Raw genomic sequence first — 144,179 nt, 5'->3', positions numbered from 1 at the left:
CATATGGGGTATCAGCGTACTCAGAACAAATTGGACAACAATTTTTGTGGTCCAATTTCTCTTGTTACCCTTGGGAAAATAAACATTTGGGGGCTATAAAAACATTTTTGTGGGAAAAAAATAATTTTTTATTTTCACGGCACTGCGTTATAAACTGTAGTGAAACACTTGGGGGCTCAAAGTTCTCACAACACATCTAGATAAGTTCTTGGGGGTCTAGTTTCCTATATGGGGTCACTTGTGGGGGGTTTCTACTGTTTAGGTACATCAGGGGCTCTGCAAATGCAACGTGACACTTGCAGACCAATCCATCTAAGTCTGCATTCCAAATGGCACTCTTTCCCTTCCGAGCTCTGCCATGCGCCCAAACGGTGGTTTCCCTCCACATATGGGGTATCAGCATACTCAGGACAAATTGTACAACAACTTTTGGGGACCAATTTCTCTTGTTACCCTTGGGAAAATACAAAACTGGGTGTTAAAGATAATTTTTGTGGAAAAAAAAATAATTTTTATTTTCACGGCTCTGCGTTATAAACTGTAGTGAAACACTTGGGGGTTCAAAGCTCTCACAACACATCTAGATAAGTTCCTTAGGGGGTCTACTTTCCAAAATGGTGTCACTTGTGGGGGGTTTCAATATTAAAGCACATCATTGGCTCTCCAAACATAACATGGTGTCCCATCTCAATTCCAGTCAATTTTGCATTGAAAAGTCAAGTGGCGCTCCTTCCCTTCCGAGCTCTGCCATGCTCCCAAACAGTGGTTTACCCCAACATATGGGGTATCAGCGTACTCAGCACAACTTGCACAACAACTTTTGGGGTCCAATTTCTTCTCTTACCCTTGGGAAAATAAAATATTGGAAGCGAAAATATAATTTTTGTGAAAAAATATGATTTTTTATGTTTACGGCTCTGCATCATAAACTTCTGTGAAGCATTTGGTTGGTCAAAGTGATCACCACACATCTAGATAAGTACCTTAGGAGAACTACTTTCCAAAATGGTGTCACTTGTGGGGGGTTTCAATGTTTAGGCACATCAGGGTCTCTCCAAACGCAACGTCTTATCTCAATTCCAGTCATTTTTTGCATTGAAAAGTCAAATGGCGCTCCTTCCCTTCCGAGCTCTGCCATGCGCCCAAACAGTGGTTTACCCCCACATGTGGGGTATCGGCATACTCAGGAAAAATTGTAGAACAACTTTTGTGGTCCATTTTCTCTTGTTACCCTTGGTAAAATAAAACAAATTGGAGCTGAATTAAAGTTTTTGTGAAAAAAAGTTAAATGTTCATCTTTTTTTAAACATTCCAAAAATTCCTGTGAAACACCTGAAGGGTTAATAAACTTCTTGAATGTGGTTTTGAGCACCTTTAGGGGTGCAGTTTTTAGAATGGTGTCACACTTGGTTATTTTGGTGTTGTAAAAATGAGAAATTGCTGGTCAACTTTTAACCCTTATAACTCCCTAACAAAAAGAAATTTTGCTTCCAAAATTGTTCTGATGTAAAGTAGACATGTGGGAAATGTTACTTTTTAAGTATTTTACGTGACATATCTCTGTGATTTAAGGGCATAAAAATTCAAATTTGGAAAATTGCGAAATTTTCAAAATTTTCGCCAAATTTCTGTGTTTTTTTTTACAAATAAACGCAGGTAATATCAAAGAAATTTGACCACTATCATGAAGCCCGATATGTCACGAGAAAACATTGTCAGAATCACCAGGACCCGTTGAAGTGTTCCAGAGTTATAACCTCATAAAGGGACGGTGGTCAGAATTGTAAAAATTGGCCCGGTCATTAACGTGCAAACCACCCTTGGGGCTTAAGGGGTTAAAGCATGTTTTTGCTAAAAACGCCGTAACATTTCAGAATCAAACTTACATGCCTATTTTACAGAAGATACGTGTTTTGTAGAAAATTTTCCTGATATTCCAACCTCAGATTTACAAAATTGGCTTTTTTTCACAAATTTCCACATGAGAAAAAAATGAATAAACTAAATTTATTGAAGTGGTTTCTTTGTAACTGTTTTCTATGTGACCAGATGTTAATTCAAGGTCTACATTACAATATGAAACGCACTTCACATAAAATGTTTTCAAGGCACGTTTTCCAGCATTATCAGCATTTTTGGCTTTTTTTTTAAAATTGAGAATGCAACATCCTTTCAATAGGGCATTAATTTTCAGGACTTTTTTCTTATAAATTTCCCTGAATGACCTTAAAAAAACACCATGTAAAAACATGTGCCTAATAAACACTGCAAAAACACAAGTTAAAAAATGTATTTTAAAGTTTTAAAAAAAATTATAAAAATTCTGTGTGAATGAAACCTAAAAGTTAATAAATAACTCTCTCACTTTATGCAAAATATTAGAAAACGACTTTTGTTTTTTGTACTTTCAGAAATGGAAGAGATCTGTAATTTTGAAAACTAAGCAATCATCCAACACTCCATTATGGCAGAAGTTGCAGTAATCAATTACAATAGCGCAGGGCTCCAAAATGTTACCACTTTAACGATTCATTTCTGGGCTTCTGAAGCATCTCATCAAGACAGAACACAGGGCGACTTGCATACAAACTGTTATGACGTACTCTCTCCTATTCCATCTGGTGAACAAAAAAAAAGCACCAAAAAATTCACCTCCCAAGTGTGTACTTTTATTGGAGCACATCAAACTTATGACCCCCATATGGCCATGGATTAGTCAAAATAACACATCGATGGAACAGTAAAATAGGCTCTTAATTTTGAATAAGGCCTCTCTTCCACTCATATCGTGAGATCGCCAGGACCTGAATGTAAATTTGGTTCTATGTATGTTATAGATCTCTCTACAATTTTTTCTCAGTAGATCCATTCTAAAATTCTCACCTAAAAATCAGTTTAAAAAAATGGGAACTTGGAATCCTATTCATGGGAAATCCACTTGACTGATCATATGAAGAGCTTTTTTTAACTCACTCTTTTTTTCCTGAAAAAGTTTTGAAAAATGTTTGGTGGACTTGAACTAGCTATAAAAGGGAAAAAATACTTATGATGTCCCAAGGTCTGATGTGGCTCCTGGATCCGCAAATTTATTGAGGGATAGATTGATGAAGAGATTCCAGTTGGTCATTTGGTGAAGTACTTCACAAAAAGAGAGGAATCCAGTAATCCAAAGAAAAAAATATATATATTAAAAATCACATTTTATTGAAAAAGCTTTAAAAACATGGTGAAGAAAGGAAAAGGAGGGAATGGATGAAAAATAAATCAAATCACATAGATGATGCGTTTCGAAGTAACTGCTTCTTAATCATAGCCTATGACCAATGCTGGTGATCGTATTACTAAGCGTTTTTTCGGGCAGCTTTGCAGCTGGTCTCTCTTGTCTTATTCTGTAGTGTATGGAGAGCGGAAGGCTTCCAAAGAATGGGCATGTCACTATGTTCACTTTATGGGGATCTTTTATGGTGATTTTTCAAGAAAATTTTGAGTGGGCACCAAAACCGAAGAACTCCCCAGCAGAATTATTTTTTGAGATGGCTTCTACAGGAAAAACTTACTGTTATTGAATGCCTCAAAAAGCTCAGCATGAACATAGCCTAAGAAGACACACATACATTTTTGGCTACCACTACATACTTCAGGAATGCAATGTAGGGCATGATCTCTCCGCTATTGTTTTTCGCCTTGAGTCTTGATCCGTCACCACCATCTGCTTCTTGCCTGAACTTCTCAACCCCGTTCCGTCATTGCGGAATCCAAACTTCTAGAACAACTTTTATCAAACAACTTATTTCCATTACAAATATATTCAGACATATTATTGAAAACATCCACGGATATCACAGCCATTTCCTTCATCAGATAACGCATTTTGTGAGCTGTTTATAGCACTTTCAGGACTAAAGGGATAATATTAAAACTCCGAGCTGAAGACACAACAGTAACGCAGTGAACAAAAGCAATAATACGCATTCAGTCAGATAATTATGATCCGACTATACAAGAGGTCATGAATCTATCTCTAAATCAGCTTCGAGTGCTATCTCGGCAGAATTGAAAATCCAAATAACACAATCTATCCATTGCTGCTCAAAGACTAGTTTGATATTATGAAAACTTGAAATGAAAAATCCCCTTTTGAACCTCGGACGGAAAATAATTCTAATGGAATCTAATCAATTTTAATATGCTGCTGAAAAGAACATGGTAATGCTGCGGTGTATGGGAACAATGCCAAGGGTAATATGGATACTTCTCATGCAAAATTGGAACTGAGCTATGCAAATTGGTCTAAAGGAGTCTTCAGTTAATGATCACTCTAGGTAGCTTCAGTTACCGAAAAACATTCCCATTTACGATATTTCCTAAGCTGATTTTGTTTGTTGTCCTATATTTTGAAAAAACTAATTTACTTTGTATTGTGTTTCTACAATTCAGCTCTACTAAAGAGCTGCTTTGAAAAATAAATGATCAAATTGCCGTTTTTTGCGTCTAGCCAACTATTTTGCTTGATTCAGACTTGCGTTACGTTTCATTCCATTGGGAATTTTGGGTTCAAAGAATTGTATAACTTGTAGCAATGTTCTCGCCATCGTACTCTGAAGTAGACCTAACGGACTTAATCTTAAGTCATTGGGATCCATTTGAAAATAGATCTGGAATATGGTATGAATTTATTTGATTGGTATTCAATTCTAGATGAATTTTATGAAAAATAAAATTGTTTTCTGGAGAATAAGGCAGAGGTTGTTAGGGCTAGCGGAACGCACCGAGGAAATAGAGATGTTTTCATTGATATTGGTGCATTCGCAGCCCGGGGTCCACCGTGCAGGAGTACCTGCTGCTAGCAAATGGCGGTACTCTGAAAAAGCTGTGACCACCAATCAATAATATAGTATAAAAAGCAGGGTGTGATTCTAGATTAAAAATTAACTTTTAATAAACTCGTTAAAAAATGGTAGACCCAAATAATCAAAACACATAAAGGACTCACAGTACGTCACATTTCAAAAGAAGAAATGCCAATATCACAAATAAATCGAACTGCCTCAGACCTCAATATCCCAAAATCCCTATGAATAAATCTATCATGGGAACATAAAGGTCCGATATCAGCTGGCAGTGCGGAACAATATCAAATTTCACATCACCTGGTCATTTGGCAGATCAGACTACATATGCTCTATATAAAAACTGGTGATATTCTATGATGGGGTATTTGTATGGATAATGATGTGCCATCTCCCCAGTCTTTACACCAGATAAAAACGGTCATTAATTCGCTATAGGGTGAAACTGTTCACTTTTTTTTTTTTTTTTTCCTTTCACACACCATTTTGAGCGGTCATTGCTAATAATAGATGCATATATAAAGAGCATATGTGGTCTGATCTGCCAAATGACCAGGTGATGTGAAATTTGATATTGTTCCGCACTGCCAGCTGATATCGGACCTTTATGTTCCCATGATAGATTTATTCATAGGGATTTTGGGATATTGAGGTCTGAGGCAGTTCGATTTATTTGTGATATTGGCATTTCTTCTTTTGAAATGTGACGTACTGTGAGTCCTTTATGTGTTTTGATTATTTGGGTCTACCATTTTTTAACGAGTTTATTAAAAGTTAATTTTTAATCTAGAATCACACCCTGCTTTTTATACTAGCAAATGGCGGTACTATATGGCGGTATAGACTAACTCAGTTAATTCACAGAGTAGCCGTGAAAGAGAAGCACTGCGCCCTGTTAGACTCCACAGAGGCACAGGCTAACTGCCCAAACAGAGAGCAGTCAGTGGTCACACGTACACAAAACTCCTCGCCGGAGGAGCCGGCATTCTAGGGGGCTTATTTCAGCCGGGTCCCTGAATACATTCAAACACAAACTCCTCGCCAGAGGTGCCAGCATTCTAGGGGCTTATTTCAACCGGGTCCCTGAACACACTCTCACGTGACCACACTGGCACAAAGCACATAACAAAAGACAATACTAGCGCATGGCCGTGCGGCCATGCGAGCCTTAAATAGTTGCAGCACGTTTAGGACGTTGCAGCACGTTCAAAGAAGGACCAATGGAGTTGCTGCAGTACCTGAGCATGTGACCCCAGATCTCCACTGAAAGATCTTGCCCTGGGCATGCTCAGAGTGCAAAGCAGGACTTAGTCCTAACACCTACAAGGACCTTCCAAGAAGGACCAATGACTAGGGTTGAGCGACCTTTACTTTTATAGGATCGGGTCGGGTTTCATGAAACCCGACTTTTTCAAAAGTCGGGTCGAGTGAAATCGGCCGATCCTATAAAAAAGTTGGGGTCGGGGTCGGCCGAAACTCGAAACCCAATGCAGTGCATTGGGTTTCCATGGTTCCCAGGGTCTGAAGGAGTGGAAACTCTCCTTCAGGCCCTGCGATCCATATTTTAGTGTAAAATAAAGAATTAAAATAAAAAATATCGCAATACTTACCCTCTGACGCGCCCTGGTACTAACCGGGAACCTTCCTCCTTCGAATCAGCGCTTCCAGGACCTTGCGGTGACGTCGCGGTGACGTCGCGGCTTGTGATTGGTCACGCGGCCGCCCATGTGACTGCTCGCGCGACCAATCAGAAGCCGTGACGTCACTGCGACGTCACCGAAGGTCCTGCAAGCGCTGATTCTTAGGAAGGAAGGCTGCCGGAAAGAAGCAGGACGCGTCCGAGGGTGAGTATATTCCTATTAGGTATATACTCACCCTCGGACGCGCCCTGCTTCTTTCCGACAGCCTTCCTTCCTAAGAATCAGCGCTTGAAGGACCTTCGGTGACGTCACTGCTTCTGATTGGTCGCGCGAGCGGTCATATGGGCGGCCGCGCGACCAATCACAAGCTGCGACGTCACCGCGACGTCACCGCAAGGTCCTGTGTTATGTTTGCTAATGACAGGTGTTATGAAGGCAATCCAGAAACACAGTGTGCTTAGCGATCAGAGCGCACACAGTGATCTGACAAATACCCAAAAATACAAGAACGAGCTCTGAGACGTGGAAACTCTGTAGACTGCACACCTGATCCTATCCTAAACACAACTAAAAGCGGCTGTGGATTGCGCCTAACAACTACCTAGGCAAGTCGGCACAGCCTAAGAAACTAGCTAGCCTGAAGATAGAAAAATAGGCCTGACTTGCCCCAGAGAAATTCCCCAAAGGAAAAGGCAGCCCCCCACATATAATGACTGTGAGTAAGATGAAAAGACAAAACGTAGGGATGAAATAGATTCAGCAAAGTGGGGCCCGATATTCTAGGACAGAGCGAGGACAGTAAAGCGAACTTTGCAGTCTACAAAAAACCCTAAAGCAAAACCACGCAAAGGGGGCAAAAAAAAAACCACCGTGCCGAACTAACGGCACGGCGGTACACCCTTTGCGTCTCAGAGCTTCCAGCAAAACAAAAGACAAGCTGGACAGAAAAAAAGCAACAAAAAAGCAAAAAGCACTTAGCTATACAGAGCAGCAGGTCACAGGAACAATCAGGAGAAGCTCAGATCCAACACTGAAACATTGACAAGGAGCAAGGATAGCAGCATGAGGCGGAGTTAAGTAATGAAGCAGTTAACGAGCTCACCAGAACACCTGAGGGAGGAAGCTCAGAAGCTGCAGTACCACTTGTGACCACAGGAGTGAATTCAGCCACAGAATTCACAACAGTACCCCCCCCTTGAGGAGGGGTCACCGAACCCTCACCAGAGCCCCCAGGCCGACCAGGATGAGCCGCATGAAAGGCACGAACAAGATCGGAAGCATGAACATCAGAGGCAAAAACCCAGCATAACCCTGAGCATAACCCTGAGCATCCTGAGCATAACCCTTCCATTTAACCAGATACTGGAGTTTCCGTCTAGAAACACGAGAATCCAAAATCTTCTCCACAATATACTCCAATTCCCCCTCCACCAAAACCGGGGCAGGAGGCTCAACAGATGGAACCATAGGTGCCACGTATCTCCGCAACAACGACCTATGGAATACATTATGTATGGAAAAGGAGTCTGGGAGGGTCAAACGAAAAGACACAGGATTGAGAACCTCAGAAATCCTATACGGACCAATAAAACGAGGTTTAAATTTAGGAGAGGAAACCTTCATAGGAATATGACGAGAAGATAACCAAACCAGATCCCCAACACGAAGTCGGGGACCCACACGGCGTCTGCGATTAGCGAAAAGTTGAGCTTTCTCCTGGGACAAGATCAAATTGTCCACTACCTGAGTCCAGATCTGCTGCAACCTATCCACCACAGAATCCACACCAGGACAGTCCGAAGACTCAACCTGTCCTGAAGAGAAACGAGGATGGAACCCAGAATTGCAAAAAAATGGAGAAACCAAGGTAGCCGAGCTGGCCCGATTATTAAGGGCGAACTCAGCCAACGGCAAAAAGGACACCCAATCATCCTGGTCTCCAGAAACAAAACATCTCAGATATGTTTCCAAGGTCTGATTGGTTCGTTCGGTCTGGCCATTAGTCTGAGGATGGAAAGCCGAGGAAAAGGATAGGTCACTGCCCATCCTACCACAAAAGGCTCGCCAAAACCTTGAAACAAACTGGGAACCTCTGTCAGAAACAATATTCTCAGGAATGCCATGCAACCGAACCACATGCTGAAAGAACAAAGGTACCAAATCAGAGGAGGAAGGCAATTTAGCCAAGGGCACCAGATGGACCATTTTAGAAAAGCGATCACAGACCACCCAAATGACTGACATCTTTTGAGAAACGGGAAGGTCAGAAATGAAATCCATCGAAATATGTGTCCAAGGCCTCTTTGGGACCGGCAAGGGCAAAAGCAACCCACTGGCACGAGAACAGCAGGGCTTAGCCCTAGCACAAATCCCACAGGACTGCACAAAAGTACGTACATCCCGTGACAGAGATGGCCACCAGAAGGATCTAGCCACTAACTCTCTGGTATCAAAGATTCCAGGATGACCAGCCAACACCGAACAATGAAGTTCAGAGATAAGTTTATTAGTCCACCTATCAGGGACGAACAGTTTCTCTGCTGGACAACGATCAGGTTTATTCGCCTGAAATTTTTGCAGCACCCGCCGCAAATCAGGGGAGATGGCAGACACAATGACTCCTTCCTTGAGGATACCCGCTGGCTCAGATAAACCCGGAGAGTCGGGCACAAAACTCCTAGACAGAGCATCCGCCTTCACATTTTTAGAGCCCGGAAGGTACGAAATCACAAAGTCGAAGCGGGCAAAAAATAACGACCAACGGGCCTGTCTAGGATTCAAGCGCTTGGCAGACTCGAGATAAGTCAAGTTCTTATGATCAGTCAATACCACCACGCGATGCTTAGCTCCTTGAAGCCAATGACGCCACTCCTCGAATGCCCACTTCATGGCCAGCAACTCTCGATTGCCCACATCATAATTACGCTCAGCGGGCGAAAACTTCCTGGAAAAGAAAGCACATGGTTTCATCACTGAGCAATCAGAACCTCTCTGTGACAAAACCGCCCCTGCTCCAATCTCAGAAGCATCAACCTCGACCTGGAACAGAAGAGAAACATCTGGCTGACACAACACAGGGGCAGAACAAAAACGACGCTTCAACTCCTGAAAAGCTTCCACAGCAGCAGAAGACCAATTAACCAAATCAGCACCCTTCTTGGTCAAATCGGTCAATGGTTTGGCAATGCTAGAAAAATTACAGATGAAGCGACGATAAAAATTAGCAAAGCCCAGGAACTTTTGCAGACTTTTCAGAGATGTCGGCTGAATCCAATCCTGGATGGCTTGGACCTTAACTGGATCCATCTCGATAGTAGAAGGGGTAAAGATGAACCCCAAAAATGAAACTTTCTGCACACCGAAGAGACACTTTGATCCCTTCACAAACAAAGAGTTAGCACGCAGGACCTGAAAAACCATTCTGACCTGCTTCACATGAGACTCCCAATCATCTGAGAAGATCAAAATGTCATCCAAGTAAACAATCAGGAATTTATCCAGATACTCACGGAAGATGTCATGCATAAAAGACTGAAACACAGATGGAGCATTGGCAAGTCCGAACGGCATCACTAGATACTCAAAATGACCCTCGGGCGTATTGAATGCAGTTTTCCATTCATCTCCTTGCCTGATTCTCACCAGATTATACGCACCACGAAGATCTATCTTAGTGAACCAACTAGCCCCCTTAATCCGAGCAAACAAGTCAGATAACAATGGCAAGGGATACTGAAATTTAACAGTGATCTTATTAAGAAGGCGGTAATCAATACACGGTCTCAGCGAACCATCCTTCTTGGCTACAAAGAAGAACCCTGCTCCCAGTGGTGATGACGATGGGCGAATATGTCCCTTCTCCAGGGATTCCTTCACATAACTGCGCATAGCGGCGTGTTCGGGCACGGATAAATTAAATAATCGACATTTTGGGAATTTACTACCAGGAATCAAATTGATAGCACAATCACAATCCCTATGCGGAGGTAGAGCATCGGACTTGGGCTCTTCAAATACATCCTGATAATCAGACAAGAACTCTGGGACCTCAGAAGGGGTGGATGACGAAATCGACAAAAATGGAACATCACCATGTACCCCCTGACAACCCCAGCTGGATACCGACATGGAATTCCAATCCAATACTGGATTATGGGTTTGTAGCCATGGCAACCCCAACACGACCACATCATGCAGATTATGCAACACCAGAAAGCGAATAACTTCCTGATGTGCAGGAGCCATGCACATGGTCAGCTGGGCCCAGTATTGAGGTTTATTCTTGGCCAAAGGTGTAGCATCAATTCCTCTCAATGGAATAGGACACCGCAAAGGCTCCAAGAAAAACCCACAACGTTTAGCATAATCCAAATCCATCAGATTCAGGGCAGCGCCCGAATCCACAAACGCCATGACAGAAAACGACGACAAAGAGCATATCAAGGTAATGGACAGAAGGAATTTGGACTGTACAGTACCAATGACGGCAGACCTAGCGGACCGCTTAGTGCGCTTAGGACAATCAGAAATAGCATGAGTGGAATCACCACAGTAGAAACACAGACCATTCAGACGTCTGTATTCCTGCCGTTCAACTCTAGTCATAGTCCTATCGCACTGCATAGGCTCAGGTTTAACCTCAGGCAGTACCGCCAAATGGTGCACAGATTTACGCTCGCGCAAGCGTCGACCGATCTGAATGGCCAAAGACAAAGACTCATTCAAACCAGCAGGCATAGGAAATCCCACCATGACATCCTTAAGAGCCTCAGAGAGACCCTTTCTGAACAAAGCTGCCAGCGCAGATTCATTCCACTGAGTGAGTACTGACCATTTCCTAAATTTCTGACAATATACTTCTATATCACCCTGACCCTGGCACAAAGCCAGCAAATTTTTCTCAGCCTGATCCACTGAATTAGGCTCATCGTACAGCAATCCGAGCGCCAGGAAAAACGCATCGACACTACTCAATGCAGGGTCTCCTGGCGCAAGAGAAAATGCCCAGTCTTGAGGGTCGCCGCACAAAAAAGAAATAATAATCAAAACCTGTTGAATAGGATTACCAGAAGAATGAGGTTTCAAGGCCAGAAATAGCTTACAATTATTTTTGAAACTTAGAAACTTAGTTCTATCTCCAAAAAACAAATCAGGAATAGGAATTCTTGGTTCTAACATAGATTTCTGATCAATAGTATCTTGAATTTTTTGTACATTTATAACGAGATTATCCATTGAAGAGCACAGACCCTGAATATCCATGTCCACACCTGTGTCCAGAATCACCCAAATGTCTAGGGGAAAAAAAAAGTGAACACAGAGCAGAAAAAAAAAAAAAAATGATGTCAGAACTTTTTCTTTCCCTCTATTGAGAATCATTAGTTGGGCTCCTTGTACTGTTATGTTTGCTAATGACAGGTGTTATGAAGGCAATCCAGAAACACAGTGTGCTTAGCGATCAGAGCGCACACAGTGATCTGACAAATACCCAAAAATACAAGAACGAGCTCTGAGACGTGGAAACTCTGTAGACTGCACACCTGATCCTATCCTAAACACAACTAAAAGCGGCTGTGGATTGCGCCTAACAACTACCTAGGCAACTCGGCACAGCCTAAGAAACTAGCTAGCCTGAAGATAGAAAAATAGGCCTGACTTGCCCCAGAGAAATTCCCCAAAGGAAAAGGCAGCCCCCCACATATAATGACTGTGAGTAAGATGAAAAGACAAAACGTAGGGATGAAATAGATTCAGCAAAGTGGGGCCCGATATTCTAGGACAGAGCGAGGACAGTAAAGCGAACTTTGCAGTCTACAAAAAACCCTAAAGCAAAACCACGCAAAGGGGGCAAAAAAAACCCACCGTGCCGAACTAACGGCACGGCGGTACACCCTTTGCGTCTCAGAGCTTCCAGCAAAACAAAAGACAAGCTGGACAGAAAAAAAGCAACAAAAAAGCAAAAAGCACTTAGCTATACAGAGCAGCAGGTCACAGGAACAATCAGGAGAAGCTCAGATCCAACACTGAAACATTGACAAGGAGCAAGGATAGCAGCATCAGGCGGAGTTAAGTAATGAAGCAGTTAACGAGCTCACCAGAACACCTGAGGGAGGAAGCTCAGAAGCTGCAGTACCACTTGTGACCACAGGAGTGAATTCAGCCACAGAATTCACAACAGTCCTGGAAGCGCTGATTCGAAGGAGGAAGGTTCCCGGTTAGTACCAGGGCACGTCAGAGGGTAAGTATTGCGATATTTTTTATTTTAATTCTTTATTTTACACTTAAATCTGAATTCCGATACCAATTCCCGATATCTTAAACATATCGGGAATCGGTATCGGAATTCCGATTCCAGATTCAAAAGATCGCCGACTTCATGGCCGACCCCACACAGGGGTCGGGTCGGGTTCCATGAAACCCGACCTTGCCAAAAGTCGGCGACTTTTGAAAATTTTCGACCCGTTTCGCTCAACTCTACCAATGACTGTTACGATCCAGTGACCTTGGAGTCGCATGAAACTTTCTCTGGAGTAGGTGGAACCTGTACTGACCGCAAATCCTGAACTGACACCGCAACTAGAAGTAGCCATGGGGTGTGCCTAGCAAACCCTAGACACCTCGACACAGCCGGAGGACTAAATACCCCTATAGATGGAAATAAAAATTCTACCTTGCCTCAGAGCAGAACCCCAAAGGATAGGCAGCCCCCCACAAATATTGACTGTGAGAAGGAGAGGAAAGACACACGCAGGCAGAAAACAGGATTTAGCAAAAGAGACCACTCTAGCTAAAAAGGAAAGGATAGGACAGAATACTAAGCGGTCAGTATTAAAACCCTTCCAAAAATATCCACAGCAGATAATACAAAAAATTCCACCATCTAACTGAAGACGTGGAACGTATATCTGCAACTCCTGAGAATCCAACAAGACTGAGAAAATACTGACACAATCTAAGCTGGACAAGAAATAACAAATGAATAGCACTGAATTATCAAGCACACAGCCTGTGTGCCACAGAAACAAAACCAGACACTTATCTTTGCTGATTTGGCAGCAAGGCAGGAGGAACCAGACAGAGGTCTAAAACCTCCCAACAACCATGGACAACTGGCAAGGACTAATGAATCCTGCAAACCTAAATACCCCAGTCAGAACTGCAATCAGCAGGTACACCTGACCAGGACTGCAATCCAGGGACAACTGCATTACCACCTACAACCACCGGAGGGAGCCCAAAAGTAGAATTCACAACAAATGACCTTAGCTGCAGTATCTGATCATGTGACACTCGATCTCCACTGAGAGATCTTACTCTGGGCATGCTCAGAACGTGAAAAGCAGGACTTAGTCCCAGAAGCGTCTGCTCACCGCTGTCCAGCACTGACTTCAATGGCAGAAGCAGGAAGTGCAGCTGTAACTCTTAGCACAGAGTCAGACTGAGCAAGACGCTGGGATCAACGTCTCTGCTGAGCAGGCTCCACTGCGGCAGGGGAAGAATGGGAGACCGCAGCGGAGATGGCCCGAGATTCCCCCTGTGCAGAGGCAGGAACTCGACCCCTAACAGATGTGGTCTCCATTTTGCTAAACAGTTGTGAGCCAGTAGCCGGTAAAACATACCTCATTGCTCACCTTTCCAGGAGTCTCCTCTGCTCCCTGCATGCTGCTTGGACCTCCACGCAGCGTCAGGTTGCATCTCTGGCCCTAAGGTCACTCTAAGCAGTGTCTATACTTCACTTTGAATGTTTCAGGGCCAAAAATGAACACAAGGCTGGAGATGCAACGCAACAGAGAATCAGACAGCAAGCAAGAAGCAGTGAGAGCGACGAGAGAGGTGAGCAGGTAGGTGCGTATTTTTTTATTTTTACATGTTACGTTTACTATGCTCTTGAATCGGGACATTACATTGGATAGAAAAACTTTTCTGCTAACCGAATTTCTTGGTTTGTTTGCGAATATGCAAATTCAAATTTTGCCAGATCTGCACATCTCTAATGCTTAAATCCGTTAAAGCTTTAAGGGTACGCCTTGTTGCTGGCTGTTGCGGTATCATGAATTAGCCAATTTGTGCGCTAAGTAGTACCTTCATTTTTTAACATGCTTTCTAGAGCAGTAATGTAGCTCCAATTTCATATATTTAATCTTTACATATTATAGCGTTTCAGAATGCAGCTGTAATTTGTTAGTATATAAAATGACTCTCATGGCTTGCACCTGTTCACACTTGTCTTTATCTCTTTGGAAGTGCAGGTCAGTTTTTTTAGATTTTTGATACTGTTAGAGCTTTAGTTATATTTGGCTGTAAAATTACCTCTGCCTGATGGGAAAAACTGACAACATCCTTTGTTTTTGCATTTTTCAGGACGAATATTCAAGCTCTCTCAAAAAAATGTTAAAAACATTTCAGAAAAATAAAGATAATCATAGCAATTAAACTCCTTTAGCTTGAATACATTAGAGCTTTAAAATCATAAAAATTACACATTGCACAAACCCCTGAAACTCCCTTTCACAATATTGCAAAAGTTCCTTATTTTTCTACACTGTTTTTACATTTACGGACAACTGACAACCCAGTTTGGGTAGTTTTCCGAGTAACTCTATAGGAATTACGGTGTACATTTGAACATGTACATTTGAAGGATAACTCTCATTGTACTATAAAAAAATGACAAAGTAATTGACTCATTGGAAGAGAGAAAAATGGGTTAGAATAAGATTATGAGCGACTTTGACAAGGACCAAATTGTGATAACTACTCAGCTTGGTCAAAACATCTTTAAAACAGAAGGTGTTCTTGGTATGCAATGGTGAAAAAAGCAAAAACTGCTATCTTGGAGAAAAACATGGGGGTTCATTAATGCAAGTGATGAGCAAAGACCAGTCGGAATAGTCTACTGCCACAGGATACATAATGTAAATGCTGGACATCTTTAGTGGAGTCCAAGTCTTGAAGAGTCATGAGAAGGTCTCACACAGTTTTTGGCAGATGATTTTAGTGTCACAGGGTCAATATAGGCAAATAGAACAATAAAGCTTTATATAGGGGTACTCACTAGAGATGAGCAGATCGATTCGCCGAGGATCAAGCTTGCTTCAAATTTCCTGAAATTTGCTGTTTCACATGAATTCGAACATTTTGAAATTTGTTTTGCAGTTTGCAAAAAAGCAAAACTTACCCGGCACCCTTTCCTACACTGCTGAAGCATCAGAGAATGGGCTAACATCATTTTGTGTTGTCACTCGGGCTGTCCCATAATGCCCTGCAGCTATGACATCTAGCGGGTTATCATACCTTGTGCAGTGGTGGTCAGTACCGGGGTCATCATACATTAGCGGTTTCCAATGGAGCACAGTTTGTATGGCAGAGTAATTTCCTATATTCAGTGTTACTAACTTAATCACTCTTCTGTTGAGTGTAAGCTCTTATGATCAGTGGGGTTTTCTCACTCTCTTGGTAGAGGGAAATATATTGTGATCAGGGTCTCATTTCTCTCTCATGTGGAGTGTAAGCTCTTATAGCCAGCAGGATCCTCTCTCTTTCCGGCAGAGTGTAAGCTCTTATGGTCAGTGGGGTCCTCAGTCCTCACTCTCTCTCTTCTCTAGAGTGTAAGCTCTTATTGTCAGCGGGGTACTCTCTTTTTCCTGTAGAGTGTAAGCTCTTACAATCAGCGGATTCCTCTCTCCTTCCTGTAGAGTGTAAGCTCTTATGGTCAGTGGGGTCCTCTCTCTCTTCTGTAGAGTGTAAGCTCTTATAATCAGTGGGGTCCTCTCTCTCCTGTAGAGTGTACACTCTTATGATCAATGGAGACCTCTCTCTCTTCTGTAGAGTGTAAGCTCTTATAGTCAGACATGTCCTCTCTCTACTCCAGAGTGTGAGCTCTTATGGCCAGCTAGTTTCTCTCTCTCTCCTCTACCCCATGTGCATTTTTCAAGCAATTACAAGCTTTCCAATGTTGAAATTCATGCAAAATTATTTACAACAAATCAAATTTTGGGGGAACGTTTGGTGAAGTTGGCAAATTTGAATTTCAAAACATTTGCCCATCTCTAGTTCTTACCTGAAGGTTCTACTATACCGGACAAATACTGTAGAAAAATATGCTAGATATAGCTCAAGACTAGACAAGAGTAAACCAAGCCATTGGTGCAGGAGAGGAAATCAAAGAAAGTAACCAAGACTAATAGAAGACTTCAAGTGAAAGTTGCAATATATTTGCTACCAATTTCTGTGCCAAAATGACGCCCTCATCAGGTAATTCAGCCTTGCAAAGAGCATCAACAATAATATAAATTGTTATCACTTTACATCTTTTATTACTGGTAGCTGCCATTGTCCATGATCTTTTTGAGATCATCCACACCTAATACAAAAAGACACCATAGTTAATAAAGGCATAGAGGAAAATTGAAAAATGTCTTATGAAGTGCTCCATGGTTTCAAAAGAGCCGCCGAGGTAACTAGTTGTCACCCATTGAGTATACTGTATATATACTGTATGCTAGAAAATCTTTTAGGTCCAAAATCTCTTGAAACAGTTTTATTACCATTTTTTGTTTCTAAACATAAATAAAAAGATATCATTTAACTTGTCAACAAGGGTAACGTCTTTTTTCCCAACCTTTCGATAGACCTAACGCAATATTTTTGATTGGAAGTAGAGACGTTGTCTTCTCCATTGGCTCATTGTGTGACGTACTTGCAGTACCCAAAGTTGTAATTTCTATTACATTTACTAACAAATTAATTAAAATATTCAATGTATTAAAAAAAAAATGTCCTGCCAATACGGTAAGGTAGAAATAACATAATCCCCGAACTGGGAAGTTTTGCAGTAATATTATGGATTTCAGCCAAAATTCATGGAGAAACCTATTTAAGCCTACTTAGAGAATTTAACAGCTTGTAAAGGATCAACAAATTATACCCCATGAAAAATATGCTAGCCATTATTCCCCAGCTCATAAAAACTTCTGTATTTTTCAGCATGCGCTGATCTGAAAGAAACTTTTAGCAGAATTTCTAATGATGGCGTTCATGGCACAAATGGCGCTAGTAATATTTCCCTTTTTCCTTGCTTATCTCTTAGACTGTAGTAATGTAATATTGCGCTTTGTTTTAAAGTCCAAGTTTCTGTACTCGGCTTTTTCCATCAGTCTCATAGACAAGAAATGGAATGATGGCGTCCATATGGCACCATATAAATAGGGTACTCCAAAGTCCATTTTTTTCAGGATCCTAATGGTGGTACCCAATAACTTATCACCTATCTTGTGAATAGGTAATAACCTGGCCTTACGCAACATAAATATATAATTGCTGGGGGGTCTGGCTGCTGGGACCAAAACTGATCTAGAAAATAGGCATTCTAAATGTATTATTTGTGCATTAAAGTGTTACACTTCACTGCTCCATTAATTTTCTAAATTCCTATAGATGGAGCAGTGGATGGAAAGGCTTAGTAGTATTTCATTTACACAGGTAATTGTGAAACCTTGGTGCTTGTCATCAGTAGGGATCTGAGCAGTCATACCACCAACAATGATACATGTATCATCTATTCTGTGGATAGGTGATATATGTTGTTTATGGGACAACCCCGTGAGGCATACGTGCATTACAAATAGACATTGGGTGCATGGAATGGGTTGAAAAGCTGAGCCCCCTCCATACATAGTGGGTGTCATCTGCGACATGTAGCCAACACCTGCCTCTACCAGAAGTGACCGAAGCTAGCTCTGATCACTACTGTTTATGTTGTCAATATCAGACATCAGGATTTCAATAGTTTAAAAAATAATGGGCGTCTGTTCATGCACTTATCATCCCTCCTGAAACTTCTCCAAGCACCCGCTCATCTCAGCTCAGCAGGAACCATGCACTGACGTCATCAGGCTCGCTTTCAGTGCCTTCGTCATTGACGTCAGACGTAGAAGGAGAATGATAGGAGAGGGATCGTGTTGCTCCCGACTCATCATTGCTTTCAACTGCTGACACCGCCCTTCCTCCATCCTGCTCAAGGGCCCCATAGCGGCCGGGTAGCAGAGCAGGGAGATCGAGTCTCCCTGCTCTGCTTCAGAATGTATCTGTATTGGCACACTGTGCACGCCGATACAGTTACAATAGTATGGCTCAGGGTGGGCCCGGGATGACCGCCCCCTCTGTTCCCCCGGTAGTTACGCTACTGTTTAGAAGCAATAGAAAATAGAAAAAAACAACAATATAAATTTGTTATCTCCATGATAATATTGACCTGTAGAATCAAGATGCATAGTCATATTTCCTGCATATTAAACACCATAAAAGCGAAACCCAAAAAGCGATAGTACAACTTTTCATATGGTAAAGTGAATGATGCCATTCAGAGCTAGAACTCGCAATACAAAATAAAAAAAACAAGCCCTTAACTGGCTATGTAAATGGGAAAACAGATATGGCTCTTAGAAAAAGGAAAGGAAAAACGGTCTACTTCCTTAAAGAAAGGCTTTTACATTGATGATCTATCCATAAAATCGGTGTTTAATATCTGATCGGTGGGGATGCAACACCTGGCACCCCCACCAATCAATAGATGTGTATGTGCAGTACCCATCCGTGGCCTCTATACAGTTGTCAGAGCTGTGCTACTCCACAACTGAGCTCCTCCGACTGGCTCAACTTCCTTGTGCCAGCAGGAAGTGCTCAGTAGTGGAGTAGCACATCATATTTCTTCTTTGCACATATATTTCCATGATGTCGTCATCCACTACATAAGAGTTTTTATTACATTTGATAATGTTATTGTAACTAATAAAAGCTATTTTTATATCTTAAATTTTGACTGAATTGACTTCGGCTAGTTTACCTTGGTTAACTTCCAATAATTGTAGGTTATAAATTCATAGACAATTTTAAGGTTTCGTTTGGATATAGAATCATAGGGATAACAGTACCCACAGGTTAATTAGAGCATTACTTTGTGAGTTCACTTTTTTTTTTTTATTAATTTTTTTCTCTATAGAAAAGTTGTGGAAAATTAACATTTTTTTCCTATTTATCAAAAAACGCTATCAATTAAAAATTGAATGTTTATGAGTATTAGTACAAGTGGGATAATTAATTGGACAATGATTACATAAGTATATGTTGAGTCATTAGTGACGGTGTGGATTGGGTGGCAAACAAAAGAAAAATTTGTCAGTAAACAACTCTTTGTTGCTGAGTATTGAGACATGCCATCTTGTAGACTATTATTCTATCCTCCTCTGAACATTGAGCTTGCATAAATATGAGCTGGTAAAGGGATGAATTTACTGCAGCTAAAGGTATTCAAACAAAAAAATTATTCATAGTCTGCCCTCCGGGGTAATATAACTGACGAACAAACATCTTTTTGATAATCAAGCTGCCGTTGAGTACATTGAAAGTAAAGGTCAACAGCATCTTGAAAATGTTCTAGAGTTTTAGCCGTGGATAACAAAACAAAATAATACCTGATGGACAGCTGGCAAATCTAGTCATTCTGGAGTCACATTTCTCATTGAACCGCATTTAAATGTATAGTTTAGTCAATAACGGGAGTGTTTGCCAGCGGGATAGTACATAATAGATAGAGTCTCCTCTATATTGCCTACGCTTGAAGTAATGTTATTATTTATATAGCAATGGGATATTGCAATATATTCAGTTGGCTGGAACCCAACTGTATGTGCCAAGAAGAGTCACGGAGATGACCCTAACTTGGGTAACGTAAAGGCTGAGATCTACCGACACAGTCACATGCGTTCTATTTTTTTCCTCTTTCTTTAGGATCTGTCATTTATATGATACCCATTAATGTTGAAAAAAGAAGCAACCTTTATTATCTTTCAAATTCTGGCCCTTCACGATTATACCTCCACATCATCCAAGCCATCAACCACTCATGCCGTAGCTGGGGTGAGATGAGGGGTCTGCAAACTAAGCATTTGTCTAAAAATTCATTGACTTTACAAAAATTTATGGATACAAAATTGAATGATTATCCATCCAAAAACTATCAAACCAAGATTTAAGGACTAAAAGAAGAGTGCGTTCTCTCAACCGACCACCTTAGGCAGTGGAAAAGGGATTCTGTAGTAATAGAGATGATGAATCAGGCAAAATTTAAATTCACCTTATTGCCTGAAAATTCAATTTGTAGAAAACTTATTCTTTGAAAATTGAGCATCTCATATTTTGACTTGGGTTCTCTTTCCAGACCCCATAGCATAATGAATGTAAAAAATAAACAAAGTCTGCTCACCGATCACCTCTCCAGATCCTCCTCTCTTCACTCACACCCATCTGGTTCTCACTGCATCTAGTGAAAACCACCACTCGTGGTGAAATCCATGGATTTCTAGCTCAAGGCTGGGACTTCGTCTCATTCTAAGCTAAGACTTCTGACAGTCATAAGGAATAGGAGGGTTCTGCACAAGCACGATGAAGATCACAACATCATGAAGTCACTTTGTGCACCTTGACCTTCGTGCACGAAGAGGATCAGAAGATTTCGAGAGAAATGGACAGGTGACATAGGGGCTGGAGAGGTGAGCGATGATGTGACTGTGGATTCTTCCTAAAAAAAATGTTACCTTTGGATGGCCACCATTTTTCCAAATCTTCCCAGAAACAAATGACAAAGTATTCCACTTTTTGGGGAACTCAGATTTTTGAAAAATTCGAGAAGATTTTTTAATTCCACTCTGAAATAATCGCTCATGACTTAAAGTTTGCCAACTTTTTTTTCTCGGGACATTTTAGCAAAAATAAAAGCCCCAAAAAAACTTAAGATTTTAACTGAAATATGACTATAGCTCCTAATTCTGATATGTCGACATTTGTTGCATTCACTATGAACTAATGATAATTGCAGAACTCATGATCTGTACAGGTTACTCTGGCATCAAAAAGGTGATGGACACATCAAATTTGTTATTTTTTTAGGATTGCAGAAAATAGTGCACTTTTTGTCCTCTACAACCCCTTCTCAATCAGCATGTTTGCCTGTGCTTGAAGGGGTTGTCGTCTACAACCCCTTCTCAATCAGCATGATTGCCTCCAGTAAAATAACAGCACTTATACTGACTTCTGGTGCCGCTGTGTCATGACAGTCTTCGGTAAGGAAAGGGGGCCTCAAACTGTCCCTGAAGCTGGGGCCCTAACTATCCCTGTCCCGGGTACTCTTGGAGGTAGAGAAGTCGGAGTCTCAAACCTTACTTTGTTCCTGTTATCCTCTGATCTGTCCCATCCCGCACCCCATAAGGCATGGTGAAGAAATAAAAAGAAAACAAGACACAAAGACAAAACAGGGATAACAGAAAGCGATAAACACTCAACAAAGGTAAAGAGTTATATAGAGAAAGATAAGAATGCACCAACCAAATGGGAATAGGGAACAGGAAATATACACACATACTACAGCAAACTAAATATCAGTACTATAACAACTCTACTTCAGCCACTTAGCTTTAGCCCTCAGCACAAGAAGACGAATCTCCAGTAGTATCAACAAACTTCTATTCAGCACAGCATCTCCACGGAGCTAGGAAGCAAAGCTTTCACTGGCAAGGCAGAAACGTTCTGGCCATTTTTTTTATAGGGAGAGAGATAGGGAACAGATCAGAAGCAGCTGAAAATGGAGCTGCAAATTTCTGACCAGCAAGTGTTGTTGACCTCTTTTGTACCAAAGGAAACCAAATCCATTTAATATGGGAAACAAACACACAGGCTGAATAGAAGATCTGCAATTCGCAATATGCAGTGATCTTCTAGCCCCTGATCTCCCAGGAGGATATGACATGCTGATTTTCCAGTGGTAGTGGTGTTGGCATTGGCTCTCCTGGGGATTGAGTCGCGTTGTTATATCATGTGAGCTTTGTGTACATTCAGCACTGTCTTCGCACTCCCTGCCTTTGGACATATATGATATCAAGAGGAAGTGAGTGCCAAGCTACAGCTTTGACTTCTTCTTGATGTCTGATTTTTTTTGAAGATGGGGAAAGTAAAGCCAGTGCCGATTGGGCGCATTACCCACTTGACATAGCAATGTCATGTGAGCTCTAGGAGAGCTAGTGCTGACACATGTGGAATCATGCTGCCACCGGAGGTGAGCATAAGTGTTGATATTTTACTGGGAGCAAACATGCTAATCGAGAAGGGGTTTTCCAAATAGTAGACCATCCCTTTATAAGGGTCCAGGAGATAATCTTCCACAGAATACACCAAGATTACAAATGGCACATGGGGCTCATTTTGCTAATTTGTAAAGGGCTGAGAAAGGGGTGAAAAAAAAACCCTTGCTGCCTATCCGTCATGCCCCAGAAGCTTCCCATTCATTCGAATATAAGAAACATTCAATTTGCATCAAATACATTTGATATAAAATGGAAATTCCTGGCAAATGTGACCGAACTTCCGAATTCGAAATGTCATAACCAAGTTAAATAAAAACCTGCTAAAAAGCTTATTCTATTTAATTTATTTGTTGTGTATATCTTATTTCTTCCTTCTAGAAATGTGACAAAGAAGAAGTCCACCTTAGCGTATTTCCAATCCTTACCAATGGCATAACGATAATTAAAAAATACACAAAAAAAATAAAAATAAATCAATCAAGGCTGTCTTCTTTCCTTTCTCAAACAACACAACGAGACAATAATAAGATTCATTTTCGCAACATGCCGAGGCAGAACTAATTTATGCTAACAACATTTATTATTCATTTAAGCTCCCCGAACAATGGGAAGTGTTGTGAAGATTTGTTAAACTTGTTTATTAGCTAATATTTTAAATCTAAATTGCGACATCTTTTCTTTTTCAGCCTCTCGCCGGCGCCGCAGTGTGTTTAATACCAAAAGAAAAAAGGCGTTAAACTTTCTTTTTTTCTGATTTCTTACAGGACCTATTTATATGTAACTGTAAGTAAGTCATTTTTTTTTTGGTGGGGGGAGGGGAGAAACTGTTCCCGACAGTTTAACAATTTCTGTGATTTTCCTATTGTTATTCTTTTTCATTTTTTTTCTCCTCCTGGCAGAAGTTTTCACATCAGACAGTAAATATGATGACAACAATCACGCTTCAAAAGATGATTGCATGAATATCCAATTCAGGTGGGCGATATGGAAAAAAACCCTCATTCCATCAGGGACTTCTCTTCCGGAGGAGAGGACTGAATGCTTGTCAGAATTGACATTAATTAAGGTAATTAAAAGCTTTGTTGAATAAAAATAAATCATCACTTATAAATCATCACTGAGACATAAATATTTTCAATTAATATAATATAAAGTAATTAACAAATAAGAGGTTTTTTTATATTGTTTTCTTTTTATTATTTGCCAAATTTATTGATATATTATATGCTTTGATATACTTTATTATTGTTAAGTCTAAACAGAGCAAAGTAAGGCTGTGTTCACATTGTGTTAAGCCTTTCTTCAGAGGTTTACGTTAGGAGAATTTGTGGAATTCTATTTTTTCATACATTGTAGTTAAGAGGTAACATCTCTACTTGTGGAGAATGAAATGCTTGACACGCAGGTGTAAGGAGACATATAGGCCATGCAATGCTCCTCTGGGAAATTAAATATGCAAATTACCTCTTAAGAGAGAATTGAACTCTAGCGCCACCTACTGGAAATAAAGATCATAAAAGTCAATATTGACCCTATAACAAGGCTTGGAACATGAACTTAGAATAAAAGCCAAATCAGAATTTCTATTTGCTGACATGTGTTTCTGGGTGTTGCCCCTCCTTAGTGCAAAGCAAGAGATCTGATTTGGCTGTATGAGAGGCCTATGACGGGTCTAAGATTTGGCTTTTATCCTAAGTCATGTGGCAAGGCTCGTTAAAAGGTCAATGTTGATTTTCTGGATTGCTACTTCCAGTAGGTGGAACTAGACTTCAAGTCATCTTCCTGTCTGAAGAGGTAATATGCAAAGTAAGAGATCTGATATGACTCTACGAGAAGTTTCTGATGGGTGTCTAAGGTTTGGATTTTTTTCTTAGACAGACGGCAAGGCTTGTTAAAGGGTTGATATTTACTTTTAGGATTGCTATTTAAAGAAGGTGGCACTAAAGTACAAGTCCTCTTCCACTCTGAAAAAGCAATTTATTTAATTTCCCAGAGAAGCATGGCCCACAGTTCTCCTTACACCATCATGTCACTCTCAGCAAAGAGAGATGTTATCCCTTAGAACCCAGTCAGGGGCCTGTCACACAGCCTAATTAGATCTCATGCTTTGCACTGAGGAGGGTCAACACCCCAAAACTCTTGTTTGCAAATAGAGATTATGGTTTGGCTTTTATCGTAAGTAATGTTGCAAGTTAATATTGATTTTTAGGATTGATACTTCCGGTAGGTGGCACTAGATTTCAATATCTCTTTCACTCTGAAGAGGCAATTTGCATATTCATTCATTGTAGCATATATTACCCATTGAACCCTGTTGAAAAAAATGTGCAATGCAGGTAGAAATACTATCACGTTACCCCTTAAACCCAATAGTAAAAAAAGGTGCTACACATACAAATGTAGAAAAGATCAGCTATTTAGATGACACCCTACCTTTCTTGGAATAGTGCACCATGGTTGTTTCACCATTTGTACACCATGGTAACTCTACATACAAAGTAAAGGAACAGCTTTTTACGCACGTGGTTGTGGAACAACTGTGCCATGGTCCAGGAATATGGGACAGCCACAGCATGGGAGCACAGATGCATGTTCTCAGTTGCAAGTTCAATCTGTGCAGTAAGCGGCACAGGTGCAGGTCAGATGGATCAGGATCTGAACTGGGCACAGGCAGGTGGGTTCGGATATTTGATACAGAAGGGTGAACTTGAACGGGTACCGACAGAGCAAATCAGATTACAAGCTCGGACCTTACTACAAACTAGCAGAAAACACTAGACTAACTAAAGTTCCTAAAGTTCTCACGCTCGCGGTGCCGTCAGAAAGGTCATCGGAGTTCAGAGCCAATTAACTAAGTTCAACTCACTGATGTCAACGCGAGCATCTTTAGAACCTTTCCCATGGTGCTCGCCCTGACGCAATTAAGGAGAAATAAGTCAATTAGCCCTGAACTCCAATAAACTATCTGGTGGCACCACAGGCGTGAGAACTTTCTCACGCTCGCGTTGACGTCAGTGAGATGAAAGGAGTTTAATGGATATGAACCCCACTCAACTTTACCATATCACCACGAGACACTGATCTGAGCAAGCTCGTGCAGTTCAATGTCTCTGCTGGATGGCAGGCTGTATAGCCGTATCATGCAACAATGCAGCCTGCCATCTAAATGTAACAGAGCTTGATGTGTCGTGGAACATTTTGATCTTCTTGGTGGACAGGTGAGGAATACGGTTGTTTATTATTTTAATTATTTTACAGGGGACATTGGCTTCAGTGAATTGGGCATAAGGGGAGTGTTTTTGGTAAATTTAGATTCATCAAAGCAGTCTGTGTCATTATTTCAAGCAAAGGACTTTATTGTGGTTGTTATTTTTTTTTACAATTTAACTATGGGGTTAGTAATGGGGGTATCTTATGGATGCACCATTTCTGGGGTGGTTGACAGATGATGTTTTTAGTCAGGGAGGGGGCCAATATCCATGCCCCCTACCTAGACTAATGATATCAGCCCACAGCTGTCTGCCAAGCCTTTGCTGGTTATTAATTATAAGAGGACCCTATGTTATTTTTTTTGGTGGTTCCCCATTTTAATAACCAGGAAAGGCTAAGTATTCAGCTGTGAGCTAATATTAATTGCCCTCGAAGCTCCATGGGTATTTCCCCTTTATCTTGTTATAAACATCTGCCCCAGCTGTTGGCTTTCCGTCTGCTGGTTAATAACATTTCAGGGGATCCAATTCTATTTTTTTCAGAAAATTATTTATTTAGTAATAGAATACATGTACAGTAAACTACACACACAAAGCACTGATTACATATCTCACTAACATAGAGTACTGTATTTATGTGTATCTTTCTGTATCTATCTATCTGTCCATCTATGATCTATGTATCTAATGGTTTCTCTTTTATTCTTGCGCTCTACATATATGTATATATACTATGTGTAAATGACATAGAGAATTGCTCTATAAATTGAGATGCTAGGTGCTAAAAATCGCATTGTACTCTCAAGAGAATAGCATGACACTCACTACACTTTACTAGACCAATATCAGACCATTTCTTTTTGCGTTGAAGGGTATCAGCTCTTAGAGAGAACATAATCTAGCACTGTATGAAGCAAAAAAATGGCGAGACATGTATTGCCTATGAGTCGCCCCGCCAGGGCCGTGGGGTACTCGGTATCGGGTCCGATGTTTCACAGGGGATGTCACGGTGGTGACCCAGTCCGTGGTCCTGGGCGCCCATGTAAAAGGGAAAGGTCTTTAAAGGGAATACAGTTTATGCTTGTTACGCCACCTGTGGTATTTGGTCAGTGGGGACTGATGCTGCTTTAAGGGGTCCTCTGGGGTGATGTTATGGCAGCTAGATGGTATACCTTCCCACAGGTGAAGTATATCCCCAGGGCTCCCGATGTGTAGATGGAAGATGGTAAATGGAGCAGTAAGGAACAAGGACACAGGTTTGCAGTCTCTTTACCTTGTTTACTGAAGACTTCAGACAGCCACAGTCCAGGGTACCAGATCACAGGACAGGCAGGGTCCGGCTGGCTTGGAGGCAAGTTAGGAGTCCCCTTATCCAGGTGGAAATCAAAACCTTCCTCTAGCGCCTTGGTGTTGTAGTCCTTTACTGCCTATGGCTTCAGATAAGGTCCTCACAGATGTTCTCTCTCTGTCTTCCGTATAGGATAGGATATAACCCGTATGACTGGTGACTTGAGCCTGTTTATAGGGACTCTAGCATGCCCCGGGCTCTATGGGTGTCACCGTGCCTCCTGGGTATTAAGGAAAACAGGTAACTTGGAGTTCAGCTGTCCTTCCGGTCTCTGATGTAAGTCGTAGAGGCCCTTACAACCTCGGTGTTCCGGCTACCGGTCTCTGTGCCTCAGAAGGAGGCAGTCTGCTTGTGGCTGGTCTCCCACTAGTGTTCCTCTCCTGTGCTTCGCTCTCCTACACGCTCACTGCAATATATTCGGCTTTCGTATAATCTTTTTCCAGGAACTGCAGCACTGCGGCTACACAGCTCCGTACACCCTCTTCTGCCTCAGATTGCCTCCAGTCTGTTTCCTGGCAAGAACTGACTAACTTTTCCTACAAACCACTATATATATGGGGAGTCACCTAGTAAATAGGATCAAAAGCTACCCCTGGTGGCCTGGAGTGTGAATGTGTTGCATGCTTGTTTTTACCTGGTGACAGTTATCCTTTCTTGCCTCCCAACGTAACATTACTCTCCCCGTGAGGAAAGCAAAGCTACTGTGATGACAAGGACCCTGAGGCGCCACACCTACAGCTCTGGCGGATGCACAAAGCCTCAAACACTGAATGTGAATTATCCAAAATTTGCTTCTAAAATCTTGGGGGATGAATATAAACCTGTGGCGGATCTAGAGACAGGTGTTAGACAATATCATGACTGTATACCTCACCGGCTGCGGGCAGATGAGAGAATGTATGACGACCTGGTTTTGGATCCAGCTTTGGTTTCCCAGTGCTGCTTGTAAATTGTATTCTTTTCATTTACATGTGATAAAACTAAGATTGCACGCTGACAGAGGGAATAATCAGGACTGGATTGCTATTAAATGTTTGGTTGTTATGAAGCTAAGTAAAAAGACGTTTTACAACATCATTGCATTTTCTTATAGACTTGAGAGTAAATATTTCTCGGTATCTAATTAAATATGCAACATTTAACTTTGTTAATAATGGTTAAGAAAATTAAAGGAGGCAGTGAGACGTTGCCGGAGACAAATATCATTATCTGCTTAGAGCTACTGATGTGCGGAGTACTGACACTGAAAGAAAGCATTAAAAGTCACCAGCATTTTATGCAACGGGCTTGGCGGATATCACATTGCATTATAGAAACCATAGACTCAAGAAAACTGTCCTATATACACAGAAGGGAGCAGTGGTATAGTACTTATATTATTATACATAGAGGGCAGTATTATAGTAGTTCTATTCCTGTACATGGGGGGCATTATTATAGTAGATATATTCTTGTACATAGGAGCAGTATTATAGTAGTTATATTCTTGTACATAGGGCAGTATTATAGCAGTTATATTCTTGTACATAGGGGCAGTATTATAGTAGTTATATTCTTGTACATAGGGGCAGTATAATAGTAGTTATATTCTTGTACATAGGAGCAGTATTATAGTAGTTATATTCTTGTACATAGGAGCAGTATTATAGTAGTTATATTCTTGTACATAGGAGCAGTATTATAGTAGTTATATTCTTGTACATATGAGCAGTATTATAGTAGTTATATTATTGTACATTGGGGCAGTATTTTAGTAGTTATATTCTTGTACATGGGGGCAGTATTATAGCAGTTATATTCTTGTCCATAGGGGCAGTATTATAGTAGTTATATTCTTGCACGTAGGGCGCAGTATTATAGTAGTTATGTTCTTGTACATGGGGGCAGTATTATAGTAGTTATATTCTTGCACGTAGGGCGCAGTATTATAGTAGTTATGTTCTTGTACATGGGGGCAGTATTATAGTAGTTATGTTCTTGTACATGGGGTAGTATTATAGTTATTATATTCTTGTACATAGGGGCAGTAATATAGTAGTTATATTCTTGTACAAAGGAGCAGTATTATACTAGTTATATTCTTGTACATTGGGGCAGTATTTTAGTCGTTGTATTCTTGTATATAGGAGTCAGTATTATATTAGTTATATTCTTGTACATAGGGGCAGTATTATAGAAGATATATTCTTGTACATAGGAGGCAGTATTATAGTAGTTATATTCTTGTACATAGGGGGCAGTATTATAGTAGTTATATTCTTGTACATAGGGGGCAGTATTATAGTAGTTATATTCTTGTACATAGGGGGCAGTATTATAGTAGTTATATTCTTGTACATAGGAGCAGTATTATAGTAGTTATATTCTTGTACATGGGGCAGTATTATAGTAGTTATATTCTTGTACATAGGAGTAGTATTATAGTAGTTATAGTCTTGTACATAGAAGCAGTATTATAGTAGTTATATTCTTGTACATAGGGGGCAGTATTATAGTAGTTATATTCTTGTACATAGGAGCAGTATTATATTAGTTATATTCTTGTACATAGGGGCAGTATTATAGTAGTTATATTCTTGTACATAGGAGCAGTATTATAGTAGTTATATTCTTGTACATAGGAGCAGTATTATAGTAGTTATATTCTTGTACATAGGGGCAGTATTATAGTTATATTCTTGTTCATAGGGAGCAGTATTATAGTAGTTATATTCTTGTACATAGGAGCAGTATTATAGTAGTTATATTCTTGTACATAGGGGCAGTATTTTAGTAGTTATATTCTTGTACATAGGAGTCAGTATTATATTAGTTATATTCTTGTACATAGGGGCAGTATTATAGTAGTTATATTCTTGTACATAGGAGCAGTACTATAGTAGTTATATTCTTGTACATAGGGGCAGTATTATAGTAGTTATATTCTTGTACATAGGGCAGTATTATAGTAGTTATATTCTTGTACATAGGAGCAGTATTATAGTAGTTATATTCTTGTACATAGGAGCAGTATTATAGTAGTTATATTCTTGTACATAGGAGCAGTATTATAGTAGTTATATTCTTGTACATAGGAGCAGTATTATAATAGTTATATTCTTGTACATAGGGCAGTATTATAGTAGTTATATTCTTGTACATAGAGGCAGTATTATAGCAGTTATATTCTTGTACATAGGGGCAGTATTATAGTAGTTATATTCTTGTACATAGGGGCAGTATAATAGTAGTTATATTCTTGTACATAGGAGCAGTATTATAGTAGTTATATTCTTGTACATAGGAGCAGTATTATAGTAGTTATATTATTGTACATTGGGGCAGTATTTTAGTAGTTATATTCTTGTACATGGGGGCAGTATTATAGCAGTTATATTCTTGTCCATAGGGGCAGTATTATAGTAGTTATATTCTTGCACGTAGGGCGCAGTATTATAGTAGTTATGCTCTTGTACATGGGGGCAGTATTATAGTAGTTATATTCTTGCACGTAGGGCGCAGTATTATAGTAGTTATGTTCTTGTACATGGGGGCAGTATTATAGTAGTTATGTTCTTGTACATGGGGTAGTATTATAGTTATTATATTCTTGTACATAGGGGCAGTAATATAGTAGTTATATTCTTGTACAAAGGAGCAGTATTATACTAGTTATATTCTTGTACATTGGGGCAGTATTTTAGTCGTTGTATTCTTGTATATAGGAGTCAGTATTATATTAGTTATATTCTTGTACATAGGGGCAGTATTATGGTAGTTCTATTCTTGTACATAGAGGCAGTATTACAGTAGTTCTATTCTTGTCCATAGGAGCAGTATTATAGCAGTAATATTCTTGTACATAGGAGCAGTATTATAGTAGTTCTATTGTACATAGGAGCAGTATTACAGTAGGTCTATTCTTGTACATAGGAGCAGTATTATAGTAGTTCTATTCTTGTACATAGGGGCAGTATTATAGTAGTTCTATTCTTGTACATAGGGGCAGTATTATAGTAGTTCTATTGTACATAGGAGCAGTATTACAGTAGTTATATTCTTGTACATAGGAGCAGTATTACAGTAGTTCTATTCTTGTCCATAGGAGAGGATAGACCTGTGTTTCTGAGCTCCCAACAGGGCAGAGGCATGGCTTCTGACCCAGATGGAGGGGAGGGAAACTGGGCTGATGATCCAGGGGAAGCTCACAGCCAAGAGTGTGGCCTGCAGCATGGACCTGATGCTAATGGAATGCTGGAAACGGTGGCTGGTGAGTCTTCTAAACCTGCTTGTTATGTTGCTGGCTTGAATGCTAAAGTTACAAGGTAAAGTATTTTTGAGCTTAAATTGAAAATCAGCAAATTAAAAGATGAAATTAAGAAAGAGACTTCTCCAAAGATAAGACTGATGAAATGTGAGAGCCTGGATATTTGCAGATGAGAGCTGGTTATTCGAAAAGAAAACCTGGACAAAGATGTCAACTCTGTGCCCAGAAAGGAAACTTGGGCTATGGAGAAAAAGAGAGGATCCAGGGCCCCGGAGGCGAATAGAAAACACTTGATTGGTAAAAAGGACAATAAAAACAAAACTGTGCACGGTGTGGAGCGAGGAAGTCTTGTAAGAAATGCAGCACTTATATCAGCCGCACAATGCAAGGGGTCTGAGGCAGCAGACAATGATCCAGAGGAAAGTGTATCAGCAAACAAGGGGTTAACTGTAATGCCCTCTGTGTGCAGGAATACAGCGAGCACAGCTCCTGTGTGTGATAAAGAAAGTGCCCCCTGTACTGCCTTTGTGTGTGAGACCCCGCTCAGTGCTGTGTGTGAGACCCCGCTCAGTGCTGTGTGTGAGACTCCGCTCACTGGTGCTTGCCTATCTGCAACAGATACAAACATTATAATGGAGTCTGAACCCTCCATGTCAGTGAATGGAGACAATGGTGTAATGGAGTCTATGTCATGCATGTCAGTGAATAGAGACCACACTGCAGTAATAATGGACTCTGAACCTTCAGTGGTAATGGACTCTGAAGAATCATCAATGTCTGTGAATGGAAACCACACTGTGCAACAATCAGTAGAGGAACTGGGCATTTGAGCAGCACAAACAGGTGTCAGTAATCATGGGGCTGGGGAAAGCTCCAGCACTATTCCACCTGTGGCTGGGGAAAGCTTCAGCACTGATGCACCTGTGGCTGGGGAAAGCTCCAGCACTGATCCACCTTTGGTTGGGGAAAGCTCCAGCCCTGATCCACCTGTGGCTGGGGAAAGCTCCAGCACTATTCCACACGTGGCTGGGGAAAGCTCTAGCTCTGATCCACCTGAGGCTGGGGAAAGCTCCAGCTCTGATTCACTTGTGGCTGGGGAAAGCTCCAGCACTATTCCACACGTGGCTGGGGAAAGCTCTAGCTCTGATCCACCTGAGGCTGGGGAAAGCTCCAGCTCTTATCCATGTGTAGCTGGGAAAAGCTCCAGCTCTGATCCACCTGTGGCTAAGGAAAGCTCCAGCTCTGATCCACCTGTGGCTGGGGAAAGCTCCAGCTCTGATCCATCTGTGGCTAGGAAAAGCTCAAGCTCTGATCCACCTGTGGCTGGGGAAAGCTCCAGCTCTGATCCACCTGTGGCTGGGGAAAGCTCCAGCTCTGATTCACTTGTGGCTGGGGAAAGCTCCAGCACTATTCCACACGTGGCTGGGGAAAGCTCTAGCTCTGATCCACCTGAGGCTGGAGAAAGCTCCAGCTCTGATCCATGTGTAGCTGGGAAAAGCTCCAGCTCTGATCCACCTGTGGCTGGGGAAAGCTCCAGCTCTGATCCACCTGTGGCTGGGGAAAGCTCCAGCTCTGATCCATCTTTGGCTGGGGAAAGCTCCAGCTCTCATCCATCTGTGGCTGGGAAAAGCTCCAGCTCTGATCCACCTGTGGCTGGGGAAAGCTCCAGCTCTCATCCACCTGTGGCTGGGGAAAGCTCCAGCACTGATCCACCTGTGGCTGGGGAAAGCTCCAGCACTGATTCACTTGTGGCTGGGGAAAGCTCCAGCACTATTCCACACATGGCTGGGGAAAGCTCCAGCACTGATCCACCTGTGGCTGGGGAAAGCTCCAGCACTGATTCACTTGTGGCTGTGGAAAGCTCCAGCACTATTCCACATGTGGCTGGGGAAAGCTGTAGCTCTGATCCACCTGAGGCTGGGGAAAGCTCTAGCTCTGATCCATGTGTAGCTGGGAAAAGCTCCAGCTCTAATCCACCTGTGGCTGGGGAAAGCTCCAGCACTGATTCACCTGTGGCTGGGGAAAGCTCCAGCACTATTCCACACGTGGCCGGGGAAAGCTCCAGCTCTGATCCACCTGTGGCTGGGGAAAGCTCCAGCTCTGATCCACCTGTGGCTGGGGAAAGCTCCAGCACTGATCCACCTGTGGCTGGGTAAAGCTCCAGCACTATTCCACACGTGGCCGGGGAAAGCTCCAGCTCTGATCCACCTGTGGCTGGGGAAAGCTCCAGCTCTGATCCATCTGTGGCTGGGAAAAGCACCAACTCTGATCCACCTGTGGCTGGGGAAAGCTCCAGCTCTGATCCACCTGTGGCTGGGGAAAGCTCCAGCACTGATCCACCTGTGGCTGGGTAAAGCTCCAGCACTGATTCACTTGTGGCTGGGGAAAGCTCCAGCACTATTCCACACGTGGCTGGGGAAAGCTCTAGCTCTGATCCACCTGTGGCTGGGGAAAGCTCCAGCTCTGATCCACCTGTGGCTGGGGAAAGCTCCAGCACTGATCCACCTGTGGCTGGGGAAAGCTCCAGCACTGATTCACTTGTGGCTGGGGAAAGCTCCAGCACTATTCCACACATGGCTGGGGAAAGCTCCAGCACTGATCCACCTGTGGCTGGGGAAAGCTCCAGCACTGATTCACTTGTGGCTGTGGAAAGCTCCAGCACTATTCCACATGTGGCTGGGGAAAGCTGTAGCTCTGATCCACCTGAGGCTGGGGAAAGCTCTAGCTCTGATCCATGTGTAGCTGGGAAAAGCTCCAGCTCTAATCCACCTGTGGCTGGGGAAAGCTCCAGCACTGATTCACCTGTGGCTGGGGAAAGCTCCAGCACTATTCCACACGTGGCCGGGGAAAGCTCCAGCTCTGGTCCACCTGTGGCTGGGGAAAGCTCCAGCTCTGATCCACCTGTGGCTGGGGAAAGCTCCAGCACTGATCCACCTGTGGCTGGGTAAAGCTCCAGCACTATTCCACACGTGGCCGGGGAAAGCTCCAGCTCTGATCCACCTGTGACTGGGGAAAGCTCCAGCTCTGATCCATCTGTGGCTGGGAAAAGCACCAACTCTGATCCACCTGTGGCTGGGGAAAGCTCCAGCTCTGATCCACCTGTGGCTGGGGAAAGCTCCAGCACTGATCCACCTGTGGCTGGGTAAAGCTCCAGCACTGATTCACTTGTGGCTGGGGAAAGCTCCAGCACTATTCCACACGTGGCTGGGGAAAGCTCTAGCTCTGATCCACCTGTGGCTGGGGAAAGCTCCAGCTCTGATCCACCTGTGGCTGGGGAAAGCTCCAGCTCTGATCCATATGTGGCTGGGAAAAGCTCCAGCTCTGATCCACCTGTGGCTGGGGAAAGCTCCAGCTCTCATCCACCTGTGGCTGGGGAAAGCTCCAGCACTGATCCACCTGTGGCTGGGGAAAGCTCCGGCACTGATTCACTTGTGGCTGGGGAAAGCTCCAGCACTATTCCACACGTGGCTGGGGAAAGCTCCAGCTCTGATCCACCTGTGGCTGGGGAAAGCTCCAGCTCTGATCCATCTGTGGCTGGGAAAAGCTCCAGCTCTGATCCACTTGTGGCTGGGGAAAGCTCCAGCTCTGATCCAAGCAAAACAGCATCCATATAATGCAAAGAGCCAGTCTGACCATATTAGTGTTAGAGACTAGAGTTGAGCGACCTTGACCTTTTTAGAGTCGAGCCGGGTTTCGCGAAACCCGACTATCTCAAAAGTCGGGTCGAGTGAAATCGGCCGATTATGACGTAAAGTCGGGATCGACCGAAACACGAAACCCAATGCAAGTCAATGGGGCAGCATAGTCGGCAGTGAGTGGGGGCCAGGAAAACACCTAGAGTGCCCATTTTAATGTCAAAACCATCCATTCTTCTTAATGAAGCTTGTCAAGCGTAATTTATCATATAATAATTGGAAGGCATTTGAAATTGGGGGTCATTTGGCTAAAGTTGTGGTGGGTAGGGCTGGTTCAAGTAATTAGTGGGCCCAGGAAATCTGGACCACGTCACGGCAATGGAGCAGGGAGAGGTAAGTATTTCAACTTTGCAAGTGCTGTGAACCTGAGCAAGCAGGGGGTGCCCACTCGTTGGCATTGGCACTGGCACAGGGCCCCTCAAAGTACAGCGGTGTGTTTGCACGGCGGGGGCGCCTCCCACCGGCAGCAACACTTTTGCGTACCATGAGAGGCCCTGTGCCAGTGACGTCGCCAACTAGTATTCCTCCCCCCACCTGATGAAGGAACCTGCACTTTCATCTGCACCTTCCTGTTTGTCCCCGTGTAAGGTGGTATGGTATGCGGGAAGGGGGACCTGACTTTCAGCAGGGTCACAATCTTGCAGTGTAGCGTGCACGGGAAATGTTGCGTTATGGGTCAATGTACCAGCAGACTCATCTATCACTGGCTGGGCAATGGGCAGGATGAGGAGGAAACACAGATATAGGCCCAAAGAATAAAGTGGGCTAAATGCAGTTCAAAATTGGTAACACAGGACTAATCAGGGGGCATTGCAGTGGAGGACAACTGGAATGAGAGGCTGACACAGAGAGTAGGCCCAAATCAGTAAGTAGTCGAAATGCAGTTCAAAATTGGCAACAGTAGTAAACAGGCGGCACAGCTTTGTTCAGTGGAGGAGAACAGCAAGGAGTGGCAGACACCGATAGCAGGCCCCAACCCAACTAGTAGGCCAAATGCAGTCTAACATTAACAACTACTTAACGAGCGCCTGAAAACGGAATTTCAGGACAGGAAACCAGGAGAACAGCAAGGAGCGGCAGACACCGATAGTAGGCCCCAAACCAACTAGTACGCCAAATGCAGTTGTTCCGTTTAACCACAATTTAATGAGAGCCTGAAGATAGAAGTTCAGGAAAGGCAACCTGGAGAACACCTTGGAGTGGAACACACCATCTCTACACCCCATACCGAATTTGTAGGCCTAATGCAGCGTAGTTTCCAACAACTACTAAACGAGAGCATGATGATCGAAGCATTGGCGAGGAAACCTGGGGAACACCTTGGAGTGGAACACACCATCTCTCTACAGTGGAACACACCATCTCTCTACACCCCATACCCAATTTGTAGGCCTAATGCAGCGTAGTTTCCAACAACTACTAAACGAGAGCCGGAAGATCGAAGCAATGGAGAGGAAACCTGGGGAACACCTTGGAGTGTAACACACCATCTCTCTACACCCCATACCCAATTTGTAGGCCTAATGCAGCGTAGTTTCCAACAACTACTAAACGAGAGCCGGAAGATCGAAGCTCAGGAAAGGCAACCTGGAGAACACCTTGGAGTGGAACACACCATCTCTCTACACCCCATACCCAATTTGTAGGCCCAATGCAGCGTAGTTTCCAACAACTACTAAACGAGAGCCGGAAGACCGAAGCAATGGAGAGGAAACCTGGGGAACACCTTGGAGTGTAACACACCATCTCTCTACACCCCATACCCAATTTGTAGGCCTAATGCAGCGTAGTTTCCAACAACTACTAAACGAGAGCTGGAAGATCGAAGCAATGGAGAGGAAACCTGGGGAACACCTTGGAGTGTAACACACCATCTCTCTACACCCCGTACCCAATTTGTAGGCCTAATGCAGCGTAGTTTCCAACAACTACTAAACGAGAGCCGGAAGATCGAAGCAATGGAGAGGAAACCTGGGGAACACCTTGGAGTGGAACACACCATCCCTCTACAGTGGAACACACCATCTCTCTACACCCCATACCCAATTTGTAGGCCTAATGCAGCGTAGTTTCCAACAACTACTAAACGAGAGCCGGAAGATCGAAGCTCAGGAAAGGCAACCTGGGGAACACCTTGGAGTGGAACACACCATCTCTCTACACCCCATACCCAATTTGTAGGCCCAATGCAGCGTAGTTTCCAACAACTACTAAACGAGAGCCGGAAGATCGAAGCTCAGGAAAGGCAACCTGGGGAACACCTTGGAGTGTAACAAACCCTCTCTCTACACCACGGAAGGGCTGATTCTTAGGAAGGAAGGCTGTCGGAAAGAAGCAGGGCGCGTCCGAGGGTGATTATAGTCTTATTAGGTATATAATCACCCTCGGACGCGCCCTGCTTCTTTATTTGTAATGAATGTTTATTTGCAATGTGGTTTTGACTTACTCTATTTTTTTGGTAAATAATGATTTTATTATTTTCATTGTTTTGCATCTTCTTGGCAATAATATAAAGAAGACGTGACAGGACAACACTCGGTGGATGCCATATCTGTGTTTAAAATTGAAAAAACCTTTCAGTTAACTACTTGCAGAAGAAAGTTATTGTAGCTGGTGGCCATTTTTAGTACTGTACCAGATTTTTGTTGTATGTGTTTGTTTTTAATGTTAAAATGTCTGCATTTGATATCTCTCCAGTATTTTCTTTTTTATAAGCAAAATACTTATTTTTATATTTTCTGATGTTGGTTCCAGGGGTACACGGGCAGCAGTGGTGTGGTCAGTGGAGGCCTAGTGGAAGGAGTCACCGCAGACAGGCATCGAAGGCCTAAAATAATAACACATGGCTGTAGGCAATTTTAAATTGGTTCCAGGGGTACACGGGCAGCAGTGGTGTGGTCAGTGGAGGCCTAGTGGAAGGAGTCACCGCAGACAGGCATCGAAGGCCTAAAATAATAACACATGGCTGTAGGCAATTTTAAATTGGTTCCAGGGGTACACGGGCAGCAGTGGTGTGGTCAGTGGAGGCCTAGTGGAAGGAGTGACCGCAGACAGGCATCGAAGGCCTAAAATAATAACACATGGCTGTAGGCAATTTTAAATTGGTTCCAGGGGTACACGGGCAGCAGTGGTGTGGTCAGTGGAGGCCTAGTGGAAGGAGTCACCGCAGACAGGCATCGAAGGCCTAAAATAATAACACATGGCTGTAGGCAATTTTAAATTGGTTACAGGGGTACAAGCTAAACGAGAGCCGGAAGATCGAAGCTCAGGAAAGGCAACCTGGGGAACACCTTGGAGTGGAACACACCATCTCTCTACACCCCATACCCAATTTGTAGGCCCAATGCAGCGTAGTTTCCAACAACTACTAAACGAGAGCCGGAAGATCGAAGCTCAGGAAAGGCAACCTGGGGAACACCTTGGAGTGTAACAAACCCTCTCTCTACACCACGGAAGGGCTGATTCTTAGGAAGGAAGGCTGTCGGAAAGAAGCAGGGCGCGTCCGAGGGTGATTATAGTCTTATTAGGTATATACTCACCCTCGGACGCGCCCTGCTTCTTTATTTGTAATGAATGTTTATTTGCAATGTGGTTTTGACTTACTCTATTTTTTTGGTAAATAATGATTTTATTATTTTCATTGTTTTGCATCTTCTTGGCAATAATATAAAGAAGACGCGACAGGACAACACTCGGTGGATGCCATATCTGTGTTTAAAATTGAAAAAACCTTTCAGTTAACTACTTGCAGAAGAAAGTTATTGTAGCTGGTGGCCATTTTTAGTACTGTACCAGATTTTTGTTGTATGTGTTTGTTTTTAATGTTAAAATGTCTGCATTTGATATCTCTCCAGTATTTTCTTTTTTATAAGCAAAATACTTATTTTTATATTTTCTGATGTTGGTTCCAGGGGTACACGGGCAGCAGTGGTGTGGTCAGTGGAGGCCTAGTGGAAGGAGTCACCGCAGACAGGCATCGAAGGCCTAAAATAATAACACATGGCTGTAGGCAATTTTAAATTGGTTCCAGGGGTACACGGGCAGCAGTGGTGTGGTCAGTGGAGGCCTAGTGGAAGGAGTCACCGCAGACAGGCATCGAAGGCCTAAAATAATAACACATGGCTGTAGGCAATTTTAAATTGGTTCCAGGGGTACACGGGCAGCAGTGGTGTGGTCAGTGGAGGCCTAGTGGAAGGAGTGACCGCAGACAGGCATCGAAGGCCTAAAATAATAACACATGGCTGTAGGCAATTTTAAATTGGTTACAGGGGTACACGGGCAGCAGTGGTGTGGTCAGTGGAGGCCTAGTGGAAGGAGTGACCACAGACAGGCATCGAAGGCCTAACATAACAAAAATGTCAATACAATGGTATTGTCAGTGGCAGGCATTGAAGGATGTCAGCGCATAGACTAAACATTGGTGGAGCTGTGAGATAATTTTGCAAGTGGTAGAGCACTGTTTGAGCTGGGGTGGGGGGAAACTGTCTTGTGGCCGGCGGTACAGGCCCAGGGCCCCTCATATTACAACGGTGTGTCTGACGTTGGGTGCGCACCACCACCGCCAGAGACACTTTATTGTACTAGGAGGGACCCAGTGGCAGTGCCGTCGACCAAAAGCGGGCTCACCCACCTCTTCAGACAAACTGCACTCTCACGGGTGCTGTCGCCAAGTGTCGATACCACGGCCCCGTGTGGGGAGTTTGGCCATTTAGTGAGGTGTAAACATGTCGTATGCTGGACAATCAGGTGCAGAAAATTACGAGATTGGAAAAGGCATTCAGAATAGTCCACAGGCAAGACCTTTTCATAGGAAAGCTAGGTGTCAGCCGGGCAAGGTGGGGCAAAAGATTTCGAAATCCAGTTGTGGTTCATTTTAATGAAGGTTAGATCATCTACATTTTGGGTAGCCAGACGAGTCCTTTTTTCTGTTAGTATTGAACCTGCAGCACTGAATACTCTTTCTGATAGGACACTAGCTGCCGGGCAAGCAAGCTCCTGCAATGCATATTCTGCCAATTCTGGCCAGGTGTCTAATTTTGATGCCCAGTAATCAAATGGGAATGACGGTTGAGGGAGAACATCGATAAGGGATGAAAAATAGTTTGTAACCATACTGGACAAATGTTGTCTCCTGTCACTTTGAATTGATGCTGCAGTACCTGTCCTGCCTGCGGTCATAGCAAAATCACTCCACAACCTGGTCAGAAAACCCCTCTGGCCAACGCCACTTCTGATTTCTGCCCCTCTAACTCCTCTGGTCTGCTGGCCCCTGCAGCTCGTGTGAGAACGATCACGGGCGCTGTGTGCAGGGAATGCCAGAAGCAAACGGTCAACAAGAGTTGATTGTTTGGTTGCTAATATTAGTTCCAAGTTCTCATGTGGCATTATATTTTGCAATTTGCCTTTATAGCGAGGATCAAGGAGGCAGGCCAACCAGTAATCGTCATCATTCATCATTTTAGTTATGCGTGTGTCCCTTTTGAGGATACGTAAGGCATAATCCGCCATGTGGGCCAAAGTTCCAGTTCTCAAATCTGCGGTTGTGCTTGGTTGAGGGGCAGTTTCAGGCAAATCCACGTCACTTGTGTCCCTCAAAAAACCAGAACCCGGCCTTGCCGCGCCACCAATTTCCAGTGGCCCCGGAAAAGCTTCCTCATTAAAAATATAATCATCCCCATCATCCTCCTCGTCCTCCTCCTCCTCTTCGCCTGCTACCTCGTCCTGTACACTGCCCTTGCCAGACAATGGCTGACTGTCATCAAGGCTTTCCTCTTCCTCAGCTGCAGACGCCTGATCCTTTATGTGCATCAAACTTTGCATCAGCAGACGCATTAGGGGGATGCTCATGCTTATTATGGCGTTGTCTGCACTAACCAGCCGTGTGCATTCCTCAAAACACTGAAGGACTTGACACATGTCTTGAATCTTCGACCACTGCACACCTGACAACTCCATGTCTGCCATCCTACTGCCTGCCCGTGTATGTGTATCCTCCCACAAAAACATAACAGCCCGCCTCTGTTCACACAGTCTCTGAAGCATGTGCAGTGTTGAGTTCCACCTTGTTGCAACGTCTATGATTAGGCGATGCTGGGGAAGGTTCAAAGAACGCTGATAGGTCTGCATACGGCTGGAGTGTACGGGCGATCGGCGGATATGTGAGCAAAGTCCACGCACTTTGAGGAGCAGGTCGGATAACCCCGGATAACTTTTCAGGAAGCACTGCACCACCAGGTTTAAGGTGTGAGCCAGGCAAGGAATGTGTTTCAGTTGGGAAAGGGAGATGGCAGCCATGAAATTCCTTCCGTTATCACTCACTACCTTGCCTGCCTCAAGATCTACAGTGCCCAGCCACGACTGCGTTTCTTTCTGCAAGAACTCGGACAGAACTTCCGCGGTGTGTCTGTTGTCGCCCAAACACTTCATAGCCAATACAGCCTGCTGACGTTTGCCAGTAGCTGCCCCATAATGGGAGACCTGGTGTGCAACAGTGGCAGCTGCGGATGGAGTGGTTGTGCGACTGCGGTCTGTGGACGAGCTCTCGCTTCTGCAGAAGGACGAGGAGGAGGAGGAGGGGGTGCGAACGGCTACAGCCAATTGTTTCCTATACCGTGGGCTAGGCAGAACTGTCCCAAACTTGCTGTCCCCTGTGGACCCTGCATCCACCACATTTACCCAGTGTGCCGTGATGGACACGTAACGTCCCTGGCCATGCCTACTGGTCCATGCATCTGTTGTCAGGTGCACCTTTGTGCTCACAGATTGCCTGAGTGCATGGACGATGCGCTCTTTAACATGCTGGTGGAGGGCTGGGATGGCTTTTCTGGAAAAAAAGTGTCGACTGGGTAGCTCGTAGCGTGGTACAGCGTAGTCCATCAGGGCTTTGAAAGCTTCGCTTTCAACTAACCGGTAGGGCATCATCTCTAACGAGATTAGTCTAGCTATGTGTGCGTTCAAACCCTGTGTACGCGGATGCGAGGCTAAGTACTTCCTTTTTCTAACCATAGTCTCATGTAGGGTGAGCTGGACTGGAGAGCTGGAGATCGTGGAACTAGCGGGGGTGCCGGTGGACATGGCAGACTGAGAGACGGTGGGAGATGGTATTGTTGCCACCGGTGCCCTAGATGCAGTGTTTCCTACTACGAAACTGGTGATTCCCTGACCCTGACTGCTTTGGCCTGGCAAAGAAACCTGCACAGATACTGCAGGTGGTGTGGAAAATGGTGGCCCTACACTGCCGGAAGGGATGTTGCGTTGCTGACTAGCTTCATTGGCCGAGGGTGCTACAACCTTAAGGGACGTTTGGTAGTTAGTCCAGGCTTGCAAATGCATGGTGGTTAAATGTCTATGCATGCAACTTGTATTGAGACTTTTCAGATTCTGTCCTCTGCTTAAGGTAGTTGAACATTTTTGACAGATGACTTTGCGCTGATCAATTGGATGTTGTTTAAAAAAATGCCAGACTGCACTCTTTCTAGCATCGGATACCTTTTCAGGCATTGCAGACTGAGCTTTAACCGGATGGCCACGCTGTCCTCCATCAGGTTTTGGCTTTGCCACGCGTTTTGGGCAAGATACGGGCCCGGCAGATGGAACCTGTTGCGATGTTGATGCCTGCTGCGGCCCCTCCTCCTCCGCTTCAGAACTGCTGCCGCCTGCACCCTGTTCCCCCAATGGCTGCCAATCGGGGTCAAGAACTGGGTCATCTATTACCTCTTCTTGTAGCTCGTGTGCAAATTCGTCTGTGTCACCGTGTCGGTCGGTGGTATAGCGCTCGTGATGGGGCAACATAGTCTCATCAGGGTCTGATTCTTGATCAGCACCCTGCGAGGGCAATGTTGTGGTCTGAGTCAAAGGACCAGCATAGTAGTCTGGCTGTGGCTGTGCATCAGTGCACTCCATGTCAGATTCAACTTGTAATGGGCATGGACTGTTAACTGCTTCACTTTCTAAGCCAGGGACGGTATGTGTAAAGAGCTCCATGGAGTAACCCGTTGTGTCGCCTGCTGCATTCTTCTCTGTTGTTGTTTTTGCTGAAGAGGACAAGGAAGCGACTTGTCCCTGACCGTGAACATCCACTAACGACGCGCTGCTTTGACATTTACCAGTTTCACGAGAGGAGGCAAAAGAGCTAGAGGCTGAGTCAGCAAGATAAGCCAAAACTTGCTCTTGCTGCTCCGGCTTTAAAAGCGGTTTTCCTACTCCCAGAAAAGGGAGCGTTCGAGGCCTTGTGTAGCCAGACGACGAACCTGGCTCCACAGCTCCAGACTTAGGTGCAATATTTTTTTTCCCACGACCAGCTGATGCTCCACCACTACCACTACCCTCATTACCAGCTGACAATGAACGCCCCCGGCCACGACCTCTTCCACCATACTTCCTCATTGTTTTAAAAACGTAAACAAACTAACATAGTAACATAGTAACATAGTTAGTAAGGCCGAAAAAAGACATTTGTCCATCCAGTTCAGCCTATATTCCATCATAATAAATACCCAGATCTACGTCCTTCTACAGAACCTAATAATTGTATGATACAATATTGTTCTGCTCCAGGAAGACATCCAGGCCTCTCTTGAACCCCTCGACTGCGTTCGCCATCACCACCTCCTCAGGCAAGCAATTCCAGATTCTCACTGCCCTAACAGTAAAGAATCCTCTTCTATGTTGGTGGAAAAACCTTCTCTCCTCCAGACGCAAAGAATGCCCCCTTGTGCCCGTCACCTTCCTTGGTATAAACAGATCCTCAGCGAGATATTTGTATTGTCCCCTTATATACTTATACATGGTTATTAGATCGCCCCTCAGTCGTCTTTTTTCTAGACTAAATAATCCTAATTTCGCTAATCTATCTGGGTATTGTAGTTCTCCCATCCCCTTTATTAATTTTGTTGCCCTCCTTTGTACTCTCTCTAGTTCCATTATATCCTTCCTGAGCACCGGTGCCCAAAACTGGACACAGTACTCCATGTGCGGTCTAACTAGGGATTTGTACAGAGGCAGTATAATGCTCTCATCATGTGTATCCAGACCTCTTTTAATGCACCCCATGATCCTGTTTGCCTTGGCAGCTGCTGCCTGGTATTTGTTGCTGTCACACAACTTACACGGTGAGCTATAACTTCAGTATGATTTAGCTACCCCTTTACAGGTGAGTGAGACCACAACGAAAATCAGGCACAATGTTACACACTCTGTTGTTGGTGGCAACAAATGAGAGAGATGCCACACACGCAGGACTGTCACTGAAGCACAAATGTAAATATTAATCTCCCACTGATTTGATTTTTTTTTTTTTTTAAGGGAGACTTTAGGAAAAAAAAAATAATAGAATAAAATGATTTTTTCAGGAAGAATTTAGAAACCAAATAAAATAAAATGATTTTTTCAGGGAGAATTTAGAAAACAAATAAAACAAAAAAAGGCTTTCTATGGCCCACTGAGTGAGAGATGACGCACACAGGAGTCAGGAGTGGCACACAAGCCCAGAGGCCAATATTTATCTCCCACTGATTGATGTAGTGATTTTTTCAGGTAGATTTTGGAACCCAAATCAAGCTAAAAAAATAATAGGCTTTCTATGGCCCACAATTGGAGAGAGAGAGAGAGATGGCACACCCAGGAGTCAAGACTGGCACACAAGCAGAAAGGGCAATATTAATCTCCCACTGATTTGTTTTTTTTTTTTTTTTTTCAGGGAGACTTTAGGAAAAAAAAAAAATAGAATAAAATGATTTTTTCAGGAAGAATTTAGAAACCAAAGAAAATAAAATGATTTTTTCAGGGAGAATTTAGAAAACAAATAAAACAAAAAAAGGCTTTCTATGGCCCACTGAGTGAGAGATGACGCACACAGGAGTCAGGAGTGGCACACAAGCCCAGAGGCCAATATTTATCTCCCACTGATTGATGTAGTGATTTTTTCAGGTAGATTTTGGAACCCAAATCAAGCTAAAAAAAATAATAGGCTTTCTATGGCCCACAATTGGAGAGAGAGAGAGAGAGAGATGGCACAGCCAGGAGTCAAGACTGGCACACAAGCAGAAAGGGCAATATTAATCTCCCACTGATTTGTTTTTTTTTGTTTTTTTTTCAGGGAGACTTTAGGAAAAAAAAAATAGAATAAAATGATTTTTTCAGGAAGAATTTAGAAACCAAAGAAAATAAAATGATTTTTTCAGGGAGAATTTAGAAAACAAATAAAACAAAAAAAGGCTTTCTATGGCCCACTGAGTGAGAGATGACGCACACAGGAGTCAGGAGTGGCACACAAGCCCAGAGGCCAATATTTATCTCCCACTGATTGATGTAGTGATTTTTTCAGGTAGATTTTGGAACCCAAATCAAGCTAAAAAAATAATAGGCTTTCTATGGCCCACAATTGGAGAGAGAGAGATGGCACACCCAGGAGTCAAGACTGGCACACAAGCAGAAAGGGCAATATTAATCTCCCACTGATTTGTTTTTTTTTTTTTTTTTTTCAGGGAGACTTTAGGAAAAAAAAATAGAATAAAATGATTTTTTCAGGAAGAATTTAGAAACCAAAGAAAATAAAATGATTTTTTCAGGGAGAATTTAGAAAACAAATAAAACAAAAAAAGGCTTTCTATGGCCCACTGAGTGAGAGATGACGCACACAGGAGTCAGGAGTGGCACACAAGCCCAGAGGCCAATATTTATCTCCCACTTTTTTTTTTTTGTTCCAGGGAAAATTTATAAACCCAATAAAAAAAATAATAAATAGGCTTTCTATGGCCCACTATCTAAGAGACAGAGAGAGATGGCACGCTTAGGACTGGCACACAAGCCCAAAGGCCAATATTAATCTCCCTTTTTTTTTAAGGGAGAATTTATAAAACCAAAAAAAAAATAAATAAATAGGCTTTCTATGGCCCACTATTTGTGAGAGAGATGGCACGCTCAGGACTGGCACACAAGCCCAGAGGCCAATATTAATCTCCCACTTTTTTTTTTTTTTTCCAGGGAAAATTTATAAACCCAATAAAAAAAATAAAAATAAATAGGCTTTCTATGGCCCACTATCTGAGAGAGAGGGATGGCACGCTTAGGACTGGCACACAAGCCCAAAGGCCAATATTAATCTCCCACTGATTGATTTATTGATTTTTTCAGGTAGAATTTAGAACCCAAATAAAGCAAAAAATAAAATAAATGGGCTTTCTATGGCCCACTGAGTGAGTGATGATGCACACAGGAGTCAGGAGTGGCACACAAGCCCTGAGGCCAATATTTTTCTCCCACTGATTGATGTAGTGATTTTTTCAGGTAGATTTTAGAACCAAAATCAAGCAAAAAAATAAATAGGCTTTCTATGGCCCACTGAGTGAGTGATGATGCACACAGGAGTCAAGAGTGGCACACAAGCCCTGAGGCCAATATTTTTCTCCCACTGATTGATGTAGTGATTTTTTCAGGTAGATTTTATAACCCAAATCAAGCAAAAAATAAATAGGCTTTCTATGGCCCACTGAGTGAGAGATGACACAGACAGGGATGGCACTCTAGCAGAAATGTCAATCTTAATCTCCCACAAAAAAAAAAAAAAAACAGGGAGTGTCCTTCAATTACTATCTCCCTGCAGTAATCTCAGCCAGGTATGGCAGGCAGCAATAAGGAGTGGACTGATGCACAAATTAAATAAAAAGTGTGGACAAACAAACAAGATAGCTGTGCAGAAAGGAAGGAACAAGAGGATTTGTGCTTTGAAAAAAGCAGTTAGTTTGCACAGCGGCGTACACACAGCAATGCAGCTATCAGGGAGCCTTCTAGGGCAGCCCAATGAGCTACAGCGCTGAGGGGAAAAAAAAAATGTAGCTTCCACTGTCCCTGCACACCGAAGGTGGTGTTGGACAGTGGAAATCGCTACAGCACAAGCGGTTTGGTGGTTAATGGACCCTGCCTAACGCTATCCCTGCTTCTGACGAAGCGGCAGCAACCTCTCCCTAAGCTCAGATCAGCAGCAGTAACATGGCGGTCGGCGGGAACTCCCCTTTATAGCCCCTGTGACGCCGCAGACAGCAAGCCAATCACTGCAATGCCCTTCTCTAAGATGGTGGGGACCAGGACCTATGTCATCACGCTGCCCACACTCTGCGTTTACCTTCATTGGCTGAGAAATGGCGCTTTTCGCGTCATTGAAACGCGACTTTGGCGCGAAAGTCGCGTACCGCATGGCCGACCCCGCACAGGGGTCGGATCGGGTTTCATGAAACCCGACTTTGCCAAAAGTCGGCGACTTTTGAAAATGAACGACCCGTTTCGCTCAACCCTATTAGAGACATCAATACAAAAGCAGCATGGTTAATGAGGTCCTTAGTGTAGACACTTATATAGAGTTAAGTCCCATATGCCATAAATTGTATGCAAGTATGCATTAGAATACAAGGGGTACGTTATATATATGACAATGAGAGTGGACGCATTAGGGACTGAGGTAAATACTTTGCAGAGTGCAACAGCAGGATCTCCTGTGGTCAGCCCTCCCACCCCGATGCGCGTTTTGGAGGTTACTCCTTCCTCAGGGGGCGTGCAGATAATGAAATTGCTCCAGAATAAATACACATTTAACCGGAAATAAATTAAGACACACGGCGTTGTGTCGCCGTGGCAACTATCGCGCCCACCGGGTCGCATGCCACATAGTCAGCCGATGCTGGAAGCACGTGGGGCCCCACATGATCAAATGCCGGGTGCATCGCGGGAGCAGAAGCCGGCGGGGGCAGCAGTACCAAGGCGGCACATGCGCACACAGGTAGAAGATAAAAGCGGCCATTGTAGGTGCTGGCAAGCTAAGAGAGAGCTATACAAGATAAGGGGCAGTATTATAGTAGTTATATTCTTGTACATAGGGGCAGTATTATAGTAGTTATATTCTGTACATAGAGGCAGCATTACAGTAGTCATATTCTTGTACATAGGAGCAGTATTATAGTAGTTATATTCTTGAACATAGGAGCAGTATTATAGTAGTTATATTTTTGTATATAGGAAGCAGTATTATAGTAGTTATATTCTTGTACATAGAGGGCAGTATTATAGTAGTTATATTCTTGTACATATGGGCAGTATTATAGTAGTTATATTCTTGTACATAGGGGCAGTATTATAGTAGTTATATTCTTGTACATAGGAGGCAGTATTATAGTAGTTATATTCTTGTACATAGAGGCAGTATTATAGTAGTTATATTGTTGTACATAGGAGCAGTATTATAGTAGTTGTATTCTTGTCCATAGGGGCAGTATTATAGTAGTTATATTCTTGCACGTAGGGAGCAGTATTATAGTAGTTATATTCTTGTACATAGGGGCAGTATTATAGTAGTTATATTCTTGCATGTAGGGAGCAGTATTATAGTAATTATATTCTTGTACATAGGAGCAGTATTATAGCAGTTACATTCTTGTCCATAGGGGCAGTATTATAGTAGTTATATTCTTGCACGTAGGGAGCAGTATTATAGTAGTTATGTTCTTGTACATAGGGACAGTATTATAGTAGTTATGTTCTTGTACATAGGGGCAGTATTATAGTAGTTATGTTCTTGTACATGGGGGCAGTATGATAGTAGTTATATTCTTGCACGTAGGGAGCAGTACTATAGTAGTTATGTTCTTGTACATAGGGGCAGTATTATAGTAGTTATGTTCTTGTACATGGGGGCAGTATGATAGTAGTTATATTCTTGTACAGAGGGGCAGTATTATAATAGTTATTTTCTTATACATGGGGGCAGTATGATATTAGTTATATTTCTGTTTAAGGGGGCAGTATTATAGTTATATTGCTTTACACAGGTGATAGTATTTGACATTATTACCCAAATTCTGTACTTTCGAAGGTCAGCCTTGTCTTATGGAGGACCAGTCCAACCTCATCTGTAATTATTACATATTTAGCTCTACATTAGACCACAAAGCCCTCACAGTGGATGATCCCAGATCTTGAAAGGAATAATGCTAGGAAATGCATAATTTATACAGCTTGATACAGGGCAAATTAAAACGATTGTTTTATTGAATTCAGCAGAGGAGCTTAACTGAAATGGCAGCATGCTGAAAAATTAATTGAGAAACTCACCTTCAAATCGAAAATACTTAAGATTGTGTTATAATCAGCTTATACAGACGTACATGAGTTTGGTTCAATAATTTGGCCTTCATAACTTCCTATTAATTAAACGAAATAATCTGGACTATTTTTCTTAGCTCGGATGACATAAACATTATTCACAAAAATATCAATTATCTCCGGTGAATAGCTGGACTTTCAATTACAAATGTCTCCAAACGTGAACCAGATCTGGAGAAGAAGATTAAGAGCTCCACGTTCTCCTTCGCTTGACTTGACGTTACAGAGTGTCCTCTCGTGTTTTACAACGATTGCCAGCTTGAGGTTCGGCCCCGCGCTTGCCCTCTGTAAATGGAGATGAGTGACTCATATTGTATCTAAAAAAAAAAATTCAATCAGAGATCTCAGTGATTAAAATACCGTCCACAAAGGTTAGGAGCAGATTCTAATTAGTAGAGAAGACCCTTTGTAGTCCTTGGCATTTGCTCACTTCCATCAGAAAATTGAAAACACCAATTTTTTTTTTACTGTCCATCGAAAGCAGAAAAATTGCTGGAGAAATACTTCTAAGCCACATTCACATTGGATCCTAGAAGAAAGATTTTTTCCTTTACCTATTGATTTAATATAGGATTTTGTGGGAGTATGATGATAAAGGGGTGAGAAGAGATGAGTTCAGAAAATTTTGGAAAATTTTTGTGGAAAATTTTGGAAAATTTTTGTGGAAAATTTTACAGCCCTATTTGAAGCCGTATTCTCAACATATCCTAAAATATTGAACTCTGGATGTCTATTTCTGTCTCTATCTGTAACATTACGCACGACATAATATGGAAAAATTTTCCAAAACGTGGGCATCTTTAATTAAATCCATGGACACTTTTTAAGATATAGAACATATTACGAATTTTTTGCCTATTAAGGTATGAGGGTCTGTCTTAGTAATTCTTGTAATTCCAATAAAGACTTTGCCATAATTGTCTTTGGATGGAAAACTAGTTACTCTAGTTTTCATAGAATTTTGTAATGTGGATTTTATATAGATCTGCTTAAAAATCCAATTAAAAAAACTACAGTTTGAACTTTAAAGAGGAACTGTCATTAGGGCAAAAGTGTCCAGGGTTTGCTCTTATTTAGTTCCCAATGCTTCCCTTAATATTCAGGTTTTTTTTTTGGAAATATGTCAAATGGCTCCAGAGAAGGGGCCTTTTTATTTAGAACTCATTTTTATGGTCTTTACAAGGGGGCGTGTCTCACAGGAATCCTTGGAGGCGTGTCTTTAGATTGCGCTGCATAATTACACTGGGAGCCACGCCCCTTTTCAGAGACTGTAAATATTAACGTTAACTAAAAAAAAGTCTTTATCTCTAGAACTGGATGACGAATCTACAAAAAGCAAAAAATTTAATACTCAGGGGAACAGCAGGAATTAAAAGACAGCAAAAAGTGGATACTTTTGACCTGGAAACGGATGACCTTTAAAAAGAACCTGGTGTCATATTTTACCTTCTAAACTACAGCCGTTACTTTTCTAGATATCTAAAGTGCTCTGTGTGTCCTTGTTTCAACCCCCAAGCATGACATACTTGAGAAAAGCCAAATGGTCTCATGGACTTGCCCAAGTTGTCCCCAGCCTCTCCAGGGAACATGGAAATTCATTTTCTTTCCCTCATAGTGATATATATGGCATTCCCTTGCTGATGCTGGGCACTGATCAGGGCAGTACGAAACGCGCATGCGCATGAATTTAGCTCAATGACTATAGTGTCAAAGCACTCAATGTGAATGTTGTAGGGGTGCAATCAGCATTGCACATTTGAAGCTCAGCCCTGAGCTGGGCTTTACAGGAAAATATTATTTTTTTGCCATATAGTAAACTTTAATGCCGAAGTCTAGGTAGTCTAGAAAAATAAGTTGATTAATGAAGAATTTTTTTTTGTAATATTTACAAATTTTAAATTTTTATTAAAAGTCCAAAACGTTGACTCTGAATACAAAATAAAAAAAAAATCCAAAATATATAACTGACATTGTCAGGTTCCCCAAAGTTCAAACAATCGAAATATAAAATGAGTTCCCCTATACGGTAAACACTATGAAGAGCAAAAAAAATTGAAAAGTCAGAGTTGCCATTTTTCGGACTCCGCATCTCTCCTAAAAAATGCAATAAAATCAAAACATAGTATGTGGATCAAAATGGTGCCAGTAAAACTAACGCTCACCACTTAAAAAATAAAGTGCACAGCTCCATTGATGGGAAAATAGAAAATGACGACACACGTCGATATTTTGTTTTTGAAAAGTTCAATTTTTTTAATTACTAAATATATATATATATACTGTAAGTAATTAAAAAAGTTATGTATATAATAAAAAAAAAGGTTGCTATTGCTGTAGGAGAATCTTTCCACTGGGGTTCTGGAGTTTCCAGTTAACCCTCTGTCTTTTAATATATCTGTTTTAGTGGGAACTTTGAGAAACAACAATTCTGGGAACATTTTTTTTTTAAAAACCTAAAAACTCTTATTCCTCCTGGAAATATAAGACAACATTGCCAACTGGTCATTGCCATTTTTAGTAAGTGTGGCTTGTTCCCATACGTTTGGACACTACTGTTTGGAGAGTATCAAATTCTACAAGGAACAGCTCAATGAAAAAGGACAATAGCAAGATACAGTGGCCAAAGTGATAAATTACCTGGAAGAACAAAGTTATAACACAAAGTTCTAAAGAAAATGTTTTATTTGGGATTTTTTGCAATCGCCTAATGTCGAGTCCTCTCTACTGATGAGGAAACTTTATGATGTTATCATAAGTTAGACTACATAGCAAAATAAGCTCAGCTAAATTCGCAGCTGACTTGTTTACTGCCGGATAATACAACGCCATGCTACTAGCGCAGAGTGCCTTTACTTTCTATATTTATGGCAGGTCTCGAAACTACTTGAAGAAGTTTGTCAGGGGCATAAATAGTGAACGGTGACGTTCTTGTCAGTCCGACACTCGCCGTGTGATTTTCTGCTTTAGCTTGAGAAATCGTACAAGAAGTGAGTTTCCGTATAAGGTACATTTTCATTAATCTTCAGTCCTGACATAAAGATCTTTTAAAGATATAAAGAGTGATGATACTTCCTGAGTATAGTTGGCCGAGGAGAAAAAACTAGCAAAATATCAATCCAAGTCCTGACAATCGGGGGCAATGGGGACCACTCATCTGGCCATGCCACTTCTGATCCAGTATAAACCAAGGAATCCCCTACCTACATATCAGAAGGAAAATTCCGCGCTATGACCTCGGAGGCCTGTTGTAGAGTAAAGAAGACATGAGCATGCATCAGAGGCCGTGCAGCTGCCGGGACCGGTGAGCGGTAAGGGGAGTATTATTTATTGTATTTGTATGTATGTATTTTTTACATGTTATGTTTATTATAGTCTGATGTCAGGAGAGACAACAGAGCTTAATAGGGAACCTTCAGTTCATGGAGAATAACTTCACTGCGCATCAAATTTCCAGGTAAAATCCACCAGATATCACAAATTCGAGTCTCAACAGATCTGCTCATAGACATAATCGTTAAAGGGGTTGTCTAGGCTTGGGGCTATGTGGTTGCAGACTTTTGAATCCTCACAAAGCAAACAGTGTGTGTTGTCAGGACTCTTCGGTGCTGGTACTGGATGCTCTCAGGCGCGTGACTGTAAGTATATAATTTGCTTACATTAATTCACGTGCCGACTAGACATGCACAATCTGTTGAGTGAGGCTAGACACGTCTTGTCTGAATGTGGCCGGAAGTATGCAAATCGCAGGCACTAGAGAATCCTGACAGTGTGCACTGTGCTCGCTGTGAGAATTCACAAGTCTGCAGTCACATAGCGTGACTGCAGACTACAGTCCCCAGACTGGACAACCCTTTTAAACAAAATGATTTGCAAGACCTTGTTCAGCATCCAGTTTGGTAGCCCATGGATCCTAGACAAGCCCTGTAAACCTCCTTCTACCAGCTGACATCCCCGGTGTCCTGTGTCAAGGGCCCACCAATAACCAACTCCATGGTCCCACTTTTCAATTACATACAAATGTGACATTTTCCTCAATCACAAATTTATCTAACAATGATCTAGGTAGATTGTTTTTTTTTGCTCATGTTGACTGTACTTGTCCATATTTGCCCCTTATTCACATGTAAAGCGCCATGGAATAAATGGCGCTATATAAATGTTTAATAATAATAATAATAAAATAATTGTTAAATGAATAAGATTCTAGCTTTGTATACTGCCAAGTACTGCTAATATAACAGGGTCGTGGCCTACTCATGTACAGGGGCCCACCAGAGGATTTTCCTGTTCTCCTGTGGGCCAGTCTAAGTCTGACAGTGCCCATTCTAATAAGAAGACCTCTGCGACGTTATGCGTGTGTTGCACTGCAGTACAATGACGTCAAGGTGGTCTACTAATCAAAAGACATGGTTGAGATTCTGGCAGGTAACAGAAGGTTTGTAACTCTCAGGTCACAGATTATCAACATGGCCACTAGATCAAGGTCCTGCAAACATTTTTGCTCAACTCAACCGTAATAATCAGATGAGTGATATCCGTTGTTTTGATGTATAGCACTTGTACCCATGTTGTTCTATTAGGCTGTGTTCATGTCTGATTTTTCACTTAAACCTATTTGGACTGAGAAAAAAATTGCATCATGCACAAGTTGTCTCGAATAATCCGATGGCACTTGGTCATTCGTGTCAATGGATCCTTGGAAAACATCAGACAGTTGACGTTGGCACTCAGTTGACATTGGATCGTACTCCGACTGTCATGTACACACTGCGTGTTGAAGATGGAGAAAGTTTTTTTTTGCTCCCCCATCTGAGAAAACAGGATCACACTATAATCGAACTCTCATCAGAGTGTATACAGAGTGGGATTAGCATAATCAGGCGGATTTATTCGAATGACCCTAGCCTAAAGGTTTGTGCATACGACATCTTTTCAGGTGGATTCCGCCTGAAACCCAACTGAAAAAGCTCTCAAAAAAATGATAAAAATAATGCACTCTAACATCAAAGCGACTTGCTGTGCACATGTTCCGTCAATTTGATATTTTTTCAAAAGCCTAAAGTGGCTAAAAGAAGTGACATTTCCATTCGTCAACTGGCTTCCAAAAATGTATATCAAAATATATCTAAAAAAAATATTGGTGAAAATGCCAAAAAAATAGAACAAGATGTTTCGGGACAATAGAGGCCGGCAAGTCTCAAAGCATCTTCCACTAGGAAAACTCAGCCGCTTTACCGACACCTAAAAGGCGTTGTGTGCACAAACCCTTATAGACCCTTATAGGCTGTTTTCCATGTATATTTTGGAGTTATCTCAGAAGCTACCAGTTTTCGTTTTTGTTTTTTTTCTTGCAATAAACAAATGTTTGCTCGCTCATCGAAATGAGGCTTGTGATTGTCTGGAAATCTTTTGCAAATGTTTGGCATTGTAAATGAAAAATCTGAGGTGTCGCTGGGAAATAGATTTTGCGGATGCATAGTCTTCATTTCCACATGTTTATCTAAATATATGAAATGAAATGTCTGCTACTGATATCTCCAAAAAGACACATTTACGATAGAAATGTATCAAAATTATTATTTGACTTTAGGGGTTAAAAAACAGAGGACGTTAGAAGCAGATACTTTTCATTGATTGGTGATGTCTTCCTTGGATCGGACTTGGTTTTCCAACACATGCCACGAATAATTGATCATAATAGCATCTGGGAATTCGGAGACATGTCACCACCTTGACCACTTTGTCATGTTCCTCCATTGCTCAACAGTTTTGCAGTGTAGTAGGGGACATTATCCTGATGAAATTAGAGAATATCACTGCCGTGAAAAGGGTACCTGGTCTGTGCAATAGTAAGTAGGTGGTAAGTGTCACATCCACATTGTGTTAGAACCAAAAGTTCCCTGGCAGAACATCGCCCAGTGCATCACATTGCTTCTTTAGACTTGTCCTCCATCCATAGTACACCATGTGCCTCAAATTTCCAACTAAGTTACACACATTCACCCAGGCGCCTATATCATGTATAACGCGATCCATCAGATCAGGTCGTCTCCTTAAATTACTCCATGATCCATTACTGACAATGTTCATTGTTGTCGCTTTTGGTGGTGGACAGGGGCCAGCGATGACACTTTGACCAATCTGCTCTATGTAATCTGACTAATTTCTCTCATATCCAGCAGTAACTTTTTAGTAATTTGTGAGACACCGATTGTCCTTACTTGGACCACTTTTGGTAGGTATTGCCTTACAAGAGCCAACCAGGTAAAATTCTAATTTTCCTAGGAAATTCCCTTCAAGGAGAAGTTCTTCGCTTCATAATTTAATGTCCTTTATATGCTCTGAAGTCTCTCCAAACCTTAGAACATACAATAATAGGAAGAGCTGCAATGGGGCAGAAAATCCCATCCTATGAGCTTATGATTATTTGCTTTCCCCATAGGATAGTTGACTTTAAAACGGTTAGGATCCCAATTGATGTCTAACATTGGGGTTCCGAACTCTCATTCCTTTGCCTGTGGTTGAGATGGGTTCAGCATGGGCGGTCACCAGTATTGCAACATTTGGAAGGAAATTTTAACATGCGATAAACAATGATGGAACTATTTCAAATAGATAGAGCCGAGCTGCAGTACTAGACATGAATACAGGTGGCGCTGCCATCAATATATAGCCCTAGCATGCAATACTAGGCTCAAACAAGAGTGGTGCTGAGCTGCAGTACTAGACATGAACAAGAGTGGCGCTGTTATCCATATATAGCTGTGACCTGCAATACTAGGCTCAAACAACAGTGGCACTGAGCTGCAATACTAGACATGAACAAGAGTGGCACTGTTATCAATATATAGCTCTGACCTATGCAACAGTGCCGCTGAGCTGCAGTACTGGACATGAACAAGGGTGGCGCTGTTCTCAATATATAGCTCTGACCTATGCAACAGTGCCGCTGAGCTGCAGTACTAGACATGAACAAGGGTGGCGCTGTTATCAATATATAGCTCTTTCCTCCAATACTAGGCTCAAACAAGAGTGGCGCTGAGCTGCAATACTAGACATGAACAAGAGTGGCACTGTTATCAATATATAGCTCTGACCTATGCAACAGTGGCGCTGAGCAGCAGTACAAAACATGAACAAGGGTGGCGCTGTTATCAATATATAGCTCTGACCTATGCAAGAATGACGCTGAGCTGCAGTACTAGACATGAATGAGAGTGGTGCTATTTCCCAAATATGCAACTGAGCTGCAATACTAGGCTCAAACAAGAGTGGCGCTGTTGCACATAGATAGGATTGGGTTCCAAATGTTAAGCATGAATTAGGATAGATGGGAAGAAGCTGAAATAATAAAAATCGATATGAGGGACGCTGCTTTCAGATGCAATATAGAAGGATAGCAGTTTTCTTAACTTCATACAAACCCTTTAACACATATTTCCTGCAGTTTCCTTTAACAGGCAGCCTGTCTTTGCAGCGGCGTCACATTCCTCTACAGCATGATGTCTTTTTTTTTGCCTTTTGTATATTGCTTTGCTTTATTATATGATCCGTGATCTTTATATTTTAGTCACAGCCAAGGAGGATAATGGCATCATTTTCATGCAGAGACACAAGCCTGGCAGCTGAAGATGGCTGCTAATTCTTATTGCAAATAAATGCAGGGAATTAGAAGATATAATTGTGGAGCTTTTACGGCTGACATTAAGGGAGAAGATCCACATCCTGCAGATGTGTTCGCGAGTGATCGGAGGGACGTCTCCGCTATTGTTTGACGGAAACTTACTTTGTGTGCAGATCGCGGAGAATTAAGGGAGATTCTGTTTAATTTTAGTCTTCGGCTGGAGATTGAATTGTTTGCAACAGATGTTTCTACGGGAAAGATTTACTACCGGCTGAAAATGTTTATGAATATCAAATATGTATCTACGATCAAGAGGTTTCCGTTGAAAGCCGAATTTGTGATTTAGCTTGTTGGGTGTGGATTAGTACGCCGTGATAACTTGGAGGGTTCATTTAATTTCTCTTAGATCTTCTTTCTTGTTCCCATTTTCAACTGCTTTCGAAATTCTGTTTGTTGCCTTTGGTACCTGTTAACGGAAGTTCCTTCCTGGTGTCATACATGGGATCCAAGTGCCTAAAAAGTTCCCATCTCAACTTTTATAGTTATATCAATCTGCTCATCTGTAATGTTTGATGAAATACAGTTAGGGCCAGAAATATTTGGACAGTGACACAATTTTCGCGAGTTGGGCTCTGCATGCCACCACATTGGATTTGAAATGAAACCTCTACAACAGAATTCAAGTGCAGATTGTAACGTTTAATTTGAAGGGTTGAACAAAAATATCTGATAGAAAATGTAGGAATTGTACACATTTCTTTACAAACACTCCCCATTTTAGGAGGTCAAAGGTAATTGGACAAATAAACATAACCCAAACAAAATATTTTTATTTTCAATATTTTGTTGCAAATCCTTTGGAGGCAATCACTGCCTTAAGTCTGGAACCCATGGACATCACCAAACGCTGGGTTTCCTCCTTCTTAATGCTTTGCCAGGCCTTTACAGCCGCAGCCTTCAGGTCTTGCTTGTTTGTGGGTCTTTCCGTCTTAAGTCTGGATTTCAGCAAGTGAAATGCATGCTCAATTGGGTTTAGATCTGGAGATTGACTTGGCCATTGCAGAATGTTCCACTTTTTGGCACTCATGAACTCCTGGGTAGCTTTGGCTGTATGCTTGGGGTCATTGTCCATCTGTACTATGAAGCGCCGTCCAATCAACTTTGCAGCATTTGGCTGAATCTGGGCTGAAAGTATATCCCGGTACACTTCAGAATTCATCCGGCTACTCTTGTCTGCTCTTATGTCATCAATAAACACAAGTGACCCAGTGCCATTGAAAGCCATGCATGCCCATGCCATCACGTTGCCTCCACCATGTTTTACAGAGGATGTGGTGTGCCTTGGATCATGTGCCGTTCCCTTTCTTCTCCAAACTTTTTTCTTCCCATCATTCTGGTACAGGTTGATCTTTGTCTCATCTGTCCATAGAACACTTTTCCAGAACTGAGCTGGCTTCTTGAGGTGTTTTTCTGCAAATTTAACTCTGGCCTGTCTATTTTTGGTATTGATGAATGGTTTGCATCTAGATGTGAACCCTTTGTATTTACTGTCATGGAGTCTTCTCTTTACTGTTGACTTAGAGACAGATACACCTACTTCACTGAGAGTGTTCTGGACTTCAGTTGATGTTGTGAACGGGTTCTTCTTCACCAAATTAAGTATGCGGCGATCATCCACCACTGTTGTCATCCGTGGACACCCAGGCCTTTTTGAGTTCCCAAGCTCACCAGTCAATTCCTTTTTTCTCAGAATGTACCCAACTGTTGATTTTGCTACTCCAAGCATGTCTGCTATCTCTCTGATGGATTTTTTCTTTTTTTTCAGCCTCAGGATGTTCTGCTTCACCTCAATTGAGAGTTCCTTTGACCGCATGTTGTCTGCTCACAGCAACAGCTTCCAAATGCAAAACCACACACCTGGAATCCACCCCTGACCTTTTAACTACTTCATTGATTACAGGTTAACGAGGGAGACGCCTTCAGAGCTAATTGCAGCCCTTAGAGTCCATTGTCCAATTACTTTTGGTCCCGTGAAAAAGAGGACGCTATGCATTACAGAGCTATGATTCCTAAACCCTTTCTCCGATTTGGATGTGGAAACTATCATATTGCAGCTGGGAGTGTGCACTTTCAGCCCATATTATATATATAATTGTATTTCTGAACATGTTTTTGTAAACAGCTAAAATAACAAAACTTGTGTCACTGTCCAAATATTTCTGGCCCTAACTGTATGTGTTAGGTAGACTTACACCGCAGACGTCCACATTGCTTGTAGATGTGTTGACAATACTCCCGAAGACTGTGGCTTTTTGGCTTTCCGAGAAGCAATGATTCTTGCCTATTTACCGAAATTTACCATTGCGTGTGTAAGACTTTGTGAACACGTCCAAGGTTTGGTACAAGTGAGCACTTATTCCTCGACTTCCCTCAGAGCCATAGTGACCTCACATTTAAAGGGGTTATTCAGGACCTTTTATTTTTTTTTACTATGAGCCTAAGAACTAACAGGAATGTAGTTGACTGTTGTGCTCGACACCGATCTTTGTTGGCACAGAGCAGTCACAGGCCATTCCTGCTGGGGATTCAGTGACTTCCGCTGATGTCACTTTTACTGAACAGATCTTCTTATTTGCTGCTCTGTTGAAGAGGCATGACTGCCGATGTCATGCTGATTGATAGCCGGATCCATGCAGTCGATTAGCATGACTTCGACAGCCATTCCCTGTCGACATACCAGTCCAGAAGAAGAAAAGTCGCTCTGTTGAAGTGGAACAGCTTAATCGTTGGCAAGAGCGGTCAATGATTGAGCTGAGACGGCAATGGGTAGAACAGGCAGGTAGTTGCCTATGTTAGCAAATACATGTCTACGCCGCTCATATGTCTAGATACTTACTGTATATCCTTTGACGGCTGCAGGTACGTTGGCTGATTACAAATTTGTGAATGATCCAAAAAAATAAAACAATCCAGCACTTCAATTTAAATTTCTTCTAACTCTATTTATACCTTTAGAACATTGTTTTATGCATTTTGAGCTCTGCATGCTCTTAATCATCACATAACCTCAAAGATATCAATGGTTCAGCTGACAGCATCCCGACTGTTTCCCCAGCATCACCTGATGGAGTTCAGACTACCAATCCTTTTGTTCTCTAAAGAAGAACTCATGAGCACTTGGCCAGCGGAGCGCTCCTGTGTGTGGAGGAGTTGGTGGGAATAACTATGGGCCGAACCATCGTTCTGTCTACAGCTATCGAACGTTTAATGGGGCCTTTAGGTTTTGGATATTATAACCAGTACTACCAGTTTTCAACCTCAACCTCAAAGACGCACCAGTGATATATGGTGGAGGCACTCAGCTATCATACATAATAACATAACAGGATTGGTTGTTTAGTACTATAGATACACAGAGATGAGGATTGTATAAGGCAAATATGTGTAGTACCCCATAGACTATGGGTAAAACCAATACTATTACATCCGGTGGGCTGCCACGCAGTATGTAAGTACACCCCTCTAAAACCAACATCATATTTTTCCCCAGAAAAGATCATAAATGTTCCCTGTATAAATTCTATACCATACATTCAGCTGTACGTAATTGGCAACCACATTGATGGCGGCATAAGCCTTACCGACAGCCTCACCCATTCGTATGTGAAACATTGGAAAAGCGGCCGTGCTTTGAAGCCCGGTGAAAGAACAACACAGAAACGAGAATCGCAAAAGATCAGTAGAAGGCAATTTCCATTGATGTCTCATGTTTGTAGCAGGAGAGTTTTTTTTCCTAGATTTCCGATGTATGAAACGAATGAATAATAAATAAGTTATATATATATATACATACACATCTAAGAGAGCGATCACAGTGCAGACAACAAACATGTAAGGTGCTGGAGAAAAGGCGACAAATAGGCTGAGATAGATGTTAGAACTAACAGTTTCTTTAAAGAACTGATTGCAGCAAATAACACTTTGCATAAAACATGTAATAGATTTCTGTGGTCTGTAATGGTAAAATCGCCACAAATTCTAGAGCCAAACCAGAGCTCTGCAAATATGGACTGACCTCTGTCCTCTGAAGTTCTCTGTTGCTCCTTACATATACAAAAGGCTAGTGTTTGGGAAGATTCAATTTGCTTGTGTTCTTCACAGGCGGTGCTACTTGTGCCCCACCCTACCTTTCCAGGCTCCTCTAACTTCCACTTGCTGCTGGTTGGATCTATCACTCTTCTGCTGACGCTCCCCATCATGACCACAATATTGTAATTGTCCCCGTGGCTCCAGTTTTTACTCTATCTGCTTTGGTGTGTGGACTTTGGTTGTGACTAAGCTGCACACACGATCTCCGCACCCAATGGCAAGGTTCTACATACTTGTTTCCTGTCTGGGCTGTAGGAACTTCTCTGGCCATCCTGTCTAAGGATCTGGCTCGTTAGTTCACGTACATGGGTGATTCATGATTTAGCAGCATCTGTATGTCCAGAATTATACTTCGAGAGTAGCTTCACTTTGGCAGCCAACGCATTTTGCATCAAAAAAGCAAAAATCAGTAACAATGTAACGTTTCATGATTAAAAGAATCCTACAATTTTTTTGGAGTCCGGTCCCTACAGTAAGCAGGACATGTTCCAATATCATGGAGGATATCTTGTTACCTTATCAAAGGGCCGTGTTTGACTTTGTGTTTGACTTTGAGTTTGACTACTAAGAAGTTTCACATAGAAAAGATTACCAAAAAGGAAATGGAGCCATCTTTTGGAGGGCAGAGTTGTTAGGTAAATGTTCGCGAAACCAATCTGACTCAGTACGCCAGTCAACATTGTTGGGGAAGGTTGCGTTTGGCTCCAGTGGTTTTTTATTTAATGAGTTGATCCATTTTTTATCTATTTTTTGAAGGCTGATTCACACCAACGACGTCTATGAAGTTTTTTTTACATTTGTAATGAACAAAAAAAACTTTGTGAAGACACATTACACCTTGTTTATTGTCACTGACAGGAGCTCCACAAAACCCCAGTCAACTCCACGAGTTCATCAATAATACGATGGCAATCTTCCAGAATGGTTGAATGCATTTCCGTCACATTTTCATCAGTTCCGGTAGTTGAAGAATGTCCAAAATGATGCTGATCATCAATTGACGTGTTTTACTCAACGATTTCTGGTGCTTTTATTTTACCAAATGGAAACATATCTTCATAACCGCACATTGTTCCTGTGAGTCAACCATCACAAAATAGGAGAAAGAATCAAATAACACATTGAAAAGAAAAAAAAAATCACTGGAGCCAAATGCAACATTTCCCAACAACCGCGGCTGGCTAACTGACTCAGGGATGTCCCACAAACATTCATAATTGGCAAAAGCCCATTCTACAAGCACCTCTCCATCCAGAAGTGGGTTCCTTGGTTTTTTTGGGAACCCTCTCATAAGTAACTCATCTAGGACTCCATCTTTAGGGTATGTGCACACGTTGCGGATTCTCTGCGGATCCGCAGCGTTTTTTGAGGTGCAGAAATGCTGCAGATCCACAATTGATTAACAGTACAATGTAAATCAATGAGGGAAAAAAAAAGCTGTGCACACGTTGCGGAAAATCCGCGGCGGAAACGCTGCGGATTAAAAGAAGTAGCATGTCACTTCTTTTGTGCGGATCTGCAGCGTTTTTGCACCCATTCCATTATAGAAATCCGCAGGCGTTAAAAATGCAGTAAATCCACAAAAAAAACGCAGTAAAAACGCAGTAAAAACGCAGTAAAAACCGCTGTGGATCCGCACAAAAAAGGGACAAATCCGTAGGTGCGTTTTCTGCCAGGAGAGGCAGAATCCGCATCAGAAATTCTTAAGGCTAATCCGCAACGTGTGCACATAGCCTTAATACTTCATTACCCAAAACACATAATAGAAAAGACTAAAAGCCACATTCCAGCAAAGGCATTTTGTGAAAGATATTGTACAGTAATTAGCTCTGGGAATCTATCAGCAAGGTTTCACACCCCAAACTATTTATATATGCATGTAGCTATTTTGAAGGCAAGTCCAAAAATACCTCTACTTGGCCGGTCCGTTCCTCCTCTACTGAGAAATCAGCATTGGAATTAATCTGCACCCGGCTATGATAGATCTGAGCCCTGCATGACAATATTTACATATGTGGCACTGCGAATTGTTTTGCAATGTAGTAGCATTGCTATGTAGATAGTTGGAAGTGTTATTTTATCATTGTTGGGTTGTGGTTTTTGGTACTAGTTTTCATTCACTGCATGGTATAATTATTCATTTACCAAATGTCTTATTGACTGTGTGTCCAGAGAGGACACTGTTGTAGGGCAGGGGTCATGACATGGGAATTGTGGGTCATATGCGACCCCTCAAGCAATTGTTTGCAGGCCCTATCCAAGGGACAAGCTAATACAAGTGGTGGAGAGCAGCTACCTTTAAATGTGCCAGGTGCCATCCCGGCCAAGTCGAAGACTAGCAGACACGGCCACACAACATGCTGAGTGGCATCAAAAAGCATGTCTGATGCTTCCAGTACGCACAGGAGATGGCCTCTAACAAACAGAATTGAATGGGAGATGAATTGCGTGGGAGGTGGTAGTAAGCAGGCATGATTGGCATTGGGGCCATGATACTGTATGCAGAGAGCTGTAGGATGATTATACTATATATAGGAAGCTGTAGGGTCATAATACTGTGTATAGGGGCAGTGGGGCCATCATACTGTATACACGGGGCTGTGAGGCTATCGTACTATGTACAGGAGGCTGTGGGACCATTATACTGTATGTAGGAGGCTCTGGGCCATCCTATTGTACAGAGGGCTATGGGGTCATAATACTGTATACAGTACATGGGGCTGTGTGGAGCCTGTGTGGAGCTATCATACATTATAAATGTGCATGTGGGACCATCATACTTTATGTAGGAGGTTGTGGGACTATCATACTTTATGTAGGAGGTTGTGGGACTGTCATACTTTATCTAGGAGGCTGTGGGACTATCATACATTATGTAGGAGGCTGTGGGACTATCATACATTATGTAGGAGGCTGTGGGACTATCATACTTTATGTAGGAGGCTGTGGGACTATCATACTTTATGTAGGAGGTTGTGGGACTATCATACTTTATGTAGGATGTTGTGGGACTATCATACATTATGTAGGAGGCTGTGGGACCATCATACTTTATGTAGGAGGCTAGGGGACAATCATACATTATGTAGGAGGCTATGGGACTATCATACAGTATGTATTAGGCTGTGGGACTATCATACTTTATGTAGGAGGCTGTGGGACTATCATACTTTATGTAGGAGGCTGTGGGACTATCATACTTTATGTAGGATGTTGTGGGACTATCATACATTATGTAGGAGGCTGTGGGACCATCATACTTTATGTAGGAGGCTAGGGGACAATCATACATTATGTAGGAGGCTATGGGACTATCATACAGTATGTATTAGGCTGTGGGACTATCATACTTTATGTAGGAGGCTGTGGGACTATCATATTTTATGTAGGAGGTTGTGGGACTATCATACTTTATGTAGGAGGCTGTGGGACTATCATACATTATGTAGTAGGCTGTGGGACCATCATACTTTATGTAGGAGGCTGTGGGACTATCATACATTATGTAGGAGGTTGTGGGACTATCATACTTTATGTAGGAGGCTGTGGGACTATCATACTTTATGTAGGAGGCCGTGGGACTATCATACTTTATGTAGGAGGCTGTGGGACCATCATACTTTATGTAGGAGGCTAGGGGACAATCATACATTATGTAGGAGGCTATGGGACTATCATACAGTATGTATTAGGCTGTGGGACTATCATACTTTATGTAGGAGGCTGTGGGACTATCATATTTTATGTAGGAGGTTGTGGGACTATCATACTTTATGTAGGAGGCTGTGGGACTATCATACATTATGTAGGAGGCTGTGGGACCATCATACTTTATGTAGGAGGCTGTGGGACTATCATACATTATGTAGGAGGTTGTGGGACTATCATACTTTATGTAGGAGGTTGTGGGACTATCATACATTATGTAGGAGGTTGTGGGACTATCATACTTTATGTAGGAGGTTGTGGCACTATCATACATTATGTAAGAGGCTGTTGGGCCATCATACTTTATGTAGGAGGTTGTGGGACTATCATACTTTATGTAGGAGGCTGTGGGACTATCATACTTTATGTCGGAGGCTAGGGGACTATCATACATTATGTAGGAGGCCGTGGGACTATCATACTTTATGTAGGAGGTTGTGGGACTATCATACATTATGTAGGAGGCTGTGGGACTATCATACTTTATGAAGGAGGTTGTGGGACTATCATACATTATGTAGGAGGCCGTGGGACTATCATACTTTATGTAGGAGGTTGTGGGACTATCATACATTATGTAGGAGGCTGTGGGACTATCATACAGTATGCATTAGGCTGTGGGACTATCATACTTTATGTAGGAGGTTGTGGGACTATCATACTTTATGTAGGAGGCTGTGGGACTATCATACATTATGCAGGAGGTTGTAGGGCCATTATACTTTATGTAGGAGGATGTAGGGCCATCATACATTATGTAGGAGGCTGTTGGGCCATTATACTTTATGTAGGAGGCTGTAGGGCCATTATACTTTATGTAGGTGGCTGTAGGGCCATCATACTTTATGTAGGAGGCTGTTGGGCCATTATACTTTATGTAGGTGGCTGTAGGGCCATCATACTTTATGTAGGACGCTGTAGGGCCATTATACTTTATGTAGGTGGCTGTAGGTCCATCATACTTTATGTAAGAGGCTGTTGGGCCATTATACTTTATGTAGGTGGCTGTAGGGCCATCATACATTATGTAGGAGGTTGTAGGGCCATTATACTTTATGTAGGTGGCTGTAGGGCCATCATACTTTATGTAGGAGGCTGTTGGGCCATTATACTTTATGTAGGAGGCTGTAGGGCCATCATACATTATGTAGGAGGCTGTAGGGCCACTATACTTTATGTAGGTGGCTGTAGGGCCATCATACTTTATGTAAGAGGCTGTAGGACCATCATACATTATGTAGGAGGCTGTTGGGCCATTATACTTTATGTAGGAGGCTGTGGGACTATCATTCTTTATGTAGGAGGTTGTAAGGCCATCATACTTTATGTAGGAGGCTGTGGGACTATAATACTTTATGTAGGAGGCTGTGGGACCATCATACATTATGTAGGAGGCTGTGTGATGATAATACTTTATGTAGGAGGCTGTGGGACTAAAATACTTTATGTAGCAGGCTGTGGGGCCATCATACTGTGTATAGGGGCTGTGGAGGCTATCATACTGTATAAGGGGCTGTGGGGTTGCAAAACACTAGGCATTGCATTGCAAGGCCATTTGCTTGTATAACACCGCATTGTATTAGTTTTACAAAATGACTCTGTCGCTGCCAACCTTAACTTGTTGCTCCAACCTAAATTTAACAATGCTCATTTCCTAACAGGATTTTTCAAAGTGGACTGGGACCGCTTCTTAGTTTGAGACCCCTGGCATAGAAATTCATGTCATCTCGGTGTGGACCAGCTGAGGAGCAGGATAGATGCTATGCAAGAATTTGGAAGTTGTAAAGAAACCCAACTCTAGACAAAAGTGGAAGATTGAGAGTCTCAAACGTGATGAGTTAATAGTCTGTATTTAGCTGTCTATAGTCATCACTGAATAATACGGCTCAGAATTATCCTTGCTTTTCGCATTTTGATCTCAGGGGAGGCAGATCTGTCACTTTGCTTTCAAAATAATATCTTCTCTTCCTTATTTTAATAGGAGTACGAGAAATCTTTTCATGTTTTACTGTGTAACGCTGGGACGCATAAACTGTAATGTTATGCGCTTTAATACATCATTGGGTTATATGTTGTGTTTTTGTTTTTTTTATACAGATGCTCAAATTCCTTACAGATGCATTAGTTCTATGATATTATGCTATTCGGTATAGGAGATGCCTCCTAACTGATCCTTAAAGAGGTTATCAAGGACTTTGATTAAATTGATTACCTTCTTTAGGATAGGTCATTATGGTGATGGTGGGGGTGCGACACTTGGCACCCCACCAGTCAACTGTTCCCGGCGGCGGCCTAAACTGCTCCATTTCGGAGCTGCACAGCTCTGTCAACTGTATAGTGGCTGCGGCTGAATATTGCATATATACCCCCTATTCAAATCAATAAGGTGCGAATGTGCAGTACTTGTAGGTGGCCACTATTCCGTTGACTGAACTGTGCAGCTCTGTAACACGAGCAGCTGATCGGCAGGGGTGCCGAGTGTCACACCTCCACCAGTCAGACAATGATGATCAATCCTAAGGATAGTCCATAATTATTAAAGTCCTGGATGTCAAGGATAACAGCCAAGGGGAAGTCACTCCGATCCCACCACTGCCACCAGTTGTCAAGAATGACAGCTGAGGGTGGAGGGTCACGGAAATCCCACCGCCATTACCAGTTTGTCACAGATGACACCTGAGAGATCACGCAAATCCCACTGCTGTCACTAGTTTGTCAAGGGAAAGCAACTCCTCTGCCTCCAATCATCAGGGCAATTCCGCAATTGGCTGATGACTGATGGGCGAGGCTGCAGCTGCTTATACTACTAGGTCAGTTATTGGGGAACTCACTGTGAGAGTATGATACACACACCTCCAATTTAAATGCGTGGAATACATGTACACACCTTGTATGGTCACTGCCAACCCCACAATTACAACAAAAGGCCCAATCCTATCTGACACTACCAATAATTCATACAGGCCGATTGGACACCCGTTACTGGTAGCACATGGCTTCAGGAGTACGGTTTACAGAACAAGAGGAACAGAGCTTATTAAATTGTATATTTAATCCAGAAAGGTAGGCAGTATTTATAAAAAATATACAATGATGATACCAAATGGAAGCAAAACAATACGGTATATACAGTTACATAAAATAGAAAAGGAATAACAAAAGAGAATTACTAAACCTGATGTCACGGAAATGGATCAGAGCTTCGCGGGGGGAAGCACTCCGATTGGTAAAATGGAACACTCTCACAGCAAACTTATGTTTTCAAGAATGAACAAATACAGAAACCCAAACTTTCATTTTTATTAACTCAATGGTACGCCCACATACACCCTCTTAATGAGCTCACATGGGGGCTGGTTGTGAGGTGTTCTAGGTCTTTCAGAATTCCATGATAACCCCAACCTGCAGGATATTTTGCCCTTGGAGATCACAGGTGATATATATTGTTGTCATGTTTCTTAATATTTTTTATAAACACGGCCTGGGTAGCACTATCTATTGAAACAATAAGTTTGAAGGGTTGGAATGGCCTTACGGTGATGCGTGTGAATGCATTTTGACTGTGATTTCGCTACAATGCCAAAAATGTATCTCCCATAAATATCGGATCAGTGTAAACCCCATATATATATATCTGGAGACCAGAGACAGAGTGTCTAACTGCAATTGTCCAGTTTTTCTTTGAAGAGAACAAAAGTTACCTCTGAAGGTGTTAGATTTTTCACTTCTCTGCCTCTTGAACATATGGATCTCAGACTTTGTGTTTGTTTCCGTGCACCACTCTTACTCACTTCAATAGGGTCTGAGCTGTAGAACACAAAAAGGGGGACTAAAACACAAGACTCGTCGGCTGCATGCCGCCCTCGAAGCAATTTGCACAGCCATGTGAATGCTCTCCAAATCATCCAGATGGGATCATGGGATCTATTGTCCCACTTGCCACCCTGTTGTGAATTCTGTGGCAGAGCTCCCTCCTGTGGCCACAAGTGGTACTCCGGCTGATTCTCTCTGTGAGCTTCCGTTGGTGGAGGAGAGTGGTACTGCGGCTTCTGAGTTTCCTTCCTCAGGTGATGTGGTGAAGTCGTTAGGTGCTGCTCTATTTAACTCCACCTAGTGCTTTGATCCTGGCCTCCAGTCAATGTTCTAGTATTGGACCTGTTTCCTCCTGGATCGTTCCTGTGGCCTGCTGCTCTGCATAGCTAAGTTCTGCTTTTGCTATTTTTGCTGTTTTTTCTGTCCAGCTTGCTTATTTGTTTTTTTCTTGCTTGCTGGAAGCTCTGGGACGCAGAGGGTGTACCTCCGTGCCGTTAGTTCGGTACGGAGGGTCTTTTTGCCCCCTTTGCGTGGTTTTTTGTAGGGTTTTGTGTTGACCGCAAAGTTACCTTTCCTATCCTCGCTCTGTTCAGAAAGTCGGGCCTCACTTTGCTAAATCTATTTCATCTCTACGTTTGTCTTTTCATCTTAACTCACAGTCATTATATGTGGGGGCTGCCTTTTCCTTTGGGGTATTTCTCTGAGGCAAGGTAGGCTTATTTTCTATCTTCAGGCTAGCTAGTTTCTCAGGCTGTGCCGAGTTGCATAGGGAGCGTTAGGCGCAATCCACGGCTGCCTCTTGTGTGGTTGGAGAGGATTAGGGATTGCGGTCAGCAGAGTTCCCACGTCTCAGAGCTCGTTCTATGTTTTTGGGTTATTGTCAGGTCACTGTATGTGCTCTGACTTCTATGTCCATTGTGGTACTGAATTACCTTATCATAACAGTACTGGAGGCCAAAAGAACTAATGATTCTCAATAGAGGGAAAAAAGAAGTTCTGAGACCATTTTTTTTTCTCTGCACTGTGTTTTGCCTTTTTTTTCCCCTAGACATTTGGGTGGTTCAGGACACAGGTGTAGCAATGGACATTAGAAGTCTGTCTTCATTTGTGGATCAGCTCTCGGCAAGAGTACAAAAGATTCAAGACTTTGTGGTTCAGAATTCTATGTTAGAACCAAGAATTCCTATTCCTGATTTGTTTTTTGGAGATAGAACTAAATTTCTGAGTTTCAAAAATAATTGTAAACTATTTCTGGCTTTGAAACCTCGCTCCTCTGGTGACCCAGTTCAACAAGTTAGGATCATTATTTCTTTTTTACGTGGCGACCCTCAGGACTGGGCATTTTCTCTTGCGTCAGGAGATCCTGCATTAAGTAATATCGATGCGTTTTTCCTGGCACTCGGATTGCTGTACGATGAACCTAATTCAGTGGATCAGGCAGAGAAAAATTTGCTGGCTCTGTGTCAGGGTCAGGATGAGATAGAGGTATATTGTCAGAAATTTAGAAAGTGGTCCATACTCACTCAATGGAATGAAGGTGCGCTTGCAGCTATTTTCAGAAAGGGTCTCTCTGAAGCCTTTAAGGATGTCATGGTGGGATTTCCTATGCCTGCTGGTCTGAATGAGTCTATGTCTTTGGCCATTCAGATCGGTCGACGCTTGCGTGAGCGTAAATCTCTGCACCATTTGGTGGTATTATCTGAGCATAAGCCTGAGCCTATGCAGTGCGATAGGACTTTGACCAGAGTTGAACGGCAAGAACACAGACGTCTGAATGGGCTGTGTTTCTACTGTGGTGATTCCACTCATGCTATCTCTGATTGTCCTAAGCGCACTAAGCGGTTCGCTAGGTCTGCCACCATTTGTACGGTACAGTCAAAATTTCTTTTGTCCGTTACCTTGATCTGCTCTTTGTCATCTTATTCTGTCATGGCATTTGTGGATTCAGGCGCTGCCCTGAATTTGATGGACTTGGAGTATGCTAGGCGTTGTGGGTTTTTCTTGGAGCCCTTGCAGTGTCCTATTCCATTGAGAGGAATTGATGCTACGCCTTTGGCCAAGAATAAGCCTCAGTACTGGACCCAGCTGACCATGTGCATGGCTCCTGCACATCAGGAGGTTATTCGCTTTCTGGTGTTGCATAATCTGCATGATGTGGTCGTGTTGGGGTTGCCATGGCTACAAGTCCATAATCCAGTATTGGATTGGAAATCCATGTCTGTGTCCAGCTGGGGTTGTCAGGGGGTACATGGTGATGTCCCATTTATGTCTATTTCGTCATCCACCCCTTCTGAGGTTCCAGAGTTCTTGTCTGATTACCGGGATGTATTTGATGAGCCCAAGTCCGATGCCCTACCTCCGCATAGGGATTGTGATTGTGCTATCGATTTGATTCCTGGTAGTAAATTCCCAAAAGGTCGACTGTTTAATTTATCTGTGCCTGAGCACGCCGCTATGCGGAGTTATGTGAAGGAGTCCTTGGAGAAGGGGCATATTCGCCCGTCATCGTCGCCATTAGGAGCAGGGTTCTTTTTTGTGGCCAAGAAGGATGGTTCGCTGAGACCTTGTATAGATTACCGCCTTCTAAATAAGATCACGGTTAAATTTCAGTACCCCTTGCCGTCGTTATCTGATTTGTTTGCGCGGATTAAGGGGGCTAGTTGGTTCACCAAGATAGATCTTCGTGGTGCGTATAATCTTGTGCGTATTAAGCGAGGCGATGAATGGAAAACTGCATTTAATACGCCCGAGGGCCATTTTGAGTATCTAGTAATGCCATTCGGACTTGCCAATGCTCCATCAGTGTTTCAGTCCTTTATGCATGACATCTTCCGAGAGTACCTGGATAAATTCCTGATTGTGTACTTGGATGACATTTTGATCTTCTCGGATGATTGGGAGTCTCATGTGAAGCAGGTCAGAACGGTGTTTCAGGTCCTGCGTGCTAATTCTTTGTTTGTGAAGGGATCAAAGTGTCTCTTTGGTGTTCAGAAGGTTTCATTTTTGGGGTTCATCTTTTCCCCTTCTACTATCGAGATGGACCCTGTTAAGGTCCAAGCCATCCATGATTGGACTCAGCCGACATCTCTGAAAAGTCTGCAAAAGTTCCTGGGCTTTGCTAATTTTTATCGTCGCTTCATCTGCAATTTTTCTAGTATTGCTAAACCATTGACCGATTTGACCAAGAAGGGTGCTGATGTGGTCAATTGGTCTTCTGCTGCTGTGGAAGCTTTTCAAGAGTTGAAGCGTCGTTTTTCTTCTGCCCCTGTGTTGTGTCAACCAGATGTTTCGCTTCCATTCCAGGTCGAGGTTGATGCTTCTGAGATTGGAGCAGGGGCTGTTTTGTCGCAGAGAAGTTCTGATTGCTCGGTGATGAAACCATGCGCCTTCTTTTCCAGGAAGTTTTCGCCTGCTGAGCGAAATTATGATGTTGGCAATCGAGAGTTGCTAGCCATGAAGTGGGCATTCGAGGAGTGGCGTCATTGGCTTGAAGGAGCTAAGCATCGTGTGGTGGTCTTGACTGATCATAAGAACTTGACTTATCTCGAGTCTGCCAAGCGGTTGAATCCTAGACAGGCTCGTTGGTCGCTGTTTTTTGCCCATTTTGACTTTGTGATTTCGTACCTTCCGGGCTCTAAAAATGTGAAGGCGGACGCTCTGTCTAGGAGTTTTGTGCCCGACTCTCCGGGTTTATCTGAGCCGGCGGGTATTCTCAAAGAGGGAGTAATTGTGTCTGCCATCTCCCCTGATTTGCGGCGGGTGCTGCAAAAATTTCAGGCTAATAAACCTGATCGTTGCCCAGCGGAGAAACTGTTTGTCCCTGATAGGTGGACGAATAAAGGTATCTCTGAGGTTCATTGTTCGGTGTTGGCTGGTCATCCTGGAATCTTTGGTACCAGAGAGTTAGTGGCTAGATCCTTTTGGTGGCCATCTCTGTCGCGGGATGTGCGTTCTTTTGTGCAGTCCTGTGGGATTTGTGCTCGGGCTAAGCCCTGCTGTTCTCGTGCCAGTGGGTTGCTTTTGCCCTTGCCGGTCCCGAAGAGGCCTTGGACACATATCTCTATGGATTTTATTTCAGATCTTCCCGTCTCTCAAAAGATGTCAGTTATTTCGGTGGTCTGTGATCGCTTCTCTAAGATGGTCCATTTGGTACCCTTGTCTAAATTACCTTCCTCCTCTGATTTGGTGCCATTGTTCTTCCAGCATGTGGTTCGTTTACATGGCATTCCAGAGAATATTGTTTCTGACAGAGGTTCCCAGTTTGTTTCGAGGTTTTGGCGAGCCTTTTGTGCTAGGATGGGCATTGACTTGTCTTTTTCCTCGGCTTTCCATCCTCAGACTAATGGCCAGACCGAACGAACCAATCAGACCTTGGAAACATATCTGAGATGCTTTGTTTCTGCTGATCAGGATGACTGGGTGTCCTTTTTGCCTTTGGCTGAGTTCGCCCTTAATAATCGGGCCAGCTCGGCTACCTTGGTTTCGCCGTTTTTCTGCAACTCTGGGTTCCATCCTCGTTTCTCTTCAGGACAGGTTGAGTCTTCGGACTGTCCTGGTGTGGATACTGTGGTGGACAGGTTGCAGCAGATTTGGACTCATGTAGTGGACAATTTGACCTTGTCCCAGGAGAAGGCTCAACGTTTCGCTAATCGCAGACGCTGTGTGGGTCCCCGACTTCATGTTGGGGATTTGGTTTGGTTATCTTCTCGTCATATTCCTATGAAGGTTTCCTCTCCTAAGTTTAAACCTCGTTTCATTGGTCCGTATAGGATTTCTGAGGTTCTTAATCCTGTGTCTTTTCGTCTGACCCTTCCAGATTCTTTTTCCATACATAACGTATTCCATAGGTCATTGTTGCGGAGATACGTGGCACCTATGGTTCCATCTGTTGATTCTCCTGCCCCGGTTTTGGTGGAGGGGGAGTTGGAGTATATTGTGGAGAAGATTTTGGATTCTCGTGTTTCAAGACGGAAACTCCAGTATCTGGTTAAGTGGAAGGGTTATGCTCAGGAAGATAATTCCTGGGTCTTTGCCTCTGATGTCCATGCTCCCGATCTTGTTCGTGCCTTTCATATGGCTCATCCTGGTTGTTCTGGGGGCTCTGGTGAGGGTTCGGTGACCCCTCCTCAAGGGGGGGGTACTGTTGTGAATTCTGTGGCAGAGCTCCCTCCTGTGGTCACAAGTGGTACTTCGGCTGATTCTCTCTGTGAGCTTCCGTTGGTGGAGGAGAGTGGTACTGCGGCTTCTGAGTTTCCTTCCTCAGGTGATGTGGTGAAGTCGTTAGGTGCTGCTCTATTTAACTCCACCTAGTGCTTTGATCCTGGCCTCCAGTCAATGTTCTAGTATTGGACCTGTTTCCTCCTGGATCGTTCCTGTGGCCTGCTGCTCTGCATAGCTAAGTTCTGCTTTTGCTATTTTTGCTGTTTTTTCTGTCCAGCTTGCTTATTTGTTTTTTTCTTGCTTGCTGGAAGCTCTGGGACGCAGAGGGTGTACCTCCGTGCCGTTAGTTCGGTACGGAGGGTCTTTTTGCCCCCTTTGCGTGGTTTTTTGTAGGGTTTTGTGTTGACCGTAAAGTTACCTTTCCTATCCTCGCTCTGTTCAGAAAGTCGGGCCTCACTTTGCTAAATCTATTTCATCTCTACGTTTGTCTTTTCATCTTAACTCACAGTCATTATATGTGGGGGCTGCCTTTTCCTTTGGGGTATTTCTCTGAGGCAAGGTAGGCTTATTTTCTATCTTCACGCTAGCTAGTTTCTCAGGCTGTGCCAAGTTGCATAGGGAGCGTTAGGCGCAATCCACGGCTGCCTCTTGTGTGGTTGGAGAGGATTAGGGATTGCGGTCAGCAGAGTTCCCACGTCTCAGAGCTCGTTCTATGTTTTTGGGTTATTGTCAGGTCACTGTATGTGCTCTTACTTCTATGTCCATTGTGGTACTGAATTACCTTATCATAACACCACCCACACCAGGGCAAGTGGGAAGAGCTGGGCAAAGAGCCAGGATTTCTGCCTCTAATAGATGCGTCTTTTCTGGGGTGGCTGTAGGCTGTTTTTTTAGGCTGTGGAGGGCCAATATCCATGGCCCCTTCACAATCTGAGAATAACAGCCCCCAGGTGTCTGCTTTAGCTTGGCTGGTTGTCAAAATAATTAAAAAATACAGTGTGGTGACCCCTCCTTTTTTGATAACCAGCCAATATAAAGCTGACAACTGGGAGTTTCAGCATGCAGCTATGAGCTTCACCTGCACTGGTTATCAAAAATTGAGGGGAACCCACTCTGCTTTTTAAATTTGTTTATTTCACAGGCAGTGGATGATTGTTCTCATCAGCCTTGCCTGCTCTCCCTGCTATTAGCGAGAGCAGGTGTAGTATGATAAGAGTAGTACTCTCATCAACTGACGCCTGTGACCAGCGGTAACCTTTTTACCACCGGTCACACCTTCAGGCTCACATGCTGTCACCTGTTAGTGTGAGAACAACAGCAGTAGCAAACTTAATGCCAATCAGAGCCGCCTGTGTTAATCATGCTGTCACGTAGATGACAGCATAGGAAACAGATGTTTGGGCTGCTGAACCTGACCAGTAACACGGACTTCATGGAAAAGTCCATGTTTGGGGTCCATGCACAAACAGTAGGTATTCGGTACAGACCCATAACTTTACAGTTCGGGGTTGATCATCACTAGTTATCAATGACAGCATTAATAAACTCATCCTAAGACTTCCGTTAGTCCTTACTTTGTTTCAGAACGTTATTTGCTCACTTGAGTTTCTTATATTTCTTGAAAATCCCTGTAAGCAGCATTTATCTTGTGTTTATTTGCATAGAAATGGCAGCCATGCCGGGCAATGAATCACACGTGTAGTGGGATCTAGCAGGAAAGGCATAACTATTGCAGTCACACAGGCACATTAGATGTCAGCGAAATCCCTCAAAGGGCTTACAATGTTGGTTGAGTGCGACACACCGGGGATAATAAGATAATATTTTTTAGGTGAGGTGATCTGACGGAGAGACGGCTCTTCGGATGATTCTTCAAGTTCATACCATTAAGCCAAGAAAAAATGGTGCAGACTCGCTATCACCGCTGGTATCCGCAGTATAGAGCTCAGGTGACTTCAGAAATGTATAATTATTATTATAATGTGAGCAATAAACATCATTCATGCAATGCCAGACTCGAAGACTGCGGCTAGCCAAGAAGAAATTATTGATGGCCCATAACAACATTCATACAGGAAAATAACTTTAATAAACTTAGGGGACCATGCAAAAAATATCCATAAATTACCCATCGTAGTCCCAGCCAATCCTGCAGCAATGGCCACATGTAGGCCATTCACACAGTCATTGCAGGACCGTCAGAGACTATGGTGTACAAGGATTGAGTAATGGTTATATCTTTTCATTTTAGACCATTTCTTGCCTTCCTTGGTCAACTTTTTTAAAATCCTGGGCAACCTCTTTCATGGAGTTGTCCTATCTCATATGAGTATGGTATATGTATAATATATGCTATTGATGTATGATAGATGGCATATCCCACTTTTACTGATATACAGTGGCATGTAGAAGTTTGGGCACCCCTGATCAAAATTACTGTTTTCGTGAACAGTTAAGCAAGTTGAAGATGAAATGTTATCTAAAAGGCCTAAAGTTAAAGATGACACGGTTCTTTTGTATTTTAGGCAAACAAAATCTATATATTTTCATCTTTTACATTTTAAAAATTGCTAAAAGGAAAATGGGCTGATGCAAAGCTTTCGCACCCTGCGTGGTCAGTACCTAGTAGCACCAAGTTTTGTAAGTATCACAGCTTGTAAACACTTTCTGTAGCCAGGCAAGAGTCTTTCAATTCTTGTTTGAGTGGTTTTCATCCATCTTCCTTGGAAAAGTCTTCCAGTTCTGTGACATTCCTGAGGCGTCTTCCTTCCTCTGCTATTTTGAGGTCTAGCCACAGATTGTCAATGATGTTCAGATCAGGGGACTGTGAGGGCCATTGTAAAACCTTCCTGTTGCATCTTTTGAGGTAGCATATTGTGGATTTTGAAGTGAGTTTAGCATCATTATCCATCTGTAGAAGCCATCCTCTTCCTCTTTTCAACTTCAGCTTTTTTACAGATGGTGTTATGTTTGCATCAATAATTTCTTGAAATTTAATTGAATTCATTCTTCCCTCTACCCATGAAATGTTCCTTGTGCCGTTGGCTGCAACACAGACTCAGATCATGATTGATCCACTACCATGCTTAATGGTTGATGGTGAGATGTTTTTTTTTAGATATTCTGTGCTCTTTTTTCTCCACACATACCTTCGAACATTGTGGGCAAAGAGTTATATTTTAACATCATCGGTCTGCAGCACCTGTTTCCAAAATGCATCAGGCTTGTTTATATGTTCTTTTACACACTTCTGGCCCTTAATTTTATGGTGAGGATGTGGGAGAGGTTTTCCTCTGATGACTTTTCCATTAAGGCCATATTTGTGCAGGTGTCTCTGAACAGTAGAACAATATACCACAACTCCAGAGTCTGCTAAATCTTTCTGAAAGTCGTTTGCAGTCAAATGGAGGTTCTGATTTGCCTCTCTAGCAATCCTATGAGCCGCTTTAACTGCTGAAATTTTGCTTGGTTTTCCAGACCTTATCTTGACCCCCACTGTTCTTAGTAACTGCCATTTCTTAATTACATTTCAAACTGAGGAAAAGGCAACTGGAAAATGCTTTGGTATCTTCTTATAGCCTTCTCCTGCTTTGTGGGCCTCCACCATTTTCATTTTCAGAGTGCTAGGCAGCTGCTTTGTAGAGCCAAGGGCTGCTATTTTTGGCACAAGGTAAGAGGAGGCTGGGTTTTTATAAAGCTGGGAAATTTGCTTCAACTGGCCTTTCCTAATGATGATAGCTAACAAGCCATAGCCCTAAAAGGATAATTAAGGTCTGAAATTTTGACCAGGGGTGCCCAAACTTTTACATGCCACTGTAAATCTTAAATACGGGGCGCCATTGTGCCATGCAAGAATGAAGATGTGGCCACTTATGTGCAGCTCTCAGCTTTCATAGGGATGGAACCTTTGAAATTTGAAGAGCAGGCATCGGATATGACTGGTGGTGGAACCTCGCCCTCAAGATGGCTGTAGGTCTTACAGATGTCATTTTCTGTAAAAATGACAAAAATGTAAAACAGGTGAACACCCTTCTAACTATATAAAGTCGTTAAGAGAATCAATCTACTCTTGCAGATGAAATTTAACACTGTTGACACTATTTGTGGAAACTTTGATAGCACTGGTTATGCTGCAAACTGCAGGCACTGCACTGCATGTTGCACACTTTGCAGGCATTGTTTATGATGCACTGTCTGCAGGCACTGTTTGTGTTACACACTCTGCAGACACGTGTTATGTTGCCTACTCTGCAGGCACTGTTTATGTTGCACACTCTGCAGGCACTGTTTATATTGCACACTCTGTAGGCACTGTTTATGTTACACTCTGCAGACACTGTTCATGTTGCACACTCTGCAGGCAATGTTTATGCTGCACACTCTGCAGCCACTGTTTATGTTGCACACTCTGCAGGCACAGTTTATGTTGCACACTCTGCAGCCACTGTTTATGTTGCACACTCTGCAGCCACTGTTTATGTTGCACACTCTGCAGGCACAGTTTATGTTGCACACTCTGCAGCCACTGTTTATGTTGCACACTCTGCAGGCACAGTTCATGTTGCACACTCTGCAGGCACTGTTTATTTTGCACACTCTGCAAGCATTGTTTGTGTTACATACTCTGCAGGCACTGTTTATGCTGCACACTCTTCAGGCACTGTTTATGTTGCACACTCTGCAGGCACTGTTCATGTTGCACACTCTGCAGGCACTGTTCATGTTGCACACTGCAGCCACTTTATGCTGCACACGCTGCAGGCAGTGTTTATGCTGCACACTCTGCAGGCACTGTTCATGTTGCACACTCTGCAGGCACTGTGTATGTTGCACACTCTGCAGCCACTGTTTATGTTGCACACTCTGCAGGCACTGTTCATTATTCACACTCTGCAGGCATTGTTTATGTTGCACACTCTGCAGGCACAGTTTATGTTACACACTCTGCAGGCACTATTTATGTTGCACACTCTGCAGGCACTGTTTATGTTGCACACTCTGCAGGCACTGTTTATGTTGCACACTCTGCAGGCACTGTTTATGTTGCACACTCTGCAGGCACTGTTTATGTTGCACACTCTGCAGGCACTGTTCATGTTGCACACTCTGCAGGCACTGTGTATGTTGCACACTCTGCAGGCATTGTTTATGTTGCACACTCTGCAGGCACTGTCCATGTTTTACACTCTGCAGGCACTGTTTATGCTGCACACTCTTCAGGCACTGTTTATGTTGCACACTCTGCAGGCACTGTTCATGTTGCACACTGCAGCCACTTTATGCTGCACACGCTGCAGGCAGTGTTTATGCTGCACACTCTGCAGGCACTGTTCATGTTGCACACTCTGCAGGCACTGTGTATGTTGCACACTCTGCAGCCACTGTTTATGTTGCACACTCTGCAGGCACTGTTCATGTTTCACACTCTGCAGGCATTGTTTATGTTGCACACTCTGCAGGCACTGTTATGTTGCACACTCTGGAGGCACTGTTTATGTTGCACACTCTGCAGGCACTGCTTATGTTGCACACTCTGCAGCCACTATTTATGTTGCACAAACTGCAGCCACTGTTTATGTTGCACACTCTGCAGCCACTGTTTATGTTGCACACTCTGCAGGCACTGTTTATGTTGCACAAACTGCAGCCACTGTTTATGTTTCACACTGTGAAGGCACTGTTTATATTGCACACTCTGCAGGCACTGTTTATGTTGCACACTCTGCAGGCACTGTTTATGTTGCACACTCTGCAGGCACTGTTTATGTTCCACAAACTGCAGCCACTGTTTATGTTGCACAAACTGCAGCCACTGTTTATGCTTCACACTCTGCAGCCACTGTTTATGTTTCACACTGTGAAGGCACTGTTTATATTGCACACACTGCAGGCACTGTTCATGTTGCACACTCTGCAGCCATTGTTTATGTTTCGCACTCTGCAGCCGCTGTTTATGTTTCACACTCTGCAGGCACTATTTATGTTGCACACTGCATGCATTGTATATGTTACACACTGCATGTACTTTTTCATGTTTCACACTCTGCAGGCACTGCTCATGTCGCATACTCTGCAGGCACTATTTATGCTGCACACTCTACAGGCACTGTTTTGCTGCACATTCTGTACGCAGTGTTAACCCCTTCATGACCGTGGGATTTTTCATTTTTCCGTGTTCGTTTTTCACTCCCCTCCTTCCCAGAGCCATAACTTTTTTATTTTTCCGTCAATTTGGCCATGTGAGAGCTTATTTTTTGCGGGACGAGTTGTACTTTTGAACGACATCATTGGTTTTAGCATGTTGTGTACTAGAAAACGGGAAAAAAATTCCAAGTGCGGTGAAATTGCAAAAAAAGTGCAGTCCCACACTTGTTTTTTGTTTGGCTTTTTTGCTAGGTTCACTAAATGCTAAAACTGACTAGACATTATGATTTTCCAGGTCAGTATGAGTTCATAGACACATAACATGACTAGGTTATTTTTCATCTAAGTGGTGAAAAAAAATTCCAAACTTTGCTAAAAAAAATTGCGTTATTTTTCGATACTCGTAGCATCTCCATTTTTCGTGATCTGGGGTCGGTTGAGGGCTTATTTTTTGCGTGCCGAGATGACGTTTTTAATGATAGCATTTTGGTGCAGATACGTTCTTTTGATCGCCCGTTATTGCATTTTAATGCAATGTCGCGGCGACCAAAAAAACGTAATTCTGGTGTTTTGAATTTTTTTCCCGCTACGCTGTTTAGCGATCAGGTTAATGCTTTTCTTTAATTGATAGATCGGGCGATTCTGAGCGCGGCGATACCAAATATGTGTAGATTTGATATTTTTTTTATTGATTTATTTTGATTGGGGCGAAAGGGGGGTGATTTAAACTTTTTTTTTTTTTAACATTTTTTTCAACTTTTTTTTTTTACTTTTGCCATGCTTCAATAGCCTCCATGGGAGGCTAGAAGCAGGCACAGCGCGATCGCCTCTGCTACATAGCAGCGATCTGCTGATCGCTGCTATGTAGCAGAAATGCAGGTGTGCTGTGAGCGCCGACTACAGGGTGGCGCTCACAGCCACCGGCGATCAGTAACCATAGAGGTCTCAAGGACCTCTATGGTTACAATGGAGATGCATCGCCGACCCCCGATCATGTGACAGGGGTCGGCGATGACGTCATTTCCAGCCGCCCGGCCGGAAGCGGTAGTTAAATGCCGCTGTCTGCGTTTGACAGCGGCATTTAACTAGTTAATAGGTGCGGGCAGATCGCGATTCTGCCCTCGCCTATTACGGGCACATGTCAGCTGTTCAAAACAGCTGACATGTCCCGGCTTTGGTGCGGGCTCACCGTGGAGCCCTGCATCAAAGCAGGGGATCTGACCTTGGACGTACTATCCCGTCCAAGGTCAGAAAGGGGTTAATGTTACTCACTGCTGGCACTGTTTATGTTGCACACTCTGCAGGCAGTGTTCATGTTGCACACTCTGCAGGCACTATTTATGTTACACACTCTGTGGGCACTTTTTACGTTGCACACTCTGCGAGCACTGTTTATGTTGCGCACTCTGCAGGCACTGTTTATGTTGCGCACTCTGCAGGCACTGTTCATGTTGCGCACTCTGCAGGCAGTGTTTATGCTGCACACACTGCAGGCACTGTTCATGTTGCACACTCTGCAGGCACTGTTTATGTTGCACACTCTGCAGGCACTATTTATGCTGCACATTCTGCAGGCACTGTTCATGTTGCGCACTCTGCAGGCAGTGTTTATGTAGTGTAGGACTGCCCCAATGTGAGATTGCCGTGAAGAGGCGGGGTGGCTCAAAGAATTGATCAATTGTTTGCTAAATGTCTCATTTTGAAAATACAGTTAGAAATTAATATGTGCATTTGCACTTCATGTATTGCGTCTTAACCTTAGGCTGCGCTGGCTTCTCCCCTTTTTTTGCTCTGTTATTGGTAAGTGGCTGACCACCACTGTTGCCGTGCGCCGCGCCTGGTTATGTGCGCCATTCTTTCTGTGTCTCAGTGATTGATAGGCTGCTGTCCACACACAGCAGCCCTGCCCTGCCTCAGGCTTTGTTTAATTATGCACCTGTGCCCCAGCCTGTTTCACTCTTCATCTGTGGCTCTGGATAGGCAGTGTGGAGGTTGGATCCGAAATGTCTGTCTGGACCTGGTCAACTTTTATCCTCGCTTGCCTACTCTGGCGCCATGGGGGTGACTCAGTATATGCTCCAGGTACAGCATGTTTTTAATGTGGTCTTGCATTTAGTTCATTTAGGAGGCCTTTATGGCACAGCGAATATAAAAAACGTAGTGTAGGACTGCCCCAATGTGAGATTGCCGTGAAGAGGCGGGGTGGCTCAAAGAATTGATCAATTGTTTGCTAAATGTCTCATTTTGAAAATACAGTTAGAAATTAATATGTGCATTTGCACTTCATGTATTGCGTCTTAACCTTAGGCTGCGCTGGCTTCTCCCCTTTTTTTGCTCAGTGTTTATGCTGCACACACTGCAGGCACTGTTCATGTTGCGCACTCTGCAGGCACTGTTCATGTTGCACACTCTGCAGGCACTGTTTATGCTGCACACTCTGCAGGCACTGTTCATGTTGCACACTCTGCAGGCACTATTTATGTTACACACTCTGCAGGCACTGTTTATGTTACACACTCTGCAGGCACTGTTCATGTTGCACACTCTGCAGGCACTGTTTATGTTGCACACTCTGCAGGCACTATTTATGCTGCACATTCTGCAGGCACTGTTCATGTTGCGCACTCTGCAGGCACTGTTCATGTTGCGCACTCTGCAGGCAGTGTTTATGCTGCACACACTGCAGGCACTGTTCATGTTGCGCACTCTGCAGGCACTGTTCATGTTGCACACTCTGCAGGCACTGTTTATGCTGCACACTCTGCAGGCACTGTTCATGTTGCACACTCTGCAGGCACTATTTATGTTACACACTCTGCAGGCACTGTTCATGTTGCACACTCTGCAGGCACTGTTTATGCTGCACACTCTGCAGGCAATGTTTATGCTGCACAATCTGCAGGCAGTGTTCAAGTTACACCCTCTGCATGTACTATTCATCATATGACACTTTTCTAGCGCTCTTTTATGTTGGGCACTCTGTGGCCAGAATGGCAGAGCCTTGGCTAGCACTGTTCTTTAGGAGGCAATCCACAGGCAGCGTTTTGTTCTGTACTCCACTGAAACCATTTATGTGTCAAAAACACTGTAAGAAAAGAAATGCAAAATGTAGATAGATATTAAACGTGGAACCTCGTAATCTGGACTGTGAGTGATAGAGGAGTAGAGACCTCACGCGCATCACCACCTAGTATGTGGCTTCCTCGGGGCAGAAGTAGATCATATGTTTTAATCTACATACCCTTTAAGGCCACACTCAGACATATGTGTTTAAACATGGATGTGAAAAAATGATGCATCTGTCATCTGTGTTTTGGATCAACGTGTCATCAGTGGGTCCTCTAGAACAAAAAAACTTATTTGTAACTGCTCTTCATTCTGTCCAAGAGATGAGGATCTTAATTGGGAGCCATTTTATTAATTTAAAATTGCATAAAAAAGTAGATAAAATACATCTTCTCAACAATACAACTGCTTAATGTGGAGTTATAATGTAATCTTTAGTTAGAAAAAAATTGAAATGACCTATTTTATACATTACTGGAATGTGTGATAGAATTAAACAAATACATCACAACAGGTGATGAGAATAGTTCAGGCAAGTAGTGGAAAAAAATGGAATGAAGTTGTCAATTTGAGGCATAAACCTTCTCATTGTTATCATCAGCTACTTCAAAGAGAATCAAAAACTCAGCCAAAAAAACCTTGTAGTCCATTGCATATAGAGTTTACCACCACGGGAGGCATCTTTTTGCTTTCGATACGCTGTCTTTGAAGTAGTTATTGTCTAAGTGTATTAGTTCTGCTTCACAGTCAAGAAGGAAAATGGCATTAAATTCCCAGGATATTTACTATTGCCATGCTAATAGTTGAAGGCAATGACAAATGTCCCATGCAGATAAAGTTGGGTGGAACACTTTAGCCAAATCAAGAGAAAAACGAGAGCAGAAACCTTGGATTTAGGAGTGTTTATTTTGTCATAGAAATGGAAGCCTATTTCTAAGAGCAAATTAATTAATACAAATTAGTATTCAGTAAACAAATATGTATCTAATTACATTATCTAAAATTTGACTACTTTTACCATAAAGAATCCTTTCTATTAACCATTTGTCCTGAATTTATCCTTCGATGAGTACATTACTGTCTATTGGAAATGCACATCCTGCTATCTATTTGACTTTTTTCTGAACATATTAGCTCCAGTGTTTACAGGGCATCTGAGTAGCTCCAGTGCTTACAGGGAATCTGAGTAACTCCAGTGCTTACAGGGAATCTGAATAGCTTCAGTTCTTACAGAGAATCTGAGCAACTTCAGTGCTTACATGGAATTTCAGCGCCCCAGGTGTTATGGACCTGGTGGTTAGGAGCACCCGGAACGACCTGATGGTTAAACTCACACAGGACAAGCTCTGGGAAGTGGGAGCTCTGCTGACCGCAACCCCTAATCCTATCACACAACTAGAAATAGCCGTGGAGCGTACCTAACTCTGCCTAGACGCCTCTTCACAGCCTAAGAGCTAACTAGCCCTAGAGATAGAAAATAAAGCCTACCTTACCTCAAAGAAATTCCCCAAAGGAAAAGGCAGCCCCCCACATATATTGACTGTGAGTTAAGATGAAAGTCACAAACACAGAAATGAAACAGGTTTCAGCAAAGGGAGGCCAGACTTACTAAACAGACAGAAGATAGGAAAGGTATCTTTGCGGTCAGCACAAAAAACTACAAAAAAACCACGCAAAGTGTGCAAAAAGACCTCCGCACCGACTCACGGTGTGGAGGTGCCACTCTGCATCCCAGAGCTTCCAGCTAGCAAGGCAAAATCATGATAGCTAGCTGGACAAGGAAACAATGAACAAATAATTAACTAGCAGGGACTTAACTTCTGCTGGAGTAGAGAGGTCACCAGAAAGATCCAAGAGCGAACTGAACCAGTACAAGAACATTGATAGCTGGCATGGAGTAACGATCTGAGTGGAGTTAAATAGAGCAGCCAGCCAAAGAATAAACTACGTCACCTGTGGAAGGAACCTCAGAAGCAGCAGCTCCACTCACAGCCACCAGAGGGAGTCCATGGACAGAACTCGCCGAAGTACCATTCATGACCACAGGAGGGAGTTCGATAACAGAATTCACAACACCCAGGGTCCCGGTCGTTGCAGTAATGTCATTCTTCCACCAGAGGGAGTGATGTTACGTCTGAAGGCAATAAAGGAGATCACTTTACCAGGTATCACAAACCATTCAGCACACTTCACACTCCAGTCCACCAGGGGAAGCTATGCTCCTATTTAGTAGGACACTCTTCACAATTAGGTAAAACTGGTGGTCTGGATAGGAAGTTAGACAGAAGCAGGCTGGGCTTCACCCAGTTAGCTGCTATCTGAGCTCCGCTCAGGTAATGGGTCCCTGACAGGGGTGGGATCCTGTCAGTGGCCTAGCTAGAAGGCCATGGATCTGCGTCGGCCCGGCGTGCGGCAGCATCCTAAGGAAGGACACGAAAGAGAATTGTATTGTAGAGGGTGAGAAACAAAGTCATAGCAAAAGGAGAGGAAATCAGAAGGAGTTCTGCACTGTAAAAGGCTGCCTCCTTCTGAGGCGCAGGATCCGGTGGCCGGAACACCGAGGGAGCAATCGTCTCCATGCCTTGCTCCAGAGACTGACAGGACAGATAATTCCACGTTGGGAGAAAAAGGTGGTCTATGAAATGGGGGACTTTTCTGCCGTGATCTCATGGTCCAGATATATCGATGATATATTGTTTATATGGCAGGGCTCAGAGGCATCTCTGATTACATTTATGATGAGCTTAAATGATAACCCGTATAATATCAAACTTATGTACAAATACAGCAAAAAAAAGGTAGAATTTCTTGATGTCCTTATACAAACGGACAGTAATGGCTTTCTTACTACCGATGTGTATCGAAAGAGTACGGCGGTAAATGCCCTCCTTCATGCCTCCTCTGCGCATCATCCCCAGACGACTAGGGCGATACCAGTAGGTCAGTTCCTCCGTATGAGACGTATCTGCTCTGATGAGAGCAAGTTTTAGAATCAGGCAGGAGTCCTCACTAGGCAATTACAGCAACGAGTTTATAACCACAAGGATATACGTAAGGGGTATAGGAGAGCGGCTGGTACACAGCGAGGTCAATTATTAGCCAAAAGGAAGGTGTCACATCTACAGGATGAACCTATTAGGTTGATCACAACCTTTAATTCAAGATGGACTGATGTCATGACTATTTTGCGGAGGCACTGATCCATCTTGACAGCAGATGAGGATCTGAGCAGATACCTACCTGCGAACCCCTCTGTGACTTGGAGACGCTCCAAGAATTTGAAAGATTTGCTGACCCGCAGCCACTATGTGGCACCACAGAAGTCCTATTTCTCCACACGGGCAGGTCCGGTTTGGGGGTCTTTTCAGTGTGGCGACTGCTCGGCATGTCAGTACATGGACAGGGCATTCACATTTGACAACAGTGGTATGACCAGGGCTTATAAAATTACACATCATATCTCCTGCACCATGGATATGGTGATTTACTATGCATACTGCCCGTGTAAACTTATATATGTCGGGATGACGAGGCAATTGAGGGTCAGGATCCTTGAACATGCTAGGGAAATAAAAAACGCAGCAATGGCCCATGACCTCTCAATCTTAAAGACCATACCCAAGCACTTCCGTACCCACCACAACAGCAACCCTAAAACACTTAGGGTTAAAGGCATTGATAGGGTTCAGCTGGGAATTCGTGGGGGGGACTATAGAAAGGAATTGCTTAAAAGAGAAACAAAGTGGCTGGTCTGCCTAGACACGGTCGGCCCAAAAGGCCTGAATGAGGCATTAAGCTTCAAGTCCTTTCTATGAGTAGGCGCGAATTTTAATTCATTTTGTTTTCTGTTTTAGTGTTCTCTGTTTAGTGTTCTGGTTTTAACCTGCTTTTCTTATTTTAGTTATATAGCTCTGGTTTACATTGCTGTTGAATGCATTATGTGCAATATATGGCGGAATAATTGGGAAAAGTTGAGGATGGTGTTCTGGACTATCTTACGGACCCCTATAACCCAGGCAGTGGGTCTGGCAGATCCACCAACAATGCATACCATGGCCCACCACACGATAACCCGTTTGGATGCAACATACCATCAAGATATTGTCAAGATCAGCATTTATGATAGGTTTCTGATATTTATAGATATTAAGGTTGGGTTGTTCATAGTGGTCTGTATTCCATTCCCCATAGTGTGCGCAGGTATTTTTATCTGCTCACATTCCCCACTGGATAATGCACAATTGTGATATGATTTTATGTGCACTGGGGCGATATTCTTTATGGGCTATAAGTGGGACTCATATTTTGCATATATTTGTTTATTTCCTACATGGGGTATCTGTTTACTGTTTGGGACATGGTTGCATATTAGCTGCCTAAGGTCCTTTTTCTTGTATGAGCCCAGATTATAATATGTCCTTAAATTCTCTATCTCCGGGGTAGCTCCAGATACTTATTACCTTTCTCTATTCCTGGCCAGTGCGCGCACCGCGCATGCACTGCCTCGCGCGGTGGTGGGTGGCGCTCTGCTCTGGTGAACGCGTCTCCATGGTCACGGATCCGGTTATCTGACCGGGTCACGTGATGTGGTGACGCGCATCAGGAGCGCCGCTCTCCTCGGCGCGCCGCAACATGGCGGGGGCGCACCACACATGGCTGTGGATAATTCCATCATCAACACGCCACTATAAAAAGGGATCACGGACATGGCCTACTCACCTCCTGACGAAGCCACAGGCGTGGTGAAACGCACGTCGAGGTGACTAAGTGCGGGTCGGACACTTGGGCTAATATGACCGCAGGTAATATACACTATTTGCTGCTCTAAGGCCACAGCATGTATTTTTATGGTTAGACTGGTTTATGGGTTTAGTGCAATATTTACGGCAGTACCTTGGGTTGATAGGCGCTTTTACAGCCACCCATTAGTACTTATTATAATTGATTGCCTGGGCACTAGGATTAGAGCTTTGAGATATATATATATATGTAGTATCCTGTGTGATTTATTGGGTCAATTTCTGCCATGGTGCCCTGTTCCCGTTATGGCTCTTTCTCTGCTGACATCTATCTACAGATGTTTTTTTCCGTCTGACATATACTCTTTTTCACATAACATGTGTATTGTTATATTTAATGATTTTTTGTATTGTTATTCTAACTAATAAATGATGTTTATATTGGAAACTTCACCTCCGACTGGTTCTCTATTGGTATATAATTCCACATTACCTGCCTGACCTATACCCAGGAGGCATGGTGGCAACTTATGGGGGCTGGGGCGTGCTAGAGTCCCTTTAAAAAGCCTCAGGCCATCAGTCATACGGGTTGTTCCTATCCATCTGGGGGACAGAGAGAAAGACATAACATGTAGAACATCTACAACAGTTGTGAGGACTTTATGAGAGGCTCAGCAGTAAGGTACTACAACATCCAGGCGCAAGACGAAGGCTACTGATTTCCACCTGGATAAGGGGACTCTGGATTTGCCTTCAGACCGGCCGGACTCTGCCTACCCTGTCATCCGGTGCTCTGGACTGTGGATGCTGAAGCCTTCAGTAAAGGTAAAGAGACTGCACCCATTGTGTCCTCGTTCTTCACTGCGCCTTTCACCATCCACCACCTACACACCGGGAAGCCCTGGGGACACACTTCACCTGTGGGAAGGTATACCATCTAGCTGCCATAACACCACCCCAGCGGACCCCTAAGCAGCATTGGTCACCACTGACCGAATACCACAGGTGGCGTCACAAACATTATCCCTTTAACCCCTTCAAGTCGCGGCCCTTTTTCGTTTTTGCGTTTTCATTTTTCACTTCCCTCAATTTGGCCATGTGGAGGCTTATTTTTTGCGGGACGAGTTGTACTTTTTAACGACACCATTGGTTTTACCATGTCTTTTACTAGAAAACGGGAAAAATTCCAAGCGCGGTGAAATTGCAAAAAAAGTGCAATCCCACACTTGTTTTTTGTTTGGCTCTTTTGCTAGGTACATTAAATGCTAAAACTAACCTGCCATTCTGATTCTCCAGATCAGTACGAGTTCATAGACATCTAAGATATCTAGGTTATTTTTTATCCAAGTGGTGAAAAAAAATTCAAAACTTTGCTTAAAAAAAAAAAAAGTGCCATTTTCCAAAACCCGAAGCGTCTCCATTTTTCATGATCTGGGGTCGGTTGAGGGCTTATTTTTTGCGTGCCGAGCTGGCGTTTTTATTGATACCATTTCGGTGCAGATACTTTCTTTTGATCGCCCGTTATTGCATTTTAATGCAATGTCACGGCGACCCAAAAAAAACGTAATTCTGGCGTTTCTGATTTTTTTCTCGCTACGCTGTTTAGCGATCAGGTTAATGCTTTTTTTTATTGATAGATCGGGCGATTCTGAACGCGGCGATACCAAATACGTGTAGGTGTTTTTTTTTAAATTGTTTTATTTAGGATGGGGCGAAAGGGGGGTGATTTAAACTTTTATATTTTTTATATTTTTTTCATATTTTTAAAAACTTTTTTTTGTACTTGTGCCATGCTTCAATAGCCTCCATAGGAGGCTAGAAGCTGGGCGGGACTGCTGTGCACGTGCATTGTGACCTACCACTGTGGTATGTATATTATACATCTTTTTTACATCTGTAGGGTCATAGACACTGATGATGTTTCTATATGCTGTTAGCAAATTCATTTTTCATATGGACTTTGTCCATGGAAATACCAGTGCACCTCAGTCCGGTCCCTTTTGATTAGATGTGTATGTGTGGGCTTGTGTGGGGGATTGTTTTAGCCTGCCATACTGTGTACCTGTGTCTTTTTATCGATAAAGTTTTTTCTATATTTGCATAATCGGACTTTTTGGACTGCATTCTTTGGTGCTTGTTTGTGTGGTATATCTACATGCAGTTGTCCATTTATGGTCTAGGTCCATCTTGGTAGTTATGATAGATTTGATTTAATGGGATTATTACCAAGATGGATCATGTATTCTACTGAATTGTGTCTAGAAGCTGGCATAGCCTGATCAGCTCTGCTACATAGCAGCGATCATCAGATCACTGCTATGTAGCTGAAATGCAGGTGTGCTGTGAGCGCCGACCACAGGGGGGGCGCTCACAGCAGGCCGGCATCAGTAACCATAGAGGTTTCAAGGACCTCTATGGTTACCTTCCTAATGCATTGCCGACCCCCGATCATGTGACGGGGGTCGGCGATGACAACATTTCCGGCCGCCCGGCCGGAAGCGCCGGTTAAATGCCGCTGTCTGTGTTTGACAGCGACATTTAACAGGTTAATAGCGGCAGGTGAATATCGATTTCACCCGCCGCTATTGCGCGCACATGTCAGCTGTACAAAACAGCTGACATGTCGCGACTTTGATGTGGGCTCACCGCCGGAGCCCACATCAAAGGGGGTGACACGGCATGCGCAGTAACAGTACGGCGCATGTCGTGAAAGGGTTAAAGATCATTCCCCATTTACAACGGACGTCCCTAGGGCCGCGGACCGGGTCAGCCACTGTGACATCCCCTTGAGAACCGAAGGGCCCAGCTCCGAGTACCCCAGTGCCCTACGGGGGCGATCCAAAACCTGAGTAGCTTCAGTTCTTACAGAGAATCTGAGTAGCTTGAGTGCTTTAAGGGAATCTGAATAATGCAAGTTCTTAGAGGGAAACTTAGAGTGGTTATGGGACATCTAAATAGAATCAGTGCTTACAGGGAACAAGAGTAGTTTCATTACTTACAGTGAATCTGGGTATCTTCAGTACCTACAGGAAATCTGAGTATCTTCATTACTTACAGTGAATCTGGGTATCTTCAGTACCTACAGGGAATCTGAGTATCTTCATTGCTTACAGGGAATCTGAGTATCTTCATTGCTTACAGGAAATCTGAGTATCTTCATTGCTTACAGGGAATCTGAGAATCTTCATTGCTTACAGGGAATCTGAGTATCTTCATTGCTTACAGGGAATCTGAGTATCTTCATTGCTTACAGGAAATCTGAGTAGTTTCATTACTTACAGTGAATCTGGGTATCTTCAGTACCTACAGGAAATCTGAGTATCTTCATTACTTACAGTGAATCTGGGTATCTTCAGTACCTACAGGAAATCTGAGTATCTTCATTGCCTACAGGGAATCTGAGTATCTTCATTACTTACAGGGAATCTGAGTATCTTCATTACTTACAGGGAATCTGGGTATCTTCAGTACCTACAGGGAATCTGAGTATCTTCATTGCCTACAGGGAATCTGAGTATCTTCATTACTTACAGTGAATCTGGGTATCTTCAGTACCTACAGGAAATCTGAGTATCTTCATTGCCTACAGGGAATCTGAGTATCTTCATTACTTACAGTGAATCTGGGTATCTTCAGTACCTACAGGAAATCTGAGTATCTTCATTGCCTACAGGGAATCTGAGTATCTTCATTACTTACAGGGAATCTGAGTATCTTCATTGCTTACAGGGAATCTGAGTATCTTCATTGCTTACAGGGAATCTGAGTATCTTCATTGCCTACAGGAAATCTGAGTATCTTCATTGCTTACAGGGAATCTGAGTATCTTCATTGCTTACAGGGAATCTGAGTATCTTCATTGCTTACAGTGAATCTGGGTATCTTCAGTACCTACAGGAAATCTGAGTATCTTCATTGCTTACAGGGAATCTGAGTATCTTCATTGCTTACAGGGAATCTGAGTATCTTCATTGCCTACAGGAAATCTGAGTATCTTCATTGCTTACAGGGAATCTGAGTATCTTCATTGCTTACAGGGAATCTGAGTATCTTCATTACTTACAGTGAATCTGGGTATCTTCAGTACCTACAGGAAATCTGAGTATCTTCATTGCCTACAGGGAATCTGAGTATCTTCATTACTTACAGGGAATCTGAGTATCTTCATTACTTACAGGGAATCTGGGTATCTTCAGTACCTACAGGGAATCTGAGTATCTTCATTGCCTACAGGGAATCTGAGTATCTTCATTACTTACAGTGAATCTGGGTATCTTCAGTACCTACAGGAAATCTGAGTATCTTCATTGCCTACAGGGAATCTGAGTATCTTCATTACTTACAGTGAATCTGGGTATCTTCAGTACCTACAGGAAATATGAGTATCTTCATTGCCTACAGGGAATCTGAGTATCTTCATTACTTACAGTGAATCTGGGTATCTTCAGTACCTACAGGAAATCTGAGTATCTTCATTGCCTACAGGGAATCTGAGTATCTTCATTACTTACAGGGAATCTGAGTATCTTCATTACTTACAGGGAATCTGGGTATCTTCAGTACCTACAGGGAATCTGAGTATCTTCATTGCCTACAGGGAATCTGAGTATCTTCATTACTTACAGTGAATCTGGGTATCTTCATTGCTTACAGGGAATCTGAGTATCTTCATTGCTTACAGGGAATCTGAGTATCTTCATTGCTTACAGGGAATCTGAGTATCTTCATTGCCTACAGGAAATCTGAGTATCTTCATTGCTTACAGGGAATCTGAGTATCTTCATTGCTTACAGGGAATCTGAGTATCTTCATTACTTACAGTGAATCTGGGTATCTTCAGTACCTACAGGAAATCTGAGTATCTTCATTGCTTACAGGGAATCTGAGTATCTTCATTGCTTACAGGGAATCTGAGTATCTTTATTTCTTACAGGGAATCTGAATAGATTCAGTACCGAGAATCTGAATAGTTTCAGTGTGTACAGGTAATCTGAGGTAAACTATCTACAGTATCTGAAATCTATAGGAGTTAATTGTTAAGTCCTTGATGGTTCAGTTCAGGTAAAAGTTCTAATAATAAAAATAGTCTACTTGCATGGTGCAGAGTAATAAAAGACCTCTGGATACTGTAAGGTTGTCTGAAGAGGTCTACTTGTTCATAAATTACCCTGTAAAATCCCAGCCTCCTTTGGATTTTTGCATAGGCTATATGTCTTTCCTAGTGATGGGTGAGCACGAAAATGCTCGGGTGCTCGTTGCTCGAATCGAGAAAATTGGAATACTTGGTTACTCGACCAGAACAACGAGCCAACTGTAAGTCGATGGGAGACCTGAGTATTTTTGCCATGATCCCCCCCCCCGGGGTCCTTTTAAGGTCTAAAAATGTCTGAAAATGATTAAAACACTGCTCAAATGACACTGGGACCTCATGGGAATCGCCCCTTGAAGCATTCCTGACTCCTAGTTTACAACTTTAATCATTTTTTTCCGAGATTCATGCCATTTTTCCCTGTGCCACAAAAAACACATTAAAACGAAACCAAAACGGGTTTTGCTTTGAAATATGTCAAGGTACATCCTTTGCAGGTTAATGACTTGCCTGTAAGGCCAAATGTTTAACCCCAGACCGAACATTTCCTCTCCCACATAGGCTTAGTTCAGGCGCAGCGTTTTTTGCATACTCATATGTACCCCATTACGCCTTGGAACCCTACATACTGGATGGGCTATGAAAATCGACTTCATAATATGCATTTTGTACTCCGTACTCCTTTGTTTTACACATTGGTGGCAAGGCCAGCCCTGCTGCATAGTGAGTCATATGCACCCCATTAGGCCTTGGAACCCACATACTGGATGTGCCCATGAAAATCCACTTCACAGTATGCATTTTGTACTCTTGTACTCCTTGGTTTTACACATTGCCAGCAAGGCCAGCCCTGCTGCAGAGTCATATGCACCCCATTAGGTCTTGGAACCCACATACTGGATGGGTCCATGAAAATCCACTCGTATTTTGTAATGGTATCATGGTTCCCTCTTTGCAATTATTTACAGGAGAATTTGGCAATTTTAGTTGCCATGCTGTTAACACTAAGGTTCAGATACGGCTTTAAAAAAGGCTAATACTTGCAATATAACGCAATTTTATTGCTAACAGCAAAATTCAAGGAATAGAATGATTGAATAGTGTGAGTGTGTACACTTTTGTATATGTTAACATACAAAGGTTAATAAGTACATATAAGGATTAAATATAGTGATTACGTATGTATGAAGATTAACTACATACAGTATAGTTAGATCATCACCAAGAGGCTTTTAAAAATCATCCGTCTGGAATATCAGAGAAGCAACACCAAGACAGAGAACCCCTGGGAGATTACCTACACAGCATGGGCGTCCCCAATTATGCAGGTATACTGTACATGTACAGGTACCCCAGTTTTGGCATCTGTCATAGTCATGTTTCTCTGGTCTTATATAGTGATTTACACTATGTAGTAACTCTAGTTTCACCCAGACCTTCAAGTGGCCACTTTTCAAGGTTGGATTAAACTGAGACATCATGGAGTCATCAGACGAGAGGCCCCTAGAAAATAAAAGCCACAAGGATTTAGATCAAACCACCACTGGCATAGTTTCAGTAAACCTTAATGTTTTACAGTAACAAACAGCAAACATATAGAAGCTTAGAACTGTTTGTGAAGTGAATAAACAAACATTTATCAAGCTTGTGTCACTATGAGCATAGTCTGTCACATCTGTAAATGTTTTACAAAAAATGCAGCTATGTGATTGAATGAATTTGGTATAAATCTTGGTTACAAATCGCCATTTGTATATTTGCCATTTGTACATTTGAGGCAGCCAAAGTTATGGCTCTCAAGGAGAGAAACTAATGTAGTCGACAAAGAAATATTTTTAATGAACTACTGAGCCAAACTAACAGCATTGCTTTATCAAATTTATATGAAGTGTATTGTGTCCAATGTGAGCAACCAGGCAACACAAAAAGGAGCTTTTTAAGGGAGCTCTTTAAGGTACACAAATGTTATGAAGTCTTTGCCAACAAGGATGTGTTTTCACCAAGGTGGGGTACCTTTTTTTAAAAATATACTAGTGCCATCACTGGCCCCTTGCCCAAAATTCACCGGCCTATAACAGTACAGAGCATGTCAACCCTGTTGATCTAGTGGCAGTTAAAGGACACAATGCAGGAGACAGAGTTAAGAAGTAGGCCCAATGTAATGTAATGCCCAATTCTCCAATCTGGTGTCATTTTTGGACTTATTAAAATAGTGCCATGACAGCCCCCTAGCCCAAAATTCTGTGGCCTATAAGAGTGCAGAGCATGTCAACCCTCGTGATCTAGTGGCAGTTAAAGGACACATTGCAGGAGACAGAGTTAAGAAGTAGGCCCAATGAAAAGCCATGCCCAATTCCCCAATGTGGTGTCCTTTTTGGACTTATTAAAATAGTGCCATGACAGCCCCCTAGCCCAAAATTCTGTGGCCTATAAGAGTACAGAGCACGTCAACCCTGGTGATCTAGTGGCAGTTAAAGGACACATTGCAGGAGACAGAGTTAAGAAGTAGGCCCAATCGAATGCCATGCCCAATTCCCCAGTGTGTTGTCAGTTTTAAAAAAAATAAAAGAGTGCCATCACAGCACCCTTGGCCAACATGCACCGTACAAAGCACATACACCCTGGTGATAAAGTGGTTCTGGATGAGGAGGATGAGGATGAGGATAAGGAGGATAAGAACAAACAGACCAAATCTGGAAGCGTATTCCCATGTGTGGTTGTGAAGAAGTACATGAGAATACACCTCCCCAAAAGAAAGTATTTGAGGTTATGTTTTGCTGTTTTTACTTGGTGGTGTACAGAAGTCTTTCCCAATCCAGGCCTTGTTCATTTTTATAAAAGTCAACCTGTCACCATTTTCAGTTGACAGGCGGATGCGCTTATCTGTTATAATTCCACCAGCAACACTAAAAACCCTCTCTGACAGAACGCTAGCAGCAGGGCAGGCCAGGACCTCCAAGGCGTAGAGAGCCAGTTCATGCCACGTGTCCAGCTTGGATAACCAATAACTAAAAGGCACAGAGGAATCATGGAGGACGTTTGTACAATCTGCAAGGTGCTCCCTCACCATCTTCCCAAACATTGCACTTCTTGTGACAGCACCCCTTGCCTCTGTGCCACCACGATGGGAGGGTCTGAGAAAACTGTTCCAGAACTTGGCCATTGCTCTCTTGCCTGAGCTGGATTGTACTTCTGTCTCTCTCGCTTGAAGTCCTTTGTTGTACAACAAACTCTGACGTCTGCTGCCAGCGTTCTCACATGGGAATTTTCTAAGTATATCCGCTACAAGGGCACTGTGGTACTGCAACATTTTAGTACACCTCTCTGCCTCAGGCAGAAGTGATTGAAATCTCTCCTTGTAGCATGGGTCTAGAAGTGTCACCAACCAGTAATGAGTATCAACCAAAATTTTGATAATTCGAGGGTCACGTGAAATGTAATGGAACATAAAGTCAGCCATGCGTGCTAGACTGCTAACAGGTAAGACTTCCGTGTCCTCACCAACAGGATGACTGACCATGCTGTCCTCCTCCTTCTCATCCTCATTCTCCTCCTCCCTGTCCTCAGGCCATCCCCGCTGAACAGAAGCTAATACAGATGTGTTTGTAGTACCGTCTATAGTGTGTGAAAGTAGCTCCTGTTCTTCCTTCTCCTCCTCATTGCCTACCAATCCACGTTGAGAAGACATGAGGCTGGGCTGAGTGTAATCCACCTGTATGTTTCCTTGCTCCATGTCCTCGTGCTCCGCCTGCAATGCATCCTCTTTGATTGTGAGCAGAGAGTTGTTCAGAATGCTGAGAAGCGGGATGGTGATGCTAATTATGGCATCATCGCCGCTCACCATCTTGGTGCAGTCCTCAATGTTTTGGAGGATGTTACATATGTCTGACATCCATGTCCACTCCTGAGGTCTTATATGTGGAGTCTGACCTGAAATTCGACAGACTTGTTGATGTTGGTAGTCAACAACGGCCCTCTTCTGCTCACAAATCCTTTCCAGCATATGCAGCATAGAGGTTCAGCGTGTGGGGACATCACACAACAGTCGGTGAGCTGGAAGCTGAAAATGCTGCTGAAGCACGGCAAGGGCGGCTGAAGCTGTAGCTGAAATTCTAAAATGGGCAGACAGATGGCGTACTTTCACTAGCAGAACCGGCAGCTCCGGTTAGCTTTTCAGAAAACGTTGAACCACGAGGTTAAGCACATGGGCCAAGCAAGGTACGTGTGTGAGCTCACCTTGCCTCAGAGCCGCCACCAGGTTACGGCCATTGTCACACACGACCATGCCTGGCTGTAGGTTCAGCAGTGTCATCCAAACATCTGACTGCTCTTTCAGCGCTGTCCACAACTCTTCTGCATTGTGCAGTTTGTCACCTATGCAGATTAGCTTCAGCACAGCCTGTTGCCGCTTGGCTGAGGCAGTGCTGCAGTGCTTCCAGCTTCTGACTAATATGTTGATTTCAGAGATGGAGGATGAGTAGGAGGTGCAGGAGCTGTAGACTGTGGGGACAACCCTGATTGACGTAGGGCCAGCAATCCTCGGCGTGGGGAAGATGTGTTCCATCCCAAGGTCTGACTGGGTCCCGGCTTCCACTATGTTAACCCAGTGTGCCATCATTGAGATGTACTGTCCCTGCCCACTAGCACTTGTCCACATGTCCGTGGTTAGGTGGACTTTCCCGGTAACAGCATTGTTGAGGGCACGGGTAATGTTGTGGGACATATGCTGGTGTAATGCCGGTATGGTACACCGGGAGAAATAGTGGCGAGTGGGGACTGAGTACCTTGGGACGGCCGCTGCCATCAGGTTGCGGAAAGCTTCCGTCTCAACAAGCCTAAAGGGCAGAAGATAAATGTTAGAATTGAGGACTGTGGCCTGTGGGGCGTTGGCTGGGTATTTCCGCTTGTGTTCCAAAGACTGGGTTATAGACAACTGATTGCTGTGGTGGGACAAGGACGTGGACAGGCTTGCTGATGGTGCTGCTTGACTGTGGGCCACAAACGGTGCAGGGCTAGAGGCATCTTCACATGCACGGTGTACTGGGGATTGGCTTCTACACAAAACAGTGGAAGAAGCAGTGGTGTGACCAGCAGGCAGTGGTCCTGGAGCCTGGGGTTTGGCCCACAAAGTTGGGTGCTTTGCTTGCATGTGCCTGATCATGCTGGTGGTGGTCAGGCTGGTTGTTTTGCTACCCCTGCTGATGCGGGCATGGCAGGTGCTGCAAATGGCCTGTTTGGAGTTATTGGCAGAGTCTTTAAAAAATAGCCAGACTCGGGAAGATCTCACAGGTGGAATGGCAACTTCACTCATGTTAGTGTTACGGGGAATGGATGCACGACTTCTGTCTGTGACCACCACACTGCTTCTTCCTGCCTGTTGGGGGGATATGCCTCCTTCCCCATTTGTGCTGCTGTCCTCGCTATGCATGTCCTCCTGCCAGGTTGGGTCAATCACTATGTCATCCACCACCTCGTCTTCCACATCCGCACCCTGCTCCTCCTCCTCACTTTCTGGCAATTGTGTCTCATCATCGTCCGCCTCTTGTGACACTTTCCCACCAACGCCTTCATGTGACCAGGGCTGGTCAAAGCTTTGGGCAGCTCTACATGCGATTTCATCTTTCCCCACTTCAAGTTGACTGGCAGAGATTTCTGAATCTTGAAATAGAAAACTGAACAGCTCTTCAGAGTGTCCAAGTGTGGGATCAGTTGTCTCAGGGCACTCGGCATGGTGGGAGGAAGGAGGATCAGGGTGAAGAATATCCCGGCCAAACTCACGGCTACTCAGACTTGACCGTGTGGAAGACAAGGTGGTGGTGGCTAAGTGACTGGAAGCATTATCCGCTAACCAACCAACACCCGTTTCACACTGCTCTGGCTTCAATAGTGGTGTACTGCAGTCCCCTAGAAACTGGGACAGGAAGGTCAAGCAAGAAGATGTGGGTCTTTGTTGTTGCCCACTTTCACCTTGCCCACGACCTCGTCCTCTGGATGCACAATCAGCATCATGTCCACTTCCCCATCCCTTGCCCCTTGCCTTAACCATTTTAAATGGACTACTGCACTATTTCAAATGCTCAACACAAATGCCTTTATTAGTGGCGAAATAATATGTGATCAGTATGCCTGCAAATCTATGATTTTTCAGACCCAAACACCAGGCAGGCCTCAGCCTGACCTAACAGACTGTATTCAATTTTTGGTTTTTTTTTTTTTAAAGTTAATTTATATGAAATAATGCTGTATAGAATTTGAGCATCACAGAGCCAAAAAATAAGTACACCGGCCTACAATGTCCAAACTTGGAGCAGAGATCTATGAGGGCTCTCACAGAACTACCACACTGGCAAATTTGTGGCCTTTGAATTTTTTTTGATGCAAAATAGTGCTGTATAGAATTTGAGTATCACACAGCCAAAAATAAGTACACCGGCCTCCAATGCCCAAACTTGGAGCACAGAGATATATGACGGCTGTAACGGATATACCACACTGGCAAATCTGTGGCCTTTGAATTTTTTTTTTATGCGAAATAGCGCTGTGTAGAATTTGAGTATCACATAGCCAAAAAATAAATACAATGGCCTCCAATGACCAAACTTGGAGCACGCAGATATATCAGGCCTTTTTCGGTTAATTTAAAACACTGAAAAAAAGGGGCACAAGGGTAGCACACACAACTATGCTACGTATGCCTGACAAACTATCACTTTTCAACAGGCCTCAGTCTGACAGAACAGACTGTATATTTTTTTTTTTTGGGGGGGGTGATTTTTTGAAAAAATAAAATAGGTACATAGACAGTAAATAAACTACAGCAGCAGGCAGGTATGGAGCTTTGGGAAGGATGCAGTGGGACCAATGGACGCACATACAGTGACTGCAGACCTTGCACTGATGTGGATCTGCTGTGCCCTGCCTACCTAGCGCTGCAATATTGGGACCCACGAATTAGCCCTAAAAAGGAGTTTTGGTTTCTGAGGAGTTGTGGATGTAAGAGTTGCAGACCTACACTAACTCTAAAACCACGATTCTGACCCTATCTCTCTATCTATCTCTCTATCTAGCTCTCCCTACTCTCACTGAAACAGGAACAGAATAGGGCGAGCAGGGCGGCATCAGGTCTCTTATACTCGTCATGATGCTATACGGCCCAGCCAATCACTGCACAACCACAACAAAGATGGCTGCGGCGTTTCATGGCCTAGCAGACAATCCGTGCTTGGGTCTCTAAAGTCCGCCAAAACTGCTGGGTGGAGACTTCGGTTACTGCCGAACAATCTCGGAAATGCTCGATGAGTACACCGAGGATAGTGATACTCAGGCGAGTAACGAGTATTGGTGAGCACGTTCACTCATCACTAGTCTTTCCCCTAAATTATTATATATTAACCCCTGGCACTTTATCTAAAGCTAAAACTGGTGCCAAACATGATGAAACATTATTTAAAGGGTTTGTTACGCACTTCTTCTGGATCAGTGCATTGTTCACTCACTTCGGTCCATTAATCTCTGATGTGCTCCATGACGGGGTTTGCAGATGGCCTGGATTGATCCTATGTGATTATCTGTCAGGGCCTATATGAGACTCACCAAGACAAAAACCTGTGTCTTGATATTAAGATTTAATTGTTCCTAAGGCTTTTCATTTGTCTGTGCACAGATCCTGTCTGCAGTCTCCAGGATGTCGCCGAGCTGCCTGTGGCTTCCAGTACCTCATTTATCTGACTGCCTGTGGCTTCCAGTGCCTCAGCTACCTGTCTGCCTGTGGCTTCCAGTAACTCAGTTACCTGTCTGCTTGTGGCTTCCACTACTGCTGCTGTGTCCTGCTTGCCTCACCCAAATCTATGGTCTGTGGGCCCACCCGTACCTTGAACTTGAAAGGACCCACCTCAACACTGGGTTATTCTCAACACTGAAAATTAATGATGTACAGAATTGACAACTGGTGGTTCGATAGCAGTTAGTCCTTTGAGACTCCCATTAATCTCTAGAATTATGCTATTGAATGTACTATCTGGGGGTACTCTTGTACACCGCCAATATTTTCTTTGGCTATGAGACTGATGAAAACAGTCACATTTTCTGGATCTCCAGTAAACAATGAATGGAGCAATATCCTCAAGTGTGGCAACTCCTCTATGCCGACAAGAAATTTCAGATCTAAATTCTTAGAATTTCCGGCCATTTGACCCTGTGGATAGCTGATAACTTTACATGCTGGTTATAAACCTTTAATTTAGTATATTAAATTCAGTAAATATGTAAGTACTACTTCTTTAATGTAACAGTTTACAAAAACAACATCGAGTATACACTAATTTCCAGAGGGTGTTGTAGTTTACTTATCCGCACATGTATGACTGTTAAATAGTTAAGAATCCCTGTCTCTGGGAGGAAGAGCGGATCCTTGAAATGAGTTCACAATGTATTTATGTTGAAATTTTTCAAAGTCTTCGTGTTCCCTGTAGACATTTTGTTTAACTTGCATTGTGGAGACAATGTGGCAAATGTGTCTGTATCCCCAGATGTCAGAGTCAGAACGACTTCTATCTTTTTTCAACTGTGAAAATGATTTTAGACTTTGTGTGGAAAGTAAATGGAATAGCAGTAATTTACCATTCATTTTCCCAGGCTTGACAAAAAGTTCCTGACATACCCGGTGGGAAATCGGGGCTGACATTACTTAAAGCTTTGGTAAAAATCCTGCCTGTTGTTTGAGTCTTGCACTTATGTATAATGTTCTAAAAAAAATATGGGAAATGTTGTTTTTCTTGGGAAATAATTAAGTTGATGAAGGTAAATGCATGCCTATTATTGTGCCAGACCATGCAAGTGCTAAATGACCCTGGAAAAGAGACGTTCCCATTCACATCAAACTCATGGACTCCCAGAAGAGTTGGCAAATGTCATTGAAACCTTTCAGAGGTAAATGATTCTGTAAAGTTTCTTATGGTTTCTCAAGAAAGCAGGGAATTATGCGTTGAGGGACTAATGACAGGTTTGTTAAAAATTTCCAGTAGCATTCTATGCATGCCATACTCTCATGGATGCTAACCTCAAAAGGTTTGCAAGCCTACAAATAAGCGTTCAAGGGTTTGTGAGTTACCTAGGTGGTCAATTGATTCCAAAAAGTTAAGCTTTACTTACTTTACCCTATAACGTCGTTGAAGGAAACACTTCCCGCATGTTATTTTTATATAAATTGAAGTTGGTTCTTGGAAGACCCATGGAAGAGGACACCATGTTATCAGCTTATAATTTGGAAGACCGTTCAGTTAAAAAAAAGTATTCTCGGGAATGGTCAAACCCTTTAGGAGAGCGTATATGTAGCTGGTCTGTGTGGTAGACAGTGAAAGCAGAAGTCATAGGCTTAATCAGCTTCTTAGGAGTAATTTTGGAAGAATAGGACTTAAAAGGTATCTCCTACTTGGATACATCTCAGAAGGTCTGATCGGTGATGGTTCAGGTTCTGAGACTTCCACTAATGGTTAAGAAAAGGCACTGCTCTCGCTGTAGACTAAAGATGGTCTCAGACTTTCGATTGAGCACCCAAATCCAAAACGATCAAAGCTTTAAAAATATCTCAAACGCATGTGAAATGATTTTTGAAAGTTACATTTTAAGAATTATTCTAGGAGGCCACCACATACGTATGCAACATACCATATCCAAGATTCCGAGCCACCAGACAAAATGTAGATAAAACATAACCTATATTCCATTATTTGATCCTTAAAAACCACATGGTGAAATTCAATTGAGGTAGGGGAGTGATGCAACATTTTGGCCTAAAAGGGCGTTTTTCAAGACAGAAGTACAATAAAAATTACAGCCATGATGGCGGTACGATAGCCTCATGGCTGTAATTTTAATTGTGGTGGGTTGGCTTGAGTTAGTTGCAACTTGACTGTGTTACGCATACTTTTACATAGGACTGCTCTGAAGCATTACTCAAATTAGACTATTGTGGTAGACCTTCGTTATTCACAACTTAATATATATGACCCATGGACTTCTTAAGCAGATTGATTGCAGATATAGATGGTTAATCTATGTAGTGCACTGTTCCCACCCAACTTTGAAGCAATTTAGTTTTATTAGATGAAGAACCCAGAGGTAGAGTCCATTATAGGGAAGCTCTATTTTCTGATTAATTGGGGTATATGGATATCATGGATATCTCCAACTTTTGTAGCTTTCATACACTGCAAATGTTTGTGATCAAGACTAAGTCAAGTAGGGACAGACAACAAGTATATTTTCCGGCAAATTATGTGGACATTTGCATGTTCACCTCCTAGGCCACATGGTGGACTTGGCAAGCAATGCAGCTTAAAGTGTAGACATGTATATAGTGTAGTTGTCTTAACTTGATTTTCAGGGTTGTCCATAAGATTAAAGTTTTGCGAATATCACAAAGTATTGGTAAAAAGATACAGAACAGGTACTTCTATCATAAGTAAGTTTTACAGCAAAGTACTCTGGAGATGTTTGATGGAGCAAACAGGAAAAGACCCGAGACATGACAACCCAACTGATTCATAGTTGACAACTCCATTCACATTTATGCATAGCAATCGGTTCAAGTGTATCTGTGCTGTCAGTGTCAGTTCAAGTGTATCTGTGCTTTTCCTTAGCAGTGTGCATGTGTTGGAACACAGTATGCAGTGCTGGGACGTGCCTGGTTGCTATAAGTTGCCAAGAACAGCATTCACTAATGAAATGCGAAAGTAATGAGGTTGACAGAGAAGAATGATCACCACCACTCACAGAAGAGACGTCCTTGGACCAATGATGGGTAATTTAATCAAGAAAAAGTAAAGACTCTTGGAAGAGTTGACAAATTTCCCAGGTGCCAAAGAAGCCTTCTAGATAGGGGTGTTTTCGGAAGATCTCTACTGTGTGACCTTGGGATGCTTGGTCGCCAGATGAAACACCTGTATCCAACATACAATCATGGGGGGGGGGGAATGGAAAGGGTTCCTAAAAGGTTTGTTAATTTTTATTTTAAGAGCATGGTTTGGGGGAACATTTTGAGGTCAACTGTGTGTGTCACATTGCTAACACCTCCCAGTAGGGTCTCATTAAAATTGGCAAGTACTGTGCATACATAGCATATGTAGCTGCGATAAGTCCTCCTGACCATGAGCTATTTTCTGTTGCAGTTCTCTTCTCTAGCTAGCAATAGTAGACAGATGGTGATGGTCATACCCAAGGTATGTAGATTGAACACCTCCATCTATACATTTCTGACTGTATTTGGACAAAGAATAGGTTTCTTCTCCCTCCCATTCAAAACAATAAACTTAAGAAGATCAATAATTGAACTTTTAGTGAAAAATTGTAGGGTAAGTGAAATAAAAACGGGTCAGGTTCATCTGTAATAATTTTGGTCATGCAGGTAATAATTCAATCAATCGAACAATTCGATGTCTTCAAGCCTACAGAAAGAGACATTGTGGACACTTGATTTATGGCGCTGAGAATATGAAGTGCCCTTGTCTGGACCTTTCCATGAAGACCAAAAAGACCTTCAACCTTATAAATCTTCTGCCTCATAAATTGTAATTATATGTTCATGCACCTACAGATTTCATTGGAGAGCAGTAGTTTATTCCATCTTACTTGTTCTACACTGGTAGTTTTTCTAATGTTGCAGTTTAATTTACAACGAGGGACCCATATGGCCATCTTACACTTCAGAACTGATGTTTTCCAGTTCAGTAATCTTTAGCAAATTACATTACTTCTATATTTTTGGATGTTTAAGGATTGAGAATCTTCCTAAAACACCACTTTAGGGGTTACTGGGGTACAAAGCTTTCTTCTGACATATTCTGACTATTTACCAGAGTCTCTCTATTCCTTTTCATTCATTAAATGTCCCTTTTTTGCATCATATTTTCATTTATTACATTGCATACCATCCCCTACCATGCAGAGACACCAACTTACTCACCAATCCAGGCCATTCAGTGACTTCCTTGCCCTCTGCTTGCTGTGTACATATTTGCTGGCTGCATACTTAAGGTGACCATGCCTGTACTTCCTAAGTCTTAAAGAAACAGTGCATGCATTCCTAATGTGTCCCCAGCTTATTACCGAGAGGCACTGGGTACTTAAAGCACCTCCACCTGTTGAAAGGTGCCTGAGCATCATTCTCTTTCAGTGTGTGTGCACTTGCTGGGTTCCCAGGTCCTTTCCTGTTCCTGTCACCCAGGCCTGAAACCTGAACCTGTCCCTTTTTCTGTCCTTGACTGAATTAGGACCAATCCCTGAACCTGTTTGTATCCAAGTCTGGATATTTCTCTAAACTTGCTGCGTCTGTACCTGTACCTATCCCTAAACCTGCAGTGTCTGTACCTGTACCTATCCCTAAACCTGCAGTGTCTGTACCTGTACCTGTCCCTAAACCTGCAGTGTCTGTACCTGTACCTATCCCTAAACCTGCAGTGTCTGTACCTATCCCTAAACCTGCAGTGTATGTACCTGTACCTATCCCTAAACCTGCAGTGTCTGTACCTATCCCTAAACCTGCAGTGTATGTACCTGTACCTATCCCTAAACCTGCAGTGTCTGTACCTGTACCTATCCCTAAACCTGCAGTGTCTGTACCTGTACCTATCCCTAAACCTGCAGTGTCTGTACCTGTACCTATCCCTAAACCTGCAGTGTCTGTACCTGTACCTATCCATAAACCTGCAGTGTTTGAACCTGTTCTTATCTCTAAAGTCTGGAGTATCTGAACCTTTTCCTATCTCTGAAATCTGCAGTGTCTGTACGAGTGCCTATCTCAAATCTGTTGTCGCTGTGCAACATTAGTGTTTAGTTAGTACACTTGCTACTTTTTTGTAAGTACTCTGTATGAGCTTATCCCATTCTGCCTTGTCTGTACCTGTCCTTGCATGTGTCCTGTGTGAACCTGACCCTTTCTACTCCTTGTGAACAGAGTCCTGTCCTGCCTGTCTGTGGTTCCCTGCCTATCTGCATTTGCGGTTTCCTGCTTGACCGTGTCTGCGGTTCCTTGTCCGTCCAGTCTGAACTAGGTCCTACCCGTTCCTGTATTCCAGTCGTACCTGTCAGTGACCCAGTCCTTCCTGAAACTGTTCCTGTTCCGCATGTATAAACTGACACAGACCTGCCTGTGTAGCAGTAATGTCCATTAGCACCTTCATAGCTCATTGAGGGCATAGTTGCCATGCCACTAAGATCAGTCATGGTGTAGCATCTGGTCTTGTAGCATCTGGTCTTGCTTCCCCGGGCTCTCCTCGGATCGTGACACCGTCAGTTACCATGTATCAGTCTTGGGGAGGCACTTAGTCTCGCCCCTCCAGCACATTGGAGCCACAATCCACGCTCGCGCTAACCAGTCAGTGTGAGTGAGTAATACTTGGCAAAGATTATGCCTTAAAATAACATTACTTGTAATCGATTTTTTTAAATTATTGATTATTTTTATATTACTCTTTTCAGATTTTTCACCATGCAATAAAGACATAGAGGCCTCAATTATCAAAAGTGTCTAAAAGGAAAAATTGGCCTTTGTTGCCCAAAGCAACCAATCACACCGCAGCTTTCATTTCACAAATTCACTTTTTTTTTTATTTTTTTAGGTACCTTTGATCAATCTGTCCTTTTAAGACATTCCACACTGGCCGCCCCTTTTTTCATTTTAAATAAGATGACATTTGTAAAGGCCGTGCACCAGGAGCAGGTTTCCAAATGATTTCATCATAGATACTTTTGATGTTTAATTTTTAATGAAAACTGCTCAAAATCCACTTGTCTCTGGAGATCATCTTGCTCTTTGCAAGTTCAGTAGGGAGCTTCTTTAAGTCACTTGCTGAAAAATCTGAAGGGACATTTTTCTCATTACCCTAGTACAGGTGCATATTTAATGGCGGGCCCAGCTGGATCTGAAATATGGCTGTTCTCTGCACACCTCATTTGTTTTGTTAAAACCTCAAAGAACAGACCAAATTGTACATAGCGTTTGTGCAAATCCTCCGAGGGAAGCAAGCTGTGACTTTATACATATATAATGCTTTTAAGATTCGTCTGTCACTGGAACACTTAATGATTTCATATATCGTTTGCCGTGGAAATTAGTAATTTTTTGAAAATAGATCTAATTAACATTGATGGAAGTGGTACTGCTGCAGCGCTGAACTTGTCTGTGGTTGCTTCGTTAATGCCAAGGACTTTTTTTTATAGAGGGATTTTTTTTTTTTAATAAGTGAGAAAAGAGAATCATCTAATAATCATCCATACTGGCAATGTTTATTGTAGATATATAGCTTTTCAACTTGTACATATATATATATATATATATATATATATATATATATATATATATATATACTGCAAGATTGCAAATGGAGAGATACTGGTTGGGAGATACAATTGTGCTCAAAAGTTTACATACCCCGGCAGAATTTTTGCTTTCTTGGCCATTTTTCAGAGAATATGGATAACACCAAAACTTTTTCTCCACTCATGGTTAGTGGTTGGGTGAAGCCGTTTATTATCAAACTACTGTGTTCTCTTTTTAAATCAAAATGACAAACCAAAACATCCAAATGACCCTGATCAATAGTTCAGATACCACATTTCTTAATACCGTGTTTCCCCCTCTAACATCAATGACAGCTTTAAGTCTTTTGTGGTAGTTGTGGATGAGGTTCTTTATTTTCTCAGATGGTAAAGCTGCCCACTCTTCTTGGCAAAACGCTTCCAGCTCCTGTAAATTCCTGGGCTGTCTAGCATGAACTGAGCTTAAGATCTCCCCAGAGTGGCTCAATGATATTGAGGTCAGGAGACTGAGATGGCCACTTCAGAACCTTCATTCTGTTCTGTTGTTGCCAATGACAGGTCGACTTGGCCTTGTTTTTTGGATTGTTGTCATGTTGGAACTTCCAAGTATGTCCCATGAGCAGCTTCCGGGCTGATGATTGCAAATATGCCTCCAGTATTTGCTGATAACATGCCACATTCATCTTTCCTTGAACTTTGACCAAGTTTCCTGTGCCTTTGAAGCTCACGAATCCCCAAAACATCAGCGATACACCTCCTGGCAATTGTGGACAACATTTTTGTTGGTCTACCTGACCGTGGTTTTGTTTTAACAGAGCCCCTGATTTTCCATTTGTTAATCACAGTTTTAACGCTGCTGACTGGCATTATCAATCCCTTGGGTATCTGTTTGTATCCCTTTCCTGTTTTATACAGTTCAACTACCTTTTCCTCTAAATCCGCTGACAATTCTTTTGCTTTCCCCATGACTCACAATCCAGAAACATCAGTGGCTGGATGACAGATGCAAGAGTCTGTCTGGATCCCAGAAACTCACTCAGCTTTTATGCACATACAGTATTAGCCATTCAAACTCATTAGTTTCAACTTCTGTGCATGTCATCAGGCCAAAATCACCAGTTTATGTGAACTTTTCATCTAGGTCATTTGGATGTTTTGGGTTGTCATTATCATTTAAAAAGAGGAAACACATTAGTTTAACAATAAATGGCTTCACCCAACCACTAGGGGATAACGGTTATTGACAGGGAAAGTACAATTAGCATTTTATATACTGTTGCTTTCGCACCATCTAAACTTTTTTCTTGTAATTGTAGCCATTTTACAATTTCTCTGCAACATAGAATTTTGTCTTCCATTGTCACATTCTGACGTGATGCGATGAAATGATTATTGCTACTCCTTTCTGTATCCATTCTTTTAAACGGATGAACAGTTGCACATGGGTGTCACGCACAGTGAAGGACAGACTAAGTGCAACACAAAGGGGTAAGGGGAAGGGGGACCCAGCACTAGGGAAGTGGGGAGTGGAGACCCCTATATCGATCTAACATCACCCTGTCTGTCCTATCATCCCTATATAGGTTGTGCACCTATCGACGAACAGGATACCTAATCCCTGCCTGACCCTGGCAATAAGTCTTGCACCTGGGAGGACAGGATGAGTGCTAGTCAATCCTCACTACCGCTAAAGACAACTGGGAAAGAAAAGCGAAAGAAGGGAACATGTAGCTTGAGAAGACTCAGAGAGAAACACCAACGTGCTCCAAACTCCAAAAATGACGACAGCCGACTGCTACAGCTCCAAGCCTCAACAGGGAAATGCAAATAGAAAATATCACACGCACTTGTCAGCAGCAAGCAGGAAGTATATCAACACTCAGGTGCAGGTATGGCTGTTAGCACCAGGGAAGGCGGCCGCTGGGTCCTAGCGTCAGAAGGACCAGACAGAAGTCTGCAAAGCAAACTGCTGAGACAGATGCAGTTGAACGGTCTGCAACCTTTGACACATGCGAGACAATGGATTATCCTTGAGCAAAGCCACTTTGGGCACACAGATGTAATATTAGTAAAATTATTTTAATTTTAAAAACTTATCCATGTCCATTTTTTGGCATCCTTTTCAAGGAGACATGAATCTTATATGCAAAAGTTTCATGGACTGTCAGTCTTTTAAACTCACGAGGTTAGTTGCTGCCTGATGTTATTTTCTGATGGGCTTTCTATTTATCACTATCATTTATTTTTTTTTTTTGCTCTTGGGCCCTTTATTGTACAATGACCATTAGATATCATGTCACTAATTCACAATCACTTCATGTAGCCATATGCACATTCTAGGTTACACTTGTATGTGTGTAAATTCATAAGAATTAAATTCTCCCAATTACATTATTCATCACATTTATACATCGCATAATATATTTTTCTCATGTTACAATTTGCACCAGTTAATTAACTTTTGTTAGCATAGCAATCATTACATTTCACATCATATTTGAATATATATATATTATTCTATGGTAAGCACATTTAGACTTTAGTACATTACACTTTGCAGTCACACACCTTTAGACTAATATACTTCACTTCATTATCTCCACGTTTTGGTTACAGCGCTGATTCAGTAGATTGCTCTCCATGCACTTTTCCCATTACATACAATCTCAAACTCATAGGTTTGCTACAAGACAGCACGCATGTTCATCAGCGCTGCTCTCGGACTCGATCTACTTCCGGTACTCATGTCCTGCTGGATTGCACAACGGTCATCACCTTGGCTGCTCTGCAAGCTTGTGGTCCAACCACTGGAAGTCACAAGTCATTCTTAGAGGGCAGGCGGATGACATATTGCACCGCATCATGCTTTTGGCAACCCCAACTGTGCACGTGCTACATGGACTTCACCGCTAATTGGCACGTCTTTTGTTCAAAATGTCCGGTGTCCCTCCTCTCCGACATGACCCCTGAGGAAGAATGGAACAAAACGTGCGTCGGGGCAGAGGGACACAGGATAGACTCTTCATTATTCCAGTAAGTTGCATAGCATGCCTGTACCTTATCATATCATCTAGCTGCACTGCCTACAACCTTTGCATTAGCCAGATACACAACACTTGGGGGCATTTTGCTCCCAGTCTTATAACAGCAAAGTTTGGTTCAGGATATGTCTCCACATAATCATGCAATTATAATCGATTGTCGGATTTACCTATAATATTTAAATATGTTTTTGGAGGACATATTCTGTTACCAACACACACCCCTTGCGACTGTCCTCTTTATTTTCCATGCACTTTATTCTCTATGCACTGGCACTTCAGAATATCATATGGCTGCTTGATATAGGAGTTGATTCAATCATTATTATTATTATTATTATTTATTATTATAGCGCCATTTATTCCATGGCGCTTTACATGTGAGGAGGGGTATACATAATAAAACAAGTACAATAATCTTGAACAATACAAGTCACAACTGGTACAGGAGGAGAGAGGACCCTGCCCGCGAGGCCTCACAATCTACAAGGGATGGGTGAGGATACAGTAGGTGAGGGTAGAGCTGGCCGTGCAGCAATCATCTGTACTTGGGGACTTATTTTTTATTAGATAACAATTTGTGTGGCTCATTATATAATTATATATTATGACAGATCATCTCCATTCATGATAAGGTAACTTCCTGACACGTTACAATTTTATCAAATAACAATGAAAATTTGTACAATTATCACCACATAATAGGGTCTGTACCATATATGTGTTCCTCACACAAGAGGCATGTGTTCTTAATTTTTGTCTAGTGTGATTTGTTTATTTTGATTTAAAGCATATTAATTGTACTGGAATGTAGCGCCATATTGCGGCAGAGCATCACAGCATCTAGTAGCCACAAGTGCAACAGTTTAATTGTTTTCCATTGTTTAACTTTACACCAATTTTGCCCATTTAGGTTTCCACCAAAAACCAGATCTTCCGTAGAAATTAGACAGAAGTTCCGTGGTTGGGCTTGGGTGTGGGACCCTCAACTGTGTTATGTTGATCACCTGTCTCTCAGATCGACCATCAATATGACCTTTTAATTGACAATTCATGATGTTGCCATCCTCCGTGAAACCCTAGAGTAGCACAGAAAGAATGTAATGCACGTATCCAGTTCGTAAGATTCTGGTTGTCATCTACCGGATCTCATGCCCTCTCTTGATGTCTACCTGGAAGTAGTTGGCATCTCATGTTAAAACAGACTTTTTTTTGTCCTAAACTAAGATGTGAGGAATGCTGGAAACCCCTGATATGTATCCTGTAGGGATGAATATTCTAGAGATTAGGAAAAATTCAAATGTTCCAGTTTATGTGAATTTTCCTGGGAAGTTATTATGCTCCGGGGGTCTCTGCAGACTCTGACGTATAATAAATGTAAGATGTAAAGAAAGAAAAAAATATTATCCTCACGACACACCTCATTGGCCTCTCCATTTCTAATCTTCACCTTTAGATTGCTGCCACTCGTGCTAAAACCCCTCTCACACTGGCCCGGGGACTCACGGCTTTAATGATGCCAGGAGGGTTCTGCACAAGCCCACGACCTCATGACACTGCGACATTTTGTACACTTATGCAGAATACTGCCAGTCCTCATCAAAGCTGGAAGTCCCAGCCAACGTGAGATCTCCACAAACATATAAAGATGCGCTGAGGACCAGACAGGTGACGTAGAGGGGCCTGAGAGATAATAGGTAGGGTAAGTAGAAGGATTTGTTTTTGTTTACATTTTGATAGCCTTTTACAGGTCAGAAAAAATGATGGCCAGTGACTGCCATTTTGATTAATTCATGTGGAAATGAACTAGAAAAAAATCCACAAATTCAGATTTTTTTTCTTAAAATTCAAGAAAAATTAAATTCCACTCTATTCTATTAGCTCATCTCTAGTTTCCAGAGATCTTTACTTCACAGTAGAGTTTTCCAGGACATAACCTCAGAGTAGTCTCCAAAAACAACAGCTGATGGATAGTGGACCCAAGGTAAGGATCAAGAAGATGATATCTGTGAAAAGTAGGCAGATGTGCCAAGGTGGGATCGGAGGTCTATCGATAGTTGGTATTTCTCAGGGTTCATTCAATAAGGAAGAGTAGTAGGGAAGTGGGGCAGGCTGCAGGCAAACATCAAGGTCATGGTACAAGACAGGTTGCAAACTGGAAGACTGAAGAACACTTGTCCATAAACAGGAACAGAAGAAAGAATGAAAAGCTGAAAATTAGTTGGGGAAGAAAAACTATGATGCCCTGTAGGAAACCAGGAATCGTTACGAGCCTTCGAGATAGTGACAAAGTTTCGAGTCAGAAAAGAATAAAAGGGAAGAAGGGAGGAGGTGGCCCTCCGATGGACTGGAAACCAGTAAAGGTGGTCATGTTATGTCTTCCCCTGGACCTTTCTGACAATTCTCCAACTTTCCCAAGTATTTTATTTTAGGGAAAAATTCTCTTTAAACAAACTTTGAAAATGTCATGAACAGAATGAAGTAAATGCTAAGCGATCCCAGCAATTAATCCGAGGTGCAAGAGGTTCTTGTAAATTATGGATTTTGGCCTTTATAGACAGTTGTACTTTCTTACTGAAGGTCTGTTAAGTCACGTACACGCGAGTTACTGTACGACAAGCAGATTCAATCAATGGGACTGTACTGTCAAATTGTAAGATAATATATGAAAGAGCTCGGCGATGACTTATTAGATTAGATTATGTCTGTGCGTCTGATCGCTGCTAACTGTGACACTGCGGCGGGGAGGGATATAGAAAGAGAAATCAAACGGTGATTATCAAAAAAACAGAGATCAATGATTAACAGCATAAAATGAAAAGAAAATGGCTTATCGGCTTCCTGTACAGATCTCCCAGGCAAATATGTATCTCCAAATGCAATTAAAATGTAAATAAACCCTTTCATTATCAAAGTCTATCTAAGTATGTATGTATCTATTATCTATCTATTATCCATCTATCTATTAGCTATCTATTTATTATCTATCTATTATCCATCTATCTATTATCTATCTATCTTCTATCTATTATACTGTATATCTATTATCTATCTAATATCTATCTAATATTTATTTATTATCTATCTGTCTATTATGTATCTATTATCTATCTATTATCTGTCTATTATTTATCTATTATCTATCATCTATCTATTATCTATTATACTGTATATCTATCTATTGTTCTATCTAATATTTATTTATTATCTATCTGTCTATTATTTATCTATTATCTATCCATTATTTATCTACTATTTTATCTTATTTATCTATCTATTATCTATCATCTATCTATCTATTATCTATCTATCTTCTATCTATTATACTGTATATCTATCTATTATGTATCTATTATATATTATCTATTATCTATCTATTTATTATTTATCTATTATCTATCTATTATCTATCTATGTATTATTTATCTATTATCTATCTATTATTTATGTATCTATCTATCATCTATTATCTACCTATCTATTATCTATCTATTATTTATGTATCTATCTATCATCTATTATCTACCTATCTATTATCTATCTATCTATCTATTATCTATCTATCATCTATCTATCTATCTATCTATTATCTATCTATCTATCTATTATCTATCTATCTATCTATTATCTATCATCTATCTATTATCTATCATCTATCTATTATCTATCATCTATTTATCTATCTATCTATCTATTTATCTATCTTTTATCTATCTATCTATGTATTATCTATTAGTCATGCGCCGCTCACATCACTACATAATAAGATTCCTCCTTGTGAGTTGGGCAGTGATTTGTGAACCTTGTGTTTTCTTTCTTTACTGAGAACTATATTCCTTTAAGATACAATATAATTCCGAAGACAAGAATGATTGCAATTACTTTCACATCATATTAACTGATCACCAAAACCATGAACTTTCCTAATAACGACAGTTATTAAACTGGAATAAATCTGCATATTTCCCTGTAAGATAATCATTGCTTTAATACAGATCTGGATCCGTTTGGCATTAAATCCTGACAAAGCTTCTTAAAAGCTTTACGCTCCCCTTTTAAATTCAAAGGATTTTGTAACAATTCTGCTGCCTCATATGTTTTTTGTATTTCTTCTTCCGGATGATAATGTCACATTTATTTGCATTCCGCCATTTATTATTTTTCTCTTTTTTTTTTTTTGTAGTAAAAGGAGAATAAATCTGAGCAGAAATGTCTTTAGAAAATCTATTTACTGCAGACTATGTGACTGTGTTACTATTGCCGCTGCTGGTTTTTTTTTATGCTGGCCTTATTATTTTTTCCTATTTGTGATATATTGATACTTATTCTGCAAGTGCTAGATCCTGCGTCTCTGTTTGGCTTGTAGGCAGTGTGACTTTAAGGAGAGAAGGAGGACAGAGACAAAAGGACCTTCACCCACTTCCTGTAGCGAAACAAGGATCCACCTCCATTTTCTGTAATCCATCTTGGCTTCTCTGCTGCTGACGGATTACAATTGACAAGAGTTGACAGCAGTGAACGGTAAGTTGCATGCTAGGGACAACTAGGTTTTGGATATTTTTGGTCAGAATGACGCTGTTCCTGGGGCCAGTGTAATACATGATGATGGGTTTTTGTACTTGAGCACAGATATTATAAATTTGCATTAGAGTCTTAATAAAACTTGGTGGAATATAAAAAGTCTAGAGGAATATAAAAAATTAAACTTAATACCTCAGGGCTTGAGGGTTCAAATCTTTCCCGCGTGGGAAGTTGAATCAGATTTCAAAAACACCTGGGAGAAGGGACTACATTGCTGTTCTCTCATACTCATAGACATGTTACCCTGCTGTTGTCTTCGGTCAAAAACGACCGACCTTGAACTTCAATATTCTTTAAAATATTCAAGATGCGGCTCTGAAACCCATGGCCGACCGACCCATCCTCATTTATTATGTCAATCAACCACAAGTTTCAGAACCGCATCTTGAACACCCCCAAAAATACCAAAGTTCAAAATCGGTCTCCCCAGACCGAAGACAACACATTTAATTGAGCAAGATCGGCTACTTTTGACAAAATTGAAGGATGATATCCGAGACAAGGAAAGCAAGTTGGACTCATATGATAGGAAAGAGAGGGTGGATCCCTTTAAGGAACGTTTGAAATGGACTATAGATCGTTTTGAGAAGGATATTATTCAAGGGAAAAAAACAAATTCCAACGGGATAAAAGTGATTATTTCGAACAAAGGGCATTCAGATGGACACATCATGGTAACAGGAGGAATATTAATGAAAGACAACATAATAAAAGGAAGGATGATATATCAGGCAAACCAGATCCTGTATCCAGTGTTTTTTTTATCTTCCGATACAAGCGATCACGAAAGCGGCACAGACGTGGTAGAAGGAAACCAATCACAACACAGGAAGAAACACAGGCGTTGCAAGAATTGGTCTAAGTTTGAACTCACAAAGGACTTGTATTTGTTTTGCAGGCAACTCACTTTTAAATTGTTCTACCGACATCCCTCGCTTATTGATAATTTACCGGATAATGATAGACAGGTACTTCGAGATCTGATAGATCTTTTGGAAGAAAATTATTACCACAATGACTTGTCTAAGGAGGAGAGATTGGCTTTGAGCAGACTTAAGATTAATGATCTCTTTGAGATCAAGGAAGCAGACAAAGGGGGGAACAGAGTCCTTTGGTGTATGGACATGTATAGTGCAGAAGTTAAGCAGCAGTTAAGCAATACTCAACACTATCAGGCACTACCCTCAGATCCAACTATAGTCTTTAAATCCCACTTGGATCTCTTCTCTCCAGAGCTTGTTATCATGGGATTATTAATAAGAACTGGACTTTTTAACATCTAAGCACTCTGTAGTGCCAACATTCTATATGCTGCCGAAAGTTCACAAATCCACAAAAAAAAAACCCAGGCAGACCTATTGTGGCAGGGATTGGGGGTCTATATGAGAGACCTTGTATTTATTTGGATTTCTTTTTGCAGCCAATTCTTCATACATTGGACTCCTACGTACGGGATTCATCACATTTGATACAACAGTTGGACCTTTTGGAATTACCAGATAACATCATCCTTGCAACTCTGGATGTAGAGGCCCTGTATTTCACATGATCTTGGTATTGCAGCTGTCTCTTATTTTTGGGATATTCATACAACGGGGGACAGGGGTCACGATTCTTCCATTTTGGAATTATTGAGACTGGTACTTGAGAAAAGCTATTTTGTATTAGACAGGGTATTCTACAAACAGGCGTCAGGGACTGCTATGGGGGCTAGGTGCGCACCCTCCTATGCTAACCTCTTTATGGGGTGGTGGGAGGTTTGCAAACACGTGGACTACAGGTCCCATGTCCTTAGATGGTATCGATTCATCGATGACACCATCATGTTATGGACGGGTACAGCTGATCAGGTGGAAATGTTTGTTACGGATCTGAATACCAACTGTTGAAATATTAACTTGACGTCTTCCTTTTCTACCAGATTTGTGAATTTTCTGGACCTGAAGTTTATGGTACATGAGAACCGGATTACTACTACCTTATACCATAAAGATACAGCCACAAATAATCTTCTGCATTACTCAAGCTTCCATCCGGCACACCTACGCAATGGCATTCCCAAGGGCCAGTTCCTACGTCTCAGAACAAACTGCAGCCTTGTGGAGGATTTCAAGAATGAATCAAGATTGCTTACGGGACATTTTCAGGAACGAGGTTACCCCTGCAGAATTATCTCTAAAGTCTATGAACACTCTCGAAATAACAGGAGGGAGGACGTACTGAGACCCTGGGTGAGAGCTAAGGGTAATATATTAAGTTTGGTTACCCAATACAATAATCAATGGGGTTATATCTATCGGATTTTGGAAAATTATTGGGGGATCTTGCTGAGTGAAAATAACTTAGACCATTCATTGCTGATAGGCCGAGAGTGGTGGCTTGGAGGGCCAAAAACCTGAAGGACTGCCTCACTAGGAGTGACTTCAGGCACCCTATTTCTAAGGTTCAGGTTGGCAATCCAATTAAGGGTTCTTTTCTTTGTGGGTGCTGCTCAGTATGCCCTTTCATGCTATCAGAAAGTGGATTTACGGTACCTTATTTATCCACACAGGTTCAATCTAAGGCATTTTTCAACAGCTGGTCGCGCAACTTGGTCTACACGCTCATCTGTGGGTGTGACAAGGTTTATGTGGGTCAAACTACTCAGGAACTTCGCCGGAGGGTCCAGCAGCACTTGTCTAATATAGCAACAGCCAGGAAGGATAAGGCTAATGGTAAACAGATCACCTCGGTAGCAATACATTTTTTGGACTACCATAATGGCCTCCCGTCCCAAGGTGATGGGACTAGAAGGAGTCTCTACCAACATTAGGGGGGTGGGGTCACAGATGAGTTATTAAGGCGTGAGGCTAGGTGGATACTTGACCTACAGAGCCTTACGCCAGTTGGCCTGAATGAAGAATTGCTGTACACTGGGTTTTATAAAGGGTCCTAAACGTTGTTTTGCCCTTTTGTAGACTAGGTGTACAGGTGTTAGGACACATTTGCTTTTTGCTCATGATCGTCTCATTCTTTTATTCCTCCCTTTCTTCTCCCTTAGGTCATAAACGGATGAAGAACTTTTCTGCTACTGGCTCCCTTGAATGTCGTACGATTATGGATGCACCTTTACATGTGTATAATTATTATGGGGTCCTGCACGGGTTAATATGATACCGTGTCTATGAATAGATGAAGAACCTTTCTGTTACCCTCTTGAACTATGTACCTTCTCTATGTATATATACCTTTTTGGAATGCATACATGCTGTTATCACTGTCTTATACGATTTTGCCTTCTATGCATAGTGTATACTTTGGGGAACGGTTGGCGTCTGTATAGAATTGGCCCGATAATATTCCCACCTGCATTTAATCATCATGGGGTTCTATATGGTATAATGCATAATATTGTGTATGTACAGTATATATCTGTTGGGCCAGCACCACTACAGAGCACTGACCTTGAGAAAGACACCCGTATGTGTCGATACGCGTGGGTCTAGTACGTATCTTGCCTGATGGCTTGCTTTATGGGGGGCGATCACCGTTATATATCAGGGTGAAGCATTGAATTCATCAGATCTTTGGCCTCTCTTAGGTAATTATCTCAGTGGCCATTTTTCTACCTCTATCTGCCTGTTGTTTTTTTCAGGTTATGGTGTCCATGGTTTGTCAGGATAATTTATATGGGATTGGATTATATTGTCATTGTGTTTTGTTCCTGGTAACAGCATGTACACACCCTCTAACCTGTGTTAGGTATTATGTCTACATCTGTAAAGAATCACGCTGTTTAAATGTGTATTTGGCAACATGTGCTAAGTTTTTGAGGACACTGAGCATCTACATAAAGCATAATGGCATGTTAGGTCCTTTGAGTATTGTACTCAGTATTGTATGACCCATACTTCTCTAACTATGGTCCAAGTTGGGACCTTTTAATTGGTTTTTAATCATTTTGTATGTGGTGGTTTCCAATAATAAAAAGTGTTTTTTGTATTGAATTCTATTTTTGGTGATCCCTTGTTCTGCATATTTCTTTTCTCTTTTCTTATTTGATCACTCGTTTCATATGCATTAGGTGATCCCAGTTTAAACTATACTAGGGGATGGTGCCCGCTTACATTTATTATCTACACTAGGGACAACTAGTGGCCGGCCCTTTGGAGTGATATTTTAGGGAGTAAGAAAAAATAATTTCAAAATAAAGTAATTAGAAGTATTTCTACTAACTACTGGGTACTGCAGATCCATCCCCTGTTCAAATCAGAAGGGGGCAAATGAGTAGTACCCAACTATGGCCACTATTGGAGCCGCACCATAACTGGTCAGTACCGGCCACCGGCAACAGCCGATCAGTGGGTGTACTCGGTGTGACAACCCCTCTCATCAGGCATTGATAACATGATCATCTTGTCATTGATTTTGTGCAATGACTGGCACAAGCTGGAGGCGTCAGTGTAATGGCTGCACACATCTACAGACCATAATTCTGATATGAAGACATCCATTGTGTTCATTGAAAACTGTAAAAGGGTGATAACTACAGTCAAAATAGTCTGTAGAAGTTCATTCAGCTTAAAAAAAAAACGCCTTTTTTTTTACGGACAGTGCAAAAACGTACCCTATTTTACCACATTGTCCTGAAATTTGGTGACGGTTCGAAACCCTGGCTTACGCTATAACACTGGCTGCACCGTGCTGCGATTTATACTGAATTGATTCCTCTTAGTTATCAAAATTCTAATCTAAACCTGCGGATATTGAAATATTTAAATTTATGATATTAGGATGAAGAAATTATCTCCGGATTCAACAGCAAGGGATCGAAATTGAGCGTGGATTAAAGAAAAAACACACAGCTGACGCTAATGAGGCTGCCATGCTGTCATTTACATTCCGAATGAGATAAATATTGAGATAATTAACACTGAAGATGAGTTTTGATGGTAATATACCAATTTTTCTAAGAACTATTGAAATTAAATTGTTAGCGCCAGTTATGACATACAAAGTTCAGATTTTTCTCTGGGAAATAACCGGCTGTGGTCTGATTGAAGTCCCAGTCTACGGTAATGTATGCAGTTTAAACGCTGTTTCATTTACAAGGTCTGCCGTTGATTTCTTAGGGGACTTTTCTGCACTGTGTGGCCAAATGCCAAGATGGGAATTTTTCCATTGTTTTCGAAAAAAAAAATGAGATGTTAAAATTGGATTAAGATGTAGAAGCTGGTAATCACTATTTATTTCACTGAGATAAAGTGTAATAATAGGCGATCCACATTCTGGAGTTGGGGGGCGCAGGATTGTAACCTTGCCCCTTTAAGAATACTTCGAGGGTTAGAGTCAGATGATCTGCTTTGTTGACTCGGAATAGGACTAATGACATCAATCATAACAACTAGGGAGGCAACATCACGTAAAAGGGAACCGATCCTCTAGACTGTTGGCGGGGGGTGACATAACTTAGGTGAGCTAATCATTACAATTGGGGTGATGACCTCACTTCCGGGTAAAGTAAAACAAGTGAAATTCGTTTTGGGTGGTAGATACTATTTAGTGCCTCAAAAAGACGTTTCTTATGCTCAGATGTCTCTCAAGACTGCATAGTGGAAGTAGAAAAAAAAATTGGTTATACTCAACTATCCTAGACCTGCCACCAAAGATCCTCAGTCTTGGAATCGGTCTTTGGCTGAATTGTACAGAACGACTCACACCAATGACAAGATCAGGTGGGTTCACAACACAAAGAAATTACGTCAACTTGACCATGTGATTCCTAGTCCATGTCAGAAAAAAATGATGTCTATTTTGATGATTGGAGGGAGTGAACCAAAGACCATGCGGGAAATTTATAGTGGTAGGAGAGATGATGATCTGGCCTAAAGGATGATTCAAATTTTTTCTACTATATGAGCTAAAAAATCTAAGTACCTCCTAGCTAAGAAATCCACACAAAAATAAAATATCAAATTCTTCTTTTCTGTTTGAATGTGTAGTAATAATACCAAGACATAAACCAAAGGTACAACTATATACTGTTAGGGCTAGCGGAACGCACCGAGTAATAGGTAGGTAGCTACAAGGTGCGTTCGCAGCCCGGGGTCCACAATGCAGAGATATCTGCTGCTAAGTAACGTCGGATGGACTCTGAGCTGACACGTGGGTTAGGCTTCACCTCGTGTGAACTGGTAGTGAACTCTGTTGCCTCAGAGTCGCGCTGTACACAGAACTAATACCCTAACTAGGCTAATTGCCCCCACTGACGCTAGCTGCCTGCCTGAGTGTACTGTCCCAATGCTAACAGCTTCACACCACATAAGAACTGAGTGGTATAGTATCCACTGGCATAAGCCAAAACACATTTGATACTAGCGCATGGCCGTGCGGCGATGCGAGCCTTAAATAGTTGCAGCACGTACAGGGCATATCCCGAAGGGCATGACCAGATATTCATAGTGCCCATCCCTGGTGTTAAAAGCCGTCTTCCATTCGTCCCCCTCACGGATGCGAATCAGGTTGTAAGCACCCCGCAGATCTAATTTTGTAAATACCCTTGCTCCCCGTAGCCTATCAAAAAGCTCAGATATCAGGGGTAATGGGTACTTGACTTGTTCTTAACGGTGATGGCGTTAAGACCCCTGTAGTCTATGCATGGACGTAAGGGTACCGTCACACAGTGGCATTTTGATCGCTACGACGGCACGATCCGTGACGCTCCAGCATCGTAACAATATCGCTCCAGCGTCGTAGACTGCTGTCACACTTTGCAATGTACGACGCTGGAGCGATAATTTCATGACGTATGTGCGATGTAGAAGCTGTTGGTTACTATGCGCACATCGTATACAATATCGTGTACACCTTTATTACACCATGCGATCATGCCGCCATAGCGGGACACTCGACGACAAAAGAAAGTTTCAAACGATCTGCTACGACGTACGATTCTCAGCAGGGTCCCTGATCGCAGGAGCATGTCAGACACAGCGAGATCGCTGGAACGTCACGGATATATCGCTGGAACGTCACAAATCGTGCCGTCGTAGCGATCAAAATGCCACTGTGTGACGGTACCCTAAGTCTCCAGTCTTCTTCTGTACAAAGAAGAACCCAGCCCCTGCAGGTGACTTCCTAATGAATCCTCTTGCGAGATTCTCTTGGATGTACTGAGACATTGCCTCCATTTCCGGGAGAGATAACGGATAGACTCAACCCCGGGGAGGCTCAGCACTAGGCAAGAGGTCAATAGGACAGTCATAGGGGCGGTGAGGCGGAAGGGTCTCCGCAGCCCTTTTGGAGAACACGTCTGCATAGGGCCAATAGTGCTTGGGGAGAGAGGAAAGATCTGCGGGTACCTGTGTTGTAGCAGCCTGAATGCACTGCCTCTGACATCTACCCTCGCAGGATTTACTCCATCCCAAAATTCTCCCAGAGGACCACTCTATATGAGGAGAATGATAGCATATTCATGGTATCCCCAACATGACCTCATCAATTCCCTCAGGAATGACTAATAGGGAGATAATCTCCTGATGTGATGGAGACACAAAAAGCGTAATAGGAATGGTTTGGTTGGTAATTTGTGAGGGTAGTGTCGACCCATTTACCACTTGAACAGTTACTGGCTTGGCGAGCATCACCAGGAGTATTGCATGACGCTGGGCAAAAGAGGATGACATAAAATTACCCTCCGCCCCAGAGTCCACGCATAGCTCTACCATAAGAGTGGATGGGCCGATGGTAATTGTCCCCGTGAAGGACAACTTTGAGGCAAACATCGCCGTGTCTAGTGTACCTCCTCCAACTGCCACTAGACGCTGACGTTTCCCCGACCGCTGAGGACACTTGGAGGCAAGATGTCCTGGTTTGCCGGCAAACATGACAGACCTTATGTTCACGAGCAGACTGGGACTTGGATCCCGCTCGTGTCACCTCTGTGGCCTCATGTGACTCGAACGCCTGGACTGGAGATTCCAAAGGGCTGGCGAAGGTGGGAGCCAGCAGAAACCTCTGCCTACATTGGGCTCGCTCCAACCTTCGCTCATGAAAACGAAGGGCTATGGGAGTTGATACAGCTATGAGCTCCTCCAGTGTGGCGGGAATCTCCCTAGTAGCCAAAGCGTCCTTCACATGGTCAGCCAGCCCCCTCCAAAATACGGGAATGAGGGTTTTATCTGGCCATTCCAACTCAGACGCTAAAGCCTGGAAGTGAACAGCAAACTGACTGACCATGGTTGAACCCTGAGTCAAAGCCAGCAGTTAGAGCGCTGTATCATGGGTGACTTGAAGTCCTAAAAAGACCTGTTTCAGAGTATCCAGAAACCAAGGAACACTCTGCACCACATGATCGTTGCGCTCCCACAGCGGCGTAGCCCACTCCAACGCTCTGTCCGACAAGAGAGAGATTATGAATCCCACCTTTGCCCGCTCAGTGGGAAAACGTGCAGCCAGGAGCTCGAGGTGTATACCACACTAGCTCACGAAACCCCTACAGGACTTGCTGTTCCCTGAGTATCTCTCAGGCAAAGGGAGGTGAGATAGGGTCGGAACAGAGGTGGCAGTGGGTAAAGCTGCTGCAGCCACGCTAGCAGCCTGAACAGCTATTGCGGTAACATCCTCCGCCAAGGTTGAACGCTCAAGAGACGCCATCCGGCCCTCCAGCAGCTGGATGTACCCCTGCAATCGCTGTTCAGCCGCCATTACTTAGCCAGACCCTGGCGCTAGTATTATGTTAGGGCTAGCGGAACGCACCGAGTAATAGGGTAGCTACAAGGTGCGTTCGCAGCCCGGGGTCCACCGTGCAGAGATATCTGCTGCTAAGTAACGTCGGATGGACTCTGAGCTGACACGTGGGTTAGGCTTCACCTCGTGTGAACTGGTAGTGAACTCTGTTGCCTCAGAGTCGCGCTGTACACAGAACTAATACCCTAACTAGGCTAATTGCCCCCACTGACGCTAGCTGCCTGCCTGAGTGTACTGTCCCAATGCTAACAGCTTCACACCACATAAGAACTGAGTGGTATAGTATCCACTGGCATAAGCCAAAACACATTTGATACTAGCGCATGGCCGTGCGGCCATGCGAGCCTTAAAGGGAAGGTGCCATCAAAAAAAAATTTTTTTCAGAAATTGTAAAAATGTAAAGAATTAATGATTACATTTTCTTAAAAAATATTATCATTTGTTTATGATTTAGTAAAATATGAAAAATAATTTGAAAAGTTTTGGAATTTCCACTTTTCAACACTAGGGGGAGCAGCTGCTGAAATTTCAGAAAAACCTAGTGTACAACTAGCTCACATTACAGCACTGCAGTAATTATGGGCGGAGTCTGCTGACGTGTGTGATGTCTCCTCTCCTCTCCTTCTGGGTGTTTGCTAAGGGATTAGAGAGGATGATATTCAGGAACCCAGTGAGCAGCCATTTTGTTGGTGACTGCAGAGTATGGCTGCCGTCACACTAGCAGTATTTGGTCAGTATTTTACCTCAGTATTTGTAAGCCAAAACCAGGAGTGGAACAATTAGAGGAAAAGTATAATAGAAACATATGCACCACTTCTGCATTTATCACCCACTCCTGGTTTTGGCTTACAAATACTGAGGTAAAATACTGACCAAATACTGATAGTGGACGGCAGCCTTAGGCTATTTTCACACTAGCGTTGTTGGCTGTACGTTGCAATGCGTCATTCAGGAGAAAAAACACATCCTGCAAAGTTGTTTGCAGGATGCGTTTTTTCCCCATAGACTAACATTACCGACGCATTGCGACGTATTGCCACACGTCACAACTGTCGTGCGACGGTTGCGTCATGTTTTGGTGGACCGCCGCCACAAAAAAAGTTACATGTAACGTTTGTGCATTGAGTCCGCCATTTTCGACCGCGCATGCACGGCCGAAACTCCGCCCCATCCTCCCCAGACCTTACAATGGGGCAGCGGAAGCGTCGTAAGACTGCTTCTGCTGCCCACATCGGACATTTCTTTCACAGCATGTGTCGGTACGACGCACTGCGAAAGGCTCGTACCGACGCTAGTGTGAAGGCAGCCATATACTGACAAGTAGACAGTCACCGAGGATGGCAGGCAGCAAGGATTCTGGGAGATATGTGGTGGAGTGAGCAGGGTGACAGCAGCACAGAGTATTTCAGGAGAGCAGTGTGCTGGTCTATGGGGGCCCCCTGTTTGGTGCGCGGAGCAGCCAGGGATTGTACATAGAGCGCTGTCTTTTATACACATGGATGGACCGTCTGCTTGTTTGCTCCACAGAAATCCAGGAAACATTTCTGCGGATTGATGGCCTGGTCTGATCCAGACTTTGCATGCAGACCCCACTCCCCTCCTCAGATCCTGTCTTCTCCATCCTGTCCTGGCAATGTGTGAAAGCGAGGCGACAGGCGCAGTCCGGGGTGATGCTGGGAAGGAAATGTAGCCATATAGTAACGATAAAAATGAGACGCTTCTCTTCAGCTACCTCACCAGCCTTCCCCTGACTACACCTAACTGGAGGTCATGCTGCCCCCTCTATTACCCCAGACCCGCGTGCAGGTGCTCAGCCAGAACCACCATAGAATGGGTCCGCTTTCTGAAGATAATACTGCCATAGTGTTCTCACATAATACCGCCATATAGATCACACACAATACTATCAAATAGATCACACAATACTGTCATACAGTTCTCACATAATACCACCATATAGATCACACATAATACCGCCAGTGTTCTCACATACCGCCATATAGATCACACATAATACCACCAGTGTTCTCACATACCGCCATATAGATCACACATAATACCGCCAGTGTTCTCACATACCACCATATAGATCACACATAATACCGCCAGTGTTCTCACATACCGCCATATAGATCACACAATATACCGCCAGTGTTCTCACATACCGCCATATAGATCACACATACCGCCAGTGTTCTCACATACCACCATATAGATCACACATAATACTGCCAGTGTTCTCACATACCACCATATAGATCACACATAATACCGCCAGTGTTCTCACATACCACCATATAGATCACACATAATACTGCCATAGTGTTCTCACATAATACCGCCATATAGATCACACATAATGCTGCCAGTGTTCTCACATAATACCGCCATATAGATCACACACAATACCACCATATAATTCTCACAATACTGATCAAGCATAATACCACCATACAGATCACATAATACCGTCATATAGATCTCACATAATGCCATAATACAGCATGACGCTCGCAGCTCCTGTTATCGTACACATTGAGTTGCGTGTGCAATGGGGAAAGATATGCAGGGGGGAGAGGAGTGCATAGAAGTGGATTAGATACACGGTTCACCAGACAGTATCACACAGGAGAGGATTAGATACACGGCTCACCAGACAGTATCACACAGGAGAGGATTAGATACACGGCTCAGCAGACAGTATCACACAGGAGAGGATTAGATACACGGCTCAGCAGACAGTATTACACAGGAGAGGATTAGATACACGGCTCAGCAGACAGTATCACACAGGAGAGGATTAGATACACGGCTCACCAGACAGTATCACACAGGAGAGGATTAGATACACGGCTCACCAGACAGTATCACACAGGAGAGGATTAGATACACGGCTCAGCAGACAGTATTACACAGGAGAGGATTAGATACACGGCTCACCAGACAGTATCACACAGGAGAGGATTAGATACACGGCTCAGGAGACAGTATTACACAGGAGAGGATTAGATACACGGCTCACCAGACAGTATCACACAGGAGAGGATTAGATACACGGCTCAGCAGACAGTATTACACAGGAGAGGATTAGATACACGGCTCAGCAGACAGTATCACACAGGAGAGGATTAGATACACGGCTCAGCAGACAGTATCACACAGGAGAGGATTAGATACACGGCTCAGCAGACAGTATTACACAGGAGAGGATTAGATACACGGCTCAGCAGACAGTATCACACAGGAGAGGATTAGATACACGGCTCAGCACACAGTATAGGATTAGATACACGGCTCAGCAGTCACTATCAGGCTGCGTTCACACGTTCCGTTTTTTTCGCGGTTTTTCCCGATAAAAACGCTATAAAACCGCAAAAAAACCGCATACAAGAAGCATCCCATCATTTAGAATGAATTCCGCATGTTTTGTGCACATGATGCGTTTTTTTCCGCATAAAAAACGCATCAGGCACAAAATCCGGACATGCTCATTCTTTTTGCGTTTTTTTTGTGGATTTCCCACTGCAAAATGCATTGGGAAGTGTCCGGAAAAAACCGCGGAAAAAACGCGTCAAAAACGCGTCAAAACCGCGGCAAAAAACGCATGTGGTTTTCTTCCGGATTTCATGCAGAAAATATCCGGTTTTTCACAGGAATTTTCTGCATGAATTCCTGAACGTGTGCACATAGCCTCACACAGGAGAGGATTAGATACACGGCTCAGCAGACAGTATCACACAGGAGAGGATTAGATGCACGGCTCAGCAGACAGTATCACACAGGAGAGGATTAGATACACGGCTCAGCAGACAGTATCACACAGGAGAGGATTAGATGCACGGCTCAGCAGACAGTATCACACAGGAGAGGATTAGATACACGGCTCAGCAGACAGTATCACACAGGAGAGGATTAGATACACGGCTCAGCAGACAGTATCACAGGAGAGGATTAGATACACGGCTCAGCAGACAGTATCACACAGGAGAGGATTAGATGCATGGCTCAGCAGTTAGTATCACACAGGAGAGGATTAGATACACGGCTCAGCACACAGTATAGGATTAGATACACGGCTCAGCAGTCACTATCACACAGGAGAGGATTAGATACACGGCTCAGCACACAGTATCACACAGGAGAGGATTAGATACACAGGTCAGCACAGGAGAGGATTAGATACACGGCTCAGCACAGGAGAGGATTAGATACACGGCTCAGCACAGGAGAGGATTAGATACATGGCTCAGCTCAGTATAGTGATAGATGCAGGGTCTGATGTCCTGTGAGGAGCTGCAGTGAGAGGTCGGAGCAGCACAGAGATTCTCCCCCTCTGTTACCTCTCTGCAGCTCCTGATAAGAGGACATCAGACCCCAGCACTTCACCCTCTCTAGCGATTCTAGAGATTACAGGCAGCAGAGGACAGGGAACGGCCGCTGACAGTGTGAGAGGAGACAGATGGAGCTGCTCCTCCAACAGCACAGCTCTACAGTGGAGCTCACAGTCAGGTACACTCCACTGTAGGCTGAAGCAAGATGGCGCCGATCTCCTGCCTCTGCTGTGATGTGGAGACAGCCCAGGGGGCGTGGCCACATCAGAGCAGAGAAGCTTATAATGGGAGCTATGGGGTCGGACGCCGACTGCTGAGTCCTATGCCCAGGGCAGCCGTATGTGAAGACTGTAAGTGTCGTGCAGCTACACTTACAGTCCTGCAAATGAAAATGGCGGCGCCCAGTGGCAGAAAAAAAATGAATAAAAAAAAAACAATAAATACTATGCACTTGAAAATAACTTATGAAAATAAGGAATTAAAGAGGTTTTTTTTTTTTTTACCATATTAAAACGCGGCACCTTCCCTTTAAATAGTTGCAGCACGTACAGGGCCTTCAAAGAAGGACCAATGGAGTTGCTGCAGTACCTGAGCATGTGACCCTAAATCTCCATTGAGAGATCTTGCCCTGGGCATGCTCAGAGTGCATAGCAGGACTTAGTCCTAACACCTACAAGGACCTTCCAAGAAGGACCAATGGAAGTTGCTGCAGTACCTGAGCACGTGACCCTAGATCTCCACTGAGAGATCTTGCCCTGGGCATCCTCACTGTGTGCAAAGCAGGACTTAGTCCCAGAAAAGACTGCTCACCGCAGATCAGTGCAGGGTACAATAGCAGAGCCTGGAGAGGCAGTAGTAACCCTCTGCACAGTATCAGTCCCAGTGAGACGCTGGGAGCGACGTCTCCGCTGAGCAGGTTGCACTGCGGCCGATGCAGAATGGGAGACCGCAGCAGACACGGATCGAGATTCCCCCTGTGCAGCAGAGGAAACTCGACTCCTAACATATACCAGCAGCGGATAAACTTCATACATAGAAATATTCCAGCAGCGAATACAGTGCATTCACAATTACAAGCCACATTGATAAATATGTAACAGCAGTGGATTAACCACAAATATATATATATATATATATATATATATATATATATGTGTGTGTGTGTGTAATGTAAGGGTACACAATCTCGGAAAGCCGCTTGGATACACGTAGCACAGGGTTTTATATCAAAATAGCATGTAGTTTATTGTCCATCATAAACTTCACAGCTCCAAAATAAGTATCAAGGAATAACATAAACAGTCCTTTTCTTCAGGCAGAATGAAACAACATAAATGTAGCAGCCTCACCAACCTCAGTATTCCCAGCAGCAGCTCGCGCTTTTATTAAACATGTTCACCAAACACCTACCTGTTTGCCTCCATCACACATCTCTTTGTAGAGCAGACTTACCAGCCTCTCTGCCTTTCTCCAGTCTCAACACACTCCACACTGCTGAGCTAACCCATCTGCTGTTAATAGTTTTGTAAAATATGGATATTCAAAAAATTCCGGACCCAAAATCAAGTAACATTAAACCCTCTCTGTAACCTGGTGTTAGTGATACGGCTTACATTACTGACACATATCTTCTGTGTCCCTACATTTTATATATATATATATATATATATATATATATATATGTTATATATATATATATATATATATATATATATATATATACTAGCTGAGGAGCCCGGCGTTGCCTGGGCATAGTAAATATCTGTTGTTAGTTATAGCACCTCACTTCTCATTTTCCCATCACGCCTCTCATTTTCCCCCTCACATCTCTCATTTTTTCCCTTACACCTCTCATTTTCCCCCTCACTCCTTATTTTCCCCCTCACTCCTCTCATTCCCGTCTCACTCCTTTCATTCCCCCCTAACACTTGTCATTTCAACCTCACATCTGTCATTTTCTGATCACTCCACTATTTTCCCTCACACCTCTCATTTTGCACTCACACCTTTTTATTTTCACCTCACACCCCTCATTTTCACCTCACATTTCATTTTCCCCTCAGTATATACATGTTTGTCATCTCCCTTATATAAAGTATACACCTGTATGTCATCTCCTGTATATAGTATATACCTGTATGTCATCTCCCCTGTAAATAGTATATACCTGCTGTATGTCATCTCCTCCTGTATATTGTATATACCTGTATGTCATCTCTTCTGTGTATACTATATACCTGTATGTCGTCTCCTCCTATATATGGTATATACCTGTATGTCATCTCCTGTATATAGTATATACCTGTATGTCATCTCCCCTGTATATAGTATATACCTGCTGTATGTCATCTCCTCCTCTATATACCTATGTGACATCTCTTTTATATAGTATATACCTGTATGTTATCTCCTCCTGTATATAGTATATATGTGTGTCATCTCCTCCTGTATATAGTATATACCTGTAAGTCATCTCCTCCTGTATATAGCATGTACCTGTATGTCATCTCCTCCTATATATAGTATATATCTGTGTGTCATCTCCTCCTGTATATAGTATATATGTGTGTCATATCCCCTGTATATAGTATATACCTGTGTGTCATCTCCTCCTGTATATAGTATATACCTGTATGTCATCTCCTCCTGTATATAGTATATATCTGTGTGTCATCTCCCTTGTATATAGTATGTACCTGTATGTCATCTCCTCCTGTATATAGTATATACCTGTGTGTCATCTCCTCTTGTATATAGTATATACCTGTCTGTCATCTCCCCTATTTATAGTATATACCTGTGTGTCATCTCCCCTGTATATAGTATATACCTGTGTGTCATCTTCTCTGTATATAGTATATAACTGTGTGTCATCTCCTCCTGTATATAGTATATACCTGTGTGTCATCTCCTCCTGTATATAGTATGTACCTGTATGTCATCTCCTCTATATAGTATATACCTGTGTGTCATCTCTCCTATATATAGTATATATCTGTGTGTCATCTCCCCTGTTTATAGTATATATCTGTGTGTCATCTCCTCCTGTATTAGACCTCGTTCACACGTTATTTGCTCAGTATTTTTACCTCAGTATTTGTAAGCTAAATTGGCAGCCTGATAAATCCCCAGGCAACAGGAAGCCCTCCCCCTGGCAGTATATATTAGCTCACACATACACATAATAGACAGGTCATGTGACTGACAGCTGCCGTGTTTCCTATATGGTACAGTTGTTGCTCTTGTAGTTTGTCTGCTTATTAATCAGATTTTTATTTTTAAAGGATAATATTAGACTTGTGTGTGTGTTTTAGGGCGAGTTTCATGTGTCAAGTTGTGTGTGTTGAGTTGCATGTGGCGACATGCATGTAGCGACTTTTGTGAGATGAGTTTTGTGTGGCGACATGCGTGTAGCAACTTTTTGTGTGTCGAGTTACATGTGACAGGTTAGTGTAGCAAGTTGTGTGCAGCAAGTTTTGCGCATGGCGAGTTTTGCGCGTGGCGAGTTTTCTGTGTGGTGCATTTTGAGTATGTGCAAGTTTTGTGTGAGGCAACTTTTGCATGTGTTGCAACTTTTGTGCATGTGGCAATTTTTCCGCGTGTGCAAGATTTGCGTGTGGCGAGTTTTCCATGAGGTGAGTTTTGTACGTGTGGCGAGTTTTGCGTGAGCCTAGTTTTGCATGTGGCGAGTTTTGCGCGTGGCGAATTTTGAGCGGCAACTTTTGTGTTTCGACTTTTATGCGCCGAGGTTGGTGTATGTGTGGTGAAATGTGTGCTGAGGGTGGTATATGTGTTCAAGCACGTGGTAGTGTGTGGCGCATTTTGTGTGTGTGTTCATATCCCCGTGTGTGGTGAGTATCCCATGTTGGGGCCCCACCTTAGCAACTGTACGGTATATACTCTTTGGCGCCATCGCTCTCATTCTTTAAGTTCTTTAAGTCCCCCTTGTTCGCATCTGGCAGCTGTCAATGTGCCTCCAACACTTTTCCTTTCACTTTTCCCCCATTATATAGATAGGGGCAAAATTGTTTGGTGAATTGGAACGCGCAGGGTTAAAATTTTACCTCACAACTTAGCCTGTGACGCTCTTGGGGTCCAGACGTGTGACTGTGCAAAATTTTATGGCTGTAGCTGCGACGGTGCAGATGCCAATCCCGGACATACACACATACACACACACATTCAGCTTTATATATTAGATATATACAGGGGGTGAAATAAATATTAAACACAATTTTCTAAGTCAATATATTTCTAAACGTGCTATAGACATGAAATTCTCACCAGATGTCAAAAACAACCCATCCAATCCTCGCAGGCAGAAAACTCAAACCATAGATGTCCATAAATTAAGTTGTGTGTAATAATGAAAAATGACACAGGAAAAAAATAATGAACACTAGAGTTGAGCGACTTTTACTTTTTTAGGATCGAGTCGAATTTCTCGAAACCCGACTTTGTCAAAAGTCAGGTCGGGTGAAATCAGCCGATTTTTTCGAAAAGTCGGGGGCCGACCGAAACACGACACCCAATGCAAGTCAATGGGGAATCAAAGTTGGCAGTGAGTGGAGGACAGGAAAACACCTACAGTGCCCATTTTAATGTCAAAAACATCAATTCTTATTTCTTAAGCTTGTCAATCTTAATTTACTGTATAATAATGGCTAGACATTGAAAACAGGGGGTCATTTGGCTAAAGTTGGAGCAGGGAGAGGTAAGTATTTCAACTTTGGAAGTGCTGTGATCCTGAGCAAGCGGGGGGGGGGGGGCACTCGTTGGCACTTTGCAGTGGCACAGGGACCCTCAGTACGGCGGTGTGTTTGACGGCAGGTGGCGCCTCCCACTGCCAGAGACACTTTTGCATACTATGAGGGGCCCTGTGCCAGTGACGTCGCCAATGAGTATGCCCCCCCACCTGATGAAGGAACATGCACTTTCATCTGCACCTTCCTCTTTGTCCCCGTGTAAGGTGGTATAGTATGCGGGAAGGGGAACCTGACTCTCAGCAGGGTCAGATTCAAGCTGTGTAGAGTGCAAGGGGAATGTAGTGGTCTGGGTCAATGTACCAGCAGACTCATCTAGCAGTGGCTGGGCAATGGGCAGGTTGAGGAGGAAACACAGATATAGGCCCAAATAATAAAGTAGGCTAAATGCAGTTCAAAATTGGTAACAGGACTAAACAGGCGGCATTGCTTTGTTCAGTGGAGGACAACTGTAATGAGTGGCGCAGACACAGTTTGTAGACCCACAATAAAAAAGTAGGCTAAATGCAGTTCAAAATTGGTAACAGGACTAAACAGGCGGCATTGCTTTGTTCAGTGGAGGACAACTGTAATGAGTGGCACAATCACAGGTAGTAGGCCCAAAATAAAAAAGTTGGCTAAATGCAGTTCAAAATTGGTAACAGGACTAGACAGGCGGCCTAGCTTTGTTTAGTGGAGGACAACTGTAATGAGTGGCGCAGACACGGTTAGTAGGCCCAAATACAAAAGTAGGCTAAAATGCAGTTCAAAATTGGTAACAGGACTAAACACGCGGTATAGCTAGGTACTGGGGTGGGCTCCTCTGCTGAGTAGCAGACAGTGGTAGTAGGCGCAAAGTATTAACTGGTCTAAATGGAGGCCAGGGCCAGGGCCCCTGTATATTTTAACTATCATCTACCATTTCATCAAATTTGTATTGGCAGTGCCATTGAAGGATTTAACAGCACAGACTACACAGTGGTGGAGCAGGGAGAGCTAAGTATTGCAAGTGGTAGAGCACTGTTTGAGCTGGGGGGGGAACACTCTCTCGTGGGCGGCGGTACTGGCACAGGGCCCCTCATATTACGACGGTGTGTCTGACGTTGGTTGTGCAACACCACCATCAGAGACACTTCATTGTACTATGAGGGACCCTGTGCCAGTGCCATCGCCCAAGAGTGGGCCCACCCACCTGTCCAAGCAAAGGGCACTCGCACGGATGCTTGCGCCAGGTGGTGACCACGGCCCTGTGGGGGGAGTCAGCCCATTTAGGGAGGTATAAAAATGGCCTATGGTGGACATTCAGCAGCTGCAAATGGCGGAATTGGAGAAGTCAGTAAGAGGAGGCCAAAAGCAAGACATTTTTCAGCAGGAGAAGGTGGGGCAAAATAATTTGAAATCCATGATTGGTTCATTTTAATGAAGGTTAGATCATCAACATTCTGGGTAGCCAGACGTGTCCTTTTTTCGGTCAGTATTGAACCAGCAGCACTGAAGACTCTTTCTGATAGCACACTAGAAGCAGGGCAAGCGAGCTCCTGCAATGCATATTCTGCCAATTCAGGCCAGGTGTCTATTTTAGATGCCCAGTAATCAAAGGGGAATGACCTGTGAGGGAGAACATCGATAGGGGAGGAAAAGTAGTTCGTAACAATACTGGACAAATGCTGTCTCCTGTCACTTTGAATCGATGCAGTGGCAGAAAGTGGCTGGAAGATATATGAAAAAATACAAGGACTGTAGTACAATTTCAATCTCCCTACAATGATCTCAGGAAAAGTATGGCAGCAATAAAAAGGACTGCTGCACACAAAAGTGTGGACAAATAAACAAGATAACTGCGCAGAAAGGAGCAACAGGATTTTTGCTTTTAAAAAGCAGTTGGTTTGCACAGCAGCGTGCAAACAGCAATGCAGCTATCAGGGAGCCTTATAAGGCAGCCTAATAAGCTACAGAGCTGATGCACAAAAATATAGCCTCCACTGTCCCTGCAAACAAATGGTGGTGTTGGACAGTGGAAATCGCTACAGCACAAGCAGTTTCGGGGCTTAATCTTCCCTCCCTAACTATATCCCTTCTTCTGATGAAGCTGCGGCAACCTCTCCCTATGCTACGATCGGCAGAAGTAAGATGGTGGTCGGCGTGCACGCCCCTTTATAGCCCCTGTGACACTGCAGAAAGCAAGCCAATCACCGTCATGCCCTTCTCTAAGATGGGGGGATCGAGACCTATGTCATCACGCTGCCCACACTCTGCGTCCTCCTTCATTGGCTGAAAAATGGCTCTGAAAGCGTCATACGAAACACGACTTTGGCGCGAAGATCACCGACCTCATGGCCGATCCCACACTAGGATCGGGTTGGGTTTCATGAAACCCGACTTTGCCGAAAGTCGGCGATTTTTGAATTTGTCCGATCCGTTTCGCTCAACCCTAGTGAACATAAACTGAAATTCATTTACTACATAGCACAGAAGCCTTTGCTGGTCGTGATAGCTTCAGGACATCTCCTGTATGGAGAAAGTAGTCACAGACATTGCTCAGGTGTGATTTTGTCTCATTCTTCCACACAAACGCTCTTCAAATCATGAAGGTCTCATGGGTTCATTCTACAAATTTTGAGCTTTAATTCCTTCCATAAATTTTTTATTCGATTAAGGTCATGTGATTGGCTGGACCTGTTAAGCAGCTTTATTTTCTTTCTCTGAAAACCAATTAAAAGTTTCCTTGGCTGTGTGTTTGGGATCATTATCTTGCTAAAATGTCCACCCTCGTTTCATCTTCATCAAACTGGTAGATGGCAGCAGATTTTTATCAAGAATGTCTTGGTACATTTGTCCATTCATCCTTCCTTAAATGGTGAAAAACATCCCAACACCATGATGTTCTCAGCTCCAAACTTCACAAATGGTATGCATTGGGGGGTTTTATGCCGTGCCTTTTGGCCTCCAAAAATAGTGTATGTTATGACATCCAAACAGTTCAATTTGGTCTCATCTAACCAGACTATATTCTCCCAGTATTTCACAAGTATGTCTAAATGTTATTGAGTGAACTTTACAAGTACTTAAATATGCTTTTTGTTCAGCAATGAAATCCTGCATGGTGAGCGTGCATACAGCTCATGGATGCTGAGTGCATTACTTATTGTTTTCTTTCAAACAATTGTACCAGCTGATTCCATATCTTTCTGTAGCTCACCACAGCTGGTCCTTGGCTCTTTGACTACTCTTCTGATAATTCTTTTCACTCCCCTGTCTGAAATCTTGTTGGGAGCACCTGGTCGTGGTCATTTTATTCTGAAATTATGTTCTTTTCACTTCCGGATTATAGCCCCAACTGTGCTCACTGGAAACTTCAGTAGTTTAGAAATTCTTAGAAATTCTTCTATAACCAATGCTTCAATATATTTTGCAACAATAAGGTTGCAAAAGTCTTGAGATGGCTCACTGGTTTTACCAAATATGAGATGTTTCTTTTGTGGCACCTTGGTAATGAGACACCTTTTTTTAGGCCATTAGTTGAACCAGCTGATATTATTTTTCACTATGTGGCAGGATTGCATTCTAATTACTGAAAGATTTCTGCTAGTGTCTTGACTTTCCATTTTTCACTTCTCTTGCTCCATGTGTTGAATACTTTTTTCCTGAGTAATTTCTCATTATTACACATAATTTATTGACAAATATGGTTCTATTTTTTTGCCTTTGCAGGTTGGATGCATTGTCACTGACATCTGATGAGAATTCCATGACAATAGCACCTTTAGAAACATATTTACTTAGAAAATTAGTGACATGTTCAATGCATATTTCACCCACTGTGTATAGATAGATAGATAGATATTGTCCAAAATATACCTATCTATAACCAAATAATGCTTCTATATTGTACATCCTCCCCCTTACTTTTCAGTAAGTATAGCTGAATGTTGGGTGGCAGGCAGACACCAGTTTTTACCACCTATGCCTTCTCTGTTCCTACAGACAAAAGCCAAATATTGGAAACACAGAATGAGTCTTAGCGTGATTTCTCAGTTCATAGGGCTGTAGCTGAGAGATCCCATCCATATGACTAAGCTACGCTACAACAGGCAGCTCTTTACCAGCAGCAGTCACAGATCTCTAGACAACATCACTATAAGTTTGTGCTTTCACACTTCATATGGTACATGGGGATGGAAATTTAATATACTGTAACTGCATATTCTCATGTTAAAAAGTTTGCATATCATTTAATGCTCATTTTATTCATTGTGATTCTGCCCATCATGCTGTAAACTCTACCAAAGAAGAAGGAGACATCAAGAGAAAGGTATAAAGTTCATTGATCTAATAGGTAAATTGTTTTTCTTTTTTGTTGCTGAAATTAAATGTAGTTATTGCTTTTCAAATTAATCTTATTAAGCTCAGTGCGATGGTGACCTTTAAGATGAAATGGAAAAAATACATAAAAAAGAAATACTCTCCTAATGTGTGTTCTCACATGTTGAACTGCATCGTTAAACACTTGGCTAATTAATGCACTAGTCACATTCCCAACAATTTGTTCAACAACTGCTGTATGAACTGTGATCCCTTAGTAGATAAGTCAGCCTCGAAAATAGAATGAGATGGCCAGCCTGAAATAGATGGTTAGAAGTGAGATTCTGATTGGAGAGTCATCCTATAGAATAAGATCATTCTAAATTAGATGTTGAACCTAGAGTAGAGGACCAACCTTGGGTAGAGGGTTAGATATAGAGTCGAACTAAAATGGAGAGTCATCTTGTAGAAAGAAGATAATTCTGAATTAGAGTAGAGGGTCAACATTGAGTACTGGGTCAATTGGGGTTAGACTGTAGTAGAGAGTCTTTGAGAAGTAGAGAGTCAGTATTGAGAAGGTCTTTTTCAGGTAGATGGCCAGCCTGGAGTTGAGGGCAAAACTTGAATACAGGGTCAGTCGGGGGTTAGACTATGGTACATAGACTACGTGGAGTGGAGAGTTAGTCTAGAGAAGAAAATTATTCTGAACTCGATAGCTAACCTAGAGTTGAGGGCCAACCTTGAGTACATGATCACCCTGGAATAAATAGCCAAACTTAAATACAGGGTAAGTCAGGGATCGACCACAGCAGAGAGTCTGTGTGAAGGAGATCTGCAATAGATTCTTCAGAAAGGAAAGTGACTGGAAATCTAGTGCTGCCTATCGGATGTAGCATTTCTAAAAGGATGTAGGATAAAAAAAACAAACAAGACAGTCCATTAGCAGACACTCTGCTTCAGGGTGTTTGCACTTCATCAGTGCAAAGCAGAAGGTCTTATTTGACTAGGTGAGAGGCCAACTCTGAAAGGCCATCTATGGTAGAACGTTTCGCCTTGTGGAGAGTGCGATGTAAGAAAACTTGCAGATAGTTAGCCTCAAGAAGAAAGAATAGGATAATCCTTAATGAGATTGTTAGCTTGAAGAAGAGGGTCAACCTTGAGTACAAGATCAGCCTGGAAAAAATGGATGGTTCTCGATTAGATAACCAGCCTATAATCGCCTTGAGTAGAGAGTACAAGGTAAGCCTACAGAAAAAGATCATTCTTAACTAGATGGTGATTTTTAAGCAGGAGGACATCTGATAGTTGCTTTCCCAATGTATGTTTATGAGGCTTACATCAAGGTTCTCATAGACTTATATTGAGAAAATTACTTTGGGTCCATACGAGAGACACAAAGTGAGCTGGCCAGTGGTGATATGATTCAGAAAAGGATCAGAACGATGCTGGGGTGATCAGTAAGTAATGGAACACACGACCACTACACTGCATACATTTTTCTGGAAGTCCTTCTATAAGGATCAACATTGAAGCCATCCCCAATAATTAGTAGATAAGGGACTATATACACTAGATGTCCTGATTTAACAAATGTCCTCGATCCATAGAGCATTCTTCTCATCCAAAAGCCAAAAGGACAGAAAGCCAAAAATAGCCTGATTATATACTCTACATATATGAAGGGTTTTGGTGACTTAAACTAGCGGGTACCAATTTTGGGTATTACTTAGGGTCCCTTTTCCTCTGCTTCTAGGATGATCCTTCTGCTGCTAGGATGAGAACTGTCAGATATCATGTAAGACTTTCACTAAATCTTTGCTGTCGTAAGTTCCAGAAAGAAGATTGTCAGATTTATGAAACAATTATCTAGGAAAGTGACATTTGTCTATGTATATTCAAATTTCTGCTTTTAATGGCAATCAGCAACAAAAAGTCATCTCTCTGAAAAGGCAGATGGGGAATTTTTGAAACCGTCTCACAGATGTCACTGGCAATAACATCGACACAAAGCAATGATAAAAAAAAAATCAAAGTACGCTGCTCTTTTTTATATGGGTCCCTTATCCCAAAGCAATAAGTTTATCTTGTATCTGGGGATTGATCGTTGTGCTGATTTTCTCTTTATTTTAGGGCTCTGTGTTGTGACATGACTGCGATTCGTGCACATTATAGTGTCCATTATTTAGTTTTCTGCAATTATTCATCTCCTGCATTGGTAAATATTATGTGAACCTAGGTTTTGAGAGTTGTAGAGGCGGCTCAGGTTGTCTATTTATATATAGTGGGGGAAATAAGTATTTTCATACACTGCCGATTTTGGAAGTTTTCACACCTATAAAAAATGGAGAGGTCTGTAATTTGTATCGTAGGTGCGCTTCAACTAGATTTTCTAGATTTAAAAAAAGTCTAGAAAATCACATTTTATGATTTTTACATAATTATTTTGCATTTTATTGCATGAAATAAGTATTTGACACAATAGAAAAACAGAACTTAATATTTGGTACAGAAACCTTTGTTTGCAATTACAGAGATCAGACGTTTCCTGTAGTTCTTGATCAAATTTGCACACACTGCAGCAGGGATCTTGGCCCCCTCCTCCATACAGATCTTCTCTTGATCTTTCAGGTTTCGGGGTTGTCGCTGTGTAACATTGAGTTTCAGCTGCCTTCAAAGATGTTCTATTGGGTTCAGGTCCGGATGCTGGCTAGGCTACTCCAGGACCATGAAATGCTTCTCACGGAACCACTCCTTAGTTGCCCTGGCTGTGTGTTTCGGGTCATTGTCATGCTGGAAGACCCAGCCATGACCCATCTATAATGCACTTCCTGAGGGAAGCAGGTTGTTGGCCAAAATCTTGCGATACTTGACCCTATCCATCCTCCCTTCAATACAGTGCAGTCATGAACCCCCAAAGCATGATGTTTCCCCCACCATGCTTCAAGGTTGGAATGGTGTTCTTGGAGTTGTACACATTCTTCTTCCTCCAAACAGGGCAAGCGGAATTGATACCAAAAAGTTGTATTTTGGTCTCATCTGACCCTATAACCTTCTCCCATGCCTCCTCTGGGTCATCCATATGATCATTTGTGAACCTCAAATGGTCCTGGACATGTGCGGGCATGAGCAGGAGGACCTTGTGTGCCCTGCAGGATTTTAATCCATGACGGCGTAATGTGTTACTATTGGTAATGTTTGACGCTAAGGTCCCATCTCTCTTCAGGTCATAGACCTGGTCCTCTTTTGTAGTTCTGAGCTTATTCCTGACCTTTCTCAGAATCATCCCTACTCCACAGAGCGAGATCTTGCATGTATCCCCAGACCAAAGACGATTGACAGTCATCTTGTATTTCTTCCATTCTCTAATAATTGTGCCAACAGTTGTTGCCTTCTCACCAAGCTGTTTGCCTTTTGTCCTGTAGCCCATACCAGCCTTGTGTAGGTCTACAATTTTGTCTCTGGTATACTTAGATAACTCTTTGGTCTTGGCCATGGTGGAGAAGTTAGAATGTGATTGATTGAGCATGTGGACACATGTATTTTTTTTTACAGGTAATGAGTTCAAATAGGTGAAATTATTACAGGTAATGAGTGCAGAGTAGGAGGCATGTTAAAGAATAACTAACAGGTCTGTGAGAGCCAGAATTCTTGCTGGTTGGTCGGTTACCAAATACAAAATCCTACAATGTGATTTTCTGTTTTTTTAAATTATTTTAGATTCTGCCTTTCACAGTTCAAGTGTACCTACAATAAAAATTACAGACCTCTTCATTGTTGGCAGGTGGGAAAACTTGGTAAATTGGCAGTGTATCAAAAACGTATTTCCCCCACTTTATCTATTATCTATCTATCTATCTATCATCTATCTAGCTATCTATCATCTATCTATTATCTATTCTCTATCTATTATCTATCTATCTGTATATCCTCAAAGCAGTTGGTTCGGATGAAAAGCAATAGAGACAATAGAGGCTGATTGACAGTCAAAGGAATGTTGGCTGTAGAGGTGGGTGTTATGAAAGGCAATTCAGAATCACAATGGACATGGAGGTCAGAGCACATACAGTGAACTGACAATAACCCAAAATAATAGAACGAGCTCTGAGACGTGGGAACTCTGCAGACCGCAATCCCTAAGCCTATCAAACCACACTAAAGGTAGCCGTGGAGCGCTCCTGACCAGAACCTAGGCGCCTCGTCACACTGAAGATAGAAAAATTAGCCTACCTTGCCTCAGAGAAATTCCCCAAAGGAAAAGGCAGCCCCCCACATATAATGACTGTGAGTAAGATGAAAACACAAACATAGAGATGAAACAGATTTAGCAAAGTGAGGCCCGACTAGCTGAACAGAACGAGGATAGGGAAGATAACTTTGCGGTCAGCACAAAAACCTATAAAAAACCACGCAGAGGGGACAAAAAGACCCTCCGCACCGACTAACGGTACGGAGGTGGTCCCTCTGCGTCTCAGAGCTTCCAGCAGGCGAGAAAAACCAATAAAGCAAGCTGGACAGAAAAATAGCAACAAAATAACATAAGCAAAACTTAGCTTTGCAGAGCAGCAGGCCACAGGAATGATCCAGGGAAAAAGCAAGTCCCACACTGAAACATTGACAGGAAGCATGGATCAAAGCATCAGGTGGAGTTAAGTAGAGAAGAAGCTAACGAGCTCACCAGATCACCTGAGGGAGGAAACTCAGAAGCTGCAGTACCACTTTCCTCCACAAACGGAAGATCCCAGAGAGAATCAGCCGAAGTACCACTTGTGACCACAGGAGTGAACTCTGCCACAGAATTCACAACAGGTGGGATGGCAGCTGAAAGATTAATGGCTGTAGAGGCAGAATGTCAGCTAGAGTAATGGTAGCTCTAATGGCGGGATGGCCACTGGACGAATGATGACTATAGAGTTGGTAAGGCAGCTGGAGACCTAGTGACTGTAAAGGCAGAATTGTTGCATAGTTTGGTCGCAGAAGAAACTTGAGAGAGTAGATTATATGGAGTAATTCAACTTTTATCTTCACAGAACATGAGGTACATGCATCAGCTTCTTAATACAGCATAAAAGGAAGTCTGAAGGACTTTTACCAGACAGAAAGTAAAACCAGAGTACAACAAGTATATGCATTACATTCAACTAAGCATATAACAGTAACAACATCGCCATCTACTGCCAGAAAAGTGTAAACTCCTCTTGCACACAAATAAGTCTGTATCTGTTGCATATCTGCCAACAAGAATGGCATCTGGAGTAATGGTGACTGTAGTGATGGGATGGTCTCTGATGGAATGGTGGCTGTAGAAGTGAGATGGCAGCTGGAGGAATGGTTGGTGTAAAGGCAGAATGGCAGCTGTAGGAATGGTAGCTGTAGAGGCCGAATTGCAGCTCGAGGAATGATAGATGTAGAGGCAAGTAGTCAGCTGTAATAATTGTTGCTCTAGAGGCAGAATGACAACAGGAGTTATGGTGGCTGTAGAGATGAGATGGCAACTGGAGGAATAGTGGCTGTAGAGATGAGATGGCAACTGGAGGAATAGTGGCTGTAGAGATGAGATGGCAACTGGAGGAATGGTGGCTGTAGAGATGAGATGGCAACTGGAGAAATGGTGGCTGTAGAGATGAGATGGCAACTGGAGGAATGGTGGCTGTAAAGATGAGATGGCAACTGGAGGAATGGTGGTTGTAGAGATGAGAAGGCAACTGGAGGAATGGTGGCTGTAAAGATGAGATGGCAACTGGAGGAATGGTGGCTGTAGAGATGAGATGGCAACTGGAGGAATGGTGGCTGTAGAGATGAGATGGCAACTGGAGGAATGGTGGCTGTAGAGATGAGATGGCAACTGGAGGAATGGTGGCTGTAAAGGCAAAATGGCAACTGGTGTAATGGTGGCTGTAGAGGCAAGATGGCAACTGGTGGAATGGTGGCTGTAGAAGTTGTATGGCAGCTGAACAATTGGTGGCTGTAGAGGTTGAATAATAGTTGGAGGAATGGTGACTATGGAGGTGGGAAGATGAATGAAACTTGGCACTCAATTTTTGAGAAGAAAAGCTTCTTAGTTTATTGATGCATCCAGACAAACAAAACCGCTTAACGTTTTCGGTCCACACCGGACCTTCGTCAGAGCATTTCTTAGACATTGACTGGATGAGGAAGCTAATGAGCCTGAATGAGCGTCAGCCAGAGCACGGGATATAGGAGCTGCAGTCTGCTGCAGGATCACAAAGGAAGGTGAAGCGCCAGAGGAGAGGCACAAAGCCTGGAGGGAGTAACGGCGCTGGATCTCGAGCGCTAGTAGTGCAGAGCCAAGTTTCATTCATCTTTAATATACGGGGTGGACACCCTACTTGAGCATCGCCAACCCTCATATCTACTGAGTGCCGTGTTTCCTTACCGTATGGAGGTGGGAATATAGCTGAAAGAATGGTGTCTGCAGAGGCAAAATACAGCTGGATGAATGGTGGCTGTAGAGGTGAGATGGCATCAAGATAGTGCCCAAATCAGTGCCATTTTGGCATGTGCCAGGTTAATTGGGAGCCATATTTGAATACAAGGCATTTCGAAATACTAGGGTGCTTCCTAACGTTTCTAAATATTTTATGACTCTCATTTTTAATATGTATGTATGTAAAAGAGAGCGAAAACCAAAGTTATGCGGGGTCCTTGTAACTGTATATATGTATATAAAATCCCAACACTATCCAGATGGGGCTTAGTACTTGGCTTCTTCTGTAAAAGCTGCCAGATGGAGTTGAAAGGATTGTAGGAAAAATGTGAAGAGCTACAAGGAAATGGAAAGAGCATGGAGAAGACAGAGACACGTAAGACTGTCTGGAGGTCAGAGAGTCATTTGTTGTTTTTGTTTTTTTTTTATTTTTATTTTTTCAAATTTTCAAAATACATGAACAATAAAGTAGTATAACATGAATCTGAGACACACTGTTACAGACTTTGAAAAGGATAAATTGAAACATACATATGCATCAACTGGGCATATTGTCCATCGTAGGTGACCATAGCTTTGGTTATTTGCATAAAGTTCTGTTGGTAAATTTAGGTCACAAAGTTTGGGTTGTGTAACCCAAAGCAAAAATACAAAAACACAAGAAACTGAGAACTACAAAATCTGTGTAAGGGGAGGGGGGGGGGGGGGGAATGTACCGGAGGGGATGTATTGGTCGAGTAGAATTCTCTGAATATAAGTCATTCGTCTGAGGAGGACGGGAGTAGTAAGATCTTAAACTAGCAAAAAATAGACAGATAATTTCGACCAAGCTGTATAAGAGTGCTATGAGGATTATCAAATATTAGTAATATAACCAGATGAATGAGCAGGTGAATGAGCAGTGCCCGGGTCCATCACAGTGCAGTG

The sequence above is a fragment of the Ranitomeya imitator genome, chromosome 9, assembly GCF_032444005.1.
Source record: "Ranitomeya imitator isolate aRanImi1 chromosome 9, aRanImi1.pri, whole genome shotgun sequence".
Lineage (NCBI taxonomy): Eukaryota > Metazoa > Chordata > Amphibia > Anura > Dendrobatidae > Ranitomeya > Ranitomeya imitator.
This window is presented reverse-complemented; position numbering follows the sequence as displayed.